This window comes from Lytechinus pictus, chromosome 10 (genome assembly GCF_037042905.1).
Source record: "Lytechinus pictus isolate F3 Inbred chromosome 10, Lp3.0, whole genome shotgun sequence".
Lineage (NCBI taxonomy): Eukaryota > Metazoa > Echinodermata > Echinoidea > Temnopleuroida > Toxopneustidae > Lytechinus > Lytechinus pictus.
In genome coordinates, this window is record NC_087254.1 from 22,364,061 (window position 1) to 22,507,700 (window position 143,640).

Genomic DNA, 143,640 nt, shown 5'->3' on the forward strand with positions numbered 1-143,640 from the left:
GGAAGGAATTCCTGGCTCCGTGGAGAGTAAGCATACGTAAGTAAATGATTTTTACTCTCGACTCTAGGAGCCTCCTGGCTACCTTGACTTAGACAGCTGGCAGCCGTCTGTTTCGAGGAGTTTTTTAAACATTGTGAATTTTTTTAATTTCTCCTCGTACACAGACGGCACGCTATCATGTACCTTAGGCGATGTTCGTGCAGGCTCCACTCCACTTCACTACCGCTACACTACGCTCCACCTACCCGAACATCGGGACAGTGAACTCGATCGGATATTTCCGAGTCACAAAGGTGGGATGGCAATCATGGTTATCGTAAAAATTAAAGAAAAAAATATAACGAAGGATATGAATGACTTAATATCTTACTCTACACCAGTATTTCACTCCGTGTCCATCCTCCGGTTATCCTCAAAATTGGTGATTTTGGGCCAGTATCTTTTTCCTCACACGTATTATTCACGGCCGATTTCAAAACATCGCATGTGATCGCGATCGATATCAGCGACCGATCGCATGCAATGTTTTGAAATTGGCCGTGAATAATATGTGTGAGGAAAAAGATACTGGCCCAAAATCACCAATTTTGAGGATAACCGGAAGATGGACACGGAGTGAAATACAGGTGTAGAGTAAGATATTAAGTCATTCATATCCCTTGTTATATTTTTTTTCTTCAATTTTTACGATAACCATGATTGCCATCCCACCTTTGTGACTCGGAAATATCCGATCGAGTTCATTGTCCCGATGTTCGGGTAGGTGGAGCGTAGTGTAGCGGTAGTGAAGTGGAGTGGAGCCTGCACGAACATCGCCTGAGGTAGCTATCGTGCAGCGACCATTAGGGGGTTAACAATGCAAAATCCCCCCAACGGGGCACATCAATTTTTGTCTTTATTTCATAAAAATATATAAAAAGAACTGTACCAAAATAAAGATTGTCATTCTGTTTTGGCCTGAAATGCACCGAAACAGGGAAAAATAAACTTAAATTTTAAAAGGGGAAAAAATGGTGACTTACTTCGGCTGTCGCGCAACTTCACTGTTTTATCCGGACTTAATACATAAACATATGGCCATTGAGTCCCTGTACAGATCGAGCTAGAACTTCGGTCTTTGTATTTGGTGAGTGGAGCCAACGAAGTTCAGCGGAACAACCAACAATAACACATAACAGAGACCGAAGCTTTTTGTCTACCTCGAGTTGACTGAGCCTGGCCGAGCCGGCGAGGGTTTATTTTATGATTGAAATAAATTGAATTGAATAGAACAGCGAACGTCAAAAACTACTCCCTTTGCATATGGGCTGTCTTCAAATTGTGTCACTGTCGTTAAGTTGTTGGCAGATGAAAGATTCTTTCATCTGCCAACAACGTTTTTCAGAAAAAAAAAGTCTCGAAGTTAATTGCAACACATAATGACATATTTTGTAGTGTATGGGACCACGACAAACAACAAATCTAACTTTTTCACAAGACATTGCGCTCAATAATTTATCCATGACGTGTTTTAAGAGCAAAATATCCCGAATAAATACAGTAACTTCGCTTCAACAGATACAAAGCTAGAATTATAATGAATTTGATTGCTTACTTTACTTTTGCTTTACTTTTACTTTACTTACCAAAATTACAAGCAAGTTGTCTGGGGCCGATTGCACGAAAGGGTCTTTCAAAGGACCGTCTTTCGTGTCGCCCATCTTTTATGATGCGCTATAAGCGGGGTGATTCTGAAATTTATGATAAACAAATAAAATTCGTAAGCTTGCTTTTAAATCAAATTTTATACAATTTCATGAAATATCACATCATTTTATAAACAAATATTTTGTTTATTTTAACGGAAAAATAAAATATATTTGCAGATAATTTATTTGAAATGCGTTTCACATGGCGTATCATAAAAGATGGGCGACACGAAAGACGGTCCTTGGAAAGACCCTTTCGTGCAATCGGCCCCTGCTCACCGACACCGCTCGCTCACATGCTTGGCTTTATGCACGCGCGCACATGCATGCTGAGTACGAACAGCTATGGACGGCCTTTAGGGCCAGAATATATAAGGTGTGTGAAAAGACATGCGCATGGCCATGGGGCGCATGTATCCCCCGGCCCGGATTATCCCCAAAATGTTTTAAAATGTATCAGTGGAAGCAAAATTAAACAAGAAATAAAAGTTATACAATTGTTTTTATAATCTCTTATCAAAGATGAATGCATGCAGTAATATAAGAGTAAATAAAGGAATTCAATCAATATAAAAATTAGGCCGATCGACCCCGGAGGGTGGGGGGGGGGGGCACTTTCATTAATGAGTGCACCTTGTGTGACCAAAGAAACATGTAAAAAGGACCTCTTTTTCAAGATAGGGTATGTAACGTACGTAAGGTAATAAGGGTGTCAAAAACACTAAAATAGTGAAAAAAAGCTAGGGTATTTCGCGCTATAGGAAATCTACGTGTTTACGTAAACCTAAAGCCGCGATGTGTGCATGATCATGACATAACCATTAAGATATCATTGTACTTGTTTAAGGGGTCAATTCAGGGAATACTTGTCAAAGGTACAGTTTTGTTTCCAATAGGCCTACTAATTAAGGGTAGGCCTATAGGGGGAACACACCAATACTTCTTAAGGGGGTGCATTTTCAGAACATGGAAAATACTTGTTTAGGGTGCTTTTCGAAACCCCATGGTCGACCACACATGGTATCCACTCGTCAATGGAAGTGGCCCCGCGGGCCCTGCCCCCATTTTTTCACAACCAAGAAAATAAAAGAGAAAAGGAAAGAAAAAGAAAGGAGGGTGAAATATATGGTATTATTTTCTGAATATTATGTCAGTGTGACAAACTTGGATTTTTAAAATAAAAATGTCATAATTTATGCTCGCTTGCAACTTTTCATTAATTTTACATGATACGCCATATCGAGCCCCCTAAAAAAATTTGGCTTATTATGCCACTGAACATAACTACTAACTTTTATACCCTTTTTGTAAATACTATACGACAAACAGACAAGAACACAATTCTAAGGCGTTATTACATATGATGCCTTCTATGCATGGCTGACTATCAACAAAACTGAGTTTTAAAGGTCAAGTCCACCTCAGAAAAATGTTGATTAGAATCAATAGAGAAAAAAGGTAGACAGCATATAATGCTGGAAATTTCATCAAAATTGAAAGAAAGTTATGACATTTTTAAGTTTTGCTTATTTTTCACATAATAGTTGGTACACAATTTAGTCATATGCAAAGTATGAGAGAATCGATGATGTCCTTCATTCACTATTTCTTTTGTTTTTCATTGTTTGAATTATACAATATTTCAATTTTTTGTTTCACTTGACAGAGAAAATTAGAATATTTCATATTTCATTTAATAAGAAATTAAAAAAATTTAGTGAGTGAGTCACCATTTCCCTCATCTGCATACCGACCGGGATGTGCATATAACTATTTTGTGAAATTAAGCAAAATTTTAAAATGTCAGTTTTATATATGCTTGTTGGATTTATCTCTTTTTATTCAAATCAATTTTTGTTGGGTTGGACATGTCCAAGCCTGTATAACATGTTAATTTTTGTTTTCTAGAATTATTAGAATTCAAACACTATTTCAAAGGAACAGAGCTTTGTTTTTTCTTCCCCCTTTTATTTTCAAGTTTCCAGTTTCATTTATTTCTCCTCAAGAGATCAAGATAAAAATACATAAAAAATAGACAATGTACAATGAACATCAAATTTAAAGAAAGTGAGGAAGGTAATGGCCAGAAAGGAAGAAACCTTGTGTGAGGCCAACCCATAACAAAAATTGTACTTAAAGAAATATTAAAAACATCATATAATCACAAATTCAATGAGATTGAGGTGTCAAATTAAAAGGCAGAAATTGAAATTTTTGGACATGTTCGTTTTGAAAATCAGATACTGCCCTCAAACCCGGACATTTGGTATTATTTTTACTGACTCATGCATGAATGAGGAATCATTCTAAATTTTCTTATTCGTATCAGATGAAAGAGATGATTTAAGATTTCAAATGATAGATCATTTTGTCTTTACTCGTAGACCGTCATTGCACTGTACAGTACATAGTACATCTCTTATACTTTATTTTGGCCTTATGAGGGGTCCATATACACAAACGAAAATGGCGTCTATCAATCAAGCAGCGAGAGCTGCGGCCGTAGCACGGCAAGTGAAACCGTTTATGTCAAAGAATCCAGATGAAGCACGAAGAAGGATAATACAGCTATATAAAGCTTGGTGGAGAGAAGTCCCTCACGCAAGTAAGAATGGTTGTTTGAAGTGGATAAATTGTGAAAATCGTTATTTTATGTCATGTTATGACTTATGACTTATGTGCATCGATATCCCACCAACTCCTCCGCCGACGCCGACGGGAGTGGCGCTGGCGCTGGCGAAGTTTGCGTGCGCTGGCGCGGCCTCGGGGCTCTCCGGAATGTTTTGCCGGGTCACATAACCCAGGCCAGGGAGCTCCGGCCCGCGAAGCGGGCGTTTCATGAAAGGACTTGTCGGACGTTTTATCAACATTTTCATCTGACATCTTCCTCTGGGGAGCGTTTCATCAACATTTTCGTCCGACAAGTTGTCGGGTCGGGTATGGAAAAAAAAATCAACGCATCGGTCGGGAAAGAGTTGCATGTATAGGGGTCCATCATGACTACCACCGTGTGCCATTTCGAATGCACATGTTTCCCCTACAGATATCACAATTCTGTGATAAAATAATTCGAATTACACAGGAAATAAATCCCAGAGTCTAGTAACCTAGCATTAGTGAGTTGTCATTCGGCTTTGCTTTTCAAAACGGCTTATTAACTTCCAAAATAAGTTATCTAATTTATCAATTATAACTAAAAAATCATTTGTTTTCTTTTTCTAGGGGATGAGGTATTATATCAGACAATAAATCATCAAACAAAGCTCCATCTTTTTTACAAGGACGGCGGCAGGCTCACGCATTGGCGCTTTTACTAGCTAGCCAGTTGGAGCTCTGTCTCTCTGCCAGAGCTCTGGGGGATAATTCGCTCAGTAAAGGCCTCAATGATGGTGATTTTCTGTTTCAGACAGAGTTTACATTTCAGGAATACTATTCAAAACTGCCAATAAAGTTTGATGATTTCTTCATTGTCATGTATATTTAAGTTCTTAATGAATACATTCTCACCAAATTTAGACTCCCCCATAGAGAAATTAAATTTTCATTGAGATCTGCGTTTTCAAAGAACTTCAGGAAAAGTTAGGGTAAGTGGGCCTTTATTACATGTACATGGCTGACTAGGGTATTGTACTGGAATAAATGGAGTAGAAATTAGATATTGAATTCATTTATATCCAAGTCCAACTCACAGTCACACACACACGCACGCACACACCCACCCATCCACACACACCCACATCCAAGATTCTAAACATGATAAATAACTTTAAAAATCATACAATATTAAACAAAAAGTAATAATTCCTTAATAAGTGAACAGGTATTCCTCAAAATACAAAAAATTAGCATTTAAAAAGAGCCCCCGAAATTTGACAAAAAAATTAAAATGGAGCCCCCGGAAAAAAAAAAGAAATTGTCAGTGACTTAACTTTTAGCCAAAGTCAAAACCTAACTAAAACAGGTTTTACAACACACAATCTAATTACAATACATTGTAAAACAATTATAAATACTTCCTTTGGTTGTTGATTGTAATTTTATAGTACATACATTTCCTCCATCCATTTTGTTAATTGAGCAAAAAGCTCCCCTTGTATGTTGAAGAAGAGCTTTTTGAAGTGCTCCTCTACCGCTCTCCTTAAAAGTTCTAGGAGAGCTTTTTATTGCTCCCCTTATAATTATAAAACCGAGTCCCTGGTTAATGTAAAGTCGATGGAATACAAAACCGATTTTTGTGACCATTTTGAACCCAAGTCTTCAACAGGCTCTAACTTCTTTGTTTTTGAGCCCTGGCTTTATTTAGGTATCAATGGAAAGGTGAAAGAAAGCTAAATTGATGTGTAATCATATCACTTTGTAATTTTTCTTCTTAATAATATGTGTAAATAATTTCATCTATGCAAATTACGCAAAATAACAATTACTTGCCACTTTTTTTTACCAAATGAAGGTGATCAAGATAGATAATTTATATAATTTAGTTGGCATCAAAACGGCATCATGTAGATAATTTCCTAAATCAAGGGCTAAATGAATTTGTTTAAAGTATCGTTTTTGTTATTTCTAATGTATTTCTTTGTTTTTCTGATATAAATTACAAGCTCTTTTTCAACTTTAGTATTGTATACATGTATGTACGGTGGTCTTTTTTTACATATGAAAATTATCATTCCTTTTGACTTTTGTACTTTGTATGACCAAATAAAAATACAAGTGCTATTTTCTGATGTATTTGATTGTTTCACCAATTCCTTATTTATTTTATTGTTTCAACAATTTGTTATACATGTATAATATGATTTTGCGGTTTTGTAATTTTGTAATTGTAATTTTGAGAGGTACTTCAAATAAAAAATATTTCGCAAAATATTTTTAACATGGGCAGTACCACAGGTGGGGGTTGGGGCATGGTGTGGGCAATGGATGAAATTTTTCAATAAGTAAAAGGCACCACATGCATGTCTGTCTCAAAGAATACTTCATGACTGAGTTGTTTACAGAGACATAAAGTGGACCCAAGACTGTAGGCTGATTCATTCATATGCAGGGGTGTTGCACTTGGAGGGATGCATATAATACAAGCATTGATTTACTTTAGCAGGGCCTGACCTTTACTTTTTTCTTAGGGAGCCAGCCGGGCTCCTCAAGCACTTTTTTAGGGAGCCCGCATGGGTTTTAAGGAGCCCAAGTTTATCCCTTTTTTTGGAATAATACTGGTCATTACCTATTAAAATATTAAAGCACACCATCACGATACGTTTTTTGTTTAATAATCACCAGCACCAGTTGTATTTATTCAGGGTAAATCAGATTTTGACACCCCAACACACTTAGACACCGGTCACAAACACATAAGTCAATGACTTTTTTTTTTAATTTTTAATGCCCCCCCCCCTCAAAAAAAAAAAAAAAAAAAAAAAAAAAGGAAATAAATTAAATACATAAACAAAATTGATTTTTTTTTCATGCTGAATCATGGATGTGGGTTGGTGTGTGTTTGTGTGGGTGTGACTGTGCGGTGGACTTGGATATACATGTATATGTTAAAAAAATTAATTCATCATCTAATTTCTACTCCAAATATTGTGTTTATATCAGTACAAAAACCACACAGGCTAAGTATGTCACATGTAGGCACATGTTACATGTACATGCATGTACCCTAACTTTTCCTGCAGTTCTTTGAAAACGCAGATCTCCACGAAAATTGCATTTTTCTATGGGGGAGTCTAAATTCGGTGAAAAAGTATTCATCAATAACTTAAATATATATCACAATGAAGAAACCATCCAACTTTATTGGTAGTTTAAAAAAAAAAACCTGAAATGTAAACTCTATCTGAAACAGAAAATCACCATCATTGAGGCCTTTACTGACCGAATTGTCCCCCAGAGCTCAGGCAGAGAGAGAGAGCTCCGACTTGCACAAGTGTCAGTGCGTGCGTGAGTAAAATCCGACGGCCTCCTAAAATCAGATGTTGCCATGTTTGATGATTTACTGTCTGATATTTACCCCCTCCCTTGAAAAAATTAAACAAAAGATTTTTCAGGAATAATTCACTACCGAGGTAAGTTATTTTGGATGTTAATAGGCGCCCTTTTGACAAGCAGAGCCGAAGTCTACATGACACAGAATCGTGATATCCCTAAGGGAAATGTGTGCATTGGAAATTACACACGGCGTAAATGATAATGGACCCCTGTACATGCAACTGTTTCTCGCACCGGTGTAGCCCGATTCTTTTTTCCATAGGTACCATGTGTGTGGAAAAACGTGGTACAGAAAAAAAGACGCAGCTAAGCAATTTGAAACTCGCTATTTTCGCTATTTTCAAGGTTTTTTATGATTTTGAAAACATAATTTAGACTTATAAAGCATGGATTAGTGTGCTGGTAAGAAATTGCTTTTTTGGTGGCTGGTACTAGAAAATCTTAGGGAGCCCACCGGGCTTTTTCAATTACTTTCTAAGGAGCCCGCAGAGGTTTTAGGGAGCCTTTTGCCACCGGGCTCCCGCTAAAATCGAGCCCTGTTTAGGATAGATTTTTCATTGGGACAATTAGGTGAAAGTTTTTTTATCTCATTTCATATAGTTTCTTTTGAAATAGAAATAAAAGAGATCATTTATGAGGAACAGATATTACTCTACCCTAGATGTTCAATAATTGAAAAAAAAACCTATTTGGGAGGTCTTCATAAGAAGGTCAACTATTGGCTTAGAAGACGTGATTCCCGACGAACAATCAAATGATTCGATTGTTTTTTCAGGAAATAATTGAATGGTAAAATTGACATTCGTCCCAGGCCTAATTTAAACATTTATTAATGTTTTGGGGGTTTTCCTAAACAGCTACTACATGTACACTACTAGTCACAAGTCTTTGACTACCTGTTTCACCAGAGAACAATAGATTCGGTCCAGTGAATCTATTGTTCTCTGGTGAAACAGGTGTTAAAACGGGTAGTCAAAGAATTGTAACTGGTACTGTACCTGGCTCTACAAGGCCAGCCTTAGAAGTTTCACCATCATAAATGTTCTTCATCTTTGAGTTGTTTCTTCATTTGTTTTTTCTTTTACATTTATCCATATAATAAGAATTAAGAAACAAAATAAATGAAATCAAATAAGATTTAAAAAATGCATCAAAATTTACTCCCACTTCAATAATATCCAACAGTCATCATGCCCATTGTCACACTTAATGCTGATGAAATTTCCTTCATCAGTATGTCCCAATCTGAAATACTTGATTTGATTATGCGATATTCCTTTATTTCTCACTTCAACAATATCAGCTGGAAATAACTGTTAAAGAAGGGAGAATGATCCCTACTTTTCCTATATTTTGAAATATACAGTGTTATGCGATATTCCGTTTATTTTACAGTTCAACAATTTCAGCTGGATATAACTGTTAAAGAAGGAAGGGGTAAAGTGAAGGAAATGTTCATGAAAAACGCACACATCAGGGATTACAGAGTCGTCGATATGCTAGTGATAAAGGTATGTGTTTGCTCTAGATACTTGTTAACAAGGTAGTATTTCTTTCCTTAAAAACATTGATAAAAAACTTTTGTCATAAAGTAAAGCCCTTGCAAACTGTCCACTGGATTAAAGATAGAGTTTAGTTCTGGTTGTGAATTTGGCTAATGGAGAAAACTGTATCAAGGTAATTATGAAAAGCTGTTTATGATGCACCTTAGAATCACATGCATTAATTTGCTTTACCGCTGATCACATAGATGATAACAAATTTACTCAATATTTCTGTAGGTCACAACTTTTGCATACAGATATAGGACAATATCTAAATTGTTGGCCCTCAGTTTCAGCTGTTATTGTTACTTTATATTTTGAATGTTGGGGTATTTGAGACGTAATAACAAGTGGACCAATCTATCTTCCTAAATATCACCCCCCCCCCCCGCCCTCAAAAAAAAAAATGGTTCTATGGCATACAATGATTTTTTTTTTATCCAAAGTTTTTGCTTATAGCATGTGAAATTATAATGTAGCAATTTCAAACTTACAAAATTAGTGAACATAAAAGTACATACTACAAAAATGTCTGCTTCTTCATTATTTATGGACACTTTTGACACTGAATATGTTGTATTTCAATTTTGTTTACAATGGTCATTGACTGTCACTGTAAATTCTCTTTTATAGATGCATCCCACTCAGCTTTTGTCCTTGGAAGATTTTAATATTGTGATGTAGATGCCATCAAAATAAGCATTGATCGATAAACAAAAAGATAAATGATTCATGTAATTTAAGTTTTGTATTTGATTTTGTCTTTATTGACTTTTGATCTGTAGTCATTTTTGTCTCACCTGCATAGCAGAGTGAGACTATAGGCGCCGCTTTTCCGACGGCGACGGCGGCGGCGACGGCGGCGGCGGCGTCAACACCAAATCTTAACCTGAGGTTAAGTTTTTGAAATGACAGCATAACTTAGAAAGTATATGGACCTAGTTCATGAAACTTGGCCATAAGGTTAATCAAGTATTACTGAACATCCTGCCTGAGTTTCATGTCACATGACCAAGGTCAAAGGTCATTTAGGGTCAATGAACTTAGACCATGTTGGGGGAATCAACATCAAAATCTTAACCTAAGGTTAAGTTTTTGAAATGTCATCATAACTTAGAAAATATATGGACCTAGTTCATGAAACTTATACATAAGGTTAATCAAGTATCACTGAACATCCTGCTTGAGTTTCACATCACATGACCAAGGTCAAAGGTCATTTAGGGTCAATGAACTTTGGCCAAATTGGGGGTATCTGTTGAATTACCATCATAACTTTTAAAGTTTATGGATCTGATTCATGAAACTTGGACATAATAGTAATCAAGTATTACTGAACATCCTGTGCAAGTTTCAGGTCACATGATCAAGGTCAAAGGTCATTTAGGGTCAATGAACTTTGGCCAAATTGGGGTATTTGTTGAATTACAGCCATAAATTTGAAAGTGTGTTGGTCTAGTTCATAAAACTTGGACATAATAGTAATCAAGTATCACTGAACATCCTGTGCGAGTTTCAGGTCACATGATCAAGGTCAAAGGTCATGTAAGGTCAAAGAACTTTGGCCACGTTGGGGGTATTTGTTGAATTGCCATCATATCTCTATAAGTGTATTGGTCTAGTTCATAAAACGTGGAAATAAGAGTAACCAAGTATCACTGAACATCTTGTGCGAGTTATAGTAGTTTTCAAAATCAGCACTGCTGCTATATTGAATCGCGTGATGTAGGTGAGACGGCCAGAGGCATTCCACTTGTTGTATTTTGTTCGGGAAGCCTGTCTAAGCAGGTACATACAAATATTAATTTGGGCTTGTATGGCATTGATACCTATTTGTACTTCTTTTGTGCAATTAACTGGGGAGATGTCAACTTGGATTTTATTTTTAGCAGTTTATCAGTATAAAGAAACATCCATGTTAAAGGGGAATCCAACCCAAATAAAAACTTGTTTTTATAAGGAAAAGAAAAATCAGACAAGTTGATAGGTGAAAGTTTGAACAATATTGGACAAACGACAAGAAAGTTATGAATTTTTAAAGTTGTAAATATTGGTAATCACTATACCCATGGAGACTTCAAATTGGCCGCATATGGGATGTCATAGTGATGTAAGGCAAGGACTACTCTTCCATGTACTCCAATACATATTATTGCCAAAATGTCATTTTTCCCAAAAGTTTTATTTCAAATTATATTTTTCTTTCATGAGGACATAAAACAATATACTACCTGGGTTATATTTTAGATTACTGCCCCAGGGGATTGGGTACTTAGGAGAAAACCACAAATCCCTGATAATAAAGTACATGGCCTATGGGAAAGTTGTCCTTGCCCCTTGTCATAATTTTCTTACTTAGTTGCCAATTTGAAATCTACATAATATTAGTGATCTCAATTTTAAAACAGCTATAACTTTCTTATTGCTTGTCCGATTACTTTCAAACTTTCACCATTCTGTTTAATTGATTTTTCTCCTTCCCAACACAACATTTTATGGCCAAGGCTGGATTCCCCTTTAATTAATATTAGGCTTTATTAAACTTTATCCATGTTCATTTTCAAAAATCATACATTAATTTAAAAAGTGGCTTATATCTATCATCCTGTCACTCTCTTTCTCACTTGATTCAATGTTTACCTTTTTTTTCTGAACCCTGACCCTATCATGATTCTCCACCCTTCCTCTCCCACTCTATACTTTGACCTACAGGGAAAGATGGAATTAGAAGAAACAATCAAAGTGTGGAAGCAGAGGACACATGTCATGCGTTACTTCCATGAATCAGAAAGGCCGCCACAAACAGACTTCCTCAGCAAGTTCTATGCAGGGATGGAATGATGGCATATATATTTAGTTCGCATATTTAGTTCTGTACTTTTATCTTAGAGGTTATTATTGTTGGCCATGTGGACAAAGTCTTGTAGAGCCATTTGAAATGCATGGTATTTAAGGTCTTTGTCTACATGACCGATGTCATGTACGATACTAAATTGAAATATACTTGATATTCTCTGAAAGGCTTTGACAGTCTGGATTGCCTCAATTTGATTGGATGTATTTAAACTTCTTGCTCAGATCAAATCATTTAGTGATCTTATAAAGCAGTTATGATGCAGGTGGTTCACCGTGGTTGAAAACATTATATCCTTGCTGTTTTCCCGCAGAAAATGCATTTTCTAAGAAGCAATGATCATTGGTAAAAATCACAAACTGGTACATGAAGTTAAGTATTCTTATGATCACTAGAAACATAAACAGTCACAGGTTACAACAAGAAACCAAAGAGCAATGTTGTCTAAAAATTCAGTTGATTGATATTCCTTGTTTTGTGTCATTCACTTATTGATACATGGGAATAATCCTGCTTAGTTCGGTAGTTGAATGCACATTCCTAGAACGTCTGGTTAAATTCACAGACTCATCTCTTTCAACTACATTTTTTTTTGCATTCATTGGCAGTTGCTGTATCAGGCAGCCTAATGTGTAGATGTTGGTTTTATAGAAGAAATAGGAGAAACTCTTGGCCAAGAGGAATATGTAAGAAATAAGCTGTATGATAATACATGTAATCAAAATGGATCCATTAGCCCATAGAAAAATTATTTGAAGGCAGGGCTTAAAAGTGGGAACTGGGAAGCATATAATTTTGACTCTATGATCACGTAGATGAACTGACATACACTGATTTTCAGGAGTGGAATGTTTACATGTGACGTTAATATTTCCTGAAACCAATGTGCATTAATGTTATTCTATGACTGACCAGTCAGATGATCATTGTTTGGATTGTGTCACTGTGCCATATGGGGCCAATTTCATGGAGATTTTCGAAGTCTATGTTCAAGAGTGACATCCATCAAAGACAAGCACATTGGGGTATGGGTTGTCCAAGAAGTTAGAACTACTGTGAAACTGACCCCTGCTGCATTGGACAGGAAGACAGGGGCAGCCTTTATTGGGAGTATTGTGATCTCAAGTGTATTTCTGTGATGCATTGTGAAAAATTTTAAATTTTCAACAAGTTGAACAATTTACTTTGTATCTTAATTTTTACTCTTGAGTGTGCTAACTTGAATGAAAGGGAGGAATGGATAGATGAGACAGAACTTGTGGTGACCAACATAAATATTATTGTAGATATTTAGTAACAAGAATAATTACAATATCTGTGCTGGAAATTTGATTGGAGAACAGGGGGAGGAATTTTGAGATAGGTTAGATAAAAAGGAGACAGACAGAAAGGAGATGGAGGAGGGAGGGGGGGGGGGGTGGAGAGAGAGAGAGATGAATGAGAATATTAAGATGAAGAGTAGGGGCCCTGTCTGCAAGACAGTCTGTGAAATGACTGTTTACTCTTGACTGGTTGATTGGCTTGTAAAGATGTTGAAAGACAACACTGGTTGTTCAAGTGGACTATACCAACATCCGACACTGTTCAAAGAATTTTGAGATGAGGCAGAAGATGTAGAATGACAGCAGTATGTGGCATGGCCATAAAAGGTGGCTGAAACTCCCAGAACAAGTTAGCTTGAGTGTGAACAGTAGAAATGAGGAAGAAGATCAAAAGTTTGAGTAAAAATTGGACAGACAATAAAGGAATATTTGAATTCTGGGAACACTAATGACATCCGAACAAGATCTGTGATGTCACACATGTGCATCTCTCCCTGAGACTGAAAATCTACACAAAACGTCTCTTTTTGCTGTTTCTGACCTTAATATCTTGAGGGGCACTAAATCAAATAGAAAATCTAGGTGAAGTGTGTAGTGTACTAAATGAATTGGGAAGTAATACATGTGTGACAGTGACACCACGAACCTTGGTCACATTGTCAATGGGAGGAAGTACCGGTACATAGCATTAGTGTTTGCAAGCTCCCTTAAGTACCCTTAAAGAAAAACAAACTTTCCTTGATCATGTATCTCACCATTAACACAATTAAATAGAAGCAAATAAATAAAACTGCTTTAATAATTGATTTATTTTTCCAGAAAGAGCGGGATGCAAGACATTTAACCTTCAATCAGACAAAGTATAAAAAGATAGATACATCCTTATGTTCACATATTTGTTATTATGACAAAAGTATATACCTGCATATAGAATGTATATTTCCAAATCTGTAGGCCTATATATATCCCACAATCTATTCATAAATCTCTATTTGGTAATACTGTATGCTGCCTGAAGAATTATATTACAGTTAAATGCTGTGAACTTTCACATAGTGCAGTGAAATAACTGGCCCATATTCTGAAGTCGGTTTAACTTAGACCACGGTCTAACCCTGTGCTAAAATTATAGGGAGCCAAAAATTCAAAAATTATGTTTATATTGTACATTTCTTATGTTTACTATTTTGTTTCCTTTTGCTTTCATAATGAAGAAAATACTTCACTTATCATTCCCAGACAATTATGAACAATTTGAGTGTCAAATGAATGAAATGAATTGAATGTGTACTGTTAGGGATTTGTGCTCCAATTGGCTCTCCATAGTTAAACTACAACTTTAAACCAGGGTTAAATTTAAACCCGATTTCAGAATATGAGTTCAGAATATGGGCCCCTGGAAACATCATAATACTAATGGTTCAATTTAGGTCCTAGCACGGCTGGGTATAGAACATGTTATTAGAAGTCACTACCAGTGTACAGGAAATATTAACCACTGTTTTTTCCCCATTGAACAAAATTATTGATGCTAGTTCCTTTGAAGATATATTGAAGTAAAAAATTGCTAGTTCCTTTGAATATATGTTGAAGTAACAAATGTGTGGAAGGTGGGGGCATTACTGCACCATTCTATATTTGCTCTTATGGCAACTACATGTACCATGCTAACGGGTCTCAGTAGCCAATCACAATTAAGGTTTCCATGGTAGTATAATGGCAAAGTTGAACAGTGGGTTATGAAACTGACCCCAAGCCTGTTTAGGTCCAAACCATTTTTAAATGATTTTTTTTTCAATTTCTTTTCAAACTCAAAGTTATATACATCTTTGAAAAAATATATTTAGCATTAAGTCTAATAGTATATTCCAATTTTCAAAAGAATAAAAATAATCTTATGATAGTAATACCTACATACAAAGATGCATTTCATATAATACACATAAAAGAAAAATCAAAATGAAATACATGTAGTTCTATCTAACATCCAGAAATTAACAAAAATAAAATATGAATAGTACAAAATCACAAATCATAATGCAGTACAGATTAATTAAAAAAGTGGACAAAGATAAAAAGTCAACAAAGGATGAGGTCCAAAAACAAATAATCAGTATTTCGTTCATTCAGTACAAAGACATGATTTAATGAAATAAATAATGCTTTCATACGTCATATACACTACTCGCCACAGCTGCCATTTGACTACTTTAAAGGTAAACGTACATTTAAAATATGCAAGCACATGGAAATACATGTATAATGTCTGTACTCTATACAGACCCCATAATACAAAGTTTTATATATAATGATCTTGAAATGCAATCAATGAATCATAGAAATACACCCAACAATCATTCAATAAGCTTCATGTAATAAGGCCCAATTGTACGTTTCTTGTATCCTGACTACTGGACATTACACAATGCCTATTTGTTATACAAATTCAATTTTTTAATATAAATACTGAAATTCATCAATTGCCACTGAATGCACATAACATCATCTTAGAATTATATTAGGTGGAAAATTTACAACAAATGCAAAAATATATTTCTTTACTGAAGAGAAAGACAAAGATGTTTCAATGATTTCTAAAAAATACAGATACAGTAGTACATGTAAAGAGGAGTCTAAAAGTGCCTTTTCTGTGTCAACCACACAATGTTTGAAAGAAGGCCAAATGAAAAAAAGCAAAATCAAATCCACTTTTATAATTTTCCATGCAAGCCCTCGTCTGTGTGATGAAAATTCAACAAATTGTCATTTATAATATCACTCTACCTGTGCATAAAAAAAAAATCATGAAATAACAAAATGACAATTGAGGGAGCACTCTGCTAGTGATTTAACATAATGAATTTAAAGCTTAACATTTTATATACACTTTAGAATAACTTTTGATGGATTTCCATCAAACTTTTAATGTACATGTATGTACTACAATGGGTGATTTCTAGTACGGTGTTGGTGTTGAGAGCGTGAGAAGGCTGCTGAACCACTAGGTTCAGAGGAGTGATACCGATTGCATTATCGATAGCCTATGACGTCACGCCTCTGCGCTGCTGATCATCTCAACTTTATGCAAGAAATTCTAGACGACAAAAGTGAAATCGGGGAGAAATCACAATAAAATCCTATTGTACAGAATGCAAAGGTTAAAATCACTGCAAGAATCAGAAAGCATAAATATTATTTTTCATTAAAATGTATAAAAATCTAATGATTTGCGCTCATCTTAACTGTAAAAGATACTTTTACGGGGATGTTTCGTGTTCGCCACCTGTTCGTGAGCTACATTTCATCAACACCAACACTGAACTTGAAATCACGATTTTCACAATCCCTGGGGTTGGTGTTGGTGAATGGGGAAATTACACGTAAATCGTCAACACCAGCTGTAATGCTCGGGTTCAGCAGACGACTTTTAAAACCAGCGCTTAACACGAACTGCCAGAAATACGTCATATTTTCAGAGGTCAATCCCAACACCAGCATGATTTCAAGTACAGTGTTGTGGCTGGTGTTGTCACAACACCAACACCAGATGTTAACACCGTACTTGAAATCACCCAATATATTTAATTTTTTTCTTTAAAGATTTTTTAAATAACTGGGTGGACTTCACTGTTCTTCAAATTCAAAATAAAATTGTTTCATAAAACTGGACATCACTTATCACTAGAAGTATTGATTTTAAAAAATGGCCATACAAATGATACAACAGATCCCAAATTAATATAATTATTTTATCAAGATTATCAAGGTAATAATAAATCTAATCAGAATAAATTACCATTATACAAATTCTATTCCTTCATATTTAATGTCCGCAAATTTCTTATCAGGCATGAGGATCTTTCCGTCGATGTTGAAAGCGGTGATGTAGGTAGCAATCTTGCCTGCATCTTCTTCCGTTTTCAGTGCAACGATCACCTGTTCGTTTGTACCGGGAACAAACTTAAATGATGAAAACCCGCGGATGTTGTTGAGAGAGCCAATCTTAATGAAGCGGACGTCCGTGAAGTCTTCATTGCACATGAAGAGAAGGTTGGTTGCGCGATGCTCATCTGCAGTCTCTTCGTACTTCTCGGTGCTGGCACGTCTTGGGAGGAAGAACCATCTTTTGTGGACGTTGCTCCAAACTCCAGATTCATGGATCATGTACCCTAATACAATGAAATGAATGAAAATCATACTGCAATTAATATACCATGAGCAAAGCATAACACTATGTACCAATGCTGTAAAAATACTGCCTATTTAATTGTCATTCTACATGTTTTCCCCACAATGTTGTTGATTTTGTAATTCACATAAGGTTGAAATATACTGCAATTATCCATAACTATGTATTACAAGGAACTAAGAAAATTTCAAAGGGAAATGAAACAGTTTCAAAGATAACATTATCAAATGTTTATGGGGCCATCCTACAAAAAAAAAGACTTAAAAATATAGGAATTAACAAATTAATACACCTGAAAAAGGGAATCTTTATTTACTTAACAATTACAACAAACATGCATTTGAGAGTACCTGTCAAGAAAAAAAAAGAACTGTAAGGTGAAATGATGACTGAGAATTGAAAACAAGTTGTATGGCTTTTGAATGTACAGGTAATAGGTTTCCATGTTTTGTTGTTTGTTGATTGGTTTCTTCTCTATTGTATGCTTTTCTACCAATCATTATATCCATTCATAGAGAAAAATCTGAACCGTTTTAATTCCCCTATGTTCTGTTCAGGGGCTGTGACAGGATTATTTAATTTTTTTTAATTTTTTTTTATTCATTTATTTTTTCATTATTTATTTATTTATTATTTTTAATTCATTTATTATTGTTATTATCATTATTATTATAATAATTTTTATTTTTGGGGGTAAGCGGGTAACATTAAGATGATAACATACATATATTTGCTCTTAATCAAATTAAAGAGTATTATAGAACTACACAGCCCAGAGTCAGACGTATCCTTTTAATTTCATTCTTTTCTCCCTTCTCCCCCCCCCCCCTTTTTGATTCTCCTTTTTTTCCACACTACTTGAATATCGGGAGGGGGGACGGGGACAGTGACTGGCAATCATTCCCCTCTTGTGGTGTCACCCCATGGTCCTGATACCTAAGATGTACTGGTGCCAGTTAAGGGAAAAATGTTTCTGCCAATTCCTTTAACAATAACACATGCTGACTGCCAAGTATTAAATTTCAGCCTTGATAAAGTCTTCTTGATAGAAACAGTGGTTAGCAAGTCTAATCAAAATATGACTATTCCAGTGTATATAATTTTTGGCTCAAGCACTTACACATCAACTGATCAAGGATGAACAAAAACAATGTTTTGAATTACATGTACCAGCACCATGCCAATTGAGTTTTTGGTTGACTTAATAATCTCAAGAGACAAAAGAAAACACAGAAAACATCTATAGCAACAATAAATTACATACATGTACAGTGTACATATTTGTAGTTTTCCTTATCAAAACCACTACCATATACATGTAAAATGTAATTTTGAGGTCCACCCACTATATCACAAGATGATTGGAGATACATCACAAGATTTCAATACAATATTAAGTTTCATACACATGAACCAATAAATAACATATTTCAGAGTGAAGTTTGTTAACTTACACACTTAACAGCCTACAGGTAAATCTAGAATACATGTTTGCATACTGCACTAACTAAGGATGCTTTCCATAAACGACTGGCAAAAAAAAAATCCCTACTTTGTCTGATGATCATGCAGGTACCCTCATACTCTAACTGTTGAATAATTTTCTCTGAACATGTTATCAAGACTATCCTTTATCTGAAAATTTGATTATACAGGTACACTGTAAACTGTGTAAAGTACTGTATTAGACATGGGCTTTGACATATATATATATTTTTTTTCAAACAATAACTATACAAATAATCTTATATTCATCATTTTGTTGCCTGGGTTCTCTTGGCCTGAAGGTACCCAACTCTTCATTGAGGGCGGCATGTATTAATTTGTTCACATTTTCATCATAGCATAATGTAATTTTTTGTGATATCAATCCTTTTTGGAGGGGGGGGGGGAGTAATTTGCAAACATGAAATTTCACTATGTAACTGTTAAACACACTAAAATGCATCAATAGGAAATAATAACAAATCTGAATCTTTGAAATCTGACAGTTTTTTCCAATCATTATCTTTTTCCATGAAATACATAATACCGGTAACTGTATGCCAAATAATAGTTAGAAATTTTTTGAATTGTTGTGAACCCGAAAATGCAGGTAAAAGTGTAATGTGCTTGTTTCTTTGATCTGAATTCTAAAAAAAATAATCTAAAAAGCCTCTAGCAAATGTAGTCCTCAAAAGTGTTATTCAGTATTCCAGGGATGTGATTGTCCTCAAAGTGTTACAGTATATGAAATAAAATTGATACATTTCAATGGACTAAGTTGTATTGTCAGAGCAAATATCATGGAATCTAATAATTACCTGGGTAAGGGAATCCACCCTTGTTTCTCATTGCGTTGTAATTGCCGACCCAATTAACATGGTGGACAGCACCAAGATGACTGATAACCTTGACCCACTGCGGATTGAGATTCTGTAGTTCTCCTGTAATGGTTGTCCATTCCTTACCGAGTCCACCAACAAACAGGTGCTCATCCTTTACAGCCATCCACTCGCCTTTCAAACCTGCTCCATAATTTGATAGGAACAAATGACATGTATGATGAATTAACGCAATGAATATGAAAAGTAGCTAAAAGTCATTATTCATTGTTATATGATTAAGTATTTTCTTTATTCATGCTTATTCTTCCTTCCTCCTTTCTTCTTACCCTTCCTTTTCTCCTTTACATGCTTTAGCTCGACCATTCTCCTCTTCTTCAAATTTACTTTCCCCTCTTCATTTTCTTCTCTTTCTTCTTTGCCTGTTTTTTTCACTTAATCTTAATCATCTCATGCTAAAAAAAAAAGTTTGGCAATTTGATTTCTGGAAGAAGTTTGAGACTTGTCTCAAAATCCAAAGAGGCAAGAAATATATGACTCAATGAACCTGTTCAAAGCAATTTCCTAAAACCAAAAATTATACCAGAATAGACTTTATTTATGAATATTGATGTAAATCCAAATTCAATTACTTGCTTATGCCATATTTTAAAAAGGAAGTGTCTTTGAATACCGAAAAACAATTAAAAATAGTTACACAACTTTTCAATCTTTATTTTGATTTTTTAGATAAATTTTTCTTTACTATAACTGTACCTTTCGTATTCTTTCCATCTCCATCTGGAAGAATAACCCACGGATAAACTTTGTCCCCTGCTACCTCGTATATGACTCCGGTCCTATCGTCCACTGTATACAACTTTCCATTGAACGTTATCAACTCAGAGAGTTCCATGCCACGCCCACCTTGAGAAAGCTGCGATTTCAACGTCACAGGTTTATCATCCAAGTTCACTGAAATCTTGTCTCCGTAAGAGCTGATAGACAATGATCCCTTTATTAAGTAACTCATCCATTGGTTCTCCTTATTTGGATCTTTATTTGTAGTGTCTGGATCTGAAATTACAGCAATCTTGTATTTTCTACCATCAACAGTTCTCTCCACTCCTGAAATTGGATATGTTTTGTTGTATACAAATGCTGCCTGGTCCACTTGAAAAGGCACATTGCAGCTGTAACTTTGGGCCTTTGCTGGCGAGTTCGGTAAAAGGAGATAAAATAGAAATAAGAGCATGATTGCGCCAATTACAAGTACAAATTTGGGTCGCATCAATAGAGGAGAAAATATGCGGCTCCCGCCGATCGACACACTGCCACTGCTGCCTGAACTTCCCCGAGAGTCAAATACCGGAGTCTTGACGTAACCACCACCGTTAGGCATGCTCAGTTAAAATACTTCTAAGCTTAGTTAGATAAGGTAATTGTCAATGACGATGCGTTATCTGATCAAGGAAAATAGATGGGTTGATATTTGCAGTCAAAGGTTATTTCCTATATGAGATTCGCACTTTGATTCAATCCCGACAGTTTGCTTTCCCGGACTATCTACTGTCTTGCATACGTGGACATCGCGACACTGCACAATACACGTTGTTTACCTTGCGGATCTTCCCGACGAGGTCTCAATATTAGCTTGTTTCAAGACTTTTTGTAAAGTTACCATATCATGTCAGGAATGGCGACACATCTTTTCTTACATTTACACGGTATAAGTAAACTATTGGTATTTAAAACAATAATTGATGGATGAATTTTATTGATTTAAACAATCTGGAGTTTTACCGGAGTTTTACACAACGCAATACTGAGAGGTTGATTATCTTGCTTCCTGGAATTTAGCCTAATCAATTGAACCAATTGTTTACCATGGCATAAGAGGTGGATAAAAATAAGCAGTGTTTTACCTTCAAAACTAAGTAAACAAAAAGAACATGAAACCAATAGAATGGGAAAAGGACATGCTTTGGGGCGGCAAAAACTAACAAGTTTGCATAAATATTTGTCACAAACTCGAAGTGAATTATTTGATAGATGAATGAATGAATGGAAAAGGCTGTACATGACAAATCATATAAAACGGAACATATATAGTACGTTCCCAGGAAATAACAAAGCACTGAAATGCACTGTCTTTGAAACTGTAAGATACGAAACATATCACATATACTGTACTTTTCCATGTACCCATGAATTGATTAACTAATTCATGAAGCAAGAGCAGTTAATGCAGGAAATGTTGTGGTCCCATATCAACTCTGCTTAATTGAATTTCATTTCCCCATGAGGCTCCGAGATTTCAACAGCTCGATTGTAATATTACTGTATCCATGCATATTGCCAAACTAGGATACATTTCATGTTTTAACTATATATTTTCTGACAGGAATAAATAGTGCCTGATAAATGTTTGATTTTAAATAAATTGACATTCATTTTAATTTGTCAAATGCAGATTGAAGGGTTGATAGGGGGGCGGGGAGGGGTATTTCATAAAATTTCACTCAAAATTAACTGCTACAAAGGGCCTCATCGAAACACTCTACTACTGATTTCCATTTTTCACTTTCTTTCCTTCACCTTTACTATCACTTTCTCAATTTAACCCTTTCTCATTCTGTGAAATGTACCCGGGGGGGCCACTTACATTGACGAATGGATACCATGCGCGACCAAAAAACACGTAAAAAGGATGTCTTTTTCAAGATAGGGCACGTTACATACGTAACGTGATAAGGGTGTCAAAAACACAAAAATATTGAAAAAAGGGTATCTATTTCGCTAGGAAAGTTACGTGTTTAGGGTCAAATATGCGGGGATGATAAAACAAAATCAAAATGTTTTATAAAGGATGTCCTTTTCGTCCCAACTCTACGTGTTTAGAGTCCGATTTGCGCGAGGTGTGGAAGGTGGGATCATTATACTAAACCAAATTTTGTGTAAAGGCAAAACCAACGACCGAAGGACCCGTGACATAACAAAATATTCCTGTACGTGTTTAGGGGTTCAATTCAGGGAATATTTGCCAAGAGTATCGTTTTGTTTCCAATACTTGTATAAAATGTTTTATAAAGGATGTACTTTTTGCCCCAGGAGTCAACAACTTCGTGTTTAGAGTACGATTTGCATGAGTTGGGCTGTACTAAACCCATTGATGTAGGTAAAGGTAAAACCGACGACCAACGTCCGTGTTTGAAATTTTACTTGTTTAGGGGTACAATTCAGGGAATACTTGCCAATAGTATCGTTTTTGTTTCCAATACTTGTTAAGGGTAGGGTTTCACACGCCAATACTTGTTAAGGGGTGCATTTTTAGAATATGGAAATTACGTGTTTAGGGGTCTTTTCGAGACCCCATGGTCGCGCATGGTATCCACTCGTCAATGGAAGTGGCCCCCCCGGGGAAATGTATCTCACAGTCTTCAATTTCACAACACTCTCAGCAATATGAAAAAAACTTCATTAAAGGTCAAGTCCACCCAAATAGATAGTTGAAAATTTTATTAAAATCTGATGTAAAATAAGAAAGTTATGACATTTTAAAGTTTAATTTCCCTTAAATTCACCAAACAGTTATATTCACATCATGTGCAGATGAGAGGACATATGAAATCACCCACTCACTATTTCTATTGTATTGGATTATATGCAATATGTAATATTTCAATTTTCTCCTATGAAACAAAGTTGCATTCGAATATGTCGACTTGTCAAACTTGTAAGAATTGAAATATTGTATGATTCAAACAATAAAAAAAAAACCCAAAAGAAATGGTGACTGATATCATCTACTTTCTCATTTGCATATAGGTGAGTTGTACATATAACTGTTTTGTGAAAAAATAAGCGAAATTTAAAATGTGATTTCTTTTTTTACACCTGATTTTGATGAATTCCAGCGTTATGCAAGTTTAATATTTTCTCTATTGAGTCAAATCAACATTTTTTCAGGGGTGGACCTGACCATTAATACTACATTGGAAAAAGAAGATTAACAAATTCAAGATTTACACATTTACTTGTCTAAATATATATGCATACATGTATATAGATTTTGAGTGAAAACATTATTTTAATGTCCAGGTCCAGGTTTCTGTTTTTCTTGAGATGTCCATGTCAAAATCATAAGAGCTTTGTTTTCTTCATTTGATGTTTTTGTTGAGAGCTCAAAATGACGAAACGTGAAATTGTACTTGTTGTAGATTTGAAGGAACATTTATTCTTGTCAAAATCAAAACAACCCCTTCACAGAGAGGTAAATCAAGAAATAATCTCTAACTTAAAAAAAAATCCAAGTTGTTCCAAGTTACTAAAAAGCATTTAAGTTTACATAGAGTTTATATTGGTAAATCAAATCTGAAGAACATAGACAAGAGGCAAGAATCTACTAAATACTGTAGCATTTTGACCTATTAAGAGTTCATAGCTGCTAATGAAAATTTAAGGAAGCGCAAATATGTTTATGCTACATGATATTATTCAAGCATGAACATATTTTCCTACTGCAATACAATAATTAACAAATATATGTTTACATTCTTACAATTGAGGGGAAAGCAATATATTTCAATTTCAAATTAAAAGATATTTGATAAATCATTTCAGTAGCACCTAGTAAGATATGGGGAATATACTCCCCTTATTTACATATTTCTTAATGAGTTCATCAGTATCTTGTATTATGATAATGATGATGTGGTGGTGGTTTTGATGATGATGATGGTGGTGGAGGTGGTAATGGTTATGGTGATTTTTAAGTTGGTGGTGATTGTGATGATGAAGGTTATGGTGATGGAAATAGTGATGATCAAGAGTTTAGTATTATTAATACTGCCGATGTTAATGATAATAATACCTGTATATTTATAGCGCACAATTTTTAATAAGTATATACCCAACTGCGCATTAAAATACTTAAAAGGTGATAGAGTTAACAAGATAAGTAAACAAAAAGTGTGATTAAGTCATAGAATTACAAGAAAAAGTGAAGCCTACTGCCTCTACAAATTATATAACAAAAATTGACTTATTCATTGAAACTCTTTTGAAAAAGGTAAGTTTTAGTTTAGTTTTGAACAAGGCAACATAACACATTTCTTATTGAGGAAGGGTGACTATGTTAAATCATACCTTAATCACATCAATCAACCATACGGGGTTAAATCACGCATAATAATTAATATAAAATATCACAGGTACTAAAAGTTTCTTTTGCATGAGTTGTGTTGAAGACCATATAATCTATTTTGTAACACTGAAAACAAAACATAATGAAATGTTTCTACAAACAGATTTTCAATAAAATGATGTCATAGAATTCATGCTGGAAAAGAAGCACATCAAAACCTACTGTTTCTAAGGCAAAAACTCAGTGAAAGCAGTGAAAATGCATAAAAATTGCATAGTTGTGTTATTTTTGTAGCTATTATTAGTCAATTTTATTTTCCACTTGAGATATAGTATAGATATATGGACTGCTTTGAGAGGCATGGTTGTTTCTAGAGGCTCAAGGGGACCGCAACGCGACTATGCCCGAGGGCTTTGCCCGAGGGCATGGTCTGGCCGATGCGGTACCCGCGAGCCGAATTGAAACAACCATGTCTCGAATATAAAAGCAGTCCATATATATTTTATGAACCGAATTATTAAACATAAACGTTAGGGCCTGGTCTAGGTTTAGATCTAGTAAAACTAAAACAAAAAAGCCTACCCCTGGCCTAGGCCCAAAGCTAACGTAAGGTCTAGGCCCTTACTTAGCCCTGCCCTGAAGTTAGGTCTCAAAATCGAATATCAAAGCAGTTCCCGAGCAGTTCATACCGATAGGCCCTACTAGGCCTAGGCTAGATATTTTTAGGAACCAAATTAGGGTCTGATTCTGAATAGGGTCTAGGGCCTACAGTGTAGCTAGATCTAAAGTTCAGTCTTAAAATTTAGACTAGAGTATAATCTAATGTTAGATCTAGTCGACTAAACCTACGTCCTAACGTTAGATCTAGAGTCTACTCTTAACTTGTAAGCTAACGACAATTAACATTAGATCTACCCGTCCTAACGTTGTCGTTTGTCAATACCTAACTGTCCCAGGCTAAGGTTAAGTAACGACATGAACGAGTTAAACGTTTATTGTTAGAAAGTGCAGTGACCGTCTAATCTTTTCACCTGACTCACCTTTTGCGAGCATGCATTTGAGCGAACTTCCCCAAGACTTGATGATTGATATACATCCGTTATGTCCTTAATAAGCTAGTTTTATTTTCAATAAATGCCATATATTTTAACAGGAATTAACAAGCAAAAGTCAAAGATCGGCATCGTTCCATCGATATGTCATATCCGTTGCGCGCACTTGCGCAATAAGCGCGTAAATGCGCGAATTGTCTAAAACTTTCGATCAAATCGCGCGGATATTTCTGGTATCCGTAATCACCGCAGAAAGCAACATTTTGCATGCAATCAAATGGGGATTTCAGCCAAATTTTGCTATGCCCGTCGTTAAGGGGCGGATCAGGGGGCAACGGGCAGAAATCTTGTTAACTATGCCCGTTGCCCTTGGTTACCACCTTAGTTTGTTGTTTTGAAGGCATGGTCGTTTACATGACCTCAGTTTTGACCAATCAGAGGAACGGATTATTCGACATTCTTAAAGAGAGGTTTATAATATTTAATATTCTTGTGCTAGAGTTTCAAGATGAGAGGTGGGCTGTAATCCAGGTATATATGTTCATAAAGCAATCTGCCTCGGCATCGACTTTGCTGATACGATGTACATTATCTGGATACATTAGTAATCTGAAATATGAAGAATACAGAATAAAATTAAATAAAAGGACTATAAAAATCAAGGAGATTTTAATCACTTTCTTTTTTTCCCATTTTTCATAACAATATTTCCCCATTCATCTGGCAGTAAATTTGATCTCAGTTCGAAGTTTTCAATTCATAAAAAATATGCGGTTAAAAAAAATTGGGAAAGACGTCAATGTAAACAAATATCAAACAAATTTCAATTCATGCAAAATATTATTGAATGATATGTCTACAGTACATAACATAAAAAGGGTCACAAAAGGCTAGCCATCTTCTGATGTTCAGATGCAAAGTCACACAAACATTCTTGTACTTGTATGTATTGCCACAAATGGCTGAAAACAAAACTTTAGTTGCTCAAGAATCTAATACAAAATACATTTCAAATTCATAAATTCATGATTTTTTCCAGCTTATACTGATTGACATTGAATGATTCTATTCATTTTATAGTAAAAGTATCATCCATGAATTTCCTTTGAAAATACAACATGCAATGAAAATCAAAAAGTTAAAAAAATCCCTCTACAGAAGAAATTGAGGGGGGAAAATGAACAATTTTTAATAATATACTGCAATGCTTTCATTACATTTGTTGTGAACACTAAAACACATATCTCAATCACAAAATAGCATTTTTCAAAGCCTGACTTAGTTGTTTGGAATTTCATGTAAATATAATCATAAATATAAAAATTGCATTACTTTGGAGGAAATATCATACAAATCAGAAGGGTGACATACGTGCCGATTAAGGGGGTAACCCCACCCCCAAAACATATATCAGAGGTGCTAGAAATAGCAGAGAACTCTAAGGGATAAAGATTATTTCACATGGTGTCAAGTCACAACAATGATTTTATCAATCATCTTCTCGTCACATCAATTTTAAAAGAAAAGGGATTCTTGTGAATTTGATTATTTGTTGCTTTTTTGTGAGTTGCTGTCTTCCCTTTTGTCTGATAAGTTCAGATATTGTCAAATTCTTACCTAGTTTTGACACCGTGTGCTTTCAGCATCTTATGGTAGTGTATGCCCTGCTGGGGATGGATACGATGATCATCTGCTCCAAGCATTATCAAGGTGGGAGCTATAACCTGATGATTGAAAAAAGGAGACATTTAAAAATCATCATGGGTTTTCATGTGGGGTATACTGTATAATACTAGACCATCCCAACACTTTGAGAGAAACATGGAAAATGGCTGTAATAGAATTGGAGAAGCCCAATAGTTGGCTTCTGCTAGCCAGATATTCAATGTTGTAGCTCCTCTTTTTATTTATCCTAAATACTTGAGAAAAATCATAGGGCAGGGGGAAGTTACTTCCCTGACATCCTATGCCACTATCCCTAATTGCTTTATTACATTCACTAGTTTCACAGAAAATATGTTAGTTTATGTTGATTAGCATATTCACCTTGTTAACATATGCCATTGGGGAGCATTTAAACATCTTAGCATACATCTCAGCTGATGGCACCATCTTGAAATCAAAATCAATGCCTGCTTCTGTCATTGCCCTGCGATAAGGTAAAACATAAAAGAGAGATAAATAGAGAATAAGAGGGGGGGGGATGGAGAGAAACAATTTTATAACACTACAAAGTACTATTCATTGATTTGATTCTCTGAAATCATATACATATCTAAAAGTGAGAGGCCAACTGCCCCAGGATCGTAGGACAGCTTCCTAAATTTGATTCAAACCTAAAATTATCCCCAGAAGCACAGCTCCTCTCTGAGAGGAAAGATCCCTGAGGACACCTTTCCTTAATACCCCCTCACTTGTAAAACTCCCAGTCCCCATAGGATTTATCTTTCAGAAGGAGTTGTCCTTTGACCTTATCATTAAACAAGAAACATTTAATGCAGAAATCAACATACCAAGATGGAATGTCCGTTTCACCAGGCATGACTGAAAAATGGGAAAGAAGATATTATTCAATCAAGATTCCCCCCAAATACACAACTACTACAAACAACTATAAAACAAATATCAACAGCAATGGAAATAATCCCACTATATCTTTAAAATAGGTCACTGGGAAGAAAATAGAACAGAAAGAATGAAGTCAGAAGACAAAAAGGGTTACAGTTCTACAAATAAATTTGCAAGACATTCAAATCATTTTTTAAAGAAAGCCCCCCTTCCCTCTCCAAAAATACTAAAAACCTACTTTTCTTATACCCCCCTCCTCGTGTGCACCAGATTCTTAAATTCAAGCTTAAAAACACAATATATAAGTGTGTGATCATCTTGATTGCTTAGCTCCTTCACTTGCATATAAAAAGCTACCCATATCTATCCATTAAGTAAAAAAAATCCTTCAAATGAAAACAATGATACACAGTAAATAAGTTTAGTGGTAGATGTTGTGAACATCATTTCCTGTCTGGAATATCAGTACATGTAGATGACTAACTACCAAATAAGTTGTTTGAATTTATTGAAATTATTGAGTATTTTTTTAGCACATTTTTTTATTCACCTGCAACATTAGTGACTGGATTTCTCACAGCACAAACCTTATAGAAATCCTGGATGTATAAAAATGACAAGAAATTGAATTAGTATAGGCAACTCTGGTATGTTTATGTAAGCAAGCTATTATTTGCTATTTTCACATTAACAATATGATAGCCACTGACAGCAATAAGCCTTTTGTTACTATTATTATTATTATTATTATTTATTCGGCAAATAATATTCAAAAATACATTTTAATGTATACAATACAAAATAAGAAATATCAACCAGTGGAACGCCAGGGACAGAAAAAGTTAACTTAATTACTGTGGCATGAAGCCTCTTGTCCCAATTCCAATGGTTGATTTACAATACATATTAATGTTACCTCTTACTGATCCAACATGTCTAAAAAGTTTAACTATTATTATGTGGGGGAGTTGTGGTCTAGTGATTACGACTCGTCTTTCAATCAGAGACACATGGAGTCAAATCCCAGCTATGGCATGTTCCTTTAGCAAGAAATTTACCCACATTATGCGTACTCAACACAGGTGAAGTGAATGGGTGCCTGGCAGGAATAATTCTTTGAATGCATCAATGAAATATGGATCGAGCTATAGCCGGGCTAATATACAGTGCGCCATCGATTAGGCAACTTGATAATCACACCTCATAAATGCTATAAATTATTATTAATTATACACATCAGAATGAGTTGTCTATAAAGTTTGGATCATCCGGATGACTTACTGGATACTGTCCTATCATATGTGTAGATAGAAATCTACCGTGTGCGCCATCGATTAGGCAACTTTATAATCACGCCTCATAAATGCTATCAATTATTAATTATACACATCAGAATGAGAGTTGTCTACAAGGTTTGGATCATCCGGATGACTTACTGGATACTGTCCTATCATATGTGTAGATAGAAATCCACCATGTGAGACACCGGTCACTGCTACTCTCTCAGGATCTGCAAGACCTTCTTCTAGAACGGCTTCAACTGCCGTCTGTAAAACAAAGAAGACATAAATATTGTATGGTGAATAGAAAAGTTTGGCCCTAACATAATACATCTTCCCTGCTCCTCTTCACTACACCCCGTCATCCCCCCCCCCTTTCTCTCTCTTTCCGAATCAAGACCTTATTCTATGACTTTAGCTGCTATCTCCCTAACAAAATATAGTAATATAAAGAACTCAGTAAGATAACTTTTATGCATGCATCAGGCCCCAAGGCCCCGTAAAAGTAATATATAAATTGATATTAAACAATTGATGGGTGCATGGCAAATTTATCTTTGCGACTATCATTTCATGGCTGTACAAAGCAATGATGCAAACAATCAAAGGGAGACCACATTTTGAGGCCCAATAAACTGTAAGTGCACACTCAGCCAGAAATTCATACAAAATTAGAGGGGGAAAAACAATATAAATACTGATGTTGCAAATTCAAAGGATGAATGTGATTAAATAGTATGCAGCGCTTAGAAACATTTGTATTAAGTGCTATATAAATGTTGCATATTATTATTATTATTAAATATGGCTCAAAATAATACATTCTCTTTTTTGGGAAAAAATAAAAGATATACGAGGTAAAGAAAATTTGGTAAAGACTGAGAAAGGGGAAAACCCCCTTGTTAGATATGTACATTACATATTCTAGCCCATGTCAACACACTAACATGTTTCTCACCTGAACATCTCTAACATCATTGGTTCCAACAAAACCAGGGAGGGAATAGATGGAATCTTGCCCGAAACCAGTCGATCCTCTGTAATTGACTGCAAATAAAATACATCATACACATGTATATAAGATATTTTGTTAAACAAAAAAAGTATTATTCCCACTATCTCTAAAGGAAACTCATATTTTTCAAGACTTGACTGCATAATATGACTTTCATCTTGATTTAAAAATTCTTCTCAGATCATTCCAAAAACCTCTCATCAAAAATACATTCCACTCTTTGGCAGGTTGGATGGAAAATGTCAAATTTTAGTGTAATAGTCAAGACTTAGGTCATTACTTTGCACAAGAGAGTTGTTAATCAGATGAGGGGTATTCATGCAAAAATATGAAAATACCAATACACTATGAGAACTATGAGTTCAGGCCTAAGAATAATTTATTTTGAACATTCAAACTAAACCAAACAGAAAACGTTTCCAGAAAGCTGTAAATGACTTAAAAACCCTTTGAATTAACTGGAAGTCTGGGATCCTGCCTGAACTACCTATAGCAAAGAAAGATCATTTTCTGTGTTATTTATGTTTGCTGCTTATTTTTCTTTTATTACATGTATACTGATTCGATGTTTGTAAACCTTTGAAAATTAATAAAACATATTAAAAAAAAGAATGATCATTTTCCTTGTCTCACATCACACATTGTAATTGGCTCATCATTGCACAATCTTTGCAACCTTTTGAGAAAATTATGCATGATTTGTATAACTCTGAAAATTACCCCAGTGGGGTTTCCCCTTCCTAATGTACTGTGCAGTGAACGGAAATATCCATTCCCTGGTTTAGGGTGCTTTTGAAAGCTGTATAATATATATTTCTATGAGTATGCTTTCCACAAGCTCCCACATAGATCTTATAACTTAGTTACCAGTAACCCATTGCCTACAGGAACTAGATATATCATGTACAAATCCTATGGGAATAACATATTTCAGTAGCCAATGGATTAATTTGGCCTCTGTATAGGATCATTTACAATAAGAATAAATCAAACAGCAATGAAAAATATGCTCATGAAAATTTGATTTTTTTTTTTTTTACCTAAGACCAGGACAAATCCAAGTTGACAGAAAGTTGCTACAAAATTATCATAACGTGGATTGACTATGAAGTGAGGACCACCTATGGAGAAATGAAAATTGAATACACTGTTTGATTCCAGTCTGTTTGATTCCAGTGTTATGCTATGTATCAATAACGACAGCATATAACACTTGTTTACGTAAAAATTGCATCTGATTCATTAAAGCCCCATCTTAGTTGCTAAAATTGCATCTGATTCATGAAAGCATCATCTTAGTTGCTGGGTGTGTTGAGAATATGCATTACACTAATGTCTCAAGCCCTCAACTAAAAAAAAAACAATCAAATTTAAACGAAGAAAACTGGCAAGAAAATAATGAGTCATGTTGAATGATGTCATAATGATTTTCTGCGATGTCAGGGGCTTGTCCGTGCAAATTTGCCCTAACTTGTTTTAAAAAGAAAATCCACTGCCGTACATAAAAACTGCAAAGTTATACTCTTGTGATATTAGAGAGTTTCATCAGGAGTGAACGAGAACAGTGTATCAGTCCACTTATCTGGTGTGTCAACGAAGTCGTCTATGTTCACTATAGATATGCATATATTAGATTTTACTTGACGTGTATGTACGTCCACGTGAAACTGAGTGATAGCTGCCCAACCCGGAAGATCTGGCATGCCATCGCATCATGACCCGGTCGGGTGGTGAGAAGGCGCAACTTGCACTTGTGCACAGTTGCTCTTTCACTTGCTTTAATTTTTTTTTATGTGAATTAGGAGATATAGCAATATCAGACAATCAGAGTTGAGAACTTCACCACCTCTATTCTGCTGTTTCTCCTAAATCATAGTCGATGTGCATGTGAGTGACGTCATTTCAACCGCTCAAGCTCAGCCTGAAGATCAATTGCCATGGACCTTTTCCCTTTAACTTTTGAAGGTTTCCATGGCGAAGAAGAATAGTGTTTCATGGTACACCTTGTATCTTTCTTGGGAAAGTGTTGGTCCTGTAAAGGACCACCCAAACTTTGACGTTTCAACAAGTGAGTTCTTGTCGTCTTCAGGAGAATGTTGAGTTTGGTTGTCCTTTTCAGGAACAACACTTGCCCAAGAAAGATACAAGGTGTACCATGAAACACTATTCTTCTTCGCCATGGAAACCTTCAAAAGTTAAAGGGAAAAGATCCATGGCAATTGATCTTCAGGCTGAGCTTGAGCGTTGAAATGACGTCACTCACATGCACATCGACTATGATTTAGGAGAACAGCAGAATGTAGGTGGCAAAGTCCTCAACTCTGATAGTCGGCGAGGGTGAGGACCTGCTGCATATGGCAGGCCTCAAAACGACGTCATCTCGTAGCAGTCGTCTATGTGGAGGGATGTTTCTTAAAACCCTCTATCAGGTAATGTGATGTAAAAGGTCATGTGGTCTAGTATTTAGAGCCTTGGACCCATATTTGCAAGTTTGAATCCCCGTTCTGCCATCGTCTCCACTTTGATAATGATTATGGATGTTGTTTAGATATGCAACAAAAATAACAGAGTCTAACTGACTACCATGTTTTTTACTTTTGGGCCGATCAAAATTCCCTAATTTTTCCCTCATTTGAGGCATTTTCCCCCGATTTGAGGTATTTCTTATCAAATTCCCTGATTTTTCCCTGAATGGAAAAAAAGTAAAATAATTTTCCCTTATTTCCCTGATGGGCTGGGAACCCTGGTATCAAAATAGTATAAACCAATCTGTCTCAAGAGCCCTGTTTCATCGAGTTTTAATATGGTAACATTGCCATTATAGTAATGGTGACCTTGATCGTGATTTGCTGCTGAGCCCTGTTACTAGGTTAGAAAAGTAATTATTATTTCTAGGGGCTATTTTTTTCCTCATTGGAATGATAGTGGAAATTGCGGAGGGGGGGGGGGTTATTTCTTTTATTTTAATGACTACTTTTTAGGGGCAATAGACAATTATGTGGTAAAGCAAATATCATTCTGCCATGGTTAGAGTAATGATTTTTAAAAATAATCTTGAATATTAATTGTAACAGTTCTTGGGGCTAGTCTAGGAAGAATGGTTGCCCTAAAGCCTGCATTTTGGGGAATTTCAGGAGCGATTTGACAGTCATAAGGGCGAAATTTCCCGTCGCCCTCATGTTTTTCCTACACTGCCTTTTACCATGGCAGTTTCCAGTAGAAAAAGGTCCAGAGTTGTAACTCTTTATTAAATGGGCCGTAGGAGAGTAAAAAAAATAAGGATGAAGTATTATATGGAATAAAGTTCTTCATTTATCTCACCATGAGGCCATACAATGAGAGGAGGTTTCTTCTCTGGATCAACAGATTCTGCCTCCTTCTTCACAATGAAAGCTTCAAAATCAATATCATTACCTGTAAAGAGAAATGATAAAAACAGAAATTGAACATACAGTTCAGTTTTGACCAAGATGTTTAATCATGGAAGAATCTGTCTAAAGACACCTGTTTGGGAAGTGCTTATGAGTCCCGTGAAACATGTGAAAGATTTTGGAATCCCCGAAATAATATAAGAGCTACTCAATTCACATGCATCCACATAGAAATGCATGAACAGGATACACAAATGTCTGGCAATCATCATCCATTTTGCAATGGATTTTGTTTTCACATCATATTTTGAATGTAAAGTCATCTGAGCAATAATCCTTTGCTATGGGTTGTTTTCTTGTCATATTCTTTAAGAAATTTAAAAAATATTCGGAAATTCATGATAACAATTTTGATCTTTCGAGACATCAGTTTCCCTCTGAGAATCCATGAAACATAAAAAATGTCCCCAAAGTTTTTTTTTAAATCAATTTTCCGATTCAAGTTATCAAACTATCATCATGTACCTTTGATATACATAAATATGAAATACAAGAATATACAGACTCAACACTGTATAATATGCCTTATATTTACTCTCTGACATATGATACATAAAATTCAATAAGAGATAAACCCTCCCAAATGCTACATGAGGATTATTTATGATGGTTAATCTCTTTAATCTTAATGATGATTAACCTCTCTAAAAAATATATATATATACATGTATCATACAAACACAACAAAACAAGGCAAAACAAATATCTAAAATAAACAAGGTGGTTCCTGAACCACAAGTCTTGCCTGATTTCGCCATTAATAAAATATGCAATATGATCCTTTGACCCCTAGATGACATTTGACCTTGTCATCCTCAAGAACACAAATGTGGTATTATCCAAAGATCATTTGTTCCGAGCATCAACCCAATTGATCCAGATATAAAGAAATGAGCAGGTTAAACAAAAACTTGACCTGACTGCACCATAAGATTCAGGTCCCCTAAGTAAGTACAACCGAAGTTTGGTTGAAAATTGACATATGGTTGTAGAGTTATGTGTCATAAGAGAGTCTTGTAAATAAACTTTAACAATGACCTCAAAATGACCTTTGACCTTACCATGTGACCTCTGACTACACCATAACATACAGGGGCCCGTTGCAGAAAGAGTTGCAATCAATAGCAACTCTAAAAGTCATGCAACTTGATTTTCAACCAATCAACAGCGCGCATTTGGGACTTGCAATTAATTTTTTGACTTGCGTTTAAACACAACTCTTTCTGCAAAGGACCCCTGGTACTACAACCCAAGTTTGGTTGAAAAGTGACTTATTATTGCAGACTTTTGTGTCATCAGAGCACCTAAACTTTAACATTTAACCTCAAAATGACCTTTGACCTTACAATGTGACATCTGACTGAACCATAACGTACAGGCTCCTAAATACATCTACAACCCAAGTTTGGTTGTAAAGTGACTTACAGTTACAGAGTTATGTGCCATTTAACGTTGACCTCAAAATTACCTTTGACCTTACTGATGCACGTCCCATATACATCTACAACCCAAGCTTGGTTGAAAAATGACTTTCGGTTGCAAAGTTATCTGTCATAATGTTTGTGACGGACGGACACAGACAGACGATATGATCCCTTAGCCTCGCCTTCCCCTCTGGGCGAGACAAAATTTTTTAAACAATCATGTACATGTTTATGATTTCATACATGATGTAAATTTATGCATAAATTTATGAGATTTTTTGTGCTCATATTCATTGTAATCCTGCACTTCAAGTGATGTTGACATATGATTAAGTTTTTTTTAAATAATATACAATATCATATCTTACTGATCAATTCTATGTACACTCAATTTTACATACCTTTCCAAATTATCTCTTTAACCTTTAACAACCAAGACATACATGAAAAAAGGTGGAAAAGATAAGACAGATCCAACTCACAAAAAAAAAATTAAAAACAAGTACATAATTAAAAAAAAATTAAAAAATAACAAAAAAGAAAAGGAAATAAAAAAATGTTACATTGAGGAAGTGAAAGTAACATAAACATAAAAATTACTTAGAATATTTTGTATGTACCTTGTGATATCTAGATTTATTAACTATCAGCTCAGGGTCGGTAGCCCCATTAATACTTTATTAACACTGTATCCCAGAATGAAATTACCCATTAATATTAGTAATGAAATGTCATTTGCATGGCCTGGATGCATTTTCCATACATGAGAATGCCACTTAATATTACAAATTATCTTTTGTTAGCCAAGATTGGCCCCAATAACAATTAACTGAAACAAGAAAAAAGGTCTATTAAAATAATATCAATGATATGTAATTAGCATGGTATAGCAGTATCGTAAGCTGACTGCTTTATAATCAATAGACTACTACTACTACTTAGCTAAAATTCTATCTCATTATCATTGATTAGGCCTATATATCATTAACCCACATTGGTCCCATCAATAGTCAATACTGTCACATTCTCCTAGAATTAAAGTGAATGTCATTATCCCAGAGCAGGGTAGCCCTACTGACAGAATATTAATTCTGCTTCGCCAAAATGAGAATACCTTTACCATAACTGAAACTGAAAAGGACCTTGTGATCAATGCTTAAATATTCTCCATAATAGCTGAGAGTCACATGCTTTCGAACCATATTTTGCAAAATTGATCCTATATTGAAAATGGCTACATGTGTCTTGTACTTGATGTTCATCCTTGTTGCGAGGGGTGTGGCCATTGATGCAATAGGACACCTTCAATGTGCTCCCTTTAAAAATGCTACAGCAAATACTACAGCCGACTGCTCGCATCTGAACCTCACATCCGTACCCCAATCTCTACCAGACACCTTAGAAAAACTGGACCTGTCCTACAACCACCTCACAGCAATTCACGATGGGTCCTTTGAAAAGTACAACCTGATTTGGTCTCTAAATATCGATCACAATTTCATTGCAGTCATAGAAGGCAACTCTTTTGGAAATCTCCATAGACTTAAAAGGATCATTCTGAGCAACAATGCCATAAGGGAAGTGCCTCCAGTTTTGTTCATGAACAATCCAAATATTTTAATTTTGAATCTGTCTCACAACAAACTCTGGAAGATTCCATATCTGAGTGGGCTCTGTTCCAACAAGACACCAAAAGAGAACACTAGACTTTCAGAGTTGAGCATTGTAGCCTTGATTGACTTTTCACACAACAACTTGACAACAGTCGAGGAAAGAGATTTTGCATCTTTCAGTAGATGCTCTATTGCTCAATTCAATCTTGGATACAATAAGCTGACCAGTCTTCCAAAAGGAGTGTTTTCCCAGTTTGCTTCAGTTGAAAGATTCAATGGGAAATACATAAACCTTGATAAATTTGAAGTTTCTTCCTTCTTAGGGATTAAGAGTATCACACAGATGACACTGGAATGGTCAAAAATAAAATTTCTGATTCCATTGAATGATTCCACTGGCATTTTACGAGAGCAATTTCCTAAAATTGAAAAATTATATTTGAATAACAATAGAATAGAACATGTTCCTAACAATGCCTTCTTTGGGTTTAAGTACCTGCAAATCCTTGATTTAAGTGTGAACAGAATAGTTGTTGCTTCAAACAAATCATTCTGTAATATGACTATGCTGAAAATATTGAATCTGTCTAACAACAAAATTAGAGACTTATCGAATGGTGCTTTCGCTTGTCTTAAAAAATTGGAAAAAATCAATTTGGTACAAAACAGTTTATACAACTTTGCCCCTGCATGGTTTACTGGTTGCAAATCACTAAGAAATCTGGATCTTTCAGACAATAACATCAATGAAATTGAATATGGTACCTGGAACACAACCAACATGCAGACACTTGACCTATCCTATAATAACCTTAAGCGGATAGAAAGATCTATGTTTGCAGGTTTATCTCAATTGAAGATTCTGAGATTACAATATAATCAACAATTACAAACAATTACTCCTGATGCCTTCAGAGAAATGACAGCTCTTGAAACACTTGTCTTGTATGACATAGGAAAATTTTCTTTGAATGGTACACTTGATGACATGAGGAATCTTACTTTTCTTGACTGCTCATTCACTAAATATTATGTTAGATTTGCATCTACACACCAATTTACACACACCTCAGCATTAACAACATTGAACATGAGTCACTCTCGTATTTATGTTCATGATATCATTAATGAGGAAACAAAAGAATCATTATTCGAAGGACTGATATCACTACGCTTTCTTGGATTGAAAGGAAATAACCTCAGAGGCCTGCCAAATCTGTCAATATTTTCTCCTCTACGGCAAATAGAAAAGCTTGATTTAAGCAGCTGTAACCTGCAAAGGATCACATCAAAGGTATTTCAGAATATGACTGGACCATATGAACTTCGACTGAATTCGAATGACATTGAGTACATACATGAGCATGCATTCCAAAATATGCAAAAGTTGGCATATCTACTCCTGCAATTCAACAGAATAAATTCAATAAGCAAGAATTTGTTCAAAGGCACAACTAATCTTGAAAGTTTATACCTACAACATAACGAGATACTGACAATTGCACCTGGTACAGTATTGCCACCACACTTGTCAAGGCTGAATATATCAGGAAACCAATTGATATGTAACTGTGAGCTGGCTTGGTTTGTAAACTGGGCACGTACTAACAATGTTTACTTTGGACCTCAGAATGAAACTCTGTGTTCCAGTAATTCATTTACTAAGCTTAAAGACAAGTCAGTATGGTCATTTCATCCTGAAGAATACTGTGGAATCGACATCATTCTTGTTACTGGTGTTAGTATTGCAATTATAGCCATGCTGTTTCTCTCTCTCTTGGTGTATTATAAGCGCTGGTGGTTCAACCACAATTTTTTTTTTCTCCTAAAACTAGCCATCATTGGCTATGATGAAATCACAGAGGATGCTGATCCAGATGACTACGAATACCAGCTTAACACCATGTTCCATGATGATGACACAGAGTGGGTTACTGAAAACCTAAAGCCTGCACTGGAAGAACGGATGCCTCATCTGCAGAACGTAGCCTTCGGAGATGAGGACCTTCATCCAGGGATGTACTATCTCAATGCCTTATATCACAACCTTGATAATAGCTTCAAGACAGCCTTGCTGATCAGTAACAAGTCGGTGGATGATGCTTGGTTCATGACCAAGCTACGGATGGCCGTTGAGCATGTGAATGACACCAAGTTGGACAAGATCATCTTGATATTCCTTGAAGACATCCAGGAAGCCAACTTACCATATCTTGTAAGACTTTTGCTTAGTAGGAACAAACCTTATTTGTTGGTTACAGAAGATGAAGATGGTCAAGAGCTGTTCTGGGCTCAGTTTGAAAAAGAAATGAGGGCAAACAAGGTTATCAACAGTGTAATCCCAATTTAAAAAAGAGGTTGCTATGTCACACCAGATAACAGCAAGTATCTGTTCATGGAGTTCCTCAAGGTTAAATGCTATGTCCTGATTTGCTGAAGTTAATAGAGCATTGGGTTTTTTAAAGAATGAAATCTCTTTATTTTTTATATGTCCTCAATTCTTGAAGCATGAGATTGCCTACATGATTTTAAAGGGTAACATCCTCAAAAGTAAGGGTGCTTTCATGCCCTGTCTTGGCCTATTATGTGCCTAATATGCCTTTGTATAAAACTAGTTCAGAAGCATAAAGCTGGATCAGTTTGTCTGAGTTCATATTAGTTTTATAAATCAAGAATCAAAATCTTATGTGAAGGTAAATCCACAACGCTTTGTTGGGATGCACCCATCATCATTATCATGTGGTGGAATGAGATTATGTTGAGCTTTGAAGATGTCTGTGAAACCTTAGGCAAGATAGCTATGATGATGGGCACATCCCATTAAAATGTAATGGATTTATACTCACAGTGCTTATTAACATTTGGATTCTTGATTCCTAAATCTGTATATAAATGTTCTAAAAGATTTGTACTAATAACATATGTAATGCACAGATATTTATCATCAAAAGATGCTCGTGGTGTAGATTAAACAAGAAAGGAAAACATTAAAGAGGAGTAAGAGTTACAAGAAGATTAAAGTATGAAATATACAAGTAAATCTTTTGCAATATGATGGTGGCTTTAACTGGTTCTCATTGATTTAGATTTCAACAATTTAGCCAATTTGCTGTGTGAACATTTAATGCTGATGATATTTGAAAAGGTGAAATTCTTAAAATGTCAAAAAATAAAAAATATCCATCACTATTGGTCTGTTAAATGAATCTTGACATTATCAAGATTGAACCAATGTCTCTTCCAACCTTAGGGACAGTAATATTCTGTTTTCTGCTAAATCAAAACAGGAAATCCACTCTGTTTCTTACTTTTCATGTAAAAATGCTTTGAATTTGAATTTGCAAGAATTCATGAAATTGGAATTTCCATTTGAGGTTAAGTTTAAAATGGAATTACAAGTTTTCAGAAACAGAAAATAATTTTTTTGTTAATAATAACTAGTGAAACGCCTCTGGCAGTCTCACCTGTATTACGCAATTCGATATAGCAGCAGTGCTATTAGATCCATAAAATTTCAAAGTTATGATGACAATTCCTCAAATAACCCCAAAATAGTCAAAGTTCGTTGATTCTAAGTGAACTTTGCCCTTGGTCATGTGACCTGAAACTCAGGCAGGATCTTCAGTGATACACTATCACCCTATTTCTAAGTTTCGTGAACTAGGTCCATATACTTTCAACGTTATGACGAAATTTCAAACATTTAACCTCGGTTAAGATTTCGATATTGATTCCCCCAACATGGTCTCAGTTCATTGACCCTAAATGACCTACTCAGGCAGGATGTTCAGTAATACTTGATTACCCCTATGTCCAAGTTTCATGAGCTAAATCCAGATACTTTCTAAGTTATGATGACATTTAAAAAACTTAACCTTGGTTAAGATCTCAGTGTTGACGATGACGCCGCCGTAGCCGTCAGAAAAGCGGCGCCTTTAGTCTAGCTCTGCTATGCAGGCAAGACAAAATCCAGAAAATCCCTGTCCCTGGTAGGGCTGGCACACAGCATAATGTATTTTTGTAACACACTGTGTTAGGCTGCATGCTGTGCATGTATGGCGAGCTCACTAGTTTGCATTACAGTTATTTTGAACAAGGTACATGTACACATTATGGGTCATATTTGAGCATAACCAACAATTATTAAACTGAATAAAACACAACCCTTTAAAAAAATTTTGGCTGTCTCTGTTCTCTAACATTTGTTGTTGAACAATGCCTACTTAGCTTGTTGTACGCGAGCAAATGGGAGACCGAATGTCAAACATTTGTACCGTTGCACACATGACGTACCATCCAAAATGTACTGTTGCACGGCTCTAGGAGGTGATGTCACAATACGATTCAATTCATTGCACTCAGTAAAAAATGAAGGTGAAATACGCGTATAGCCTGCTGGCTAAATGCGCAATGTTTCCCGAGGTCATGTTTGCTTGTGGGATTTTGTTTTTCACTTTCAATATTTTTGCTCCCTTTTCATAGATTTCTGCAAGGAAAAACTATTTTTTTCTTCTTATTTTCGCTAAACTCCGAGATGTTGTACAACACAAATAGTGAATATTCTTATACGTGCAAGGGTGCGAGATTTGGCATACGGTGAGAGAAAGAGACACTCTAGAGAGCATCTTTCTTTCACCTCATGCGAAATCTCGCACCATCGCACTCATGCCTATTCGTTATTTGTATATTGTTGTTAAGACTATATTATCATATTAAGATACAATAAATGTAAAGAATTTGGATGCCAAAACAGGCATCTCCAGCAATTGATAGAGAACTGGCTTCCCCGGAAGGAGGGAAAAAAGAAAGAGAAGACTCAGAGGAGAGAGGAGGGGGAAAGGGAAAATAAAACAGAAAGAGAGTAAACAAGAAGGAAACATTGTTGGAGAGAAACAGAGATTGAGATAGAAGGATGTGACGAGGCAAATTTCAATGAAAAAAGGGATGAGAAAGACTGATAAAGAATGAATAAAAACAGAAATGAAAGCAATAATTGACGAAATAGAGGAAAATATGAAAGTTAAGAGGAAGTAAGAACAAATTTGAAACAAGTATTAAGATATCAAAATGCACACTGCACCCCAAATGTAAGCTTACCATTTCAATAGTGTCCATCTTTCCAAAGATGCATTTAAATGCTGATGGATTTTGAGATACTTGATTACCCTTACGTCTAAGTTTCATGAACTAGGTCCAAATACTTTCTTAGTTATGATGACATTTCAAAAACTCATACTTTGGTTAAGATTTGGATGTTGATTCCCTAAACATGGCCAAGTTCATTGACCCTAAATGACATTTGACCATGGTCATGTGTCCTGAAACTCAGATAGGATGTTAAGTAATAAATGATTATCCTTAGGTCCAAGTTTCATGAACTAGGTCCATATACTTTTCATGACATTTCAAAAACTTAAACGTAGGTTAAGATTTCAATGTTGTTGGCGCCTATAGTCTTGCTCTGCTATGCAGGCGAGACAAAGCTACAAAGCAAAACAAAATAAACATAACCCCCCCCCCCCAAAAAAAAAAAAAGTCTTCTTTTAGTTTTACCTTGCCGAGTGCTTGGCTTGAGTGTAATAACAGACCACATTACATCAGAGTGAACCAGACTTGATTCATGGAGAGATTTCCAGTCGATATGTGATAAATCACCTTCCCTCGGCACAATACCAACGACCTTTCAGAAGAAATAGTAAAATGATAAATATATATTTTGGTTTGAGTGTAATAAGAGACCACATAACATGATCATAAAACACATCCTGTTTGTTCATTGATCCTGACCATGTGACTCAAGACTTGGGCAAGATAATCAGTTCATTGACCCTAAATGACCTTTGGCCTTAGTCATGTGACCTGAAACTCACACAGGATGTTCAGTAATACTTGATACTCCTATGTCCAAGTTTCATGAACTAGATCTATAAACTTTCAATGATGGCAATTCAACAAATACCCCAAACATGGTCTAAGTTCATTGAAAATAAATGACCTTTGACCTTGGTCGGTCATGTGACCTGAAACTCAGGCAGGATGTTCAGTGACACACCATTATCTTTCTGTTCCAGTTTCATGAATTACATCCATAAACTTTCTTAGTTATGATGACAATTCAAAAGCTAATCCTTAGGTTAAAGGACAAGTCTACCCTAACAAAAGGTTGATTTAAAAAGAGAAAAATCCAACAAGGATAACACTGATAACACTGAAAATTTCATCAAAATTGGATGCAAAAGAGGAAATTTATGACATTTTTAACTCAAAATTTTCAGCTGCTAAATGCAGCCTTCCTCAGCATTGACCAGAGTGATCTGATTCAACCTGGTGACATAAGAGATGTCTTTAAGATAAAAAACCCCAACAAAGTCAAATGATAATATGAAAACTTTGGCAAAGGTATGTAGGTTGAAAAGGCAGCTACAAATTTTTTTCCATCTGGCTTTGACTGTGGATTGTAAGACTTCAGTGTAGATATGAAGGACCTTAAATATATTTGACTGAAAGTGCTTTTTTCAAAACGCAAAAAAATATAATTCTGACTATGCAATACAAGAGGCATAATTAGGCAAAAACTACCTACTTCAATAGCAAGAAATAAGATTAACACTCAGCCCACCATTGGAGTGAGATGAACTAAGTTTGACTCACCAAATGTCCAGAGTTATTTGGAGCTGATCTAAAGGCAAGTAGAAGTCTTTCATTGAGGTCACAGAATTCCCAAAAGCCAAACTGTATTTCGTTAACAAGTCTTTTTACCTCCCCAGAGAAGACATCAACTTCAATTATTGTCTGTTAATAGAGAGTTGTTGTGATTGCAAATGAGATGAATTATAAAATATGGACAATTGACAATACAGATATATAACAGATAATATAAATTTAAATGCCAGATCTAGCTGGATTAGAAAAAAAAATACTCTAGATGGGCTGTATACAAGCAATAGGCCTATGCCCTGGGTGCCATGTAGTTCAGTCAAATTATTAAGAAACAAACTAAAATGCCATCTACTTAATATTGTAAAAATCTTGAGAAGAATTAGTCTTTCTTGATTATTTTATATATTGTGAAGTGCGTTGGTTGTGTAACTATAAAATGGCGATACATACATGCCAGAATATGTACGTACCGGTGACACAGCATTTGCTCCGGGCTTTAATTCGTCTGAGATGAAGGATTAAGGTTAGGGTTGCAATAGGGTTTTATGTTAGGTTTAGGACAGGGTATAATGATCAATCAAGTTGGTCATTTCATTAGTGTGTGGAATTTACAGCGGAGCAATTGTTCTTGGAACCGTTTGTACATGTATGTATGTATGTAGTACTATTATCATTATCATCATTATTACTTATATTGCACTTTTCCCCATTATGTATTCAAATCATTCTCAACATCATTGACGTACCTGGCAGCTTCTCCAATCATTATGAAGAAGGATTGTGTTATTATCTAGCCAACATTCCTGCTTCAAACGACCGACATATAAGCCGGGGAAGGGCCTGCTATCTGTTCATTAAAACACCAACACAAGAAAGAACAATAAATGAAGTTAATACCAGTTTACTCTCACATACACATACATGAAGCCCCTCTTATGCTCGGATTGACAACGATGCATACACATGTATTGCTACTTTTTCATATGCATGTTACTTTCCTTTTATGTGTAACTTGTAACACTTTTTTAAAAAGGTCATGGACTTTTTCAATCCTGTTAGCTTTCCACTCTTTAAAGTATAAGAGGTAATTTCCATGTTTAATATTGCTGTTGTACCATAATTCTTGATCGAATTATCGAACACATCTTTAACGTTATAAGAATGAACATATCTCAGTTCACTCCAGTACACAAGTAGATTGACATAAAACTCTGGTAATTTGAACTTCGTACTTAAAAAAAGCATATCGTTACTCGAACAGTTCATTCTCAAAACCTCCAATACATCTCCAATGAGGTTTATCCAGAATTTAAAAAATAGTCTCCATTGTGACTTGTTGCCTTTAAGGTATTTTGTGAACCAAGATAATAGTAATGATAAAAATTTGGTTCTTAGGTTTACCATATCTAAACCCCAATTTGCTGGAGAGCGAGTAACAACTGCTCTCTTGACTTTTTCTTTTTTTGAACCCCAAAGAAAACTGTAAATTAATTTGTTAAGTGTAGTCATGGTATTCTTTGGAATTGGTAAAAATGTCCCAATGTATACAAATTGAGAAACCAAAAAGTGTTTTTATAATTGTTATCTTTCCATAATATGTCAGGTTTCCCATTTTCCATACCCTCAAAAGATATCTCACATTCTCAATTTTAAAATCCCAATTTGGGCACAAATTCATTGCTAATAAATTTTAAATATTCTAAATTGAAAAAGGCATTTCCAAAAGTATGGGTGAGTGAAATAAGAAATTCAGTTTACACCGAAGATGAAACAGAAATTGAACCAGAAATGTTTTAAATATCATCTGGTGATTTCATTTAAGTTTGTCGCATGAAAGCAAAACATTTTTATTCATTACTAAATGAATCAGAACAAGAGAACCCCCGTTTCAGGGTGGTGGGAGGAAATTTGTCAACTACCAATAGATTATGAATGGAAGCACGTATTAGATTTTAAGTTGAAAAATGTTAGAGATAATAAAGTGAGACAATTTAATTTCAAATTACTGCACAATATTTTGCCTTTTAGAGAAAATCTTTTTAAATGGAAGATCTCGTCAAATATTATTTGCTCATTTTGTAACGAACCTGAATCATCTACTCACATTTTGTTAAAATGTCACCAAGTAGCTGATTTTTGGAAATAGGTTCACAATTTAATATTAGATTGGTTTCAAAAAGACATTTATTTAGAAGAAAAGATTATTGTAATTGGTGTAAAAATCAGTGAGTCTAAATTTAATTTGATTAACCTATTATTAATTTATGCACAATATGCAGTGTACAAAGTATATAAGTTAAATTACTTTAGGAATAAATTGTTTAATAATCAATCAATTTGGATGGTATTTATAAATGATTTCAGGAATTATGTTAAGTGGAAATACAAAAATAAGAAAGATGTTTTAGAAGAACTTGAAAAGTTTCTGTTTTAGATACTCTTACCATTTCTGCATTTGTATTTACTCATTTTTTTTTCTACACCTGTTGATTAATTTTGTATACATGTGATTATATTGTTATTTGATTTTATGAAATGAAGTACATCAGAAGAGGAAAAAAAAGAAAAGCAGTCTATTATGACTGAATGTAAGTTTTACTGTGATTTATACATTACAAACGCAATGCATTATTCATAATTTACTTCAAATCCAAAGAATAACTGCAAATTTGAAGATAGCTGAGCCATCATTGTGTATCAAGCTCATAAATACCTGTGGTTCTACAGCAACAAGTTTCTGCCAGTAGTGTGCATGAATAACCATGCAACAAAATATGTGAACAAAATCAAGCTCCACATAAAACAGCAACACAAGCTCTAGGCCACGTGTCAATTAAAAGGGCATATTACTTGCATTTTACAACCCTTTTGACTCTTTTAAAAGTTCATTCTTGATAACAATTGATCAAACTTGGGTCTTAAAACATGGCATCTCTATAGTTCAGTAAGCTCATGCAAGCAACTTATCTCTTAAGAACTTTCTCCTTTTTTTTGCAGCATTGGGATAAGCACTTAACAAGTGTGCCTGGAAGCAATCTAAAGAATTTCTCTTTTAAAGTGTAAAGGCACTGCATAGGCAAGATGAGAAGAATACTATATCAATCAATTTCATTTGACCTACTATACTATCAAAATAAATTAACACTTCATACTGTTTTTTAGTGGAATTAACAAAAAGCATCATCAATCTGCTGTAGGATATTTGAAAATAACCACATCACAGTTTAGGCTAATTCATGGGGATTTGACAAAACACCAAAATTGAAATACAAAGTGGCCAACTCCATGCGGTGTTAGTGGCATACATGTCCATGTACCTGTAGGTCTTTGAACAACATCCACTGCAACTTTTGTCTTCTTACTAATCCAATCATACTGGAACGGGAGAGCAAAAAAAAAAAAAAAAATCAACAGTAGACTCGAATAGGTGGCTGCATCAAAGCTCATCCATCTTTTTAAAAATTCCAATATATTTTAACCAATTATTATGATGGAAAGCAAAAATTTGCATAATTTGGTGTCTCAAGGTGTATGTAGGCCTACACCATTTATATAAACATTATCCCAAGATGATTTGCAAAAAATATGAATCATACAACAGTGAATGTCATCTACTACTAGTATGAGCTCTATGCTTTGAGATATACAGTGTATTATGGCATGCTGGCTCTCTCATTGAGTGAGATGGATAACAGGTACAGAAAGGAATACCCCAAACTGACAAAGGTGCTTTAGAAACTGTAAATCAACTAGAAATCAGTGTAGAATTCTCCTTTGATAATCATGTTGTTCACATAATTGCAACATCAACTCAAGCACAATGACATGGTACATTCAGACATCAAGACCCATGTTACTGGAAAACGGGGATCTTTTTTGCTCAAAAGTAGTAATGTAATAGTGTTTCCCAAAAGATTATGCAGTACGTGTATCAAGGAAAATAGGAAAATCATATTGAAACAACAGCTCAGAATGATATGTAAAATCATATCCTTACCTACAAAAGTCGGAATGGTTGAAGAGTCGGTAGATTATTTCAATGGCCATTTTGAGAACTCATTTTTGCAGATTGGAAATATTAGGGTTATGCATTAGCCCTTCTCTTTTCCTCATTCCTGATCTGCTCTCTTGTGTTCTTTCTACTAATGTGCATACGGACAAATTCATTTTTGTGAATATGTGGTATACAAGAATTGTTATTGGTATCATGAGGATCAATGAGGAAATTCCTTGAATGCTTGAGCACCTAGGCAGCCCAGCTAAAGCTGGGATAATGGTAATAGCAGGACACGCTGGGAGAACAGTTTTCGGAACTGAAGTGGCCACCCTTGGTAAATATGCTGTTATTATTACTATAATCATTATTATTATTACTTTTATTATTATCATGAGGATCTAAATCTTACCAGCATAAGTTGAGAGCATTGCTGGTGAGGACCATGGCAAGCATTCTGGACGTAGATCAATCTAGAACCATCAGGACTAAAGACAGGTGACCTCACAGAACGATCCGTCACACTGATGATATCTGGAGGGTTTTCATAAGAACAAGAGCAATCAAACTGAATGATAAAGGAAAAAAGAGAGTATCCTTTTTTTATTTCTAAAGTTAGGCAGAATAATATTCATAAAAATAGGCAGAATAATATTCATAAAGTTAGACAGAATAATATTCCTAAAATTAGGCAGAATGATAATCATAAGGTTATGTAGAATAATAATAATCCTATACTTAAAGGACAAGTCCACCCCAACAAAAACTTGATTTGAATAAAAAGAGAAAAATTCAACAAGCATAACACTGAAAATTTCATCAAAATCGGAAGTAAAATAAGAAAGTTATGACATTTTGAAGTTTTGCTTCATTTCACAAAACAGTTATATGCACATCTCGGTCGGTATGCAAATGAGGGAACTGATGACATCACTCACTCACTATTTCTTTTGTATTTTATTATATGTAATATGAAATATTTTTATTTTCTCGTCATTGCATGTGAAATGAAGTTTCATTCCTCCCTGAACACGTGGAATTCCATTATTTCAACATTTTGTGCTTCAGGCAAGGAGGTCCTAATCATCAAATTCGTAAAAATTGAAATATTGTAAAATTCAAACAATAAAAAACAAAAGTAATAGTGAGTGAGTGACATCATCGACTCTCTCATTTGGATGTAACCGGCTCGTTCATATAACTATTTTGTTAAAAATAAGCGAAACTTTGAAATATCATAACTTTCTTATTTTACATCCGATTTTGATGAAATTTTCAGCATTGTGCTTGTCTGATTTTTCTCTATTGATTCAAATCAACATTTTTCTGAGGTGGACTTGACCTTTAAGCATAATTTTCCTACGGTTAGGCAGAATAGTGCTCTTATAGTTAGGCAGAATAATATTCATGAAGCTAGGGGAATAATCATATGATAGAAGCATAACAATAATGTTCAGATATTGCAGAACTATGTTCTATGAACTATGTTTCAAGCAGAATAATATGAAAATTGTTAGACATCACAGTGAAACCTACAGGACAATGTATTTGATGGTCAAATAAGAACACAAAGGCAACACCAATCTTCACCTGATTACTTTCTATCTCTAACAAGTGGAATGCCTCTGGCCGTCTCACCTGCATCACGCGATTCAATATAGCAGCAGTGCTGATTTTGAAAACTACTATAACTCGCACAAGATGTTCAGTGATACTTGGTTACTCTTATTTCCACGTTTTATGAACTAGACCAATACACTTATAGAGATATGATGGCAATTCAACAAATACCCCCAACGTGGCCAAAGTTCTTTGACCTTACATGACCTTTGACCTTGATCATGTGACCTGAAACTCGCACAGGATGTTCAGTGATACTTGATTACTATTATGTCCAAGTTTTATGAACTAGACCAACACACTTTCAAATTTATGGCTGTAATTCAACAAATACCCCCAATTCGGCCAAAGTTCATTGACCCTAAATGACCTTTGACCTTGGTCATGTGATGTGAAACTCAAGCAGGATGTTCAGTGATACTTGATTAACCTTATGTATAAGTTTCATGAACTAGGTCCATATATTTTCTAAGTTATGATGACATTTCAAAAACTTAACCTTAGGTTAAGATTTTGATGTTGATTCCCCCAACATGGTCTAAGTTCATTGACCCTAAATGACCTTTGACCTTGGTCATGTGACATGAAACTCAGGCAGGATGTTCAGTAATACTTGATTAACCTTATGGCCAAGTTTCATGAACTAGGTCCATATACTTTCTAAGTTATGCTGTCATTTAAAAAACTTAACCTCAGGTTAAGATTTGGTGTTGACGCCGCCGCCGCCGCCGCCGTCGGAAAAGCGGCGCCTATAGTCTCACTCTGCTATGCAGGTGAGACAAAAACTAGTCAGCTTTCAATCTGGTCATGCCTGCAGGTTTCACAATGAGCCAATATACATTTCACAACAAAGTAAAAGGAAAGGGGGAGGGAAAAATGATCAAAATGTGAAATACGAGGTAATAGGTACAGGAAAATAATAATAAATGTTACTGATTTCAAATACTCACTGCAGGTTTGACTTGACAGATCTAGATGATAGATAGCACTCCTGAGGAATCAAATTCATTAAATACTAATGAACATTCAAAGTGATATCAAATTTCCATGACAAGACTCTTAAGGGATGATCCATCCTGATATCAGGAGGGTTGCATTGAAGCAAAAAAATACAGAAAGATATCAAAGGTTTGACAAATATCTATCGAATAATGATAGAATTATGGATTTCTAAAGTTTGCATTTTGTGATGTCATATATGGGTAGCTCCCCTAAATGTCATGTGAAGTAAATTCCATAAAGTGATATATATTTTTTGAAAATTAAAAACAATTCATTATATCACCAAACATCATCAAACTTTATTTTAAAGATGATTGTATGAGAAAAATATTTCATTTATCATGGACTATTAAAAAAGGGATTTCATAAAACTTGTATTAGATGACATTTGTAGTAATTGCTTGAACATTAAACAAACGTTTAAAAATCCTAATGTCTGTTACTTCTTGATAGATTCTTGTTTATCTTTATTATTATCTTGCTCTCTATTTGTCAAAACCAACCTGACATGAAAAGAAAAAAGAACGAAACTTTTAAACTAAAAAGATATTTTAATTCATTTTATTCAACTGTACTTCAATTCAATCACTTATAATATGTAGTCTCTTGCTTTGATTTGATGTCACCTTTTCATTTCCTTTTCCCAAATCTATGTATTCCTTTTCTATTAAGTTTGTTATTATGATTTTATTTCAATTCTACTACATATTGTTTCGCTGTAGTGTTCTATTCATTCATGCAATTTTACTCTGATGAATGCATGTCGAATAGCTTCGGTATGTCCGTTTTTAAGGCTATTTTACGATTTTGCGTTACTTATTTTTATGATTGTATATTATCTTTGAACACTCCCAAACCGTTTTCAATTAATTATAAATAAAGTGATTTTAAGTGATAAGAAAACTAATAAAACGCACAATTAAAAAAAAATCTTACTTTCTATTCCTACAAAAGTACATTCCCAGTCTGTATGGTTCATTCTCGTACCCAGTGAACACTATCCCATTACAATCTGGAGTCCACACTGCCTGGCAGACAGAGATATCACTTGGAAGACTCTCTGGTATAGTAACTTGACCAGTATGAAGGTTTAGGATACACGGCACGGGACAGTGCTTCCCAACGAGATTCTCTCCCCAATCTTGGCGGTAGACAAACTGGTCTCCCTGTAACATGAAAGCACAAAAGAAAAAAAAGGAAGAGTTTGGGTAATGTATTATCATTAAAATAATATTTCCATTTGTTTGAAATTTACATTTGATCAATAGTAAAAGTTTTTTTTGCTAAATAGCTCAGGGGGGGGGGGGGGGTTGGAGCACCAATCAACACTTTAATATAATAAAAATATTCCCCTTCTCCTATTTGAACACCTAGTGCAAGAAGGCAAGCCATATTTTATAAATCTTGTTATGAATCAGCAAACAATGGCAGATCAAGACGGGGGCACAAGGGGCGCACATCCCTTCTATATATTGAGAGTTGACCATTAAATGTACACACTGATTTAGTTAAATCTAAGAAAATTGTCTTCTTTCTGCACCCCCCCCCCCCCCATTTTCAAATTTGTTATCTGGGCCCCCTCTATTTCCATAATCCTGGATCTGCCACTGAGCAAGGGTTCTAAACTAGTTACAGGAATGCATAAGATGTGTAAAAATAAACTTATCATCCTGGCTAATACCTTTACTGTTGGTTCCCTGTCTTTAGGTTGTGATGTAGGATTCTCTCTGTGACAAACATTTTCAGATCTGTCAAAGTAAGAAACAGCTTTTGGTTGCTTCTTTTCCGCCACATAAAGAAGTTTAGATTCGCAACTCGACCATTCTAAACAGGAAAATTCACCTAGAAGAAAAGAAAAACAAAAATAAAATGAGGGTCCTTGAAAAATTAATAAATCAAGTAAAAGAACTGACATTTAAAAAATAATACTCTATGTTGCATATGAGCAGAGGAGGTAAGACAATGACACTTTATTTGTATGCATTCATTATGCCATCAGACACATAACTTTAAAAAACATGATATTGAAATGAGAAAAATATTTTCATGACATCACATTTAAATAAACACACATCTATAATTCAATACTTAAATTCAATATGACGGATAAAAATACCTCCCATCATATCATGTTCCTAACTAATAATACAAAAAAAAATGAAAATAAAAATATTGAACATTGGGTACCACACTACAGTAAATGACACTGAACTTTGAAAGTAGTGTTTTTTTTTATTGTTTGAGGAGGCCGCCACATAAAGCCTGATGTTGTCACAGAGGGGGCACTTCCAATTTCAGACAAGAGAGTCAAATCATTACTTATGATTTGATTCTGCTGGAATTTAGAATACCATATAATGTACTCTCATATGTAATTTATCATCATGAATTTTCATTTTAATTTTTTCTATCTTTCCTTTTTATTCCGGAGAATAAAGAGAACATTTATTTCATAATATGAACAAAAACAATAACAAATCAAATGATTTTACGTAACACTTTAACATTACGTTCTTGATCATGATTCATGATCATGAATTTTCTGCTGTTTTAAACCAAAGAACAGGAAAACATATCCGGAACCTGACCAAAATGGTCGGATCCCTAGGTTTGGCATGACAGACTCAGTACTAGTTATTTGAATGTTATAATCCTTAGTAGCATTAAAACCACTTTCTTTATCATTGGATGATTTACTCACAATCCTCATACACATTGCCATGTTTGTCAAGAGCAGTCAGATTGATATTATGAGTCTTTTGACTGTAGTTCCACACCTGCAGAATGAAACAACAAATAAGTAGTTTCTATAGTATTGATAGTCATTTCTTTTAATGTTAGTCATTTCTTTAAAGTAAATACTCAATGGTTTTTTTTTCAACAGAAAAACTTGTATCAATCATTTTTGTGTCTCAAGAAGTTTGAGTGAATCCCCCCATTTCCACATATAAGACTATTTATTTCTAAGTTATGTATTTTATGTTGTCTACAAAAGAGATATTCTGTTATGTGAACTTCATTATATGTTAATTTTCATTTATACCACTGTATGTAATTAATTAATTTCAGAATGGGACATGGGTTCGATTCCAATCTATGGCAGGTTTTCCTTCAGCAAGAAATTTACCCACATTGTGCTTCACTCAACCCAGGTGCAGTAAATTAGGTACCGGCAGGAAGTACTTCCTCAAAAAGCTTTGCACACCGTAATTGGTAGACTAGCTTAGCTGGGGTAATATAGGAGCGCCTTGAGCATTTAGCAAGGTGGATACGTGTGCTATACAAATCCTAAATTATTTATCATTATTATTAAATCATAATTTACGTTCTGTTGGAAATAAATCAAATTTTAATTTGAATCTTAAATTGTGTTCAACCTAGTGAGTTTGGTGTCACGTTTTATCATCAATTGGCAACTTTTGAGATGTTAAGATGACCTGATACAGTCTTCATTTGCAACCTATCTAAATTCTTATATTATTGTGATATCATGCAGCTCTACTTTAAACTCAAGTTAAATTATTGTTCACCATCGCTTCTCCTCCTTAAATTTGAACCAATCAAATGATTTGCGGTTCCTATCTCTCAATATTGCTGATCACTGCCTATACTAGTTTGATAATGTGCAGAAGTATTGTTATCTATATGTCTCCACTATCACTTTACCTCCTTAAATTGGCAACAATGATATGTTTGTTGCTCCTACCTCCATGTATTGCTGATCATTGCCCTTTTTGTCTTTTACATTCCTCAGCACAGCTTTGAACTTGCCAGACGCTGACCATCGTACCAACACTCTACAGGAAAAAATAATAATAAAACAAGAAAAGATAGTTATCCTACTTTTTCATCCCAACCTGAAAAGGAGAATAAGAACAAAACTTCTATGAACATGTACTTTATCATAAAAATGCTATATTCTAGTTAAAGTTTGATGAAAAATATCTAGAACAAAACAAATATATTTGAAAATCTAATCAGAAGTGAAAAAAAGAACTTTCATAATTGTGTCAAAAAAAGGGGGTGGGGTGGTTGGAGTACTTGCCCCTTCCCTAACCCAATTCTTTTCTTTCTTTCCCTTTTTTTTGGTCAATAATTAGTGGGTATTTCCCTGGCAAAAGACTTTTGCTTTTGAATTTTTTTCTTTTTTTTTCTTTCCTAGGTAGAAATTGCTTGTGGACAACAATGCTGATTAATCCTGGATCTGCCTCTGCATATATTAAAGGGAAAGTAAATAAATGTTTCTTCTTACTCTGAGTTGAGTTCCGTGCTAATTGCTGGATCTATGATGTCTCCTATCTGTCCATTAGCGTCAAGAGTAACAACATGGTTCTGTCTGTACATGACAGAGCTTTCTCTTTCTAGATCTCTCTGAATCCATGTTGAATGTACGCTGTAATGATTTCCAATCTTTTGCAAGGAAGCGGAGGAGAGAGTTGGTACACTGGCGCACTGTCTGTACACATTTACTGCCTGCTCAGTGGAGGGAAAATCCTGAAATAAAACAAATAAAACAAATTGGGGAGAGTGATCTGTGAAATTCAGTATGTGAATGGGGGGGGGGGGGGCGGCAGGTGCCCCAAACCATCGCTTCTGATTCTTATGATAAATAATTTTTTTTTTCAATGGCTGCTTCCATTATTCAGCTAAAGTCAATGGTTGTATTTTATCATAAGATACACATACATACATGTATGATGGTTAGAATAATGCAAATTAGCATTTCCTTTTTCTAATCCATCCATCGGCAACCATTCATCTCATGAGAAGATGGTGTACGTGTAGAGTGGCTGTACAGCCTTTAGTGGCTGCGCGGTCTCTCTTTAAAATGGCAGTCACTGGAATTCTTTGTAGCGCTGGATTCTGTGATGTAAAGGTTTGCAATCAATTGTTTAATTACAATGACCAATTAAGATCATCTTTGCATGCATGCACATTTCATTAAAAAACGCTGAATATGAATCAATCAGAGCAATTCATCGCAAACCTTCATGCTACAGGGCCAAGATGTAGTAAGTTGGCACTAAGGCAACTGCTGCTCTTGCAATGTATGATAAAAGCACAATCTTTATTTCTTGCTCCAGGGCATCAGTGCTACATCAGGAATAAAAATCTGAACTTTCATGTGTCTATTCAGAGTTAAAGTCATCTCCAGGGGGGGGGGGGGGGCACTCAGTATATAATGCGTGGGGGTATGTGCCGCGAAGAGGACCCCCATTTTTTACACTCAAATTTCCGTTCCAAAGCATAGAATTTCCATCTTATTGAGAAAAAGAACAAAGAAAGCCGTTCCAAAGTATAGCAGTTTTTTCTTATCGAGAAAAAAGAAGAAGGAAATCCATTCCAAAGCTTTGCATATTTTTTGTGACGCCGTTCCGGCCGCATTGATCCTCTACAATGAGCTGCATTTTTGGTGAAAAGCGGCATGCAGAGCGCTGTCCGACCATCGCCTCTACACAAGCACACCGGGCGCCCATGCCGCCGGGCTAGCTGCATGCACATATGCCCGTTCCATAGGGATGCATAAGCACTCACACGCAGGCGAACCGTTCCAAGGACCCCACGTTTTCACAAACATTTGTAGTTCTGAAGACTCCTTTTTACAATAAGCCCGTTCTAAAGCCCCTAGTTTTTTGTCTCGCCCGCGGCACATACATGTACCTAACACTTTTGTGGTTGAGTGCCCCCCCTGCCATGTCATATCCACATCAACTGATCTTGGCTCAATGATATATTTCATTTAGGAGGTCAATGGTTTGATCTTTTAATGTTGCGTGCTTTTGGTTGTTGGCCATATATACCTTTTCTTGCAATTCATTTAGCTGCTGGAGAAGGGGGACCATCTGATGGTACCAAGGATGGTTTAAGGGTAAGATCGACTGTCTAATGAAAATTATTCACATCTACTATAGATATGAAATGATCAATAAACCTACATGTAAGCGACTTACCAAGGTTAGGTGTTCGAAAAGTATCCAGGAAAGTAATATGTTGATCTATTTTTTCAACAAATGTATCGCGAAATGGCCAATTCATATTCAAGACCTTGATATGATTATATCTTTTATCAACATGGTGCAATTAAGTACCTCATGGTGTTATAATGTGCAGCTGTGCACCAATCAATCACTAAACTGAAATTTACTGTTGAGATGCCATGGGCAAGCACTGGTTTGGTTGAATTGTTGATCCCACAATTACTTCAGAATATGTATAGTCAGCCCAACAAACTAAAACAGTTTGTTCCCGGAAATCATCTCGTGAAGATATGAACCTACAATTTGTATTATAAATATAACAGTGATTTGATCATTGAGAATTCCACAATCATTTATGTAGCCATGGCCAGGCCAGACACCATGCTCGAATAGATATTCTTTTTCTTTCTCACATGAAATTCCAGAAATTGGGATGCAATGATGATCTTAATCTTTCTTCTACTGTAACTGTGAGTGCAAGACTTCCTTCTGATACGTGGCAATTGATAAAATCCCTTGGCATATATATCCAGAAGACCATGTAAATATCATGGAAGTAGTGGTGGTTCTCAAAAACAACGAAATATTCCAGTCTTTATTACAACTGGTAACCATAGTAAGACCCGTCTCCAAAATATAAGACGCATTGAACATGATAATTTGATTCAAATTAGATGTGATACATGGAATATGCCAACCCTAATGAATACCAATTCCAGATCTTTAATACCGAAGCTTGATGAACTTTCAGTCTTACTCCACGAGCATGAAGTTGATGTGGCATGTATTACGGAAACCTGGTGCCAATCCTCTATTCCGGACTGCTCTCTTTCAATTGATAACTACCAACCCCCTTTCAGATGCAACAGAGATCATGCAATCGGGGGTGGGGTAGCTTGTTACATCCATTCTTATGTTCCTGTTTAACGTGTTAAGTGATTTGACTCATTATCTTATCAAATCTGTTTGGGTTAAAATTCGACCACAGCATTTGCCGAGAAAGTTTAACCTGATAGTTAATGGTTGTTTGTATTCCCCACATAATACCAAACAAGAGCACGACCTTAAGATACAACACATTTTCAAATCATTAGACAGCATTTTGGGTCATCATCCAAGGGCTGGAATCATATTAATGGGAGACTTTAATCACATGCCTGATAATCGTTTACGAATGAACTATCAACTCAAGCAAATTATTAAGCAACCTATGCGCATGAATGCTAAACTTGATCTTGTGTACACCAACATGGCAGAGTATAATACCGAGCCAACTGTTGAAGGAGCCCTTGGCCTCTCCGAGGCAACCATCAGATAGTGTTGTGCAAACCTAAGCCGTCCTTCTCTGCCCCTGCCCCGAGGAAGTTCAGCAAAGTAACGCGAACTTGCAGTCATAATTGGAAGGTTCTTTTTGCGAATGAGCTTGAGAAAGTACTGAAAATAGCAATTCATTGACAAAATCTGATGTAGAGCAATCAAATGCACTGTTGAAACACTTTTTTAGTGTATTTACTATAGATCCTGATGGACCTATCCCTTCTGTTCAACGCCATGATGTCCCTATTTTGGACTCAGTAATTATTACCGAAGATGGTGTATTGAAGAAATTAAATAAACTGAATGTTTCTAAATCACCAGGTTCGGATGGGTTACATCCACATGTTTTGCTTAAACTGGCATCTGTTCTTGCAAAACATTTGAGTATTATCTACTCGAACCCACTTGCATCAGGCGTAGTCCCAAGTATGTGGAAGAAAGCCAATGTTAGTGCAGTATTCAAGAAGGGAGATCGTAAACTCCCATCAAACTACAGACCTATAATTCTTATTTGTATAGTATGTAAAATAATGGAGTCTATTCTAAGGGACGAAATATATGAGAATGTGAGAGGCAACAACCTTCTCAGTGTGAACCAATTTGGACTTGTATCTGGTCAATCCACTATGTTGCAGAACTTTGCTCAATGTTTTAGATGATTGACAAGAATGTTGGAGGTCAGCGGTGCAGTTGACGTCATATACCTAGACTTCATGAAAGCCTTTGATAAGGTTCCGCACCAGAGGCTTTTAGCCAAAGTAGAAGGATTTGGTATATCCAAGCCCATATATGTGAGTGGGTCAGATCTTTTCTGGTCTGTAGGAAGCACTGTGTTTGTGTTAATGGTGCCTTCTCTGACTGGGCCGTTACTAGCGGAATTCCGCCAGGGAGTGTCCTCAGAAGTCATGTACATCAATGATCTGCCGGATCAGATTTCGTCAAGTAATATTTATTTATTTGCCAATGATACAAAGACATATAAACATGTAGAGAATGACAATGATGCCGAGTTATTACAGGCAGACTTAGATCGTCTTGTTTCCTGGTCTGACAAGTGGCTGTTAAAGTTCCATCCAGATAAATGTTATGGACTTACAAAATTTTGAAAAAAGAATGATGAATTTAATGGCTACACAATAACACACGGTAATGGCACCCATAATCTATCACAAGTTGAAACAAGTAAAGATTTAGGCATGATCACTGACACAAAGCTTAGTTTTGACCAACATTTTCAGGCAAAGATCAATAAAGCCAATAGGTTAATGAATCTGATAAGACAAACATTTGTTTATTTACATAAAGAGAACTTTTTACTCAGGACTATATAAAGCTTTGATCAGACCACATTTTGAGTATGCACATGCCGTTTGGAGTCCTTACTTGAAGAAACATATTCATGCATAAAAAAATGTACAGAGAAGGGCCACTAAATTGGTACCTGAGGTAGAAAAACTTCCACATGAACAAAGATTGATCCAACTGAAACTCCCCACATTGACATACCGCCGTGCGCGGGGGGATATGTGTTGCATAAAGGGTCATTAGACAATGTCGCCTGGACATTTCCAGCGATATAGACGAGTAATAGCCCCGCACTCATCTCTGTGCATGAGTGAACATTACACACGGCACGCCCGCAATTATACCCCCAAATATATGCCTCTGATGACCAAAAGTCACTGTCAATGTCAGTTGAGAGTTCTCTGTCCAGAGAGTTGAGGTCAAGTCAAGAAAGTGTTCAGCAGCAACAGGCAGGACCTCCAGACCGTTGCGGGACACCATGTACTACTGAGGGATAGACACCTAAGAGGGGCATTAATTCAGTAAGTGCCTCTCACTCTCACCTAATTATTCAATATATGATTGAAACTTACAAGTTATTTCATGACCAGGAGGTAGTGCCAGATATGGGTCAGGTGCATGGGCCTACCAGAGGTCATGATAAACAATTGATTATTCCAAGATCAGTCACTGAGAAATGTAAGAAATCTTTTTGCATCAGAACGAAAAAACCATGGAATAGTCTCAGTAGATCTAATGAATTAGTTAATGCACCCAGTGTCTACAGCTTTGAGAACGTACTGGACAAGTATCTCCAAATAAAAGGGGAAAAAACACTTACCTCGATTATATGGATGAAGGTCTATCGTGACACAGAATCCTGACATCGAGGCACAAACTGGACACTCAAAAAAAAAGGAAAAGTTAGACGTCTACATGTATGTCGCTTTCGTTTTGGTATCGATCGGCCATTTTGTTTTCAATTTTGACAGAAGGAGAACGAACGAGACATAACTTTTCCTTTTTTTGAGGGTCCAGTTTGTGCCTCGATGTCAGGATTCTGTGTCACGATAGACCTTCGGCCTTCATCCATATAATCGAGGTAAGTGCATAATTTTTTTTCCCCTTAGTATTTGGAGTGCTATTGCGACCCCATTCTACCCCATTTTGGAGAGTATAGGTTTGACTACACGGATGAGTCCTGAGCTCCCTGGCTGGCCTAGGTTATCTTGTACTTGTAGCCTACACTCCCAGTCCCACTCCCAGGCAGTACAGACATGACAGAGTCATAAATAATTATGACTCCGCTCAGTGTAGTGAGTGATTGTATTACCGACCGGCCTTGTATTACCGAACGCGCGCATCGTACGTGTCAGAAAATAATTTCATACGCTCAAAACTTTGCAACATCCTTCCAAAGGGAACTTGAATAGAAAGATGATGAAAAATGGTAAAAAACGCATAATTTGCAAAGTCTTAATATTATGAAAATAATAAAATATGGTCAAAATAGCTCATCAGTGATTTTGTTGTTTTCTCAACTTTTCCCATAGAAAACACACGTTCGGTACCGGTAATACGTTATCTTTTTCAAGTGACCAAAATATTTCACATGCGAAGAGGGGTCCGATTGGAAGCTAATATCGTAAAAAGGAACAAGTGGAATGCCTCTGGCGGTCTCACCTGCATCACGCGATTCAATATAGCAGCAGTGCTGACTTTGAAAACTACTATAAAATAATCATTCACAAAAAACACCATTCATATGATAATGATACAATACTACGTTCATTGATATTCGACCTTGATCATGTGACCTAAAACTTGTCAGTGATACTTGATTACCCCTATATCCACATTTTATACACTCTATCTATAAACTTTGAAAGTAATGACAGCAATCTAATAATTACCTCTAAAATGGCCAGAGTTCAAAGACCTTAAATGACCTTTGACTTTGGTCTTGTGACCTGAAACTCGCATGAGATGTTCAGTGATACTTGACAACTCTTATGTCCAAGTTTTATGAACTAGACCAATATTAAATATACTTACAGAATTATGATGGTAATTCAACAAATACCCCAAACATGGCCAATGTCCATTGACCTTTGACCTAGTTTGGTCATGTGACCTGAAACTCGCACAAGATGTTTAGTGATACTTGGTTACTCTTATGTCCATGTTTTATGAACTAGACCAATACACTTACAGGGATATGATGGTAATTCAACAAATACCCCCAACATAGCCAAAGTTCATTGACCTTACATGACCTTTGACCTTGATCATGTGACCTGAAACTCGCACAGGATGTTTAGTGATACTTGATTACTATTATGTACAAGTTTCATGAATCAGATCCATAAACTTTCAAAGTTATGATGGTAATTCAACAGATACCCCCAATTTGGCCAAAGTTCATTGACCCTAAATGACCTTTGACCTTGGTCATGTGATGTGAAACTCATGCAGGATGTTAAGTAATACTTAATTAACCTTATGTCCAAGTTTCATGGACTAGGTCCATATATTTTCTAAGTTATGATGACATTTCAAAAACTTAACCTTACTCCTTAGGTTAAGATGTTGATTCCCCCAACATGGTCTAAGTTCATTGACCCTAAATTACCTTTGACCTTGGTCATGTGACATGAAACTCAGGCAGGATATTTAGTAATACTTGATTAACCTTATGGCCAAGTTTCATAAACTAGGTCCATATACTTATTAAGTTATGCTGTCATTTCAAAAACTTAACCTTCTGTTAAGATTGGTGTTGACGCCGCCGCCGGAAAAGCGGCGCCTATACTCTACTATAGTCTCACTCTGCTATGCAGGTGAGACAAAAACGATTTCGGCAAAATTTGTACATTTACCGGTATGTAGGTAATTGTGTATTTGTGGTGAAAGTTTGGTGAATTTTGTGTTTCATTCATATGATTGAATTCATGAAAAGTGTTCGGTAATAATACGATCCACTACCAGTACCACAGGCACAGGCATACATGCCCTAATTATAATATTTGGAATAGCAAGTGCAAATTAATTTTCTTGATTGTATTTTCTCTAATTGTTATTTTAAAGCCCTGAAATAAAGGTGTCCAGCAATAGGATACACTACCATGAGACTGCCATATCATCTATGGCAGTACCGTACTACACTCGCAATACGTGTGAGTGGGCCTAGCCCTAGCGCTAGCCAATATGGGGGAATAGTTAGCGGTGCCGGTGTGTGTCTGTGGTCTGTCCTGACCCCACGGCTCACCGCGCCGCGTGGCTCCGAGGCCGAGCCAGGGGCCCGGGCGAAAGCAAAATGCGACTGAAGTGATGAGCTGAGAGACGTGCCGGGCTGCCAACCTGGTTTCTTCATGAAAAACTGACTGACTCTCACAATCACTTCAAATTTAAAATCAAATTACAAGCCACTCACTCTTTTGTCTCTTTATTCATGTCCCACATTTGATCATTTGATAGCTTACCATTTTCGAGACCGACCAATACTGGAGTATGAGACGCTACCACTAAATATTTGGCGTTCCATAATTGCGTACCTAAATGGAGATACCGGTACAGAGTTGGACTTGAGACCGAGTCGCGAGGCAAAGTCAGGAAACGAAAAACGGGCCCAAACATCCTAACGTCAAATAGAACGAAGACAGTTTAAAACCCGAGATGAGTTGTATAGCAACACGTTTAAATCTTCGACTGATGTTTCAAATGGTATCGGTAAGATTAAGCGCCGGATATCACCGGCCGCTAGACACCCAAGGGTAGGGTTCATTACATGCCGCCGCGCACAGAAAAATCAAGCCATAGAAGTTGTGTGTTGTGGACACTAGAAGTGAGATCCCAGCACGCGCGACCCACTAGTTAGAAATCCACTGCCAAACGCGGTTCATGGTGGGAGGTTATAAACCTCGCAATACGTGTGAGTGATTTTGGGGGATCATTCGATTGCACTCTGAGAATGAGAGTCTGATGCATATCTGGGATGGCGCCAAGTTATTTTTTTATATGGCCCGTATTATCATGGGGGCTGTCATCAATATCAGTCACAGCAAAACAGATGCCATTTTAACTCTGCCCTTCTCCGGGGTAATCTATGCCCAAAATGGCCAAATAATTTTTAAAAATATGTTCTTTTATTTATTTGTCACATTTTTTAAAAATGTCCCCACCCCTTTTCCATTTTTTTTCCAACCAAACTTGAAATATCGAAACGGGCGGCAATCTCTCTGATCTGACCCAGTGGCGTAGCTACGGGGGGGGGCACGTGCCCCCCTGAGATTTGGTGTGCCCCCTGGGTGCCCTCCTGAAAAAATTGGCGGAGCAAAAAAAAAAGAGAAAGAAAAGAGAAAGGGTAAGACAGAAGGAAAAAAGAAGAGGAAAATAAGAGGAGGAAGACGAGTGAGACTTGCAAAACAAAAATCTTTCATGTTACAAAATAAAATTTTCGCTCGCGAAAATCCTAGCTACGCCACTGCTCTGACTTTATAATTAGATAAACAACATGAAAACAAGTTTTAAAAAAGAAATTATGTACCCGGTATGGTAAAGAAAACATGTTTATAACGTTCAGCAAAAAAAAAAAAAGGCGATACCAAACTATCATGACTATGCTAAATCATTTATTTATTTTCATTTCATTTTCACTATCATTATTTCTTTTTTTGCTGAGATTAACTTTAATCAATAAAAAATGTTGGATTTGTGCTAACTTGAGATGATGAATAAAACAAAAAAAAATCTGCGGTAACAAAATAGCTAATTATAATATATATTAGGCCTATAGCTTAGAATCCATCACAATCATTACAAATGAAGATAAATTGTACCTATAAAAGAAAAGGTCATGGAAAGGCGCATTTTAATTCGTAGGGTAGGCCCTATCATCATGTCAAAGCAAATGTACGTCTCGACTCTAGACTCTTTAACTTTGGAATATTTTTTATATTCTTGATGCTTATGTTTTTATATAAACTTCCATAAAGTTATCAACTTTAAATATGACCAATGTACGTTTATGATCACTCATTTTTAGCATTGTTTCTGTAAATATATATTATTTTCTTTTACCATTACGGATTGATTTCACACATTTCTGTGTTTTATTATTGCGCAAAGCACTACTTTACCCACTTGACATGTTTGCAGCAATTTTCATATCTTGCTCATCTTCGGTTAATTTTCATGCAAAGGTATATGTTTATACTCTAAACACTCACATTTGTATTTCTTGCGTTATATCTGACAAATAAAATAAATAAATTCAATTTTTAACACGAAGCTTCTCATATTTTCCTTTTTAGTCTCATACAATCAGACACGTTTATTTTGTTTACTCCATTCAAACCATGATTTTACCTCAACAAATAACATTTAAAACATAATTTGCAAAATTATCACTATAAATAAATATTATATATAAAATCAGAATATTGAACTAATACAATGTCGAAATTACTTAGTAACATCAATTTTTACTTCAGACAAGAGTCTCTTTCGTTGAAATATCAATGAAAGCTGTCTCTAAAAGGGCACCGTGTTCTAGATAAGGGAAATAATTAAAATTTCGATTTTATCCAGTTATGTATGTGAATCTTTGAAGTTTCTTCTCTTTTTACCTCAAAGTAAGCTCCATACATCAATTCTACAATCAGTAACACAAAAAATTATTTGATCTCCATTCAAATTGTGTACAAATATTTTTAAAAGTTTAAAAGTGAGTTAATGAATTTGATTTGTTTATCATAAATTTCAGAAACTTCTTGCAATCCTGCATGCCAGAGATGTACAGCGCATACATGTATTTACCAAATTATTTCAAAGCCTTTCGTCTGCAACTGACAAAAGGCAACAGCAGCTAGATCCATACCTGTTTTTACTTGCACCATGTATATATTTGGCACATGCACTTTACCCTTGTGACACACACTTCACCAAGTTCTGCAAGAATCTTCAGGATTGAAGGAAGCAGACTACACAGAAGAAGATTTCAAGAATATGCTTGTCATTTGATTATTTCTAGCAATGATTTTTAAGCAAATTGCGATGATATAAACAATCTTTGAAGACATGATTCAATTTTTATTTCTTTCAGCACTCGTATCCTAAACCAGCAAGCACATGCTCTCTATGCAGTGGTATAACTATGTCCAGTAGCATCCCTGTACTTCCTGCAGAAGACGGCAAAGTGGATGAGTCAAAGAAAGATGTCGGCCATCTTGATACAACTCAGACACCAGTAGACCAGGATGCGAATCTCATCAATTTGTTAAACAACTTGCCTGAATCTGAACTGAAGATGCTGAAGTACATCAACTCTAGAATGGCTACCAACATCATTGCTCATAGAGAAGTGAAAGGACAGTTCAGAAATCTTGAAGAGCTGTTGTCAATTCCAGGAGTTGGGAGGTGAGAGAGGTTCAACAGATCTTATCAACAATACTTCTATTATACCGAACTAGTTTAATGGTAGATACCTTTTTGAACACATCTTTCTCATGATCATAAAATGACTTTGGATAAAGAGGTTAATTTAACTTGTTACACAAGGAAGCAATAATGATAATTTTTCATTCGTAAGGGAAAGGATTACACTTTGCTGACCCAAGAATTTCTGTTCATTTCTCCATTCACAGAATAACCCTTGAGAAACTTCAATCAAATTTTGCCAATGGAAACCTGGATAAGACTAGCACAAGAATAGATCCTCAGAGCGCATCCCTTGCAGTTCTATCAAATGAACGATTATTGGTGAGTCATGATGGACTAATTAAAATCATGTTATTGGGAATCTTGTACAGCACATACTTAGGTCTTAATGACAAGGTGAAATTTGTTATTCATGCTTATGGTTTCAAAGGGTTATTTTGGCCTGAAATTTATGTGTATCGAATAAGGAGTGTCAAAGTAAATTAGCATTGAAAATTTAATTGGAGGAAGAAAAAAAAGTTCTATAGTTTTAGTTCCGCATTATTTCACTCTTGAAATAAAATATTTAGTGGAACAGTTGAATATTTATAATGGACGTGCAATAAATAAGCAGATGTTATAATGATATGATGTTATGTTATATTCACCCTTTTTTCATCTGATTATCTGATTGATATGTGATACAGAATTGGTTAAAAAATGTTTTTATGCTGCCATGTTTGCTGTCCATATGCATGTATGAAAAAGTAGAATTAAAAAAAAATTGATATTTAAAAAAAAATGTGGAGGTAACATTAGTTAACTTCTCATTGTATTTGCAGACAATTATTACGCTGTACTGTAAGTGAATGTAAGTCCTAAATATCCTAAATTAAATGATTTTTATCAGATTTCTACAAAATTTTCATTTAAAATATTTTTCATTTTGGGCTGGATTGACCCTCTAATAAAATAAGAAACCGTTTTTATTTTTGTACGAGTTATTCTAACATTCTGTCTCAGCATAGATAATGTTATGCACATGAATTGATGAAGTGTTATAGCTTTCATTTGGTTGTGTGAATGGTGTCTGGGTCATCAGTGATTTTTCCCTCTATCTTTATCGCAGGGTTTGAAGGACATTGTAGCAGTAGATGTTGGTCTGAAACACATAGCATGGCTGCACATGGATAAAGACAGATGGATTCATAGCTGGCAATGCAAGATGATCGAAGGCATTTCTCCTGGAAAGTGGGATCCAGTCAACTACCTCACTCTTGTAAGTTCTCAATCATTATAATGATGAAAATAACCCTGGTGAGATTAATGGGTATTTGATAGGATTTAAGGGAGATCTAACCTTGATGAAAACAGTTTTTATATGAAAGGAGAAAATTAAGAAATACAGAACGGTGAAAGTGTGAAAGAAAGTTGATGAGAATTTAGACCCCTGTTACACCAGATTTCCTACCCGCGGGGCGCCACGAGACTGGTTTTAAAAAAGTTGACCTAAATTTTTGACCCCCTGTTACATTGGAATCGTAACGAGTCTCGGGGCGCCCCAAGACAGCTTTCTGTGTGTTTACACCGAGTTACCAAAGCTGTCCGAGATAGGTTTGGCAGGGCGCCAAGCGCAGGCTGTGTTTGTTTGGATAATCATTCCATGTGTAGGGCATCAAGCGAACCTGTTTCGGGCAGGTTTGCGTTTACACCGAATCCAAAGCAGTCTCGGGGCGCGAGGTGGTCCGAGATAGGTTAGCTCAGAAGGGGTCTGGGGTAGGTTTGTGCGTTTACACTGGATTAGAAACCTGCCCGAGACTTAGGAAATCCGGTGTAACAGAAGTCTTAAAGTATTCTGGCTGTTTGGAAAAATGAGAGCCCCGAAACATTGTAAATCACAAATTTGTATATTTGTTAAAAGAATGTGACAACTAGTAGAGACTTTTCTCTGTTTGTTTTCTTGTGTTATTAGGAATTTTTGGCGTATTTAGTATGTTTTTGCAACAAAAATACCATTTGAAATGGTCTCCGCTCTGCTGTCGTGCTTAACTCACAAACAATCCTAAGGGTGTTTCAAAATTTTTTGAATAATGCCTCACTGCAAAGGTCAGATCGTGCTTTATAGAGGGCAGTCACTAATATGTAAAGAGATAATATAAGCAGATTTAATCTTTTGAGGAACACCCACCTGATGTAACCCTTTACCAAAAAAAAATTCAATGATTATCAGAATTTGAATTGAAATGATTGAGTAATGGTCCATTTGTTCTGTCCACACAGATATCAGATACTGTGGAAGAGATGCCTAGACCAGATCTGTATGTCCTTGAGCACAAGTCCTTCACTTCTCTCAACAAGGGCACCTTCCAGACAATGCTCTTCGTTCGTTGCCTCGAGTCCATGCTCTATACCTACTTGAACTCTGACCTCATCGAATCTGGCCAGGTCAAGGCCATATCATTACCACAGAACGTTGTTGGAAGGCATTTCAATCTGCTGGTAGGGACCCAACGCAAGAGTGGGCAGGCCCTTGCAGGGGCGCTGCTGGAGGAAGGCTTTGGAAGGAGAAACGCTTGGTACCCTGTTCGGATTGGATACGAGAACCTGGCAGTGTTTAGAGATGTTAATAGATACAAGAGGGAACATTTAGCAAACTGTCTTCTACGAGCCACAGCTTTCTATGACATCTATGTTGATAAGAAGCCAGGTTTTAAAATGAAATGATGACCTTCATACTATCTTCTTCTTTTTCTGGTACATTATCATACTACAGATCATATCATAGAATATTTCATACCTTGAATTGTCACTTTTCAACTTGGGGCTGTTTCATTAATTTTTTTTTTTAAGTTATGCATGACTTTATGAACGACTGAAGTCTCTTAAATTTTCCAATGTTTCAACTGGAAATGGATTTCCTATAACCCTCATTGAATTTTGACAAATATTTTCAATGTGGTTGAGAATCTGCTTTGGTCATTTGTGAAGTTTATGAAACACGCCAGCTACTATATCCCATATTACTCCACACAACAAAATCCTGCCCATATGATTGGTCATCTCTAAATTATGTAATGAGGTGTAATTTGACCCATTACTCAGTCTTAATGTTTTTGTTGTAACCTCTTTAAATTAAGGTTTTATTTTTTGCCAATCTCTCAATTCTAAAGCTTTGTTCACTTGTTTAAATTTACATAACTGCTGTCTGCTGTATTATTTTTCAAATTGACATATATGGTCTAGTAATTACATTGACATCAAATGATATCACATAGTGATAATATAACACTGATCAGTATATTCTCTTTTATTTTGATGGACATACCCATACCTGACAACTTAATTTCTTGAGTAAAAGTATTTTTAGGTGCAGGATATGACGATACATATATTTCCTAGTCTGTTAATTCATATGTTTTAGGGGGATTTTTGAGAACCTTCACAAAGTTAATCAATCCCTTAAAGAAAAAAAAACAAACAAAAGAAAGACATCAGTGACATATTCGTCAGATATAAATGGAGTCATAATTTTGTGACTTTCTAATTCTGTGATGTTACAGGAGATCAGAGCTGCTATCCCATTCACTGTGGGTCAATAATATTCCATAATATTTTGTTATGGTTCATGATGAATGAATAGATTTCCATAGAAGCATGTTTGAAATAATATCATGAGCATGTTAATTACCCAGGTAAAAATCATAAATTTTTTTGAAATATTATTTTATAGAATTTATTGTTCATGTACATGACATACAGGAGATCAGCTGGTGTGTGACATTACAGAAAAAAAACACTACTCTGTTATCTAGGATTCTTTTTGGTCAAATTTTATTACATTTCTGTTTTTTTGTTTCAGTTAAAAACCAGGGTGGATTTTGTCTTCAAGATGCACAATTTAGATACATCAAATAATTTGGTCAATATTTGTTTATTTTTGTAAGGAGTTTCGAGGAAATTAAGTAATAGGTCTGCGTCATCATGAATTAAAAAAAAAGATATATTGTAATCTATTGATACCATTAAATGGAAAGGTCATGGAAAGGTTTTTTCAACAAGCTATCAATTATACAATTATAGCTTGAGAACTGATTATAGTCTGAGAAAAATATATTTTGAGAAAGGCTATGATGAAATAAAGTTGAATATCCAATAATGTGTTAGTTTGTGTAGATGAAATTAACAGATTATCATGAAACAGATGTAAACGATGCAACTGAAATATATATGAATATGGAAAAAAGAAGAAAGCCAACTGTTCTAAGGTAGTCATTGTATGAGTGTTTTGTTTTTGTCTCACCTGCATAGCAGAGTGAGACTATAGGCGCCGCTTTTCCGACGGCGGCGGCGGCGTCAACACCAAATCTTAACCTGAGGTTAAGTTTTTGAAATGACAGCATAACTTAGAAAGTATATGGACCTAGTTCATGAAACTTGGCCATAAGGTTAATCAAGTATTACTGAACATCCTGCCTGAGTTTCATGTCACATGACCAAGGTCAAAGGTTATTTAGGGTCAATGAACTTAGACCATGTTGGGGGAATCAACATCAAAATCTTAACCTAAGGTTAAGTTTTTGAAATGTCATCATAACTTAGAAAATATATGGACCTAGTTCATGAAACTTATACATAAGGTTAATCAAGTATCACTGAACATCCTGCATGAGTTTCACGTCACATGACCAAGGTCAAAGGTCATTTAGGGTCAATGAACTTTGGCCGAATTGGGGGTATCTGTTGAATTACCATCATAACTTTGAAAGTTTATGGATCTGATTCATGAAACTTGGACATAATAGTAATCAAGTATTACTGAACATCCTGTGCAAGTTTCAGGTCACATGATCAAGGTCAAAGGTCATTTAGGGTCAATGAACTTTGGCCAAATTGGGGTATTTGTTGAATTACAGCCATAAATTTGAAAGTGTGTTGGTCTAGTTCATAAAATTTGGACATAAGAGTAATCAAGTATCACTGAACATCCTGTGCGAGTTTCAGGTCACATGATCAAGGTCAAAGGTCATGTAAGGTCAAAGAACTTTGGCCACGTTGGGGGTATTTGTTGAATTGCCATCATATCTCTATAAGTGTATTGGTCTAGTTCATAAAACGTGGAAATACGAGTAACCAAGTATCACTGAACATCTTGTGCGAGTTATAGTAGTTTTCAAAATCAGCACTGCTGCTATATTGAATCGCGTGATGCAGGTGAGACGGCCAGAGGCATTCCACTTGTTGGTATTATACAGTGCGTCCCAGAAAAAGTGAAACCGGGATACCCATGTCTTTATTCTTCTAAGGCAAATGAATTATGGTGTTTCGATTACATGATCATTTAATTCAATTATTGCTCTTTATTTTGATACCTAATATCGGACAAAAACTTCATGGCTTTTCATGCAGTAATGAGCAAGATGAGTTTGAAAATTTAATGTCAAAACCAGGTTGCGCAGAAAAATTGGACAAGATTGGTTCGTGAAACAACGATCGTGCTTTTTCGATGATTGGCTCATTAGCATTTCTTTGGTACTCTTTTCTCTCACTGATCCCTGAAATGAGAGTGGATTCAGATTCACACGCGAGTTTCTGCACAAATCGTTTCTGATATGTCTCAATATTTATTGTTTGTTATCTGCCATGCATGAACGATTTGCTAAGCTGTTGGTTTCAAATTAGTGATGGGATTCCAACCTTGCCATGAGTATCAAATTAATAGTAAAAGCATGATTGTGAAATCTATCTCTGAAAATAGGTTTTGTTTTATGTAGGACGCACTGTACATGTATACTACATTTAGGTCCCTATAGGTTTCACACTACTAAATCAAGACAAAATAAACTTTTATGAATTTACATTTCAAATTTGTTATTAAATATATTCTATAGACATAGTGAATGCTCTGGAGTTACATATGTTGATTAAGCATTCCCAAGTTGATAGATGATTTATCACCGTAGCCATAGGAGATAATAGTACATGCACCTGGAATACGATTCATTCTACAGCATGTACTTTATATTTTAAGAGGGAAAGTGCTTGCAAGAAGTCAACAAATTATTTAGATCTAGAAATATCATGTATTGCTACAATTTGCTTCACAAAGGCAGTCCAAAATTCCATGCCATGCATGTGTCAGATTTTATTGCACGATTTGAAATCTCTAAGGTCCCTTCTTAACTTTGTGGAATTTTTAAATAAAAGATACAAAATTATTGTAACATCCAATGGTCATGGTGATTTTTGTGTATTGTGATTCCTGGGTAGCTCATCACAATAATCAGATCAAATCTGACCAATCAGAAACTTTCAACCAAATGGTTCATGGCCATGGCCTCTGGTTTGTTAATGCAATGCACCCATTATAATAGTGCAGTTTGGAGTTACCTCATGGACAAGTTTGTACAATTGACATTTTCTTTCTTCCATTAGGATAGGCAAATTTCAACTTACATAAGCTAGCCTGACATAGCAAGTTGCACAAATTGTATAGACCAGGTGACTAAAATGGCACATCAATGAACGCTTTATAAAGGTCTTTGTTGCATTTCTATTTTGAATGCATATTTGCATGTTGCTTTTGCAATGTACTTGGCCAACTGCTAAATACCAGTTGTTCCTGAACGCATTCCTGCTTTAAATGAAAACATGTTTAAAAAGGAAAATATGGATAATCAAAACATCAGAGTTAGTGCTTATCTCATTATTAAACCACCATGCCATTAGAGTTCTAATGATCATGCGCTGAATGGAAATCCAAACTGGCTTACACTTACATAACATTTAGGGACACTGACCAATTTCAGCAGAAATTTAACGTTAGAAGCGGGCAGGTACACACTATCAAATTGCATGCTACACATACTCATCTACAAAGGCCTGTATTCTGAAGTCAGGTTTAACTTCAACTCAGGTTTAAAGTTGTGGTTTAAGTATGAATAGCCAATTGTTACATAAATCACTAACAGTAGAGATATCATATTTCAGCTCATTTTGCTCTCAAATCATTCATAATTATCTAGGATGTATAAATAGATGATTGTCTTCACCATCGATGAATCAGGAAAGAGCACAAGTAAACATAAGAATTTTGACACTTTTGGCTTCCCATAATTTTAGCACAGAGTTAGACCATGGTCTAAGTTAAACCTGACTTCAGAATACGGGCCAATGTGTTACAAAATGGAATTTCATCAGTCTAGGACAGGGTATTAAAATGAATGATGAATTTAGTTTGAGACATTTGTGTATAAACTGGTTTTAATAATTTTAGGGCATTTTCTACTTGTGACAACATATAGGTTGCACATTTGATGCTGCCTTGCCATTTACCTGATCTTCTTTGAAATTATAAGCGAAATATACAAAGAGTCTGGTAAACTGGACACAACCTCTCGGGATTTAGGGGTCACTTTTCTAAAACTGTCGGGTTATGCGATTGCCCAACCAGACATGATAAACCAATGTGATGGCAAAAGCTATAGGACACATGCTCGGTGCTCAAATATAATGGCGTACACTGTAACGCACAACGGTGATTATATGCAATGAAATTGTCCTGCACCAATCCAACCACTCGGTCTAATTCTATGGAGTGTCTCGCAGAAATGTGACTGTAAAAATCAACGTGTATGTATAGTCCGACATATTCAGTCTGATGTCATGAATTAGAGGATGAGTGGTTTACATCATGTTCGTAGTCCCACATAATCAGTCGGACGTCATGAATTAGGGGTTGATCCAGCTCCTTTATCTCCAAGGTCTGAAAATCCAAGTTTGGACAATGGTTCTCTCTTCATCAAATCCCTGAAAGAGATTATTCAATATCATCAATAATCAATATATTATTAACAATCAATTTTATGAATATAAATGTCAATTATGATACTGATAATATGTTGATGACAATAGCCATTTATTAAATGATGTCTTTTTAACATATTCTATTTTAAGAGAAAATGTTATCATTATTAGCCAAATCCAACTAAAACATCTGAGGGAGTTTTGTGAAGCTATATGAATGACTGGAATATATAATTTTTTCGTCCTCAATCGGGGCCCTCTTGTATTAAAATTACACTATTGTAACTACAATGGAACAATGCTCAATGGCCAATTAGAATCCAGATGTACAGGAACTAAGTTACCTTTGGATAGCTATGATAATAACTTTTATGTACAGTGTCAAGATCTGACCATATATCAAAGCCAGGTAAAAATTGAAGGCATAACATGTCCACCGTTCCACATTTAGACACAATAATTAAAACATAAAAGAAAGCAGAAGAAAAGATGAAATGAGGAGAATCAGGAGATGGAAGAATAATTGGCAGGATAATACAATTTTACTGGTATGTTACAATGGAGTAATTCATACTAAAAGACCATCTTCATCCTAAACAAGTGAAACCTTTGATTAGGCATGTAAGCATAAAAGAAATAGATTACTGATTTAATTGATTGGAATAATGGTCCTCTGTTGTAGCATGCAAACTTTTGTTTCCTTTGTACTTATATAGACCCGTGTAAATATCATGCATATGCACAATGGCCATGGTTGTTAAAGAGTAAAAAAAAAAAAACTACACATTATTATTAAATTTGAAATACTAGTAATCTATGATAACAAGATTGATGTGAGGACTATACCTTTCCATTCTGCATTCCAAATAATTCTTGGATTCCAGTCTGCATTTGTGATTATCCTGATTATTTTCTCTCAGACAATCCATGAACAGTTCTTTGAATTTTCGGCATTCTCCTATCATGAAAATAATGACATAAGGTTAGAAAGAAACTCCTGGTGTAGGACAAAAAACGAATATTAAAGAAATGATATGTGAATGGAAAATTACTGTTTCCCAAAAGGACCACAACGACCTCTCCCCCACCCCTACAAAAACAACAACAACAGCATCAACCACAAATAATTAATCCATGTGTTGGATATAGATGAAGAGACCATATAGAGAAAACAAAACTTTATATGTCTTGTATCCTTGAAGAAGACCCGAGTTTGCATTGAAAAGTAAAAATATCTGAATGTACTCTCTCTCTCTCTCTCTCTCTCTATATATATATATATATATATGCATACATCCTACGCAAGGGCAAAGTCTATGAATGGGTTTATTCCATCATAATACACATATAGACGTAAAGAAAAAGGTAGAGGGCGTTAAGGCGCATTACGAACATTGAAAGAAGACAACAAAAATTTGCCTGAAACACAGATGTAGAGAAATAAATATATATATATATATCCACTTGGTATGGGATTGGTTGAGGTTTCCAAAAACCTCATATATATATATATATATTTTCATATACTGTATATATATTGATAGGGGGTTAAGGCATTCATCCTCATAGGCACACATGTAGTATTTCCTAATGGTTATTCGTTCCAAGTGTAAACACAATCGATGCAGAAATAAAGAAATTAGAGCAATTTGAACAAAAAAATTATTATAAGAAATACAAGGCCTATTTAGAAAACATTAGTGATGTACAGGTGGTGATGTATTTTAATATCTTTGCTAGCTGCATGTAATATATCCTCAAATCCACCTTAACTTGAACTGTTTATTTTCTCCCTATTATGATGCGGATTATTTCCATTGCATGTATTTGCTTATTCTCATTTCATGACGTACATGTAGGTACAGGCTTTCCATCCAAAGGCATTGGAATTATCATTATCAGCACCCATTCTCAAAATTCAAACTATCAATTTGAGCAGTTAATTAAGATAGATAGAACTCACATATTCATGTTTCCCTTCCCCCATTTCTTAATTTTTTATTCAATTCAATTTATTTATTTTCAATTCCAATAAAAAGATATGTCAGAGAAATGCATGTGGGCATGATAACAGATTGTCAAAACAAAGAGACATAAAGATATACATGTAAATATGCTTATGTCACATAAAGTGATACAGAGATTTCAAGAAAGTATGGAATTGAGAAATACTGCAAAAAAACATTAAGTTTTTGTCGAGGCAGTAATCCTACGAGAGAAAGTCATAGAATTGGAGAATTAAAAACATTTTTTTAGAAAGGAATATGAGAAGAAAATTGAAATACATTAAAATACATAGATAAATACATTGAAATACATTACAAATATAAGGCAAGGATTTTGGTCAAATATCACTAATCCAAATCGTGAGATAAAATATATAATTTTGAGTCTTCGTTTGAATACATTTGGAGAAGGGGAAACAAGAATGGGTAAGGGAAGGGAGTTCCAGAAAGATAGGCCTGAGTGCCTTATGGATTGTAACATGAACTCTTTATTGACTTTACCAACATGGAATTTAGAAGAACTTCTTGTATTATAAGAGTGAATACTGCTATTAAGAGAAAACATGTTATTTAATGCATGTGGAAGGATTTGTGATATTTTAACAGTAAAATCATTGTGCAATATTTATTGAGTTGGTATAATATATGTTCAAAACGTTTAGAGATATAAAAATGGGTTTTGATGGGGCTCTAAATTCTGCATGGGTACATATTCTTAAGACTCTCTTTTGTAATTTATAGATACCCTGTAAATGTGATTTATAAGTATTGCCCAAAACACTATTGCAATAAGTTAAGTAGAGTAGGATAAGAGTATTATATGATATTAAATTTCATAATTGTTTGGGGTAAAATATGACGTAATTTACTCAGAATGCCAGTGGTCTTAGAAATTTAGCATGAGATAGATTGTATATGATGTATCCAAGTAACATGTTGGTCGATAGTGCAACCTAAAAACTGGGCAACTTCAAGTCTGTTTAAAACTGACTGTTTTAATTTTACTGTAAAAATTTTCATTCAATTCATTAGGAAAAGCTTTTTGTTTATTATGGAAATACATATAATTAGACTTCTCAACATTGATAACTAATCTGTTTTGTAGTAAAAATACCCCCTTTTTGGGAGGGGGGCTATTATAAATTAAGGGCCAGTGTGGGATTACTTTTAATCATTGAAAATTGTTGGATAGGTGTTAAGGTGATGAATAAAAAAAAAAACTGTGGTACCTGTACCATAACAAAATTATTAAATGAATACCTGACGAATAAAATAAATTCACTTTTTCACATGCAGCATTTCATATTTTCCATTTTAGTCTCATACAGTCAGACACGTTGATTTTGTTTATTCCATTCAAAACCAATTTTTACCTCACAAAATAACATTTAAAGAATAATTTACAAAATTATCATTTCAAATTAACATTTAATAAAATTCAGAATATTGAAATAATATGTTGAAATTACTTAGTTAATTCAAATTTTCATTTTTCGGACAAGCGTCTCTTTCATTGAAATAACAATGAAAGGTGTCCTTTAGAGGGCACATGTTCTAGATATGTTTATGAATCTTTTAAAGCTTTTTTTTATATTTTACTTCATAAAGTTATCTCCATATACATCAATGCTATGCTACAAACTGTTATAAAAAAATTATTTGATCGCCATTTGTTGAAATATACAGTATCATTTTATGAAAAGTTGTCATTTCGTAATAAAAGGTTCAGGTGACGATGGAAACTAAATATCTAGATGATGCTATTAATATCAAACAATGTTGCAGACTTGGAAGATTGCCTTCGTGAAACAGATCGTGCTGATTTGTCGCCAATCTTCCTTTCTGTCTTGTCTTGTCTTGTGAATACTGCACTTAAACGCCTCAAAGAGGCTATAGACGTGCAGGCCATTCATGCAATCGCTGCCGCTATATACTTCTATTAGTTAGCATGTTTTTGCTTTCTCGGAAGAATGGTCCTAGGACATTCCTATGTATCGCTCGTCTCGTCATGCAACAGGCCCTTGGTGTTAAGAACTCAGTCAAAGGTAGAAAAACTGCTATTTTAGTATTAGTGCTAGGTAACTTAATGCTATAGGAATGGAGTTTCCTATTATTAGGAAAGTTTTGTCAAAACTGCCTGGCAAGCAGTAGATGGCAGGCTCGAATCCCACTGCACTGGTTCAAATTTTTTTCTGACTTAATATTAGAAATCAAGCATGCCATCTTAAACACATAGGAGTAATGCCAAAAATTTGTTTACAATTTATAATTTCCTCCTATCAGACCCTCTTTATTCATGTTTTCTTCTTATCTTAGCTTCATTTTCACCAAGGCAATAAAAAATTAAAATATTTGTATTATTTTTTACAAATAATATCTTTAAGTTTTCATCAGGCTGTAGTGTAGGCCTACCTCCCCTTTATTAAGGTATCACGATTATGCCCTTTACTTTAACTAATGTCTAACATAATAAAAAGTATGAATAATACAGATCTAATCATCTAGATCTAGACCTATGTCATGTGGAATAAATATAGGCCTACTAGTACTAGTACTAGTACTAAGTCTAGAATCTAGATTACACACCTAGTTAAGCTACTACCACGTTAGAAATCAATACGTGGGACCGAAGCCAGAGGGAAAGACAGAGGGGAGGGCGGGGTGGCTCCGGGAAGAGGTAGATGACGCAAAAAATTACTATTCCATGATGAGAAAGAGCTGTGAAATTCGGAAAGCCTTACCCTCGTGATCTAAAGGGAAACTTCCTTTTTCTGGCGGTTTTGGTTTAAAGCTTTTCACACCAAAATTCATAGCAGTCGACATGATGTGTATGATTCGGCAGGGACAAAAAGTAACGTAGAGGGCGTTGCCAACGAATCTCTCTCTTAGTCTTAGCTGATCCCTCCACTATTTGGAGATTCCTAGGGTCCAAGGATCGTTTGATCTTCAAAATAAGTTCGAAAATAACAAATAGGCATGAATAGACCTTGCAAAAAACGCGGAAAAAATCGACAAATTTATCCGACAGTGACCATATCTATACTTGTTTCAAGTTTAAGTTTCTTCAACCAATCTTGTTAAAAAAATATATAACTAAATATACAAATTCAATACAAATAAATGAAAGGTTTGGGCCAGGGTTTGGTTTGGAGAGTGGACCCCTGTGCTTGTACAATAATATTCAAATGTAACAAGATGATGTCAAGTTCTTCTGTTCAACTCAAATGTAAGACGATTGTTTCCTATTCTTCTTTTTCTTCCTTCTTCTTCCTCGTATATATCTTGTCTCCTCTTTGATCTTTTTCTTTTTCTTTTTTTTTCTTCTTCTTCTTAGCTTCTTCTTAGCTTCCTCTGTTTGAACCTCTCCTTCACTCTACATTACTCACTGTCTTGTTCAATGTACACGTGTTATTGTATTCTATTTGTTCTACATTTATTGCATTTGAAATTCAATGATGAATGTTTTTCGCATATAATACCTATTTGAGTAGGGGGGGGGGGGTGTTATAGCAGCAAACAGACCTTAATATCACCGTCCGTGAATTTTGGGGGTATTAAAGTAATTGCAGACAGTTATTGATCAATTATTTTCATTTCATTTAATTTATTAAATCCAACCATTTTAAAAACAAGATGAATATACAATAATATTCAAAAGAACAATACAATGCAAAGTAAAAAAAAATGGTTATGAAGCCTGATGAAGCAGAGCCTATATTATAAATATGGCTCCCTTTACACGACACCGGCACCACCGTCACCACTATCACCACCAGCACCACAACCATCATCATCATCATCATCTTCATCGTTATCATCATCTTCATTTATCATTATCATTGCGTTTTTTTCTTGATTATATATTATAGCAAGTGTTGGCTTGTAAGATTTTTTTCTTCTCTTTTCCATTCTGCTCATAATATGATTATATGGTTAATATATGTTTCGGTTTGTCATATTTTTCAAGCATTTTTTTGCTTACAATGGCAATCCATCTTCTGCTACTAATTTTATGCTAAATGATATATGCCTGATTTATAGTCAATATATATTTTTTTATATCTATGTTATATTATATTGTTTTGTAGAAGAAAAATAAAATAAATCAAAATAGTTACAACCTCAAGTTGATTAAGAACAAATATCATAAATACATAATATACATATCGATATATATATTTTAATCAACTCGAGAGCACAGGTTGATCGATACACACAGTCCGTCTCGTTGTGTCATTTAAATGTAGATGAAAAAGTTGAAAAATAAAGTAAAAAGATACATGTACTTATTCCCCCCCCCCCAAAAAAAAAAAAAAAAAAAAATCACAATTAACGCTGCGGGCAGCGAATCGCAACCTGTGCTTATATAGGAGAAGAAATAAAACAAACAAAACAAGACAAGACTTCTAATTATTTAGCATAAATTCAAACATTATTTTGATACATCTGCATGTATCCGCAATCTACCAACACACACGCACACACACTCACACCCACCCCCCCCCCCAGGCACATACACACACACACACCATCACACACCCATAAACACATGCGCTGCAAGATAGGAAAGGAATAGAGGTTATAACATGGAGCTGTGTTGTATAGCTCCATGGGTATAGATAGAGTATACAGGGGAAAAGATAGAAGAAACAAGGTAGGGAGGGGAGGGGCAGAGCGGGAAAGAAAAAGTGCGAAAAAGGTAGTAAAGCCCCAGTCACATATAGACCCCGGACCACCCCGGACCATCCCGGATCTGATCCGGGGTGGTCCGGGGAGAGATCCGTGTTGGCGCCTTGGGCATCCTTGGAGGTCCGGGGTGGTCCGTGTTGGTCCTTGAACGTCCGGGAGGCCAACACGGCAGTTTTTGACTGTCAAAAACATCCGGCGTCATCCGTGGACTGCCGGGTTGGCAAAGCCATCCGGGATGGTCCGTGTAGCTGCCGTGTAGGTCCGTGTGGCTGCCGTGTAGGTCCGTGTAGCTGCCGTGTAAGTCCGTGTGGCTGCCTGGAGTATCCTTGGCAGTCCGTGTTCTTTTTTCCCATCAAATATTTACAACGCTATTTACTTTATGAACTTCAGTAGTTGTTAAACAGTTGACACAAACATGCTCAATTTATTTATGATTAAATGGATGATTAAATGATTCAGGATATTTTCTTACGCTTTGGATATTGGCCCCAACCTAATATTTGTAAACTTAGTGCATGTATGAATATTTTTTTTCTCTCTTTTTTTTCTAATATTTACCCCAACTTTGTCTGTTATTATTATTTCACATTTCATTTTTTAAAAATATGTTATATGTATATAATTTATGTAATGTACCTGTTACATCGAAATTGTACATTAAGTGTTATACTACTGCCCTGCATCGACAGTTATGCGTCATGACCTGGGCCTATCTTAATTTTTATTATGTTTTCTATTGACTTTGTAAATTTCTTTCCTTTATTGTGATTTCAATAAAGTGATATCAAATCAAATCGAAATTAAATTTGTCGTTAAAGATTTAAAGTACTTAACAACTACTTTTAAAACAGTAAACTGTGTTGTATAAAAAAAACAGCGTTTTTACTGGTTACGGAAGTTTTGAGTTTTGATATATTTTTAAAAAACAACATAATATAATGTTGCGACAAGGATGAGAAAAAAATAAATAAATAGATAAATAAATAAATAAAAAATTAGATAAATAAATATCAGCTCATTATTATGAACAGATTTTCATTTGCCGTGCTGGTCAATATAGCTGCCGTGTTTGTCCTTGAGCTGACGTGTTGGTCCGTGTAGCTGACGTGTTGGTCCGTGTAGCTGACGTGATGGTCCGTGTTGCTGACGCGTTGGTCCGTGTTGGTCCTTGTAGCTGACGTGTTGGTCCGTGTTGCTGACGTGTTGGTCCGTGTAGCTGACGTAATGGTCCGTGTTGCTGACGTGTTGGTCCGTGTTGCTGACGTGTTGGTCCGTGTAGCTGACGTGTAGGTCCGTGTTGCTGACGTGTCGGTCCGTGTTGACGACGTGCTCTGCCGGCATGGTCCGTGTAGATCCGTGTGAAGCTGCCGTGTTGATGCCGTGTTTAGAGTCATCCGGGGCAAAGCTATCCCGGACCTCCCCGGATCATGCCGGCATTGCCGTGTTGATCCGTGAGGATCCGTGTCTATATGTGACTGGGGCTTTAAGGAGAGTTACAAAATAGAGAGCGGTGGTTTACAGGTTCTTTTCCATACACCCAACAAGAAGATTACGGCAAAGGGACTTGAAACTAATTGTTGTATACTTTTTCTTGATGCTCTCGTTGTGAGCATTCCATTGGAGAATATTTGGCATTGAGGTGGAAAGAATGTTGAACAGTGGCAGTGTGCACCTTTGGAATGTGAAATTTACAATCCTGACGAGCGTGATAAGAATGTACATCGGAATTTAGAGTAAACTAGTTTTTAAACATTTGAGGCAATAGGCCATGATAATATTTTAACATAAAGATTGATGTACCAATTAAGTGACTTCAATGGCAATATCCCGAGTTTGTGAAATAGTGCAGGTACGGTGCGTTCATAAAAAGAGGAACAAGTTAATGTTCTAATTATTCTCTTTTGGAGGGTTTTTGTTGTAAATGACTTGGAAAAGTATTTCCCCATGCAGTATAACAATAAATCAGATGAGGTAATATTGTACTGATATTGTAATTCTGTGGTAGAAAATGTTTCAATCTACACTGAAAACGCCATTACCTCGAGATACTTTTAAACAAACGTTAACAATGTGAGGTCTCCAAGACAGGAACTCGTTCAGCAAAACTTCAAGAAATGAGATCAGATCATGAATATTATTATGAGATATTTTACCTCTGGTATCATCAGTAAAAAAATGATGTAGAATTAACAATATCGTTGATGTAGATACACTAGCGTACCTACGGGGGGGGGGGGGCAGAGGGGGCAGTCTGCCCCCCCTGACGAGCCACAACCCATGCAAAGGACGTAGCCCTGCCCCCCCCCCCTGACGAGCTTGAAACCCTTTATTGCCGCCCCTGAGGAGCTTGAAGACCCTTTTTTTTTTTTTGCTTGTCAAATTTTTTTCTGGTACGAAATCCTTAATTTGTGATTGAAGACCTTTTTTTTTTTTTTTTTTTTTTTTTTGGCTTGTCAAATTTTTTGGCGGACGGTTTTGCCCCCCCCCCCCTGTGAAAAATCCCAGGTAGATAAAAAAAAGGAGGGGCCCCAATATACTGGTACTACCTTGCGGAATTCCATAATTAAAAAAGTTAGATTGCGATTTGACACCATTGACCACCACATACCTTTTCCTATTAAATAAATAACCAGTCTATACATAAGGGAAGACCTCTTACACCATAATAACTGAGTTTATTCAACAGTATATATGATGGTCAATGATGTCGAATGCTTTAGATAAATCCATAAATATACCTAGACAGAGCTCACGTCCATCAATAGCTTGGGCAATCTTATTACTCAAATAGAGAACACCCCTATCAGTCAAACAATTCTTTCTAAAACCAAATTGTTCTGGAATTAGTCATTCATGTTTGACAATATAACTGTACAAACGTTCATGAATTATTTTTTCAAGTATTTTAGAGAACAGGTAGTAAAGAGCAATAGGTCTGTATCATTGTCCCTTTTTTTATACACAGGTACAATTTTCGCAAGTTTCATACTTGTGGATACAATACCCTGCCTGTGAGATAGATTTGTTGAAAATATTACAAAGAGGATCCACAATTAAATGAATAATGTGTTTCACAATAAATGATGGATGCAATATCATCATGTTCACAGGATTTAGATGATATTAACATTATGAGTAAACTTCAAAATTTCAGAGGCAGATGTGGGTGTGAGGAAAAGTGAAGTATTACCATGGTTCCCTTTCAGAAATTTAGATAAAGAACATTCAGTATAATCAGGAATATTTTCATTAATTCTTATACCTATTCTAGAAAAAAAAATTGAATTTCGCAGCTTTATGAATATCTGAAGTAAGATGTATGTTTTCATAGTGTATATTTGATGGTAAAACATTTTTTTCTTGCTTTATTTATATTCACCAGTTTTATTATCAGAGTTATAATTGAGCAGGTCTATGTTAAAATCACCAAGAGATAAAGATCTATTTTCTCACAATGGATATCACCAAGATATTTATCAACTCTATCCTGGAAATAAGTGATATCTGAGTCAGGAGTTTTGTATAAGCATCCGACAACTGTAGGTTTTCCCGTATCTTGCTTGAGTTCAATCAATAAGGATTCACATATCGTGTCATGTACCGAATAATCATGTAGTACATTGAAAACAAGGGAGTATAATATACAGTGCTACACATCCACCATTATGATATTTTCTGTTCCTGCAAATGTGAATAAGATTGTAACCATCAATATTAAAAAAGATTAATGACAGTATTAGCTATAAACCATGTTTCAGATATTGCGATAATAGAAAAACTGAATTCCATAGATTTCAAGAAGATAAGAATTTCATCAAAGTTGCGGGGAAGACTTTGTGCATTGAGATGCAGAAGAGAAAGCCCTTAATTTGTTCATATTATGATATTTTACAGTGAAGACAATTCACAATAAGCCAGTTCGTATTCCTTTCTGCGCATGATCAAATTTGCGCATATGATCAGAGGAAGGTCATTGGTACTGATTACTGAAGTGACATGGTGGTTTAAAATTTAATGAGATAAGCACCAACTTTGATGCCTTGATTATTCATATATTCTTTTGAATTGTGTTTTTCATTTACATCCACAAAAAACAACAATGCGTCCACGAACGACTGGTATTTCACAGTTTGCAAAGTACATGTACTTTGCAAACTGTGAATACCAGTCGTTCGTGGACGCATTGTTGTTTTTTGTGGATTTTTTATTGTGCAACATGCTATTAATATACTCTAGTCACCTGGGGGGCGTTTCATGAAAGGACTTGTCGGATGTTTTATCCGACAAGGCCCATTTTATCCGACAGTTACCATAGTAACAGTATACCTCTCAGCCAATCAACATCAGAGAAAGAAGTCAGATCTGACAACTTGTCGGATGAAAATGTTGATGAAACACTCCCCAGGTCTATTCAATTTCTTCATCCTGCTATGTAAGGCATGCTTTCGTAATATCTTGCTTTGAAATCTGCCTATCATAATGAAAGAAATAAAAGGTCATTTGACCCAAATTGTCCATGAAGTAACTACGAACTGGTCTATTACTATTATCAATAACAGGCTGTGTATACCATCCTCAATTCCTCATTATTAATATTAAGATATTGATGCTGAGTGCATTCAGAAATTGGCATAATTGACAATATTGAAGGAATCTACAGGCAAAGTCAATCACACAAACAGTAACATACACATAATACACTACTGTAGTTTTGTACATGCAACTCTAAAAAGAAACTAAAAATCTGCAACTTTAGATCATTAGATACTTCAGCTGTTTGGAATCATCTTAATTCTGTTAAATATGTAGATCAAGAAATGGACAAAATATGTATTAAAAGGTGCATTTAAGTGGTGAGAAGAACAACAATGAAAGGCACTACAAATAATTCATGAATGAATTTAAGCAAGGACTTAGAAAATCTCCCAAGTCCAAGATGATGTGACAGCTGCTTGGTAATATATGTACACTCAAATGATCAGATTGCTAGTTTCAGAAAGTCATCACTACCCGGGATCACTACACTTCATAAGATGTTTCCTAGAGGTAGCATCTTGATTGTTCATGTAAAGTATTTCAATATTGTAATGATATTTTGTACTTTTCATTTTTGTGTAGGCCTATAATTAATTGTCAAAGCCATTTGGACCAAAATTTCGCTGGATGTATACATTAACCAATAAAAGAATCATGAATCTTGAATACTATGAATAGGGGCCCAATTACAAAAAAGGTGAAAAAGTTAACATACCTCATCAATAAAATCAAGGAAAGTTATCATCTAACAACTTTATTTCTTTCGGACGAAAAAATGTTTACAAAATGCCCCAGTCACTCCCGGGGGGGCATTTCATGAAAGGACTTGTCGGACGTTTTATCCGACAAGTCCCATTTTATCCGACAGTTACCATAGGAACAGTGCCTCTCAGCCAATCAAAATCATGGAAAGATGTCAGATCTGACAACTTGTCGGATGAAAATATTGATGAAACGCTCCCCCGAAATCACACCGTAATTACTTGGGACACGCCCACTATATCCTAGGGGGTATTTGTGCGTGTGCATGTGTGCGGCGCGGCGGGCGGTACGGTACGGTGCGGCGGCGCGGCGCAACTAGCTGGCTGTATTAAATCCGACACCACCGTTCATAATAATATATCTGCACCGCTCGCAAGGCCAACGTCAAAGAAAGCCAAGTTTTCCTTCCTTTTGGTATTACACCAATGGATCGAAATCCAAGCGAGATTAACATGGAAGATGAAAGTGATAACCGATATGCATGCATTCCAAAATTAGATGATTACAGTGCTTCACCGACATTTGGATTCGTCGAGGAATCGCCTTCGGTAAGTTCATTTCTTTTTCGCCTGAACTGTCGGCAGGGAATGCAGGGGAGCTCCGATAAAGTGCAGCTAGGTTGCTGTCCTGTTTTATATCACTGTGCCGGTGGCCGTGTGGGTGCGTGCTGCTGATTTATATTGCCCCAGGCATATTATTTATTATTGCAGTAGGTTAACTTTAATAAGTCTATCAGTCAGCAGCTTCAATAGGCCCTAATTGAATGCACGATGCTAAAATGCATTGTGAAAAACTTGATTGCTTTTTTTGGCGACAGTGGTGTAATACTAAAAAATTATTGTAGCATAAACATAGCATAGGAAAGATTTATGAATGTTATCTAGTGACTAGAGAATCTGGTCTATATGTATTGGTATTTGAATTAATTGTCCCTCTCTTCTAATGCACGTGTATGTTTTGGGAGTGGAAGGATGCATGTCACCAGCAATGACGAAAATGAAATAAATGGTGCTCGGTGAAAGGAATGGTGACTGGAGTGGAGAATGAGAGAGCAAAGCCAAAGGAATTTATTTCATAAGTACTCGGTCTCCTATTAGTACTATTCATCTACCAGAATAACTAAAATTCGAGCTGAAAAATCAACCTCAAAATCAGGACATCTTTGGCTGGACTGAAATACTGAGGGTGAAAACCGATAAATGCTCCTCGATAATCAAATTAAGAAAATAGGAAATGTAAGGAAATACTGGTCATGAATAGACAGGAATAACCGTCGTTTCTGGGGATTTCCTTAACAATTTCTGACACTTCACTATAATCCCCATTCACTGACAGTAGTTCGTTAGTGCGAGCTCGCATTTGTTATCACGTCCACCAATTCGCCGACTAGTACTGTCCAGACTTCAATATTTTTTTTTAAATCGAATTTACAGTCTAAGGATTTAGAAACTACCTAAATAATGTCTTGAATATGTAAAAAATAAGGAAATATGAAAAAAGGAGATCAAAAGGTATGAAAATAGTACTTTACCGATGTTTACTTGTCTTGGTCAAGTTGGTCTCGAGAATCACCCCCAAAATGGCAGCCAAAATATGAGATATCTACCAACGAACGGAGAGGGCGTCAACAATTTACGAATGTGATATCGATATTGCTTTCGATATTATACGATCTGCTCCATATATGCGAGCTAAACCGCTACAATCACAGGTAGCAGACGACATTTGATATATCGAGACATTAAAAAGTTAATAAGGATAATGACGTCATTCAAGATGGCGACTTGCAAGAAAAACCATCAGTTTAGGTGAAAATGTCTTCGATGAAAGATTTCTCAATCATCCAGAGGAATTTTTTCAATTACTCCGGTCCAAGGTACGCAATTACTTAAGTTATTTATATTTCCCTGATAATGGAAACCATGAAACTGTAAATTTCGCTCAAAAACAGTTTTAAATCGCGACCTATAAAACGTTAGTTCACTTATACGTTGTCTATAGCCACGTGCCGACAACTCTTCAGTCTATGTATTGGTGAGTGGAGCCAACGTAGTTCAGCGGAACAACCAAAATACAGAGACTGAAGCTTTTGGTCTAGGTCATGAAATGTACTTCTTTAATATTTTCATAATATATTGTCCAGGTTTTCACTGTACCCCCCTGTACATCTTAAGTATAGTTAGTGATTGTATTACCGAATGGTCTTGTATTACCTAACTTGCGCATCGTACGCATCAGAAAATAATTTCATACACTCAAAACTTTGCAACATCCTTCCAAATGGAACTTCAATAGAAAGATGATGAAAAATGGTCAAAAACACATTTTTAAAGTCTTAATATTCGAAAAATTATAAAATATGGTCAAAATAGCTCATCAGTGATTTTGTTGTTTTCTCAACTTTTCCCATAGAAAACACACATTCGGTACTGGTATAATACGATACCTTTTTCAAGTGACCAGAATATTTCACATGCGAAGAGGGGTCCGATTGGAAGCTATTATCGTAAAAAGGAAAAACGATTTTGGAAAAAATGTTTACAATTACATATTTATATTTTGTAGGTAATTGTGTATTTATGGTGAAAGTTTGGTGAATTTTATAGAATTTTTTCAGAATAATGTGTTTGATATGATTGAATTCATGAAAAGTGTTTGGTAATAGGCCTACGATCCACTACCATTAACCCAGGGAGCTCCGGCCCGCTTCGTGCCCAGGAGTCGACCGTGCAAAATGAGGGAGACACTGGGATAGATTTGGGGTCTCAATAGTAATCTTAATGATATGTGGAAACAGAAATTATGCACTTACCACGATTATATGGATGAAGGTCTATCGTGACACACAAATCCTGACATCGAGGCACAGACTGGAACCTAAAAAACCGAAAAGTTCTGTCGCAATACCTCTCCTTTAAATATTCAAAACAAAATGGCCATCGAGACCGAGGCTATATTTTGTTTTTTTTGTGGTTCCAGTCTGTGCCTCGATGTCAGGATTTGTATGTCACGATAGACCTTCATCCATATACATGTAATCGTGGTAAGTGCATAATTTCTGTTTCCCCGTTTTTTTAATATTAAGATTACTATTGAGACCCCAATCTACCCCAGTCCCGTGTCTCCCTCGTTTTGCACGGTCGAATCTCCCTGGATTACACTACCATATGATGTTTACTGCATGTATCGTGTGATCTTTGTGTGTATGATAGACATTCTAAATTATATTTTGTGAACAAAAATGAATTTCCATCTGTGCTTGATTGCACATATGGTCAATAAAAACATCTTGATCTGAATATCCAGGCATTTGAAAGATTTCATTTGTATTTCCCATCTGGGCGGGAAATTACATGTACCTATTTCTCTAAATGAAGTATTGTAGGTTTGGAATGTGTAAAAAGAAATAAATTCTAGTATCATCTTGTGAATAAATTTACAGGCAACAATAAGAATAATATGATTTGTTTGTTGCACTGCCACTGTCAAACTACTGACTACCTGTACCAGTATTCTGTTAAATTATTTTCTGTATTTTGAAGACCATGCTGTGAAATCCCTTGTGCGTACATGCACAGTCAGTGCATGGATCCCAGAAAAAGGGAAATTATGTTAAAAATTCTTCACAAATATTATTATCAAGTAAAGCTTAGACTCTCCTCTTCCATTGGTGTGATTCTGATGTTTCAGTATCTTCATGCATGAGTGATTAAAATCAATTTTAAAAAGGATATACAAAGAATTATTTGGAGGAAGGTATCTGAATTTTATAACACAGGATGAGGTTTTCAATTTCTGCTATTAAAGGGATGGTCCGGGCTGAAAATATTTATATCTAAATAAATAGAGTAGAATTCACAGAGCAAAATGCTAAAAATTTCATCAAAATCGGATAACAATTAGAGAAGTTATTGAATTTTAAATTTTATCAATATTTTGTGAAAACAGTTATATGCACATCGTCATAATATTCATTAGGTGGGCTGATGATGTATTACATGAAATCATAAATGTTTCATGTATGCATAAATGATGTGTCTCCATTATGATTAAATAAGTTGTGGCAATAAATAACTAATGCATTTAATCAGTTGTCAATCCATTTGTTTTTAGTTCTTGGTAGAAAAAAATTGAATAAACCTAATTTCCTATAATAAAATACAAAACAACAAGTGGGGAAATTACATCATCAGCCCGTCTAATGAATATTCATAAAGACTGCCTAGAACTGTTTCAGCGGAATAATGCAAATCTTTAAAATTCAATAACTTTGTTAGCTGATTTTGATCAAATTTTCAGCAATATCTCCTGCCTGGACCATCCCTTTAAATTGATTTCTGCTTCATTTTCTAGTCCAGTAGGTGTGCTCTTTAATTTGATTTGTCAATGCAAAAAAAAGTTAGGCAGCTTAGGCCTATATTTATTCTTTGGCTTAATACTTGAATTTAAAATATATATTTTTTTTTCAAATGAAGTTGATTTTACAGGCTACATGTAGCTGTTGGAATTGCTTGCCACTCTGCACAAATCCTGTATTAAACCATGCTAATGCTATTGTAACAATAGGCAATTATATGTAATTATAGAAATTCAAGCCTTATTTTCAATGAAATATTTTTTTTATTCTGTGTTTTTTCCCCATTGCTCAAGGTATCATATTGAGAGCAGATATATAGATCTTTGAAGACATGTATTTGTCTTTTTAGAATCTAGATATCTTTTTACTCGCTAGTGCATTTATAAAAAGAATGAGGCTTCATGTGAAAGAAGAGATTCTAAGCTTTACACTTGTACTTGACCGTATGTTGTATATTTGTTTGTGATTATTTAAGTTTTAACAATTTTTGTTGTTTTATTATTGGATGCACTGTATTGCATTGCATTGTAATATTCTGAGGTCTGCAATGTCTTGTTTTTATTGTTTCAGCTTGATCTTCCTGAATACTTTCAGCCATGGGTTGAATTGGCCACCCATGTTGAAGAACTTATAAGGAATGGCCAGATCAGGAGAGAGATACAACAGGTAGGTAAATATAGAGCGTGTGGTTTTAAAAAAAGAAAAGAAAATTACTGCACATACATGTCGTTGCACATCAGGAAAAAAGTAATCTAAAAAAAACTTAATCAACAAAGAATCAATAATAGTATCAAAATATTAAAGTATTGGTTACGTAGGCGAAAGAAAATACAAGACGATGGGACGGTGCTGAAAACCACAAATTTATCATTTGGCTGAACCAATGATACATTGTAAATGTTTTCAGCAATCTCCTATCGTCTTTTCTTCGTCGATAGAAGTTTTTTATTGGGGGGATAAATTAGCATTTCCGTATCATTTCAGAACACTGAGCGTGATCCTGATTTTAAGACTTTATTCATGAAGGTTTCTCCAGTTTTATAACTTGTCTTTTCTTTCCTATTCAAAAGGGTTTCAACTGAAGGTTTGTCTGTTAAATCCACAAGGTTTCATCATTCTTTAAGTAGGTTTCAAATAGATTCATTGAAGGTCAGCAACATTTGCTCTCATAGAAAAATACTACACAGTAGGCGAAGGCCTAAAGCCTAACCTTGGAATGTGAATACCATATAATCCTAATTCTCAGTCTCACATGTTACATTAACCTTATCAATGCTTCTTTGACAACTATAGCCATAGTACATCCCCCTATCCTCTTACTTCTTTACATATTTTAGATGTCTTTTGGCACGTTTAAGCTTCATTTGCAAGGGACAGAATGAATGTTTTGAAATGATCATTGTAAACACACTTCCAGGAAGTACATTTCTTACCATGCTACATTGACATAGGACAGCCCTGAGAGGTCAAGTGCTGGGGGAGGGGCATGCTTTTTCAAAATGAGTAATTGTGATGTTATATTGATATAACTGGAAACTCATATTGACGTCATTTAAATGCATAAAATTGGGGGAGGGGGTATTGGCCGGGGCTCTTTTCCATTGGTTAAAGCACCCTGAACAAGGATTGAAGGGCAGGAAGCAAAAAGAATATTACCATCTACTGTACACTACTAAGTTTATTGTCTGATATTAGCAATTGTCTGATTTTGGCCTGACAAGCATATTTGTCAGGCTGATTCTAATTCACATCGAATGGGATTAAAAGGAGTTTTGCTCATTCACCCTCTAGACAGGGTTACACCCAGTTGCTCAACTTGTTCACAATTTTTCTCATTTTTTTTACACCACATTATGCAAAACATACCTTTCTAGGTCAATTTCTCCTCAGTTAAGTAGATTTCTTTTGTTCCCAAAATAGTTCACTTGGACAGAGGTTACTGATTGCTCGCTCACTATTGTCACTTGCATAATAAGCATGGTTCATCAAACTCAACAGCAAAATCATGGGCATTTTCACCACAGATGGACACAGAGGCAAAAAAATCAAGTTGATATTCATGTCAAATGCTTTATGTTTTTTAATAAAACAAGACCTGAAGTTTCTGAGACAAAATTTTTTTCCGACTCTGGCAGCCATGTTTTATTTCAAAATGGCTGCCAAAGTATGGATACAAATTAGTGTTGAAAATAAGTATATTGATACATATTTTGTTTTGACAGATTTTTAAAGAACAGGTTTGATCATGATGTTTTTGCCTGTGATTTAGCTTGCTATTATAACACTTTTTAAAATCCCACAGAAAGAAACACCAGTAATTCATTCATCTGATAAAAAAACATTGATGAAGTATGTGATATGGTATGTAATGTCAGTTACCGAAAACATGAACTTTTTTTTCTAATTTCCTGGAAAAGAGGATATATTATATGAAACTTGGTAGATTTCCTCTCTAGGTAACACCCCTCCCTTCTACACCAAAATTAAAGATTACCAATTAACAATGAAGCCATAGGGTACCATTAATGTATGTAATGTCAGTTACCAAGTGGAAAATGTAATGTCAGTTACCGAGATGTAATGTCAGTTACCATGATAAAACATTGGTTACCAATATTGAAATGCAAATATGTGGTAAATTTTATGGTGAAGAAATATTGTATACTTGTTATTTAAGTCTTTCACTTTAAAAGTCACACCAGAAGGAGCTTGCTATTGACTTTTAAAAGGAATAGTTAACAAGGAATACTATATGAAATTATGAAGGAAGTTGCATTCCCATCATGCAAAAAAAATTACTATGAAATTGTTTTGTATCAGACAATTTTTTGTTTGGTTTGCGGGGGGGGGGGGGGGGGGGGTAAGGGGTACTTTCCCCAACCTATTGCCTAAATCTGCAACATTTTTTAAGCTTAACATTGTGATGAAGGGGATTTCCAGGGTCCCTTTTTTAGTTTCTATGATTCTTTTGAGCATTGCCTCGCTAAAAGTAAATTCCTGGTTTTTATACCTGTTAGTAGTGTGGATGTGTGATACAATTTTGTTTTTGGTTTACAAGTATAGATGAAAAGTGAAATTTGACAGTTCTGATCAATGTTGCATGGATCTACTAAAACTGTGGGTTTTTAGTCAAATTTACAAATAGTTCAGTTTCAGTTTAGAAGCTGGAGTTTATTTTTTGTTGACAGCTTATAAAAGAAATTAGCAAAGAAAAAGATTAAACAAATTATGAAGAGAATTGAAATCCGACAGATATGAACAAGCATTGCTTGCACTGACCAGAATAGAAATCAATAAAACTACATGGCTGCATGAGATTCGGGGGAGGGGTACATGTAGCCTAGGGGAGGAGACCCTTATTCATTTTGCCTTTTTTGAGGGGAGGGGGAGGTTGGAGAAGGAAAAGGTTTAAAAAGTCAATATAAAACTGATGAATATATTATGGGTGTATAATCAGAAAAATCCATGTGTACAGTCAATGCAATATTAAATTACTATAGGAAAACATGTAGCTGCTATGACCCCAACCCCCCCCCCCCCCGAGTAAGTAAAACATACATTTCTTATCTTTGGATAATTAAAAATGTGAAGTATTATGAAACTTTTATGATTTTAAAAAGCCTTACATATAAGAACCAAGAAAATTATGCCTTTGAAAATCATATAGCACTGGTAAATGTTAATGTGTATTGTCAGTAATGATAAAAATGTTCAAATCAAAGAAAGGAATTAAGAAAAAGAAAAAGTTTTTTCATTGAAATGTTCCTAAAAACTCGGGTATACTTCCACATCAAGCTCACTTTCATGTGAAGCCCTGCACAGAAGATACAATGCAATGATTCCACACATTTGACTTCCATGTGTTATCTCTATGGCAAATTAAGTGTAATGTCAGTTACCAGCATGGTTGTGGAAAAATTATCATAGTCCCCAAAAGACAAAAACGAATTGTTTAATATTTTGACACATCTTAACCTAGTAACGGAGGTATATTTACATATTCAAATGATTACTCTATCTACTCAGGGACATGAGATATTTCAATTTTAATGAACACCCTGAAATTGCATGTCCTTTTGCGTAATGTCAGTTACCCGTTTTCTTACCGACACATTTTTGCTTGCTGATGCGTAAAAAAATGTGGTTACATAGGAAAACTTAGTATCGGAATATACAGCAAGGTTCACTTTATTAACTCTATCAAAAGCAAACTCCCATCATTTGTTGTTTTAGAGATACACACAATGAAATGTGTGAAAACATTGTGCCGTGTAATGTCAGTTACCGTGAAAATGCCCTCATGAAGAATGTTGATTTGAGAAACAAACAATATGTACACAATGGTTCTCAAAATATTGCTATCACCCCCACTGCTTGGACAGTGTTTGTTTGTTTTATTTCACCATGTAAAATATGAAATATTCACATTGACATACATTTGCAGAGAAAGCAAGTAGAATATAATTGAACCATAGAGCCCCTTAAAAGCATTGTAGAAAAGTAATTAATTGAAGTAAAACATGGTTTGAAATGAAGCATTCGTAGTAACAGAAACTCAACTAATAAAATAAAACAAAAATGAAATTATGCCGCTCACAAACTAGATTATGCAGATATGTGTTATACCTCTTCTAAGTAATTTCTCTGAGTCAAACTGATTGTGATCCTGAAAGATTCAACTCTATTAAACTAGGACACATATGGCCTTGAAGCTTAAGTCACTCAATAGCATGTTTCAGGTAAAAAATTAACAAACTTTCCAGGCTACTTTTTGAGTTCACCAGCCAAAAATTTTCTACATTATATCACAGTTTTCATTAGGCCTTTGGGAAGTTCAGTTGCTCTTTTTTTTAGTTTTCCAGGGCTCTTGGGGACATTTCTGGGACATTGACTTGGATGCCCAATTTATCAAGCATTTTGAATTTGCACATCAGGCATAATAACTATTTGTAGTTTAATCAGTAATATTTATTAAAAATGCAGGTGGGGATCTATCGGGGAAGGGGGGGATGGGGGCTTGTGACTCTTTTCTTGGCCCAGATTGTCCACAAATTATTACTGAGTGCTGGGTAGTGAATCCTCTAGTGCCCCATCACTGTTGGAAGTGAAAAGTTATAATGATAATAATAATAATAGAACAGCTTTTGTATAGCGCATTACACCTTACAAAGGTCTCAATGCGCTTTAGGAAAAAAAAAAGAAAAGATGAGGGAAAGCTGCTGGTAATGCTTTGCCAATATTCTTTTCAGTTAAATAAATATGTTTTATAGGTTATTTCCCTTTTGTAAAGACTTTTCATTTGCTTTTCCATGGATAGTGATTATTATAGATCATCATGCCAACTCTGATTAAAATTTTTTGAAAAAGTAAAATACATTTACTTGAAATTTAATAAATAATTATTTTGATCTTTTATAGCTCCCTATTCTGGATCACACCCGACTACAAAGCCCCCAGGCCCACAAAGCAGCAATGGTGTGTTTAGTGGCCATTACACAAGCGTATGTATGGTGTGAAGGGGAAGATGGAATTCCAGAGGTTTGTACACTTAATTACTTTTCAAGATATTGTACGTGTGTATAGATGCATGCACGTTGATCTCTCATGTGCTATCAATCTGTAATGAAATTGTAATCTGTTATTTGAAACGAGTGAGAGTTATTCCATGTGCCTCGTTATTTATGAATTATTTATGGAAGTGATGTTGGTAGACTCTTCTAGGTCTATGTTAGACTCAGATATTGTGGGAGCATTTTCAGCATCATTGAAATGGGGATGGGAAAATGGATTAAGGAGGTTGGATATGGTTAATATTGGTTCTTTAAGAGAGGTAGATGTGGATGTAGGGAAGGGGTGTTCACTCTTAATGCATCATGAATTCTATAATTTGCAATGAAACTCATCAATAATCAAAATAATTTACTCTGTATCATTGCCCTTGGAGTGAGGAGGGGGGGGGGGGCAGTGCCAAGGGAAATGGGAGTGGATGGAGAATGTTGATCTCACTAGGGGGGGATGTAGAGAAAGGATTCCATAAATTGCCTTGTTATTATTCTTTCAGCTAAGAAGCTGATATTTGCAAAAAATTGAGTATTATTTCATTGAGATGAATGAGATGGTAGGAGGAAAGATGTGGATCCATGTGAACTGGTGATTTTACAGTTGATATTATCCAATTCCAAACAGTCAGACTGCAGGTCCCAAGAAAGTGGCTTGTTTCATCCAAGTGATATTCATGACTTGAGATGTTTTGCATATTTAATGAGCTTGATGCGGACCAAAACACCTCTTTTCATTCGGTCATTGCTGCTCTAATTGTGCATCAAATTTCATGAATTTGGTACCATTGTAAAGAAGAAGAATCATTCTTTCAGGTCATGTGTTTGGATTTATTCAAAGATTTTGTAATATAGGTTAAAATTTTGATCTAAAATATGCTACAAAATAAATATTTTCACCTGACAAAAGCTGCTATTTTCACACTTTATTTTTGTTTGAGCCCAAATGATTTTTATATCATGATAAAGCTGAATATGTATGCTTTGAAATGATATAGGTTTCAAAATAAGAATTGGTTTAATCAGGTCAAGATCACACTTTTCATTTGCCAAGTACATAAAGCAGCTTGAAAACAAGAATACTGCACTCTGATTGGTCAAAAAGACCACACAATGGCAAATTCCAACGGTTCCAGTGCCTGGGTTCGTGGGAAGGTCACATTTCCCATGTGGTAATCTCCTCAAATACCCCGCGCCTGTTGTTCTGTGAACCGTATCCAGCCAATCAGAACTCTGGATTTCATGCTAGTACAAAATTTCAGAAATCTCGTCTTGTACCTTGGTGGGAAAAGTGTGATCTTGACCCGATTAAAAGGTGCCGCATATCAAGAGTGGCATTGTGAGAAAGTACAGAAGTTCAGCTTTATGGTGATATAGATATCATTGAGGCTCAAAATAAAAAGTTTTGCACAATTTGCAAAAGAAAACAGAGGAAGAAAATTCAGTTTTGAGGCATATTTTCAGGCCAGAAATTTACTTATTTAACAAAATATTGTATACAAAATAAATGACCAATATGAAAGAGTAACTTTTACTCTATCTGATGGTGCAATAATATTTCATTTAACTTGAGGTTAAAACAGGTAAATTCTTAGAGAAAGAAAATCTCACGAATCACGAGATTTTGCAAGGAGGAGGATTCAGCCACGAGATGATTTGGATGAATCTGGCCTTTTTGCTCATTAGCATAGGGACCTGCGGTCTGACTGCAAAGTTCATGTTCATACACTTGCATGATTGTATGTAAAAAATATTATCATTGCGACAATGTATTGCCAAGATGTGTTGCAGTCCCTCTTTCAGCTGTTGCAGAACGTCTCCAAACACTTCCAAACATCAACCAGTTCACCTTTATTCTCACTAATTGGAAACTCAGAGATCCTGAAGGAAGTTTAGATCTTGAGTATTTACCTGAATTTCTTGAGGGGTATGGTCACCATGGTGCATACTAAGATATTAATTTGATTGATATATTATAATGTGCCTTTGCTCTCAAGGTTGTAGCGTACATTATTATTAAATGGGCCAAACACAAAGTTCAAGCAAAAACTTGTGAACCTGCAACAAGACACATTTGTGCAAAAACAATAACAATTGCTTGAAGAATGAAGCATTGGCTTTTATATTAAAGAAAATGATTGGGAAGGAGGGTCTGACCATGCAATGAAATATCACAATCAGTAATTATTGAAAAAAGTGGGGGAAACTCACCTCCCATCCCGTGACGAACATGGATGCAATCATGATATTTCAAGCTCTAGTATATCGGGTCTTCAAGGTGACAGGGAATACAACTGTTGCTCTGTATGTTATTGTACAAATTTGTTTTTGTTTCGCCTGCATAGCAGAAGCAAGACATATAGGCTCTGCTTTTCAGATGGCAGTGGTGACAGTGGTGTTGTCAACATTGTATTCCTAAGTTCTTATTTATCCAAGGTTAAATTTGTAAAAGGTCATAACTTTGAGAGTATAAGGATCTACATCATGAAACTTGGAGACAAAAGTATCAGTGATCAGTTGACATGAGTTTCAGGCCTCATGATCAAGGTCAAATGTCATTAAGGATCAAGGACTTTCACCATGTTGTAGTATACATGTACATCAAAAACTTAACCAAGGTTATGATGATTTGGACTTTTTAAGATAATATTTAAGTGTTGTACATGTATGTAAGTTCCTACTGCATATAAACTTACCTATAATGGTTACTAAGTATCTGAAAATAAATGAATGGAATACCAGATCATTGGCATTAGGCAAAAAAAAGGGTCAATAAACTGATATCAACACACACAAAAAAGTTGACCTGAAGTTGAGATTTTAAATGTTCAAGGTAATGTTGAAATTATCTGTATTCTGTCACACTTAGATGTAATTATCAATTGTAGCAGTATAATTTCTGGCCGAAGGCATTTCAGATCAATGAACTTAGATAAGAATTAAAATTTTCTTCATTATTTTGAGAATATGAAGGATATGAAATTGATAACAAGTTTTCAGTCAAGATCAAAGGCCATTAATTTAGTATTTTGTTAGCAAATGAATGTTTTATTGTCCCTTTGTGAAAAATATTCATCGTAAGTAGTTGTTTTCTAAGTCAGCATTGCTAATGAAAAGCAGGCCAGGCTCAATTAAATACAGTTTATACAGGTGAATTTTGTCAGTATATTTTGCATAGTGTGTATGAATAGATATACGTTTTTATTTTCATTTGTTACAATATATTCAAAGTTTAGATTTTTTATATATGTACTATATATATTGGGACTAGCTGCATCTTCAGAGGTAATGGGAAAATTTATTTTCTTTCCATGTGTTGTGTAACTAATTTTCTGGAATGTTGAGTTTTCTGCGAAGTATATATGTTCCCCTTGTGTGGTACTGGCTCAATACCTTTAGCTATTTTGTGACACACAGCAAGTGGAATATGTTTTGACAATCAATAAATTTCACATTGATGACACAATTGTGCTCAAAAGTTAGTGAACTCTACCACCTAATGCTCTCCTTCATGCCAAGTGTTAAATGTAGACAACAACGCTACAGTGTTCAGTGAGCCCAGAGAAACAAACTGTATTGAATGTAATATTTTATCTGCTGACTTAACAATTTAATATCTAAGACATGGCAGAACTTGAACACTTGAAATATTGTCACTTCTGGTGGGTTCACTAGCTTTTGAGCACCACTGCTTATGCTGTACTTACCTTTCTCCCTTTATATGATCATCTTTTCATTTATATATCAAATTTGTATTCTGTTTAATTCATCTAAACAAGGGAATTCCACGCTAGCATGAAGTTGGCATGAATAAAATGAATTCAACCCTAATATGCAAAGTGCTTAATATTTTATCAAAGTCAGATGTAAAAAAGTCAGTTATAATATTTTGGAAAATATGCTTATTTTTCACAAAACAGTTATGCACATAAAGTGATATTCACTAGTGAGAGAGTTCACAATGCAACATGCTCACAAATTACTTCTTTTCTTGTATTTTATTGTATGAATGAATTGTACAATGTTTTCCATTTTCATAGTTATGATAATAACTAGACTCTCCATGAAATCACAGTACTGGTAGGTTGGTCCAGTGTGGTCCAGTGGTTAGAGCATTGGACTCATAATCGCAAGGTTGTGAGTATGGATCCCCATTCTGCCATTGCCAACACTTTGATATACATGTAAAGACCCGAGAGTAATATCCGTTGTCTATAACGTCAGTCACTATGACTGCTTAACCTAGACGTAAAATGTTTCCTAGGTAATTGGTTATACCAGCTTGGCGTTTACCAGATGCTCTGTCCTGCCGAGTTCCTACGGGAGTTACAAGAAACAGAACAGAACAACAAAGGCAAGCTAGTCCACAGAGAGGAATCTGAAAACTTTGTTTCACATCAATTAATAATTTAAAGGGGCAAGGCCTTTTTTCAAAAGCGTTCGTAGAGGAAAAGGAAGGCTTTGCTCACCTTAGGAAGTATCCAAGGCCATCAATAAAAGAGGGCATCAATAGTAAAATGTACTTCTCAATCCAAAGGACACATGCACTGGATTACCACAAGGCACCAAGACCACAGGCTTATGTTGGCCTTTAGTCTACCAATATTTGGAAGGGCATCATCAAGGCCATTTCTGAAGGCATCAGGTACCATGGTCTTGAATTAATTGCCTTTGATTAATTTTAGCCTGGACACAGGGAGCAAATCAAACTATTTCATATTTATAATAAAATACAAAAGAAATTTGTGAGTGGGTGAAATTGAGTTCCCTCATTTGTATACTGACCAGGATGTGCATATAACTGTGTGTGAAAATAATCAAAACATTGAAATATTATAATTTTCTTAGTTTACTCCAGATTTTGATGAAATTTTGAGTGGTATGCGAGATTGATTTTTCCCATTTTATTCAAATCAACATTTTGTTAGGGTAGAATTCCCCTTTAACTACACATAGTTCAGAATAGAATACATGAATATTTCATTTTATTATGAAAAAATATATTTCAATGACTCAATCCTCTTGAAAGGTCCTGCCAAGATGTGTTGCAGTCCCCTTCACAGCTGTTGCAGACTATCTTCATATATCACCATCTCTCACCTCTTATGGTTTTGGGCTTATTAATTGGAAACTTCAAGATCAAAAAGGAAAAGTGGAACTTGAGTACGTAGGCATACCTGTCAAAGCAAAGTCCCCAGTTTTCTTTGATGTAGAAAATGGAAAAAAACTCTGCAGAATTCAGGAAAAATGTGGGATTTATTGAGGTTTACAGAAAAACACAATTTCAAGGAAATGATTTTGACTTATGAATTGAATAATGATATGATAATTATGAAAATCAAAACAAAGTACAATGCAACTAAACTATGCATGAGTGGAAAATCTGCAGATAAAAGTTAAAATCTGTAAGCAGGAATAGCAAATTCACTTAGTTTCATGTGTGTGTATAATTGGAAACTTATGTTTTTATAAATTGCTTTCTCAACATTTTGCATGTGTATCCTATGAACATAAAATCAATGATTAGAATACAGGAGAAGACATAATTTTCATTTTAGAATACAGAAAATTGGGGACTTTACTGTTAAGGCTTCTTCTGACATTATGCTATAAAACTCAGCAACAAATTAAATCTTAGCAACAAAGCTCACCAACAAAACTTTGCAGTGAAGCTTAGCAGCAAATCTCAGCACCAAACCTCAGCGAAAAAAATTCAACATTAATCTCAGTAAAAAAAAAAGCTCACCATAAGGCTCAGCCACAATGTTTATCAAGCTAACTCAGCTGACAAAAGTTTCAGCAACAAATCTTGACAGCAAAGCTTGGTAATGAAGCTGATGGCTCATAATGCTTGAACATTATTTAAATGTTGCTGTGTTTTTGTTTTTTCACCATACAGTACATTAGCATTTCCCAACTCTTGCTCAGTGTTAAGTCATGCACTGGAATAATTTACTGTTGTTTCCTCATAAATCTCTTCACCTTTCTGCCTTTCTCTGAAATCTTGCTTTTTGTTAGGAGGAAAACGGTCTCAAAGTTGCTTGATGATTTTATGTGTGAATTGTCATGGTTTTGATTGCATTGTATGTCATCTATGCATGCTAGAAAGTGGTACCACAGCTCTAGACAAGGCTTGGGCATACTAAGACTGAAAACAATATATACATAGTCATGTGACCAAATAATTGCAGTTCAATGCGCTGGTAAAGTTATTAATTATCACTAATCTGAAACAAAAATATGTAAGAAAAAATCACACATTTTACCTTTACTAGTTGGATATTACGTCGAAAGACAAAAGATGGGATGAAATTGAAATCAAGATGAAGTGCTACCTTGGCTATAACCGATAACAGAACAAATGATTACTCGAAGCCTTACAGCTCTTCATACTGATAGCATTAGCATTGCTTTTCTCTACTGCTACATTCTTTTTTACAATAACAAAGTATATACTGGTACCTGAAATAAATTCAGATAGATTAAGAATAAGTTTTGAACTTTTGAAGTTTAGGGCTTTTGCAATTTACATGAAGAGACAGTTATTTTTGCCTATTTTAGTGATTACTTCTATTGAAACCTTTTCAGAATCAACAAATGATACTGATGGGAAAATGACAACTATGTGAAGAATTTGTAACTATTTCTTCTCTTTTTACTGTTGTATGTTTTGGGGGTTCTAATAAAAATTACTTGAAAAAACCAGGAAGTGTGCTAGGTTTTATCCAATGTAGGTTAACTCATTATGCTTCCTTTTTTTCCCCGTAGTAATATAGAAACGCTTATTCAAATCTGTGGAGGTCAAGATGAGTCCTGGTTCTTCTGCACAGCGACCCAGGTGGAATTAGACTTTGCTCCAGCCTTGTGCAGTATACTAGAAGCGCAAAAAGTAAGGGAAACGTGCATTTAATACTACCGAAATGAGGATCTTTTTCCTTTATTGGTGGATTTAATAGAAATCATACCTGTACGTTTATGTTACGCATCAAACTGTTGATCATGAATGCAATGGTCATAATATAATAATTACATTTGCAAAATTTGTTCGAGCTTACTGAATTGAATAAATCTTGATAAATCTTTAGGTAACTTGTCTATTATTTTGATCCTCTTTTCTATCAATCCTATAATATATTTCTTCTATTTTCTATCCCTGTCCTGTTCCAGTTCAAAATTATAGTATTCATACACCATGCTGTAACCATTTCAAATAAATTTGTTTTACTTGACAAGTTGACATAATTTTGTATTTCAGCTGCTTAATCTCATACCAAAATACGGACAATAGTTACCACAAAGGTTCAGTGATTCCAAGGCTTTTAAACAAAATCCTCTTTAAATCTAATTTGATATAAATTGAAATTCTAATGACTTGACCTTTGTAGTTTAAACTTTAAATGCATTGTCGCCTATCAAAGCCCCAAATGTGAAAGTTTGATGAGAAACTCTGATGCCATCAATCAAATATTCAGTGATGGAATGGATTCTGTTTTGATCTGATTGCTATCCTTCACTGTGTAATTGTGTTGGCAATGCTGTAAGCAATCGGATGAGCTATGGAGAATTGAAGGGGGAGGAAGTCTTGCTGGGTATCATGTTTTATTTTATAATTAAATTAGAAAACAAATTTTTGAAATAGAATGGATCTATAATAGAATGGATCTTTTTGAAGCATGATGAAAAAAATATCGGTTGAAAGTGCAATTTAATTTAGTTTATTAAATAATCATAGATTGGGATGACAAATGATCATTTCATGTTTTATTGATCAGTGCTTCTTCAAATTGGCAATATTAGTATTTATATTTGATTGATGAATTGTTGCACTTTTCATTTCAAAGTTTGTGTTTCTTAAAGGTCATTCCATGCCAAGTGTAAAGATTATTGGGAAGACAAAAAAACAACAGAATTTAGCTACTGTCTGCCAAATTATATTTTTTTACTTCCTTCTTTCAAATAGTTTTTACCAACTCCTGAGTAAAGTATGTATCCTATGACTTGTAATTTAATATGTCAGAAGAAATTAACATGCTTTTTTTTGTTAACCAATTTTTTATTAAGTTGTGTTCAAGAGCTCTTCAGAAATTGTTGGGTTCTTTTTTTTTGGTTGGGGGGGGGGGTGCTGTACTGTAACAAATTTTCTTCCTCTAATTGCAAATATAATTCACAATCTGCACAAACATTTCATCGGAAGTAAATCTCTTTATATTTTTGTTCATAGGCTGTCATTGACAGAGATGTGGCAAAGATGATCAAAGAATTGCAGACAATTGAGGGGGCTATATTCAATATGAAAAACAGTCTTTGCCGGATGACAGGTAATGAATAACTGATTTTGATGAAAAGGAGTGATGTGAATAAGAACTACAATGCATATCAAAAGAAGTTTTCACTTTAAAATAATCCAATAAAATGATATATTTGTAATATCTTAAAGCTTTTCTCACATTCAAATATTGCTACAGCTTTCTTGAGCGAATTTTACCAATATAGGTAACCAAGGTGAGGTTAATGGGGACCCAGAAATTGTTATTTAGTTCAGCACAAAGTCATTGAGCAGTACAGGTTGAAGATTGTTGAGTTGCAATTCAGTATACTGTTTCATCATTGTTAGTTTTATGTATTTCATGTGAAGAAAGATTTAAATGAAGGAAGACTCACAATCATAATAATTAGTTTTCTCCTCCACCTTTACACTGGAGACTAAGCTAATAAATGTGTATGCTTCTTGGGTAACATAAAGACAATAATCAGCTGTACCAATGGTATACAAATAATGAATGTGTATGCGTGCAATGGGAAGAATATTTTCATGAGATGAAAGATGTAAAGTTCCATTCAACGAGGCGTTAGCCGAGTTGAATGGAACTTTTAATCTTTCATCGAATGTAAATATTCTTTCCATTGCACAAATATTTACATTCATTATTTGTTTTATATAACTCATATAAGTTAAAAAGTTTTTAAAAATGTAAAAAAGGAATAAAAAAAGATAAAGATTAGGTTGGCCTATTTCCAGCAACTCCTTTTCTCTGATAATTGCTAGTCGGTGGATTACACCATGTATCGACAGCTCATCAGCCCTTTGCTTTCATGTTTGTGACGCGCATTGCTTCATGGATCTGAGTCGAGCGCGCACAGTCAGTTTGATCTGCGCTAACTTCATGCGCGCAAACACACACATACACAAAAAGGTAAGTAGACATACACATGATTATACTGAGGGAGCGCTAGCGCGCGTACCGTGCAATGGAAAAATAAAAAATGCATGGTCACCGTGCAATGGAAAATTACAAAATGCACGCAGTAAAGAATGGACCAAATATTGAACACCTTTCAACCGATCAGATGGCAAGAATCTTCGTTTGAGTTATATAATACAATATGGAAATATTGTTTCAAGTAAAATATCTTAAAAACAACCATCAATATTATCCCCCAGCATTAATTCACCATGCAGAATTAGAATGCTAAAGTTAACAATACTGTTCAAGAGGGAAATAAAAGAAAAGAAGAAAACAGAAATAGGATGGATAGCAAATACACTATGTATGATACATGCAGCTATATCCACATGGACTAATCACTGACTCACAGCAGTTTGGCTATTGTTTGAAGATTGCATCATATATTGTACTAAAAAAAAGACCTCACAACCTTTCTTTGACTGATGAATCCTAGTATTCTTGATTCCTTTTACACCTCACTTCTGATGATGGATAATATTTTCTTGATTTAAGACTGGAAAATGCATCATCTTTGCTCTCTATGTGGATACTTGCCATATATATCATTTTTTGTTCTCGAAATGGGGTCTCGGACTGCAGCGGTAATGAAAGTGATAAGAGACACTCAGTCATCGTATTCTTGCTCTTTAGGGGTTGTCATTGGTGAAGAAGAATGGTGGGTATGATATAAAGGTGAATAAAAGAGGAAGAGTGGTGTTATTACAAGGAAGAGAGAAGAAAGTAGAAATAGAAAGATTACTTGTAAATTGCTTCCAGGTTCAATGAAAAATGAAATCAACAGGGAACCAAAAAAGTGAAGAAAAAAAAATAATTTGTTAAATTTTAATTCAATTATTACCAAGGATTGAATTTTGGAGTTAAAGAGGATTGATTAAAGATTGGAGGGGGAGGGGTAGAGGAAATCAGGATCTTCAAAAAAATTACCGATTACCCCAAATATATTTTGCTACAAGAGTTTTGTGGAAAGGGGAGCGTTGATGGATCACCTTATTATCTCTGGCATGTAATTATAACCAGGGGTATGGGAAGATTACAACAAATGATGGCTTTGGAGGTGGGGAAGAAGGGAAGGGTAATATGAAGAAGAAGAAGAGATAGAAAGATAGATAGATAGATTGATTAGATAGATAGATAGATAGATGGATGGATGGAGAGAGAGATGGATAGATAGAGAGAGAGATGGATAGATAGATAGATAGAAAAGATAGATAGATAGATAGAGAGAGATAGATAGATAGATAGAGAGAGAGATGGATAGATAGATAGAGATAGATGGATGGATGGATGGATAGATAGATGGACAGATAGATATATATATAGATAGATAGATAGATAGATAGAGATAGAGAGATGGATGGAGGGAATGACAGAGAGTTGGCAGCAATGGCAAATAAAAGAAGATCAATGACAAAATCTAAAAAATATATTTAAAAAATAAGAAGAGAAGAGATGGGGGAGGAAGATAGGTATGGATGGACGGATCGGGGAAAGATACAGGTATGGTATCTGATGAAAAATATTAACTGCATATTATGTTTTTTTTTTTTATAGGAGAAAGGGCACTTGATAATTAATGATTTAAAATTCAAATTTTCTAGAAGAATCAACAACTGAAAAATATTCAACAACCACAAAAATATGTATAAGATTGGAATGTTTGATGATAAGTTAGTCCAATTCGCATTATTGACTCTTTACAAATCGCTTTAGAAAGGCTACTATTCGTATGTATTTTCTGTACCACTTATTTGTGTTGGTCACTTGTATATGAAATGTTGCATAGGTTTACACTTGTTCATTTTATTCATACACAGATGGATGTAGGCCTCATGTATTCTACAATGTATTCAGACCATTTCTAGCTGGGTAAGAAAAAAGAACTGATAAGTTATCTATTCAATTCAATTCAATTCAATTCAATTCTGGTTTTATTGTGAAAATGGTACATGACAAAAGTCCGAAGACTCATATTATCATATTTACAAAGTAAAAATGTACATGTATATTATTAAAAGATTACAATATATCACAATTCTAGTGCTAGACAAATAATCAACAAATAAAGCCAGAAAAAATAATTTTGGACAATCTCAAAAAAAGATTAAAATTGATTGAAATTATAACATTGTAAAACTATGATCGTCAAAATTAAATCAGCAAAGTTGCGAGTATTAAGTACATATATAAATTGACATTTACACTTTTAAAATATCATATTCAAAAGAAGAAAATATGTATATAAAAAAATTTGTAAATATTCATTCATTTCATGTCATTTCAATATATGAATTGAATATTTCACCATAATTCTCAATGATTATCAATAATTCTCATTGTATTTTGATTCAAATATAAATTACCTTTTGTAATTTGATTTATAAGAAGCAAGACTGACCTGGGGGTGTTTCACAAAGATTTAAGTGTGACGTGACTTAGAGTCACACTTAAAGGTCAAGTCCGTCCCAGAAAAATGTTGATTTGAATCAATAAAGAAAAATCAGACAAGCATAATGCTCAAAGTATCATCAAAATCGGATGTAAAATAAGAAAGTTATGACATTTTAAAGATTTGCCTATTTTTCACAAAATAGTTACATGCACAATTTAGTCACATGCAGATGACAGAGTCGATAATGTCCCTCACTCACTTTTTTGTTTTTTATTGTTTGAATTATACAATATTTCATTTTTTACAGATTTGACAATAAGGACCAACTTGACTGAACTATAAAATATTAAACAATGGTAATTCAACATTTTCAGGGAGAAATAAAACTTTGTTTCACAGGACAATAAGAAGACAATTAGAATATTTTGTATTTCATATAATAAAATACAAAAGAAATAGTGAGTGATGTCATCAGTCCCCTCATTTGCATACCGACCGGGATATGCATAGAACTGTTTTGTGAAATTAAGCGAAACTTTAAAATGTCATAACTTATAAATTTTACATCCGATTTTGATGGAATTTTTAGTGTTATGCTTGTTGGATTTTTCTCTTTTTATTCAATTCAAATAAACTTTTCACTAGGGTGGACTTGTCCTTCAAATGCCGGCATGTATTTGAAGTGCAACGCGCAATCTTATTGATTAGTACGTAGAAGTGCACATTCTATTTGCATGATCTGACCAATTCATGCCTTTTTTACCAGATGCAACTAGGCATTTAAGTCATACTTAAATCTTTGTGAAATACCCCCCCCCCTGGATGAGGAATTTAAGTGCACATGAATGTCAGACCAACAGGGTCAATCCAACCCTTTCTTACTCCATGGAATGTGTCTGCAATTTGATTAAAAAGCAATCATTACAGATTTTCTTGTGTTCTTCTTCATTTATCAAATTTAATCCACAGTTGGGATGCCCCTGCCTTTAAGAAGAAAGGACTCAAAGGGTTAATCTATGAGGGGGTCAGTGAGGAGCCTCTCTCGGTGAGTATTTTGAAGTCTTGAGTCTGTAATGCTCTGACTGATGTTTTATCATTTGAAATAATGTAATAGGTTTCACGGGCCTAATTACAACTGGCAGGCAAAAGATATTCATTCGAGCCAACCCATTCTCAATTTTTAAATTTGATATTGCGGATTGAGAAAAATGAATGAATATGACTGACAATCTAACACTGATTCTAGGGAGGTTACCTACTGAACTTCCTTTTTCCAAATTGGAAAGATATATCCCCACTTTGGAAATATTTTTCTTACTGGCGGAAGAATTAGGGCCATATTACTCAAGTGATGAATTTGATCCTGTCAGGTGTAGTCTTCATAAATGCCAATTTGTTTTTAAAATGAGCCAGTCGAGATACCCTTTTCTGGTCAGATATAGAATGTCAGACGTATACCCTATCCACTGGTAGTAAACATTCGACCCTCGAATTTCTTCCTTATTTTTTATGAATTCTTAAAGTGCCACTTTAATACACAAGTCTATGGGAAATTAATTAGGCCTGTGATACCTAATAGCTTTGGTATGACTGCACATAGCACAAAAAGGGGTTTTAGTTTTTATGATTGATTTGTGAAGGTATTAAGTAAAGGAGATGGGTATGCAATATACAGTGGATATTGGTGTGGGGGGGGGGTCAAAAAGTTGTTAGTAAAGATGTGTGTGACTGAAATGAATGGAATATAAAGTGCCATGTCTGCAGGGGCGGATCCAGGATTTTCAAAAAGGGGGGGGCAAATTTTTCGGAGGAAAATTTTGACAAGCCAAAAATAAGTTTTTAACCACAAATAAAGGATATTTCGTACCTGAAAAAATTTGACAAGCAAAAAAAAAAATTCTAAAGAGGGGGCACACCTCTGTTTTAATGGCATTTTTACATTACAAATTTTTTATTTTGCTTCTCAAAAGGGGGGCACGTGCCCCCGGCCCTGGATCCGCCGCGCCTGCATGTCTGTATTAAAGAAAAGTAGAAGATCTGTTATTGGATAAATGAGGGGTGTGCCATACCTCTTCCTAGTGTACATGTATAATCAACAATATGTAAAATTTTAAATGCCCAATATTTGACTTTCCATATTTTATTTAACCCTAAGCTTGGCACAGACACATTTTCGTGCAATTGTATTTATTATCCATGCAATCGTAGTAATTTGTTTTTTCTTCAACGCTGGCAGAACAGGCTTGGCAAAGTAAAAAATACTCCTTGTATTGTGTCTGTGGATTAATTTACAATCATTTACACCAACCAAGGCTTTTCATACTATCTTAGATTAGGAGAAAAATATCTATTATTTTCAGTTTTAATTATTGTTGCATGTTAAGAGTTCATTGTTTTGACATCATATCTGTAAACCACTTCATGGAAGTAACCTTTCTCTTTAGCTTGGATGGTGACATTTTGATGATGTGAAAGGGACTTATGGTTGCATTATCCTTCTCTATTCCCAATTACACTGTTTTTTTTATTTGACATATTTTCCATATTGTAATATGACTGCTTACACCCAATTTTTTACAAGTAAAATATGTATTTTTGTAATTTGTTGACCCCAAACTATTTTCACTTCCTTCATTTGCTCATATAAATTCTCATCACCAGGTTTCACAAGCATATCTTATGCCATCTCTTTATTAGTCCAGGATAGGCCCCATAGAAAATTGACCAAACCTTGTTTTTTCATATTTTGTATGGTTTCTTGTCAATTCGAGGGTGCTGATTATGAATCTGAATGATGCCATTCGTGTAACCTTGAGCATTTTCCACAAATTGGCAAAATCCAATATGGCCGCCAAAATATGCAAATTACCCATGAAAATCATAAAATTGCCTGCACATTGGTTTTAAAATGTATGTATTTGTGTTGCAGGAGTGAAATACTCTCTGAAAAAACGATTTTTGACAAAAAAATTATTTTCTAGATAGTCAAAATGGCCGCCATATACCCCTTTATTCTATATTATGTACAATATGAATGGGGAAAACTAAATTTCACATAAGTGAGCACAAAATGCAAGTAATTGTGATTTTTTGTGAAATAAAGGATGAAAACATGATTGCTAACGAAATGTATCCATAAATGAAGCATTTTAATATTAAAAAAGCCACCAAATGCCCTGACAGTATAATGGGGACAAAAGAAAATCACAAGAGTGAGTACTAAAATGCATATTACTAGTATTAAGATTGCATTTTGAAATGGAAAATGGCCGCCATGGGCCCTTATTGTATTATGTACAATTTGAATGAGGACAGATAATTTTCACAAAAGGGCATATGGCGGCCATTTTGAATTTTGAAATGTAACATTTATCACCTAAATTTTAGATGATATGACATATTTTGTTAGTAATCATGTTTTCAGACAATATTTCACTCATACAACACCATTTAGACAAGCAAAGCCAAAATCTGTTAAAATCATTTGTCCCCATTCACATTGTACATTTGTACATAAATACTGTTGGGGCCTGTAGTGGCCATTTTGACTTTCAAAATACAGTATTTATCACTTACCTGGCAGAAGAACTGATACATCTTGTAAGAAATTATGCTTTCAGATAATATTTTACTCATAGATCACAATTACGTGCATTTATGGTGCTCACTCGTGTGAAAATTTATTTCCTAGTAGGCTTTGTAATACAATCGATGTCTATGGCGGCCATTTTGAAAGTCAAAATACAGTATTAAACACAAACTTTGAACCTGAATGATATATTTTGTTAAAAATTATGTTTTTAGACAGTATCCCATTTATTCACCACAAATAAATGCATTTCAGTGCTCGCTCTTGTGATTTCTTTGGTCCTCTTTCTCATTGTACATAATACTGTTAGGGCTTTTGGTGGCCATTTTGAATATCAAAATACAGCATTTATCATACACATGGCATATTGAATAATATCTTTTGTAAGCAATTGTGTTTTTAGTATTCCACTCGTTTCTCTTAATAATATGAAATTTAGTGCTCACTCTTGCAATTTTTGTTGGCCCCTTTGCCATAGAAAATGATACTATTTGGGCCAGTGGCAGCTATTTTGAATATTAAATACAACAATTTTCCCATACATGACATAATAAATCGTCGGCGGTCTTCCGAACCGTCGTATCACGCATACGACGGTGCAAACCCATTTCAGAGAAAATTGACTTCAAAGCTTACTATAATTTTCACACTTAGTTCCCTACTTCCCCAGCCCTACAACATATTCATTGCTAGAAAAATACATGGTTGGAAAGACCAAGACAATTGCTTGACAATGGTATCCTTATTTTTACACAAAAAGGATCAGAGAAAATATCGCAAAAGAGCTCCATGCTTTTAATTTCGGTTTGAGTGGTTTAGATTTCCCCCGTACAAAAACGCCATAGGGAATACAACAACCCTGACCGCGATTTCAATGCGGGCGGTCAGTCAAAACGTTGTATCGCTTTTCACGTTCAAAGTCAATGCAGTGCAGATGGCCGATACAACAGTTTGGCTGACCGTGCACATTGAAATCGCGGTCAGTCAAAAGGTATCGCTCTGTTACAGTGCACGTTTCCAATGGGATTTGCGCATTTTATTTAAAAAATGTATGGCTGCTGTCTAGAAATTTAGTTATGAAAAGAGTAGGACTTGTACTTTAATTTTATGCGAAAAATCTCAAAATCGATTACTTTTTTTTGGACCAAAATTGACTGATACGACGGTTTGGATGACCGCCGACGAAATGATATATCATGTTAGCATTGATGATTTTCATATATTACTTCGTCCATAGATCACAATTACTTGCAGTTTAGTGATCATTTTTGTGAAAAATCAATTTTCCAACCCTTTTCATATTGTACATAACAGGGTATACAGAGGTCTGTGGTGGCCATTTTGAATATCAAGAAAATAATTTTTTTTCAAAATTTTTTTTTCACAGAGTATTTCACTCCTGCAACACAATTACATACATGTTATAGCCCATTTGCTGGCAATTTTTTAATGATTTTCATGGGTAATATGCATATTTTGGCGGCCACATTGGATTTTGCCAGTTTGCGGAAAATGCTCAAGGTTACACGAGTGGCAACATTCAGATTCGTAATCAGCACCCTCGAATTGACAACAAACCATCAAAAAATATTGTATATATGAAAAAACAAGGTTATGCCTCTTCTATCCTGGACTATATTTTCCGGAACCTTTAAGCTGATGTAATCTCAAGATACTATCAGGAACAAAATTTTGCGACCCTGACAAAGCGTTGCGATTTATTTTAAAGAAATTCTATTTGAAATTGGTCATAGTTTCTATCTCTTATGTGCTCAAGTGAAATCAGTTGCAATATGAGTTAATTTATACAGGGGTGTGAGAGTTCAGATTTTTATCTGATTTCAGATTTTTTTCTTTTTGATTTTCAGCTTAATTTCAGCTTATTTTTGGCTTTCCTCTGTACAAAAAGTATGGGAGCTCTTTCTATTTCAGACTTTTTCTACAAGTTTCAGCTTTTTTCAGATCTTTTTATTTGTGACCACTCACACCCCTGTTTATATCAAATGAGGCTTTATCAAGTGCATTGTTTCTTTTTTTTTAAATAGTACACTGGAGGCAGTGCTGCTCAGAGCTCTACATTGCCATGTCTTGATGCTGCATTAGGTATTACCCACCAAGGTTCAGAAGGTATGTTTTGTTGTAGGTACCTTGTTAAAGGTCAGAACCATGCCTTCTAAATGGCTTTTCATTACCTATTCTCACACTTTCTTACAGATGATGGGGAATGCAGGAAATCTGTTATGAAAACAAGCTTAGTGTCATTATGGCAGGATTCCTGCAAAAAGATGCGATGCAGACTTTTGACAAGTAGTAGTATGACATGTAGTATGACTTGTCTGTCTAGCTGATGACAAAGGTTGGGGTGGGCAGGGGGGGGGGCGAGGGAGTGGGATGGTGAAGCCTTGTCTTAATTTTGGATAAATCCACCCGAGATTGTTATGTTATTATTCCAGATAAGTACTACTAAATCCAGACATCTTAGTTGGTCAATTACAAGACTGTATTGTGCTATTCATGAACATTGGCAATGAAATAGGGTAAATTGATTTTGCTTGGTCTCTCAGGCCCGTATTCTGAAGTCAGGTTGGCTGTAAAGCACAATCTCCTTTCAAAATTACAGTATGTGTAAACTGCTAGTAACGTATACATGTAAGTAATTAAATCTTCTTCCTTTCTCTTATTCGTAACTGAAGATTAAGAATTTAACTTTGTTGAATTACTCTACCATATATTCATAACAATTTCAAACTTAATTGTTATATCTCGGCAGTCTATCACTTTTACATTCTTCTCTTTCTTTCCTCTCTTCCTTATTCTTACATTTTTATTTTATTTTCTTGGATGCAAAACCAGTTTAAAGGTGCTTAAACCAATCAAGCTTTTAGCTTATGTTGCAACACCTTTGTATGTTCATTATTTACTTGTGTTTTCATATATTCATACATTATCTGTGTATTCTTTTACATTGTATATTGTGAACATGCATGAATAAATAAATAAATAAACTTAGACCATGGTCTAGCTCTGTGCCTAAATTATGGGAAGCCAAAAGTGTCAAAATTTTTATTAAGTTGTATGTTTCTTATGTTTACTGTGCTCTTTCCTGATTCATCGATGGTGAACACAATCATCTATTTGTACTTCCTAGACAGTTATGAATGATTTGAGAGCCAAATGAGCTGAAATATGATATCTCTACTGTTAGTGATTTATGTAACAATTGGCTGTCCCTACTTAAACCACATCTTTAAACCTGAGATTAAGTTAAACCTGACTTCAGAATATGGGCCTCAGCGTGTAAGTAAGGATTCAAGGTGTGAAGTGTGTCAGCTTTGTTAATGTAACTGCCACAGAAAATTCCTATGCAGATGTAAAGGATGTTCCTTATACTTTTGGACTTTAGTGTCTTCCAAAATGGAATCTTGCAACCAGAACTGAAGCATATCAAGGAAGCACCCATATATTCACTTATTATACTGGCTATAAATCATTTAAACTTAATTATATTGTAAATGAGCAGTATAGATTTCTCAGCTTGACTATGAATAGTGTATGGAATTACATAAATATTGGAAAAAATCAGAACCAAACCAACCTTCATATTCATATTACAGCTTTGTACATATTATTTTCAAGAACATTATCACAATTACTACTCTGAATGATTGTAAGTGTATAATTTTTTTTTTCTTGACCACAGCTAAACTTTGCAAGTCATTCCAGCAGTACATGCCAAAGCCACACAGGGATCTCATAAAGGCAATACAGGATGGTCCATCTATTAAAGGATTCGGTAAGAAATAGAACTTTACTTTTCCAGGTTTTATGCAAGTGAAATCCTATCAGATTATTCAAAATGTTTTTATGTCGTTTGAGATCAACAATGAGAAACACAATTGTTAATTTCTATTTTGCAAAGATGACCTTGAAAATTTTGTAAGCTGTTTTGCTATTTTAACAAATGTGCTTAGATGCTGTACAAAATTTTTGTATTTTTGGTTAAACTTGCATTAGATGCCCATGCAAAACAAATGCATTTTTGCTAAATTCATAAACTTGTGTAGATAGCTGTGCAAGATCTGGCAAACAAATACTTTTTTTTTTTTACAAATTTACATTAGATGACCATGCAGGGTTTGGATCACAAATACATTTGTTTGCTAGAGTAATAAGATAGCATATGTGCCCATGCAAAACATTTTCAATAGATTCAGTACTTTTGGGGGAAATGAGGTTTTGCTTTAAATCATGTATTCCTCCCTCTGTAATCTGCCCATCCAGTCCATGAATGCGAATCCTTGAAAGCGGTTGAGAGCTTCAACAAGTGCCTCATGGCAGTCAAAGCTTTTAGAGATATTCATATCCAGGTTGTGACAAAGTAAGTTATGAATCAGATGAATTTTATATGTTGGCTTGGTAATTTCATCTTCAAGATGAATAACTTTGAAGAACATGAATATCATCCTATATTCGCCCACATGGCAGAAGTATGAAATACAAATGCGATAGTATTTTTGTTGATTCGAATAAATACATGTAGAGAAAGTTCATTCAATTAGTACACGTGCATTCCCCTACTTCAAAATGAAAGTCACTGTTGATAAAATGTTGATGATGGTTTTCATGTATATCAGGTACATCGTTGCCATGTCACAGCAGAATGATGTTAATAAGAAGTATTTGACACAACATAAAGCTGGAACTGGAGGATCAGGTATGTATGAGGATTGCCTTTAACATCAAAATATACAATCAATCAAATCATACAATATCAATCAGAGTATACAATCAATCAAAATATACAATCAATCAAAAGATACAATCCATCAAATTATACAATCCATCAAAAGATACAATCATAGTATACAATCAATCAAAATATACAATCAATCAAAGTATACAATCAATCAAAAGATACAATCATAGTATACAATCAATCAAAATATACAATCAGTCAAAATATACAATCCATCACATATACAATTAATCAAAGTATACATTCAATAAAAAACAATCAATTAAAATATTCAATCGAACAATACAATCAATCAGTATATACAATGAATCAAAATACACAATCAAAGTATACAATCAATCCAAAGAAACAATCAATTTTTACAATATATTGTTATTTTCTGTATGTGCTTTTTTTTACTGACCTATACTGGCAGGATTCACTTTACTGTTGTTTATGCCTTAGTCCGGTGTACAAGTGGTTGCTAGGGGCATTGTGTCATGTTTGGGGTTGTCCGTACGTCCTGTTTTTGTCTCGCCTGCATAGCAGAGCGAGACTATAGGCGCCGCTTTTCTGGCGATGGTGTCGGCATCGTCAACATTGAAATCTCAACCAAGGTTAATTTTTGAAATGTCATCATAACTTAAAAAGTACATAAACCTTGTTCATGAAACTTTGACATAAGAGTAATCAAGTATTAATTGAATTGAATTGAATTGAATGTATTTATAGTCCTGTGTAAGAAATTCCTTTCACATCGGGTTTACAAAATTACAAATACATATGCACATACACAGAATGAATAGACTTTCAATACCGTGGGATTCCATACACATACAAAATGCTGTATACGTTATTTCAAATATAATAAGTACAATTGCAGATATATAAATTAATTGATTATTCAAGTATTAATTTGTTTGTGATTCCATCTCCAGCCCGAGTACGGAGGGGGGGGGGGGGGTGGAACGAGTATTGCGAGGAAGGTAAATTAAAGGTGAAGAAGTATTACTAAATTACCTGTCAGAGTTTCAGGTCACATGACCAAGGTCAAAGGTCATTTAGGGTCAATGAACTTAGACCATGTAGGGGGAATCAATATAAAAATCTTAACCAAGGTTAAGTTTTTGAAATGTCGTTATCACTTCGAAAGCATATGGACCTAGTGAATAAAACTTTGACATAAGGGTGATAGTGTATCACTGAAGATCCTGCCTGAATTTCAGGTCACATGACCAAGGTCAAAGGTCATTTTAGGGTCAACAAACTTTGATAATGTTGGGGGTATTTGTGAAATTATCATCATAACTTAAACGTTTATAGAACTTTCTAGTTCATGATTCTTGGGACATAATAGTAACCATGTATCCCAGAATATCTTGTGTGTGTTTCAGGTCTCATGACAAAATTCAAAGGTAATTTAGGGTCAATGAAGTTTGGCCATATTGGAGGTATTTGTGGAATTGGCATCATTACTTAAAAAGTTTATGGATTTACACATGTTGCTCATGAAACATAGACATAAGGGTAATCAAGTATGAAGGATTGTTTTGCACATGTCCTAGGTCACATGATCATGGTCAAAGGTCATGTTGGGTTAATGGACATAGTATTTTATTATATGAGTGTTTTCTTTTGTGAATTGAATTATAATTTTAAGTCAGCACTGCTGCTATATCAAATTGCATAATGCCGGCTAGACTGCTAGAGGCATTCCACTTGTGTCACTAAAGAATTTAGTGAAATTAGGTTTTGACGGATCCTAAGAGATTGCTAAACATGCTCAACAACATGCATTAATCAGTATGTTTCTCTTTCACACTGTGTACAGACCTCAGTTGAACACCAAAATTTTCTGGGATCTCACTTACAGTTCTACTTATTATTCCAAGATCTTTCCTATGATTCAGATTCATTGATAAATTAAATCATTCATTCTTTTTTTTCCATTGTCACTTGAGGCCCATGCTATTTTGTTAGTCTTGCATGGTTCTTGTATGTATGTAAAAAATTCATCGACCTCATGAATTAACCACTCCCTACTCTCACTGGTAGAATTAGGCGTAGCAGTAGGCATAAAAATAATTCCTTATAGTTTTATGTACCCCCTTACTAAGTACTTTACGTTTTAATGAATCAAATATTGCAACTGATCAATACTTTCATCTTATTTATCCGTGATCAAGTTAAAATCATCCAAAACACTGAAATTTTGTCTGTCTTTATCTCAGGTATTATGACGTTCCTGAAGGGACTACGGGATACCACCACAAACACCCTCCTGGGTAGAGATCTCAGTGATAACACTACAACAACGGATGGAGTTACCAAGGCAACGTATGGTGATGTCATTAAAGATGATGGATGGATGGGGTGGAAGAGATTCATTGGATCTCTAACTGTCTGTGTAGTAGTTGCACTTTTTACTATTTTGATCATATGACGCCTCCTCCAAACTGTGTCATGTATGATTTTTATCAGCATTACTTCTAAAATTGTATGCAGCTGTTTCAAATCATAAGTCGATACTCACCTGGTGCTAGTCTGCAAGCACAGACCCTGATACAAAATTTGATCAACAGGTACTAGTAGGTCTTCTCATAAGACTAGCACAAATACTTCTTGCTGTTTCAATTTCAGGAGGGGAATTCTGTACACAAGATCACTGGCAGAGACCTTAGGCTGCATATTCAGACCACTTTAATAACTTGCATGAAGGGTTTGTACAGCAGACTAACCTGGTACAGCGGTCACATTGTCTAAGAAGGGTGCTCCTCCAAGGGTGAGGCTTGTCACTGCTGAACCTCACAATTCCCTCTAACATAGGGATCTCTTCATATGGTTAAAGGACACGTCCACCCCAACAATAAGTTGATTTGAATAAAAAGAAAAAAATTCAACAAGCATAGCACTGAAAATTTCATCAAAATCGGATGTAAAATAAGAAAGTTGTGACATTTTAAAGTTTCGCTTAATTTCACAAAACAGTAATATGCACATCCTTTCTGGTATGCAAATGAGGGAACTGATGACATCACTCACTCACTATTTCTTTTATATTTTATCATATGAAATATTCTAATTTTCTCCTCATTGTCAAGTGATACAACGATTGATTCCTCCCTGAACATGTGGAATTAGCATTGTTTAATACTATATGGTTCAGTCGAGTTGGTCCTTATTGTCAAATCTATAAAAAATGAAATATTGTATAATTCAAACAATAAAAAACAAAAGAAATAGTGAGTGATGGACATCATCGACTGACTCACCTAGTTGCGCATATCACTGTTTTGTGAAAAATAAGCGAAAATTTAAAATGTCATAACTTTCTTATTTTACATCCGATTTTGATGAAATTTTCAGCACTATGCTAGTTTGATTTTTCTCTATTTATTCAAGTCAACATTTTCCTGGGGTGGACTTGACCTTTAATGGTAGAGGAGATCTTCTTTGACCCTACCTTGTTTTTATATGCCCGTCCTAGACGGGATGTATTATGGTATCACGCTTGGTGTCCATCCGTCTGTCTATCCGTCCTTTAACTTTTCCTTGTAAACATGATAACTTCAGTTTAACTTGACCTAGGCTCATATAATTTAGTTTGTATGATACTAGCATGAATCCCAAGAAGCCTATTGATTATTTGGTCAAAAGGTCAAGGCGCCACCCATCACTTTTCTTGCTTGACCAATAACTCCATTTTCTGTGTTACAGGCGGGCATATTATGTGCTCGCCCTAGTGACACTCTTGTTGTATTTTATGGATGTGTCTCATGGTGTAGTGGTCCTGATCATCACCTTGAAATCAGTAGGTTATGTGTTCAAATCCCACCAAGGCACTTGCATAGTCATCATTCCTTTTTTAATATTATATAACTATATTTGACGAAGAATCAGATTATTCAGTATTATTCAATACTCAATGAATTCAGTATATTATTCAAATAGCGATAATAATAATGGTTAATTTCATTTTCATAGTATACATAGATTTAATTGGTAGTATGAAATATAATTCACCGTTAATTCTCCCGTTCTGTTATCAAAACATACTTTCAGTTTATTTTGAAGCACTATAAAGGTCATTTAATTGTTTTATTTGGAAAACATATATCTATGATAAAAGATAATGCATTGAATTTCTTTAAAATGAAATTGGCTACCTTGTATGATTTGGTTCAGATTTTTACAGAAAATGTTCATCTTAAATTCTTAGTTTTCAATTCAAGGCTGATATTGTTTTATTTCTGAAGAGTAAGTTATCATCAAAAGAGCCTTAATTAATATGTGTTTGTATTCACAGATAGTGTTATCTGCTGTATTTGTATGTCTTTCAAAATAAATGCAATCTGATTGCTCATATTTTTAACAAGTATTTAAACACTCGATAAGACATTTTGTCAATTTGGATTCTTAGTTATAAGTTTTAAGCTTGAAAAGCTGAATTCTGTTCAATGTGTGCTTGCAGTCTTGTTCATATGTGCTGTAGACCGTCTTTCAAGCTTGCTGCAGACTGAAAATTGTCGGTAAATATTGAATTATTATCCTTTCAACAATGCAATACAGTTCACAATTTAGTATATTATCATAATTTAATATACAACTTCCGAAAATGTTCTGTCATCTGATTTGTTTTCAGATTGAGTCACATGATATTCAGTGGATTATGTGCACGCGCAATGATGTCAATTTATAATGCGCACAGCTTGTTTGAGGCATGGTGTACTCCAGTTGATGTTTGTTCTAGTAAATGGTTTGTGCAATGATGATTGAGGTATATCTTTACCGGTAGGGTCTTATATATGTTGATAGATTTTTGGCACAGCTGTGTACATCCATTGGCTCTTCTTGCATATTTTTCTTTATTTGGCTCTGAATTTATTAGCAGATGTGCATTCTTTGTTGAATATTTGTCCAGTTTGATGTGATGTATGCAGTGTCCCCTAAAAATGTCTACGTTTTTAGAAATGGGCTACGTAAGGTCAATGCTCCTCATACAATCAAGCAGGAAGTTCTATAATGTACCTCTTTAGACTTATAGTTATACTGTTGCGAAATTTATAAGGGGGTTGGAAATCACTATATCGCTATAACGTAAGCTCGCACAGATCTCACTGAATTCAACAACTGTTCGTTTCTCCTCTCATAGACTCTGTATAAACCTCAAAGTTGTCGTTTAAGTTCTTAATTAAAAATGGCTGCCATAGGCCCCTGTATACTCTATTTTACATAATAAAGTATACAGGGGCCTATGGTGGCCATTTTGAATATCAAGAAAATAAATATGTTGTCAAAAATCTTTTTTTTCAGAGAGTATTTCACTCCTGCCACACAATTTCATGCATTCCATAGCCAATGTGCAGGCAATTTTATGATTTTCATGGGTAAATTGCATATTTTGGTGGCCATATTGGATTTCAAGGTTACATGAGTGGCATCATTCAGATTCGGAATCAGCACCCTCGAATTGACAAGAAACCATAAAAAAATATTTTGTATATGAAAAAACAAGGTTTAGTCAATTTTCTATGGAGTCTATCCTGGACTTTAGGGTTTAGTGTTAAACCCTGGGTTGAAATTAGTCATTCGATTAGTGTGTGGAATTTAATAGCGAAGCAATTGTCGCTGGAGCAAACGTCATGGTATTTATATTTTAATATAATATACATGCACAATGTATATATAAATAGAATTATTTTTGTACTACAGAATAACGACCTTCATAGATGTCTTTTATGAATAGCGTTCACATTTTTGGTGTGCAAATTATGTGATTTCATATCCATAAATTACTTGTAATGTATAAAGATCCAGTAGTGTACATTTACTTATCACAAAATGTACATAACTTGTGTCTCATCTATTTCTTTTAGTGACAGTTTCACTGATAATTCAAATTGATCATCTTATTGTAATTTTGTCAGTATAATGACAATGTACGTATACGGTATGTTTTTCATTAATTTTTGTGAAATCTCAAATCATGTTATTTAATCGTATATTTTTCAATGCTTTTTGCTAAGTGCTCTAGAAGTACAATGATCATACCTCCCTTTAATTAATTTAATCTAACTGTGCATGTTGCTATTGCCTGTATTGCGTAGAGATGTCTTATTTATTTCCTCTGTTGTTAAATGTGATACAAGGCAAAAAAAAAAATCTATACGGTATGCCAACCGTTTATGTAGGTTAATTGTCAAGTCTTTGGGGATGTACGAGAATCTTGGGTCCTCTAATCACTAAAAAATTGAAATCTTACAATAAATGTAATATTTCAATTTACTGCATGTCTTTATAAAGACTTGCTGACTATAACAGTACTGGGCCCTGTCTTACAAAGAGTCACGATTGATCCAATCAATCGTAACTCTATGTAAATCCATCAGTGTCATAATTTTTTTCTACAGGAAATGTGCAAAATGTCCTTTGTAAACAAAGGAGAACACACCGAACTGTCAAGAAATCAATGTATTTATGGATATACATTCATGTCTAGAGAAAATTTGAGCAAACATGCATTTTATATGTTGACTTTGCTGGCTTTCCATAGTTGCGATTGATTGGATCAATTGCAAGTCTTTTTAAGATGGGCCCCTGATCTATCAATTGCAGACTTGCAATTTCGATATTATGCAAATTGTCAATTCCTTACTAGCAAAACTCCCTTCTTCATTTTGTGATTACATGGAATAGTTGCAAGATGTTATATGAGATTGAAAATGTTTTTCAAGTGTGTTGTCTTTGAAGAGTAATTGTCAACTAGCTTCTACTCCCCCCCCCCCCCCCCCACAATATGAGATTTTTACCCTGAAATTTATCATATAATTGTCACAATAAACTGTTTTTAATGTCTTGATGAAAATTCTTGATCGATTAAATATGAATGTGCTATATACTGTATAATGGTAGCAAAGTCACAAAGTGCAGACTTTGTAAGGAGTGCTGTTGCAGTATATGATTTAAATTTGATTATTTATATCTTACAGGGAAATCATTTTGGATCATTTTATTTACACTGTATTCCTATTCCCTTTTCTTAAATACAACAGTACTAAATATCTTTTTATGTACATTCAAAGTTTCTAAATGTATTTTCTTCAAATCATTGTTTAAAATATTAGAGAAATTATGTATAGATGCTGTAAATATGTGATGTGGAATTGCAAGAAAATTTTCAATAAAATACGAATGCTGAAATTATTTTGAATATGTGCACGGAAGGTTTGCTTTAGAGATTTTCATGGATAGTAATTGTTTGAACAAGAGTGAAAACTGGCTTACAAACCAGTGTGTTGGCTCATTTGGTAGAGCATCCATCTCACAACCGGGAGGTCGGGAGTTCAAACTCTGGCCACGTCAGACAAAAAGACGTAAAAATACAGGAGTTGCTGCTACACTTTTTGGTGTTCAACATATGTAAGGGATAGAGCCTCATCAATCTGGTGCTGCATAGTGGATGCTAGGCCCATGATCAATTGGGCAAAATGAATTTTGAGATTGTTTCTATTCTCAGATTTCTAATTCAAACAATAAAATTTACATTTTTGTTTTTGTCTCACCTGCATAGCAGAGTGAGACTATGGCAGATGAACAAATTTCCATGCAGTGCTGTGGATAAATTGTAGCTACATCACAGCCCCATGGCAAATTTGTGGTGTAAGGTCTCATTTTGAAGCTAGAACTATAGGCTAATAGATCAATACAATGTCATCAACAAAAACTACAGCACATTAAGTTTAAAGTTACAGGGGTGGCGGAGCAGATGGATGCGGAAAATGATAAAGTGTTGAAATGTGATGCTTAACTCATGATTTTTGTTCATTTAAAGCATTTGTTGAGTTAAATATCACTACTTAAACAAAATAAAGTTCATTTATTGTAAAAAACTTACTTTTTGAACTTTTTCAATGTCCCTATACAGTTAAATTATTAATGATCTGCCTCATTAATATATTCATTTCAGTAGGAAAAGTTAGCCAGTATATACATTCAACAACCTTTTTTTTTCCTAATTTCTTTTAATTTCAATTATAATTTCACTTTATAATTAATCAAAGACTCTACGCATCACTTTTTTAAGTTTATGTACATTCATAAAAAAAGATATAGGCATGCAGGTAATTTTTTTAAAAGTTAATTAACTTAAATAACAACTAAAACATGTATTATTATGCCATGGCTGTCAGTTTCACATTTCTAGTCAGTTTAAATGCAAAGAACAACTAAGATTTGACAACTGAAAATATTCAAGAATTAGCTACATGAGTATGTTAGCTCCAATCTGCAACCTATATCTGATTAGTAAATTTTAGCAAAAATTGTTAAAGGGATGGTCCGGGCTGAAAATATTTATATCTAAATAAATATAGTAAAATTCACAGAGCAAAATGCTGAAAATTTCATCAAAATCAGATAACAAATAACAAAGTTATTGAATTTTAAAGATTTGCATTATTCCGGTGAAACAGTTCTAGGCATGTCTTCATGAATATTCATTAGGTGGGCTGATGATATCATATCCCCACTTGTTCTTTTGTATTTTATTATATGAAATTAGGTTTATTCAATATTTTTCTACCAAGAACTAAAACAATTGGATGGACAACTGATTAAGTGCATTGGTTATTTATTGCCACAACTTATTTCATCATAATTGAGACGCACCATTTTACACATATGTATGAAAGAATTATGATTTCATGTAATAACATAAGAAAAAGGAAAGTGGGGATGTGACATCATCAGCCCACCTAATAAATATTCATGACGATGCGCGTATGATTGTTTTCACAAAATATTGATAAGCTTTAAAATTCAATAACTTCGTTATTTGTTATCTGATTTTGATGAAATTTTCAGCATTGTCTTATGTGACTTTTACTCTATTCATTTAGATATAAATATTTTCAGCCTGGACCATCCCTTTAATTATTTAATTTGTTAACTTCATTTATACTACAGTATTTTAAAGTTTTTTATCATTGCAAAAAAAACTTTCTTTTCTATTCATGGTGTAGTGAACAGGGGCGGATCTAGACCAAAAGCTTCGGCCTCTGTTACGGTATGTTGGTTGTTCTGCTGAACTCCGTTGGCTCTACTCACCAAGTACAGGAGAAATTGAAAAAAATAAAAATGTTAAAAAACTCCTCGAAACAGACGGCTGCCAGCTGTCTAGGGCGGATCCAGCCTCCGCCAATAGGGGGGGGGGGGGGCGAATTTTTGTTCACCCATATTATGGGCTGCTCAAAGTTGATTTTTGTTTGTTTCTTTGAAGGGGTTGTCCCAGTGGCGTAATGAGCAAACAATTTTGAGGGGGTCTATATGGCGTATCGCATAAAATTAATAAAAAGTTGCGAGGGAGAGAGCAAAAATTTTGACATTTTTTTTTACAAATATCCAAGTTTGTGATAGATTTTGACATAATTGGAAAATTATATCCTTTTATTTTTTTTTTTTTTTTGGGGGGGGCAAAAAACCCATGTCCTAACAGTCATTTCTTAGCTTTATTCTTATAAACAACATAAATGTGTAATAATTGCATAAGCCCTAATTAAACAGTGAGCGCGAAGTGCGAGCTGAACAATTTTGAAATTTCAGGTATTTTATCCTGAATTTAACATTCTGGGCAATGTTTGTGACCCTGAACAAAATGCAAATCTAACTAGATAATTACTGCGAGCGTGAAGTGCGAGCAGAAATTTTTATAATGCGTCCTTACCTTGTCAAAAAGGGACCTGTTAAGGACGTTTTGCAGTTAGCCATTAAGACGATGCATATTTCAATGATTAAATAATGCGAGTGCGAAGCGCGAGCTGAAAATTTGTTGACGTTCCAGCCTAAAAATTGACGTTCTATGCACTTTTTGTAATCATGAACAGTAAAGGTATATAACTAAACAATTGATGCGAGCGCGAGCAGAAAAAGAGATTTCAAACCTAAAAAACGGGACACTATTCATGTTTTGTAAATCACTGATGAAAAATGTTGGGTATAATTTGGTATTTTAGTTCATTAATGATGCGAGCGCAAAGCATGAGCAGAACATTTTTGATATTCTGATCTGAAACTGGATAAAAGCACATTTTGAGTAAAGATTAAGCTGCGTATCTCAATAAACATGTTAGAGTTAGACAGAATCTGGAAATTCTGAATTCATTTCATCATAAAAGTCAACAATGCGAGCGCGTAGCGCAAGCTGAAAATATTTGATATTCCGATATGAAAAGGATCAATTTAAGCACTGTGCAGCTAAGGAAATTGTGAAGTGGATGTGGATAGCACTTAACAAAATTATGATGCGAGCGCCAAGCGGGAGCTAATATTTTATTATTTTGACCTATAGGATCGGGACATTCTAGGCCTAAGGACATTTTGTCATCATATGAAAATAATGACTATCTTCCTATTCCTCTTCCTAAGCGCGATATGAAACTTGTCGATATTCCTTTCTTAAAAAGGGACAATTTAGTTCTTATAGGAATACATAAAACATATTTTTATTTATCTAATAAGCATAATTAGTGCGTGAAATTTGGTGACATTGAGGCCTAAAAACTGGATATTTTAAGCACTTTTGTAATCATGAATAGGATTCATGGGTTGATATATTTTTGAAAATAAATGAATGCGAGCGCAAATAATGAGCCGAAATTTTGTATAAACTGTCATAAATGCTGGATTTTAAGTAGTTTGCTATAGAATATGTAGGTATATATGTCTCACCCTTCAAATGCGAGCACACAGCGCCAGCTCATAGGGCCTTCGTTTTTTTTTACAATCGGACACCTGAAAAGGGATATTTTGATAATCTTATGGAATACACAGAGACAATATAGGTAGGCCTACTTGGCAAATCAAATAATGCAAGCGCACGGCGCAAGCTGCAAAATGTTGGTATTCAGGCTTTACAACGGACATTTTGCAGAGCTCTTTAAAAAAATCAATAAGTAAATCAAACAAAATAATGAAAGCTCGATGTTCGAGCTGATCTATGTTTTGTATATTGACTTCAAAACTTGATATTTTAAGCTACATACAGTTTAGGCCAGAAGTATACATATACACCCAGGAAATTCAAAGAAAAGTTGACACTTGCCAAACATAAAATTCCTGTATCTTATAAAAATATTTGTGCTATCATGACGAATTTGATATCAAACAAATGAGTATATCATGCCCCTTCATCACATTGCTTTGTCATCAGGAGCTGATAAATATTTAGGTGTCATTTTTTCTCCAAAAATCTTTATATTTCAGACAAATTAAAAATAAAACTTGACAAAAACATTTCATATTTGTGCTAGTTACTTCTCAACACAAACATTTCAGATTACACTTTTTTGTTCAGTGGTGACATCATGATACAAAATGTAATATAAATCATAGATTTGACATTTATATATTTTTATGAAACGATGTTTAAAAATATAATAAACAATAGAAAACCTATTTGGCACGAATATTACTTTTTTTCTTCAAAGAAAATTCCACCTGAAATATATTTGAATCCCAACGACATCCCATCCATGTGAAAGAGTTTGATATGCTCTTTCATTTGATACCAAATTTGTCATGGTAGAGTTCATATTTCTGAAGATATAGTAAAGTTTATGATGTTTGCCGGCAAGCGCACAAATTTCACTGAATTTCATGGGTGTATGTAAGATTTTGGCCTCAACTGTATCTGCCTATTGAGCAAGATACATGTATGTATCACATCGAATATGCAATGCGAGCGCGAGCGAAAATTTAATGATATAGTGACATGAAATATTAAAAAAAATTATTTTCCAAGTATTCCCCTGACCTTATTTTATTCACTCGTCTTCCTCCTCTCACTGTTCCTATTTTTCCCTCCTTTCTTCCCCCGCCCCTTTTTTTTCATTTTTGCTCCGCCAATAGGAGGGGGGCCCCCTGGATCCGCCTATGACTACATAAAATAATGATAATGAAATAGATTTGGTGTATATTGACTTGAAAACGGGAGGTTTTAGTACAACAGGACATATATCTCGTTAAAAAGACATTGCGAGCACCAGGAACAATGAAGACATATAGGCCCTAAGCGAAGAATGTTTCATAAAGTTATGAAGAAAAATTATGTAATATAACATTATAATGAATAATAATTTCTTCTTTCCCACTAGGTTTCTCTTCCTTTCTCGCTCTTTTTCTACTTTTCCCCGTTTTTTTTGGTCAGCCAATGGGGGGGGGGGGGGGGGGGGGGGGGCACGCGCCCCCTCATGCCCCCGCAGTTACGCCACTGTATGTATACATATGCTTCTTTTTCATGACTACTTAAAGTGATTGCCCCATTTTAAGGTCTTAATATAAAACATTTCCTGTCCGTGCTTACGTTTGCATTAGTGGATTGGTGAGATATGTATACTCTTAATGGATTCCTTAAAAAATAGTCCTTAAAATATCCCTGTTTGGGGACAATATTTACAAACATTTCAGCTCGCGCTTCGCGCTCGCATCATTGGTTAGTGAAATACGCATGGTCTTCGTGAATTCCTAAAAACAAGCCTTAAAATGCCCCTCGATCTTTAGGTCTGAATTTCCTAAATATTCAGCTCGCGCTTCGCGCTCGCATTATTTGATTAGTGAGATGCGTATGTTAACCATGATTACAATAATTACAAGTGCTTCATTTGTTTAGGTGTAATTCTAACAAAATCAGCAAACGCTTGGCACTCGGCATCAGATGGCTATGGTGAGATATGTATACTCTTAATGGATTCCTAACATAGCTCCCTGTTTGGGGTCAAAATATCAAAAAAAAATCCGCTTTGGCTTCGCGCTCGAAATGCTTAGCGAGACAGGTATAATGTCCTTTTTTAGGTCTGAATATCATAATTTTTTAACTCGCGCTTCGCGCTCGTAGTATTTGATCAGTGAGATACATATCCTGGCAAGAGAGAAGGGAAGAGAGAAATCGAAACTTTATCCACCTCTATGCTCAACACATTAGTTCCCATTTTTCCCATGATCCCTCCTTTTTTACAATTTTATTTATTGTTTATTACTTCAAAACCTTGACAGTTGACCCATTCATTATAACTGTTTCTATTTTCTCCTTTGCCCTCTCTTCACTCTTTTCCATATGCTGACATACACCTCACTTTTAATATCATAATTATACCAGCTATCCGGAGCTATACTTCAGATGTTACACAACTATTTACTTTACACGCCCATCTCATACACAACAAATGCCGCAGTGTTGGGTAAAGAGCATGGGCAGTGCCCAGTGATCCGTGGATTCGGGGGGGGGGGGGGGGGGGCTAGTCAAAAATATTGCTGTACACAAGTCATGCGTGACCAAAAAAAAAAAACACGTTTATGGTTAAGGGTATAAAAAAACACCGATTTTCAAAAAAAGGGTAGTTTTGAAAGACTGGTCAATGGTCAATCGCGGGGTCAAACGTATTTAGGGTATGTTTATTTTTCCAAAGCTTTTTTTTAAACTAGCCAAACGTGTTTAGTGTATGTTTTTTCCCCAAGCTTTTTTCCCTTTGTCATATTCTAGCGACAACTTGTCTAAGGGCCAAAGTGTGTAAATAAAGCCCGCGAAAAATTGTTTAGGGGGTTATTTTGCACACATAGAAAAACTCGTTTAGGGGATGTTCGGAAATAATTTGGTCACGCATGTGTACAGCAATATATTTGACTGCCCCCCCCCCCCCGCCGGTTTGTGGTGGCCGTGCAAATAATGGGTAGGAATGATTCTTCAACAGTTATTGTTATTATATTGCTTGTTTCAGTATATAAAAATGTAATTGGGACGTGATTGTACACTAAAATTTCATCACACATTTCCATATCCATACATGTTACCCCTTCTACAAAACTCCTGAATGTAATTTCTATTCAAAATCTGCTCTTTTGTTTTTTTTTCTTTGAATTGATGCTTTTATCGCACAGGTAAAATCGATTTTATACATAGCTGATCGTCAACAAAACAGGGTGCCGAGTAAAATAATTAAGTACTACAGCTGGCCGGTAAATGTCTTCTTTTTATGAAATTAATGGAATTCGAGCATTATTTTAAATAAACCAATTTTGTTATTACTTAACCATTGCCTGGGATTGAGTTGTCAAATAAAAGAGCAGATTTTGAATTATTTAGATATGTGCTATTTTTTTAAAATTCAGATTCCGCCCGCCAAGTGAATTTTACTTGTCCTTTCTTCAAATTGTTTTACCTACTAAAGTGTGAATAAGGAATCATTCGAATTATGTGATATGAAAGAGGAAATGTTATGCTTTATACAATGATCATTTGTCTTTTGTAATTAAAGTATGGTGAATCATTGCCAATTCTCAGTTTCGTTTTTCTGGGACGCATTGTATTGGTCGTAATAATGGATTTATTATGACTTAAGTATACTTTCTTCATTTCGCTCTTCATTGAAACTGTATGTTCTTGTGTTCATAATTTGGTCATAAATCCCCCCCTCTCTCTCTCTCTCTTGACCTACTTTCCAATTCCATTCTTGACTTTAAGCGAAATCTCAAGAACAATTTCAAATGCTAGAAACAAACGGCCGAATACAAACATATATATGATTCATCCCTCCTTTATTGATTCAACGTATTTTCATTCACATATACTTTCCATGTTTCTTAATATGCATATCATATGCAGATAAAAGATTGCCACATCAACCAGATATTATAGAGAACTGTTGATAAGTTTACGTTACTCATAAAATGATTAAAGAGAAATCATTTTGTATCTTTTATAAGCTTCTTCAGGAATTATCTTTTAAAACTTTCCATGAGAGATATGTTTTGTATTATCCTAATGGATTTCCCTATTTTTGTTCACACTTGAACCTTGATATTTTTAAGACAACCATCAATGATTTATACATGTATATGTTATTATCTATTAACCTTATCATTCTTATAAATATTGCTTTTTATTATATCATTGTTATTTATTAAATAATACCAATCGTTAATGACATCATTGGTATTATTACCGTTTTATTTACTCATCTAAAGATTCAGTTGAATATTCAACATTTTAGGGCTTTTGGGAAACGAATAATTGAAAAGGAAGGTGGTTAGCAGTTTTGGGAATCATCTATGCAACATAGAGCAAAAGATTTGGGCTACCGGTTCCAGGGCTAGTGATTTGGTCTGGGGTTGCATTATCGATCAGTTTACCAGTCACCGAACTTGGAGACATGTCAGCATTCCCCCTAATAACTGCAGCAGCTCCTGTTTGAAATGATGATAGAGACAAGCTTCGTTATCGAATGGCGGGAGATGATATATTGCTTAAAGAGAATAATCCTATTCTCTTTTCAAGCACATGTAAAAAGTGGGGGAATAATAATTAGCGAACAATTGCACTTCCATGTATACGTTATTTCCAATTACATAGAGCTTATGATTCTTGAGGAGAGTTCTGAATTCTAAAATTCTCAAATAAGTTTCAAAGGAGACCAGGTGAAAGGTGCGATATAAATAGCAGGATAATGTATTTATATTATTTTAAAAGATGTCACTACTTGAAATAATATTACTAAAACGCTTGGTCCGAAATATAAAAATCTTTATGAGGGGAAAATCTAGAAAACTAGCAATTGTAGGCCTTTATCAAATTTTACATTCGGAATGGGGATGTTAATAGCCACCTTTCGCAAACCTCAGGGACGGTAACATTAGGGTCCCCTAACACAAAAGTTAACGATTAATCATACACTTGATTTTTAAGATTGACTGTACATTATAGTCAATAGAATCAAACGTAGAAAACTGCTCTACAATCATTGCTAAGCTTTGTGTTACAGGCCCTATAGATCTGCTTTTCGTGTGCAAAATTCTTTCACGCGACACCCGCACCATGCTGCGAGATTAAATCCTGCTTTCATGCATGTACGACTGATGGTCATCATCGTATATGCCCCCTGAGCCGGCGGGGAGTCTCTACTATGACAGCTGGCTGGAGATATTCGAAATGCAGGGCCTACAATAGATTATGACATGGATAAGAAAGTGGTTTTTCAAACAAATCGAGTACATATTGAGTGAGGAAAAAGTTACTGAATTAAGGCTTAGATATAGATCATTACAATCCATCAAATCGATAATGCATTAAATGTGGATTATTGATGGATCACTGGCAATTGATTCCATGGGTCAGATCACCTCTCCAGTCGAAACCATTTCGCATGCGTTGATATGTAAACGGCACATGCAATAAGCCTAAACGTCTGAACACCAGCCGATTTTGAGTGTTTTTTTTTTCTTTCGCTTACTCCTCCTACACCAACAATATGCCTCTAGCACACAATGTAATGGGCATTATGTTTTACTTTCCTCAGAAATGGGGGATTAGATTCAAATTCCCGGGGGACCACTTCCATTGATGAGTGAAAACCAGGCGCGACCATGGAGTTTCGAAAAGCACCCTAAACAAGGGAAGCAAGTCTTTTCCAGATTATGAAAATGCATCTCTTAACAAGTATTTAGCTTGTGAAACCATACAAGTATTGAAAATATATCCCCCTTTTCAGTATTTTAAACATCGTTTTTGACACCCTTATAACGTTACATAGGCCTATACGTAACGTACTTGCCCACTCTTTTTACGCGTGGTCGCGCCTTGTATCCACTCTTCAATGGAAGTGGGCCCCCGGGCGGCCTCTCGAGCTCAGGCGGGAACCAAATGTGGCTCTGGAAAGTCGTCCCTATCGGATATATCGCTGTTATCAAAGTAGCAACCAGAATTTTGCACACGAAACGCAGATTGAATGTTTCCGTTCCAGATGCGAAACGAAAAAAATCTCATGTCACACAATTTGCATTGCAGGACAGAGTTTTACGACCATGACGAAGGGCCCAAAAGTCTTTTCCTAAATCAACTACCGTCGTAAATAAGCGTTCGCGTTCTCCAGCGAAAGGTCGGGAATGGCTGTGAATAGAACAATCGAGTGTGAAATCCCAACATCCAACACAAATTTTCCCATCACCCAAGATGCACCTGTCTTCGATATCGTGCACAAGCAGGGCCCTGCATGGTAACGATTTTTTGACTGGGGGTACTGATGTAAATTCGAAAAGCAAGAAAAAAGGTTGTATATGAATTTGTTACCCCCTATTTTGTTCACCTAATATGAAGGTTTTATTCAGCTTGGGTCGGCTGTATTTGGCAGTTAATGATACGCGTTCCGCCTTGACCGAACTGTGCGAAGTCTGTGTGGTCTGTGTGGTATAGATAGGCCGGGCCGTAAACACTACTTCTTGGGGGTGCATAAATTGCCCTAATTAAGTTTATTAATTGTGACAAAATAGAATCACTGTAATTTGTTTATGATATTGACTGTGGTACGACATAAGGATAACGGAGCAGCTTCTGTTTATGTTAAGATATAGACATATAAGGAAATGTTTTCTTCTGACCAAAAAGTGAGAATAATTTTCTCTGATTCTGTACTCCTTCCCTCGATGTACTCCCGAGTTCAGGTTCAGTTGTCTTAGCGACGCGTTGTTTACTACTGCGCGCATTGTGTGTGTACGACATTATTGCATAGAAAGGTATTCGGCGTATTGTGTGGTGTATACACCGTTCATGCGCTATATGCGCTGCACGTATACGTATATGCACCGGTATGCACACATTATTCATCCCTGGATTTGGCTTCTTAAAATGAGACAAGCATGATTTAACGTGAAAATTGACGGAGCTTAATATTAATCAATCAATATGAATTTTATATGTATGAAAAGCTTACATGTTACATATCCCTGTCTGGGAACGAGGATTTCCAAATCTAACGCAAAACGCGCTGCTGCCAGGTTGAACATCGTATACCAAAATCCAATCGAGCACAGTGCGACCAATTAATGGATATTGTGCATGATAAGAACAAAAAAGTTAATTGCATTGTAAAGTTTAACCTAGAAGTGACGAATTTTTTTTTTCAAGAATGGGCATGATTTTACATATAATGAAAAGGAAATGTTCTCTTCTTCTTCTTATATCTAGGACGAGGATATTGTACCCCCTTTCAATTTTTGATAGGAGAGGAAAGAGTATAAAGAGTTGATAGGCATACTAAAATAGACAATCGTGCGCAGTGCGACTAATCAATTAACGTAGATTATGCGTGATAAATACAAAAAAAGTTCATTGGATTGTAAAGTTTGACCTAAAAAACACGGCGGTTTTTTTCAACCAATTAGGTTGAATCTTATATCACAAGAAAGAGTTACAACCTGTCTATCTGATAGTCGTTGAACTGAGACATTTTGATACGAAAGTCAGACGCTGTAAGAGAAGATCGAGCCCAAAACAGTGCAAAAAGTGCTTCTCTCACACAAAAACACGAGAAACTGTGTATTTTCAGTAAAAAAAAACACGGTTGTTTTTTTAATCAGAATATAAAATGACAGATATCATGAGATGTAGAACAAGTCTAAGATTAAGAAACCGTTTGAACCCGTGAAAAATCTCGAGCGGTTTTTGAGATATGAGTTAAAAGAGCCGAAAATGGGTCTATTTTGTCAAGTTTTTGACGCCGGAATAGGGGATTTGCCACGGTGCGCATTAAGTGAACACAACAAATTCATATGTTCTCTACAAAATAAAGGTCGTTTTGGTTACATTTTTACACATTTTCCAAAATACCTAGGGGTGCTGCCTTTGGAGAATAATACACGCAGCACCCCTAAGGAAATTTGTGGGTGCGCGCTTTAGCACCCCCAGTACCCTCGCTTCACAGGGCCATGTGCACATAAACTAGCTACATTACGATTAATTACTTCGGCAGAATGTCATGAATACCAGTATATAAGATGCATGTGGTGACAGGTATCATTCCGGTATCATTCCCACATTTATACAGAAGCATTCGATTTAGATTTTCTGGATTTTTTTTTCTCAATTCCATGTCAGGACAGATCCAGTCGTGAATCGTTATTGTCTCCTGCTTGTTAAATTTACGATGGCATGAAGATATTGAACCTTTAATTGTGGTCAGGCTGTTTTATCAACCGATTAGGAGGAGGGGAGGAATTTTTTTTGGGGGGGTACTAAGATTTGGTTCGGACGGGCCGGGGTGTGCAGCTGAAGCCTTGAGACCAATACATATATGTTTTTATGGGTAATTTGGCAGATACAGAAATTTCTAAGGCCTGTCATCATGCATATGTCACAGTGCTGCTGATGCTGTTAACAGTACACCTATCTACATAATGATTGCCATATACTGGTAGCATTATCTTATTTTCTCTGACACAGTGCTATATATCACTGCTCTTACCTGCAACATGAGGACATGCCATGCTGGTACCACTCATCGATGTGTATTTGTCTTTGGAACTATCATACTTAGCACTGTTAATACTGGAGCCAGGAGCAAAGATATCCAGACATGTGCCATAGTTGGAGAAAGAGGATCTGAGATCGCTTTGGCCGTCAATTGATTTGCGGGTTGCTCCAACTGTGACAGCCTGTCAATGATTAATAGAAAATGTCACTTTATCATTTTGCATCAATACATAATTTTTGTCATTTTAGGGTCTATTATTTAAAGTGTATTCTTTCTCTTGATGTAGTGATACAAGTAGGCATACATTCAGCAATCAAGGTAAACACTGTATGGCGTCCTTCTCTCATAATTAGATGAAATAATCAGAGCCATTTTTCAGCGGCATTTCCAATTTCCTATACTTACAGTCTACCCCAACAACAACAAAAATTGAATAAATAGAAAAAAATATCAAATTTACTCGCTGCTGATGATTTCATCAAAATGGATGTCAAAAAGGAAAATTATAACAATTTAAATTTGCTCTTAAATTAGCAAAACAGTTAAATGCACATCCTGGCCAGTATTCCATGAGAGAACTGATGACATCGCATCACTCACTCACTGGTTCTTTCGTATTTGATCATGTTGATTATTTGAAATTAAACAATAATTTTTGCAAAGTAACTACACCCTTCATTAAATCACAATATGTTCCAACAAAGGAATGTGCAGGGAGGAATAAAATTTTGTTTCACATTATCAGATGGAAGAAAATCTAGTTCATATTTCTTGTAATAAAAAAAAATAAAACACTGTTCAGAGCGGATTTACTCCACTGGTGTATACACCAATATCACATGCAAGCCAGTGGCCACTGCCAGTCAATGACTTACGCTTGCTGCAGAAGCTGGAGAATAGTTGCAGGCATCAGCGTTGTCGTTGCCGGCTGCTACAACAACAACAACATCGTTATCGACGGCACTTTGAACTGCGTTATTAAGAGCAAGTGAATAACCTCCGCCAATAGACATGGAAGCAACCTTCTTTGTCAAGGCAGAGTCTGCCACAGCGTTTAAACCTTGATCAGTGAGGAAACACAATCTACATTTTAGGTTGAATCATATAGATCGTTGGAGGAAAGAAATGAGTTCCAACGTACGCAAATGTGGGAGGGGGAGGGGTGTATTATCCCCCACAATTTACATGTTTTCTTTATTATTGTGATTGTGAGAGTACTCAAGTATTTGAAACTCTCACCATAATCGTTATTACCGTTACAGTACTCAATACTATTATCCATATTATTATTATTACTATTATTATCATTACTGATTTCATAAATAGAGAGAACTGATCCAATTGACGGGTATTACTTGGTAATGAATTAAATAATTGAATACCTATAAAGAGACGAAAGCGACCAAAACCCTGCATTGTTTGAAACGGCTCAGGCCGTACATCAGTCTGAATACTGCTATAATGCTTTACAAATCACTCTTTCAACCACCCTTTGATTACTGCTCTAATGTATAGTATGGTTCAATGCAGGGAAAGTTTTACTTTAAGAATTTAGTGTTCTTCAAAATCGAGCACTGCGTATGGTCTTAAGAGTTGATTATAGATATAGTACCAACCTGTGGTATTCTACTCTGAACATTGACAAGTTAGAATTGCGATGGAAAAAAACAGGCAGTTTCCTTTATATTTAAATTACTTCATGGACAACTTCCATCTTTCTTGTGCTCCAAAATAAGTATCAAGAAAAGTAATTATGCTCTTCGAAATTACCAGTGTTAATCTCGAAAAAACCCAAAACAAATTTTATAAGGGACGGCGGTCTCTATATAGGTATTCAATTATTTAATTCCTTACCAAGTAATACCCGTCAATTGGATCAGTTCTCTTTATTTATGAAATCAGTTAATTCCATCGACTTGTAACTCATCTGCCAGGGGGGGGGGGGCTAGAGAATTTCTATAATTTCTCTTCGCACTGCGGTTTTATGTAGTTTTACTTATCATTGTTTTTCATTTTAATTATGTATATTTTATTTTATGTGTTACTGTAATATTTTTAAATATTTTCGCATTGTCTTACTTTTACATGTTTTTTAATGTTCACGGACTTGCTGTTATGACTGAATGTAAGTTTTACCGTGATTAAATAAATACAATACAATTCAATACTATTATTATTATTATTACTATTATTATTATTATTATCACTATCATTATTATTATCATTATTGTTATTATTATTATAATTATTATTATCACTATTATTATCATCATCATCATCATTCCCCTGTATTTTTTCCCAAATAAGCAATAATTACTAAACCTCTTTATCAATAGTGACATTATAAAACCATGCTTTGGTTCTTGGAAAATACCGTAGGGGAGCTTAGTAAGAAAGTATGGTTGGACAATATATACTGCAAAAACAAAGGTGTTCAAACTACATTTAATAATCATTGTTCTGAGAAGACCAAAACAAGTGTTTTGCACCTGTGCTTTGTTCATGGTTCTAGTTCATTTTAACACCATTTTCCACGAAATTTTAACATCTAACAAGGATGTGGTCCTCAGATAATTGACTGGTGTAGTTGATCCATAGCTTATACAGTGTTTTTTTCTTCTTTTTTATAGAATTTTTTCAAACAACTTCTAGATCACTATGCACTGTCAAAGGTGGTGTTAAAACTACATCAGTCATTGTTCCGGGAGGACCAAATGAAGGGTTTTACACCTTTGTCATGGTGCCGTTCAATTTGTGTTTGATTTTTACTAACATTCCAATCGTTAATTTTTTACATTATAAGTCAGTGGTGTGATGAGCCAAAAATGTTGAGGGGGCGCGATACGGCGTATAGCTTAATTAAAATTAATAAAAATTTGCGAGCGAGCAAAATTGTCAAGCTTTTGATAGATTCAGAAAGTAATATCATATTTCACCCTTATCCCTTTCCTTTTCTATTTTATTCTCTTGGTCGTGATTTTTTTTTTCAAACTCCCCCCAATCTGTACGCGCAATGTAAAGTACTTGGTGTTATGTTCAGACATTGGTGCAGTTTAAATACCTTTTTCTCTTCAAAAAACACACTTGTTTTACAGAGTACTTATTTGCTTCTCATGAAAATAGAAATTAAATTAGGGTGAACGGTACTAGAATTGTTTGAGAATTGTATTCGGTCAGTAAAGGAAGTCAAAATGGGGATTGGTAACGAACATACCAGCAATGATGTTGCTATAACTCCCGCTTCCCCTGCAAGTCATCACACGAACACTGTACAGGTTGGTATCGACGGCGACACCACTATACGTTCCTCCTGCAGTTCCTGCGCAGTGAGTACCGTGTCCATGACAATCTGCACCATTCTACAAAATACATGTGTGAGTGTGGGAGAATACAGATGAGGATTAAAGCCGAGATCGACGGGGGGGGGGGGGGGGGGGGGTAAGAGGGTTTTTTAAAGTGAATCGCCATTAATTTTTGGTTAGCTTCAAAATCTAAGAAAATAATCCAGTTGTATGAGTTATTAAATAATAATTAACATATGGTATTAAAATAATTGATTTTTTCTGGTTAGCACTGACTATAAATACTATAAGGGACGTACCGGCAATTCAAGTATAATTGATTAGCTACAGATTTGATTTGATTGGTTCCTCAATTATCATGTGTTAATATATGGTATCAATGGACTCCTTTGTAAAGTGATGTTTCATTTATTTTGTATACGCTAGCTGTGTAATCATAAAACGCTCAGTGCATACGCAGCAATGTAAAAAAGGATAACATACTTTTGTAAAGTCCCATGTCTTTCACATAATCACACTCCTTGGGCCGGTTTCTGAATTTCATGAGGGCACGTTTTAACCCCTAGCTCTTATAAAAAAGTCAGAGGTGGGATATTGAGATAAAACCATAGAGATATAAAATAATAACGCAAACTAGTAATATATCTCTATGGATAAGACAAGTTGTATGATGAAGTACACAAAAAACCTAACTAAAAAGACCCCCAAAATTCTAGGGCACCTGTCACCTTGAGCACATCAAGATTATTACGTATTCTTTGAAACAATCGGTAGTTTACGACTGAAAACTATTGAGGTAAGATGTCCTCTTTGACATTGCTGCATACGCACAGCCAAATGTCTGTTATAATAATATAGCAATTTCTTTATCATGAAATTGCCAAAAATGAGGAGTTTTTTCTTTAATGGAAAATGCAACACTTTAGTTGTAATCACTGGATGAGCATGACGTTTTGGGGAAATGTGTATCTTGAAGAGTACAAGAGTTTTTTTGTGTGCATGGTATCCTCCACAGGAAGATTTCTAGGTCTTCCATGAATTTCTCATTATCCGATTTTATCCATTATTTCTAAAATTCTACTTTGAATATTTCTTAAAGCGATCATAGATTTATTACAAAGAAGTAAGAGAATTGAAATAATCCATCCAAACTTAAATCACGACCTTTAATTGTTGTGGAATCATAACAATAAAAACTTTATTTATTGAAAAATCAGACTTTAAATGACCATTACTGAAAGGACAAGTCCACCCCAACAGAAAGGTTATTTGAATAAAAAGAGAAAAATCCAACTAGCATAACACTGAAAATTTCACAAAAATCGGATTTAAAATAAGAAAGTTATGACATTTTAAATTTTCGCTTAATTTCACAAAACTGTTATATGCACATCCTGGTCGGTATGTAAATGAAGAGACTGATGATGTCATCCACTCACTATTTCTTTTGTATTTTATTATATGAAATATTCTGATTTTCTCCTAATTATCAAGTGAAACAACGATTATTTCCTGCCTGAACATGTTGAATTAGCACTGTTTAATACTATATGGTTCAGTCAAGTTGGTCCCTATATTGTCAAATTTGTAAAAAATGAAACATTGTATAGTTCAAATAAAAAAATAAAAAAAATAGTGAGTGAGGCCAGGGACATCATCGACTGTCTCATTTGCAGGTCACTGAGTTGTGCATATCACTGTTTTGTGAAAAATAAGCGAAACTTTAAAATGTCATAACTTTCTTATTTTACATCTGATTTTGATGAAATTTTCAGTGTTATGCTAGTTTGATTTTTCTCTTTTTATTCAAATCAACATTTTCTGTAGTATAATTGACCTTTAAGCTTAAAGCATAAGTGCTGCAGTACAAATATTTGTGTAGATCAGCTCAGCTTTCCAATGATATAGTCTGTTGGGGTACAGGTAGTTAGAAAGAATTCTGTATTTCATTATACACCTAGCTGTAGTCGTTTCAGCGCGGTAATATATGCCACCTGGAGCATAAGAGTCGAACTTAGCGTATTCTCTTTTGTATTTATAATGGCTTGAATGAGATTTGAGTCATGCTAAATTCCATTACTTTTGATAAAGATGGGAAAACTTTAAACAATGAAATGCTGGTTTCGCTGTTAGTTGAACATTGAAAGCTTTTACTGTCAACTTGGCAAAATTCGTAAGACATAATTATATCAGGGCAACTAGGCATTCCACAATGGGCGTTGTGGCGTGCGCCTGTAATTCAAGCTATGTGGGGAAGTTACAGATTGATGCAGAGGTTCGAGCCCTGGTCACGTCTTTCGGATGGTGACGTTAAAGGTCGGTCCCAGACTTAAATAATCATATCTGATTGATACACGTCTGTTAAAACTCAAATACACACACACACGCATTCCATAATTACATATTCACAACATATGGATGTTATTACAACGATGAATAACGAAGCTGTTGGATATTAACTTTTCATAGTTCAGTAACAGAAATATAGTTCTATCGAACTTGAGATTAGGGGATCTATATAATATATAGGCCTAGTAGACTCATAAACATAGGCAGAGTGTCTTGGTGGTTACTGAAGGTAATATACGTACACCTGAAGTCTCGTAATCAAAGAATTCATGTGCCCTTCCGTCAAAGTCTTCATGATTGTATTGGATTCCGGTATCGACGATGAACACATTTGCACCGCTTCCGGTACCTGTATTGGGTGTGGAAAATTTTCATGTTAGCAAACCATGCAGATATGATTGTTAAGTGTTTAGGAAATCAATTATTTTCTGTAATAGTTGTAGTATTCTATTGTTTTTAATAAAACGTGACATATAAATCTATATAGAAATGTTCCGGAATCTTATACTCATCAGCATCGATCGGCAGCTATCCGGGGGGGGGGGGGGGGGGGTGTCATCTCGCCAGAAAACTCAAGAAATTGCCTCCATGCTCCCTGGGAGTGGATATTGCGTACGGGGGAAAGCTTTTGTAAATTGCCTACCAGAAAAAGTGATGTTCACATCTAGAGGCATGGTTCTCTGTCCGATACGATCAAGTCCCCAGTATTGAACAGGATCTCGGCTACCAAGTACAGTAGCTAGTCCATCCTCTTCGATATAGCGAACTCCATTCAGTCCACGCACCTAGAACAAAGTGTCATAAAAGCAGGCCTTACATTAAATTCGGTAAAATAAAACACCACTATATTTATGACGGTGTTGGCATGCAATGTTTCAGTTGTATTTTCCTTTCTTTGGATTATGATAAGTTGTCAAATCGATGATGAGGAATAACACGCAAGTCTTTTGAATGGCGACATTCAAGGTCGATCCCCATCTATCTGAATAATTTGATTAATCTGTACAAAAAAATAGAACAAATAATATTCCCCCGCTCAAAAGAATAAATAGATTTAAAAAAAACTGACAAACCCACCCTCGTACAAACCCATGAAGATAATATGAAGCTTGCTTACGATATCTAGTAAATTATCATCGAGAGTGAGAACAACTGCGTTGATGATACCGGTGAGAGTCTTGCGAACAGTTCCTGTCTTGATAGAAGTTGCGAATCTGCCGACATCGACGCTATCCTGCAAATAGGAGACCAAATAATTACTGAAAAGAACTTATTTCATCGTTAAAAATGAAAACCAAATTGACTCAATATTATAAACCCACCCTTGTGATTGAGCCATTTGTATAATGTAGCGTGTACATTCAGGACATGATAAGAATAGTATTTATCTAACTGTAGATAAAAATTGATACGATGCCTGGTATGAATAACTTTACAATTTGTATCTTATATAAATATAAACCAGGGGCCGCGGAATGGTTTTCAAAGTGGGGGGGGGGGGGGCTGAGCCAAAAGTGGGGGGCTGACCATGCAAAAAATCACAATCCTATGGTCATTTTTACGTTTTTGTACACGGTTTTTGGAAAAAAAAGTGGGGGCTGAAGCCCCCGCTTCCGCGGCCCCTGTAAACCACTTGCACTTTTATTTATTAAATTGGATTTCAGGAATTTACTAGCGGTTGGAAAACACAAGGTGCATGAATCGGCATCCGATTCCTATAGCTTTCGGTCTCTATCCATATTTAGATAATTTTTTTTTTTGGGGGGGGCAAGATATTCTTACAACCTTTACAAAATGAAATAAAAACATATCCCCGAGTCTTAATAACCGACTGAACGGCAAATCCAAAATAAAATATTTTGCACCCATTAACAGAAAAATGAAACATTTTCCCAACGTATACAGACATAGACCTAAGCCCTGATTCTGATGAATCCACCGACCGATGAAGCATGTTTTGAGCTATAAATGACAAAAAATAGAGACCCTTTCAATTTTTCTGCTGATCATACACCTTCCATAGTGCTAATTATCCCTCAATTTCCCAAGCAAGAAAATTATGTGTGCACGAACACATTGAAGTCAAATCCATTATTGTAAAGGGAAAACATTCACAGAAACCATGGCCTTCAGAAGATATGGAAAACATTCATCTTGTCTTGGGTGTATTGCCGATTTAAAGAAGAGTTGAAAAGGGAATGGCAGATCTATACTTCTCCTATATTATGTAGGCCTATAGACATATCATAAAACAAGTATATTGGCTATAGGGTACGTGAGCCCACCAGATTAACTAGACGTCCCGGATTTTTAGCGCACAGTCCCGTATTACACGAATTTGTCCCGTACGACCCTATATACCGTACTTCACGATTTCGAACACATATTTGTGGGAACGTTCATCCACTATACAATTCCAGAGTATAATGAGAGAGAACAATAAAAAATGAAATTCAACATTTCGTTAACGGTACACCATCATCAGCAGTAGATATGTACATAGCGTGTGCATGCCTGTAGTTAAAATAAGGCGGCAACTACATGTAATCAATAAAATTGACCGTTCATAGCAAACAATAATAATTATTGTGTGTGTGTGTGCGCATGTGCATCCGCAGAAATATTGAATTTAAAGAATATATAACTATTGTCTGCCAGAAACGTCGAGTATTCGCTACTGCTCTGTAAACAGCTCCACTTGCCGACGCAAGCCAGCATTCCCTCATCTACTCAAACCTCTGACCCTGCCTACTACTCAAGCTTTCCACTCCTTCTGATTTACAGTCATTTTCTTCAGGACTACACTCAATTCCGAAAGCCACTCTACTTTTTAACTTCCACTTTCTCGCCTCTCCATTTCACGTCTACCTATATACCCACCTATATAATCTTAGCCATGCCGAGGACTTAACACATGGTGTGCAGTCAATCACTACCGCAATTATTCAAACCATCTTGCAAAATATTGCTTCAAACATCACCCCCAAAGTGAAATGAATGAATGACTGAATGATTATTAATGGGCTTGGTCTTACCTCGAGAGCAACGATGTACTGGCCGGGAATGTTGGGCTCAACTCTGTAGAATGGAGCAAGACTGGCCTGGGTCACGGCGGCGAAGAGAAGAACTAAGAGGGCTTGCATCTTGGCTATTATAGTTTTACTTTCGTTTCAAATCTATAGGCCTGTGTAAACGCAGCCGAGAATATTCTGATCACATTAAAAAAGAAAACCAATTTAGCACGGTAAGTGTGAAACACCACAGAAGCATTCCTCTCTTTGAAGTTGTTATGATAAGGCGAACTTTAGGGGCATATAATTATAGTGATATTTC

General features: G+C 35.2%; 6 protein-coding genes across 8 annotated transcripts in view; 2 read left to right on the forward strand and 4 right to left on the reverse strand.

Moving 5' to 3' along the window:
• LOC129269304 (uncharacterized) overlaps positions 1–1,673 on the reverse strand; it is an 18,047-nt gene extending 16,374 nt beyond the window's left edge. Inside the window, exon 1 of the mRNA XM_064105567.1 lies at positions 1,626–1,673. The gene's annotated coding sequence lies outside the window, so the exon portion shown is untranslated. The remainder of the gene's footprint in view (positions 1–1,625) is intronic.
• A 12,517-nt stretch (positions 1,674–14,190) lies between these two features.
• Positions 14,191–21,742, reverse strand: LOC129269293 (soluble calcium-activated nucleotidase 1-like). The gene is made up of 3 exons (XM_054906779.2): positions 20,669–21,742; positions 19,892–20,095; positions 14,191–17,568 (listed from the first exon to the last, which is right to left on the reverse strand). Exons 1-3 carry the CDS (start codon positions 21,291–21,293, stop codon positions 17,198–17,200), a joined length of 1,200 nt encoding a protein of 399 aa, XP_054762754.1. The 5' UTR covers positions 21,294–21,742; the 3' UTR covers positions 14,191–17,197.
• Positions 21,743–24,109: 2,367 nt separating this feature from the next.
• LOC129270334 (acylamino-acid-releasing enzyme-like) lies at positions 24,110–62,837 on the reverse strand. Of its 2 annotated transcripts, none has more exons than XM_064105568.1 (21): positions 62,758–62,837; positions 54,949–55,190; positions 54,403–54,493; positions 53,398–53,473; positions 52,378–52,538; positions 51,633–51,862; positions 50,645–50,685; positions 48,487–48,608; positions 47,398–47,455; positions 44,827–44,927; positions 44,072–44,212; positions 42,974–43,100; positions 34,274–34,366; positions 31,993–32,073; positions 30,896–30,984; positions 30,094–30,204; positions 29,208–29,256; positions 28,603–28,633; positions 28,136–28,238; positions 27,707–27,813; positions 24,110–26,698 (listed from the first exon to the last, which is right to left on the reverse strand). In XM_064105568.1, exons 1-21 carry the CDS (start codon positions 62,758–62,760, stop codon positions 26,593–26,595), a joined length of 2,163 nt encoding a protein of 720 aa, XP_063961638.1. In that variant the 5' UTR covers positions 62,761–62,837; the 3' UTR covers positions 24,110–26,592. The 2 variants fall into 2 exon arrangements, with proteins under 2 accessions (XP_063961638.1, XP_063961640.1); XM_064105570.1 differs by having other exon boundaries at positions 62,709–62,780.
• On the forward strand, positions 62,542–71,911 carry LOC129269295 (transcription elongation factor, mitochondrial-like). Of its 2 annotated transcripts, none has more exons than XM_054906780.2 (5): positions 62,542–63,004; positions 65,379–65,692; positions 65,920–66,034; positions 66,822–66,971; positions 67,973–71,911. In XM_054906780.2, the coding sequence occupies exons 1-5, from the start codon at positions 62,951–62,953 to the stop codon at positions 68,414–68,416; spliced, it is 1,077 nt and encodes a 358-aa protein (XP_054762755.2). In that variant the 5' UTR covers positions 62,542–62,950; the 3' UTR covers positions 68,417–71,911. The 2 variants fall into 2 exon arrangements, with proteins under 2 accessions (XP_054762755.2, XP_054762756.2); XM_054906781.2 differs by having other exon boundaries at positions 62,810–62,998.
• Positions 71,912–85,801: 13,890 nt separating this feature from the next.
• LOC129270335 (myoglobin-like) lies at positions 85,802–119,741 on the forward strand. The gene is made up of 13 exons (XM_064105571.1): positions 85,802–86,036; positions 90,416–90,511; positions 95,264–95,383; positions 100,433–100,566; positions 102,172–102,292; positions 103,625–103,721; positions 106,466–106,517; positions 108,010–108,085; positions 112,675–112,756; positions 114,330–114,422; positions 114,911–115,007; positions 115,264–115,343; positions 117,596–119,741. The coding sequence occupies exons 1-13, from the start codon at positions 85,914–85,916 to the stop codon at positions 117,805–117,807; spliced, it is 1,383 nt and encodes a 460-aa protein (XP_063961641.1). The 5' UTR covers positions 85,802–85,913; the 3' UTR covers positions 117,808–119,741.
• A 10,643-nt stretch (positions 119,742–130,384) lies between these two features.
• LOC129270337 (aqualysin-1-like) lies at positions 130,385–143,504 on the reverse strand. The gene is made up of 8 exons (XM_064106146.1): positions 143,343–143,504; positions 141,425–141,541; positions 140,951–141,092; positions 140,550–140,656; positions 137,871–138,015; positions 135,532–135,716; positions 134,648–134,837; positions 130,385–130,598 (listed from the first exon to the last, which is right to left on the reverse strand). The coding sequence occupies exons 1-8, from the start codon at positions 143,448–143,450 to the stop codon at positions 130,462–130,464; spliced, it is 1,131 nt and encodes a 376-aa protein (XP_063962216.1). The 5' UTR covers positions 143,451–143,504; the 3' UTR covers positions 130,385–130,461.
• Between the last annotated feature and the right edge of the window lie 136 nt (positions 143,505–143,640).

Bases quoted from the DNA above. Each gene is read 5' to 3' on its own strand.
- LOC129269293 (XM_054906779.2), bottom strand. From the start codon at position 21,293: ATGCCTAACGGTGGTGGTTACGTCAAGACTCCGGTATTTGACTCTCGG. The intron at 20,096-20,668 runs GTACAGTTATAG...ATTATGGAGCAG, and splicing joins AGATGGAAAGAATACGAAAG to GTTTGAAAGGCGAGTGGATG. The intron at 17,569-19,891 runs GTAATTATTAGA...TCATTGTATTAG, and splicing joins GGGTGGATTCCCTTACCCAG to GGTACATGATCCATGAATCT.
- LOC129270334 (XM_064105568.1), bottom strand. The intron at 44,928-47,397 runs GTACATGGACAT...TTTAATGAACAG, and splicing joins TGTTGTTCAAAGACCTACAG to ATAGCAGGCCCTTCCCCGGC. The intron at 44,213-44,826 runs GTACGTCAATGA...CTCTATTAACAG, and splicing joins ATGATTGGAGAAGCTGCCAG to ACAATAATTGAAGTTGATGT.
- LOC129269295 (XM_054906780.2), top strand. From the start codon at position 62,951: ATGAGTTGTATAGCAACACGTTTAAATCTTCGACTGATGTTTCAAATG. The intron at 65,693-65,919 runs GTGAGAGAGGTT...CTCCATTCACAG, and splicing joins TCAATTCCAGGAGTTGGGAG to AATAACCCTTGAGAAACTTC. The intron at 66,035-66,821 runs GTGAGTCATGAT...TCTTTATCGCAG, and splicing joins TATCAAATGAACGATTATTG to GGTTTGAAGGACATTGTAGC.
- LOC129270335 (XM_064105571.1), top strand. From the start codon at position 85,914: ATGGATCGAAATCCAAGCGAGATTAACATGGAAGATGAAAGTGATAAC. The intron at 103,722-106,465 runs GTAATGAATAAC...ATTCATACACAG, and splicing joins CAGTCTTTGCCGGATGACAG to ATGGATGTAGGCCTCATGTA. The intron at 112,757-114,329 runs GTATGTTTTGTT...TCTTGACCACAG, and splicing joins TACCCACCAAGGTTCAGAAG to CTAAACTTTGCAAGTCATTC.
- LOC129270337 (XM_064106146.1), bottom strand. From the start codon at position 143,450: ATGCAAGCCCTCTTAGTTCTTCTCTTCGCCGCCGTGACCCAGGCCAGT. The intron at 141,093-141,424 runs GTAAGCAAGCTT...ACTTTGTTCTAG, and splicing joins ATGATAATTTACTAGATATC to GTGCGTGGACTGAATGGAGT. The intron at 130,599-134,647 runs GTAAGAGCAGTG...CATTTCAAACAG, and splicing joins GGCATGTCCTCATGTTGCAG to GAGCTGCTGCAGTTATTAGG.